This window comes from Rhipicephalus microplus, unplaced genomic scaffold, assembly GCF_043290135.1.
Source record: "Rhipicephalus microplus isolate Deutch F79 unplaced genomic scaffold, USDA_Rmic scaffold_15, whole genome shotgun sequence".
Lineage (NCBI taxonomy): Eukaryota > Metazoa > Arthropoda > Arachnida > Ixodida > Ixodidae > Rhipicephalus > Rhipicephalus microplus.
This window is the reverse complement of record NW_027464588.1, coordinates 12,784,602-12,928,780: the sequence shown is the minus strand read 5'-3', so window position 1 is coordinate 12,928,780 and position 144,179 is coordinate 12,784,602. Positions and strand designations below refer to the sequence as shown.

The 144,179-nt window shown below is 44.6% G+C and overlaps 1 protein-coding gene across 1 annotated transcript; it reads left to right on the top strand.

The window, feature by feature from the left end:
- Window positions 1-22,796: 22,796 nt before the first annotated feature.
- On the top strand, window positions 22,797-140,783 carry LOC142784774 (glutamate receptor ionotropic, kainate 2-like). Its single transcript, XM_075883273.1, has 11 exons — window positions 22,797-22,806; window positions 52,533-52,754; window positions 72,244-72,507; window positions 73,673-73,728; window positions 85,586-85,687; window positions 105,590-105,754; window positions 122,150-122,329; window positions 124,066-124,429; window positions 133,020-133,158; window positions 137,883-138,103; window positions 140,509-140,783. Exons 1-11 carry the CDS (start codon window positions 22,797-22,799, stop codon window positions 140,781-140,783), a joined length of 1,998 nt encoding a protein of 665 aa, XP_075739388.1.
- Window positions 140,784-144,179: the final 3,396 nt, after the last annotated feature.

Below are 144,179 nucleotides of genomic sequence, written 5' to 3'. Positions count from 1 at the left end.
CATTAGCAGTGTTTATGCGGTGGGTCATACCAGTAGCTTTCCCCAACAGACGGCCGCTGAGGTTAAAAACGTCGATGTAGGACAGCAGAACACAGAGAAGCTTGTCAGTATGCTGCGGCGTCAAGTTGGAAGCGACCATCGACGTAATAGCGCTGTCAGAGCAAGTGTCAGATTGATGTTGAGCGTAAAAGACAGAAGTAGCAGCCAGCGTGAAAACATCTACCGCATTGCTTCTAAGGTGCAGAGCAACCCCAAAGAGATCCATTGTGGCAGCACTTGAAATGTCAAGCTCAAGTTCCCAACTTCGAGCCAAGTAGAATTTCCTGCGACGCACAGAATGGTGTGCGGTAATGTAATGCCGTGGTTGATGGGGGCATCGGTGATAGGGGTCAGAACATAGTCACCGTCGGGAACTGGTGGTATTGAGACGAGCTCTACGTAGGTCAGTTTCTGTGGAGGGAGGTGAGCATATCCCGTTGTGCAGAGGCGACTCGGCCGTTATGCAAGAGGTTCTGTTGCGGAAAAGTGAAGACTGTACTGGTCGAACAGTCTATGAGGGCAGAATGCGTGGACAGGCACTTGATGCCTTAGATTACGTCGTGAGGCATTTATCTAGAACCGCGAAGAGGACAACTGTGTGTCGACCTGCAATGCTCATACGAGCGGAGCACATTCCAATGATAAATGCTATTCCGCCATCCGCAACACAGATGAACTGAGTGGTCGCAGGTGTGAGAACCTTCTTGAGCTTGCGGCGAAAATCACTCGTTATCACGGAAAGTTGAGCGCCGGTGTCGACAAGAGCAGCGACATGTACGCCGTGTACTTGTAGGTATATAAGGTACCATTTTGTCTGTATTGTCAAGAGAGAATTTTGTGTCTGTGCTAGCGATACAGCGCCACCTCTGGGAGCTGCAACACTTAGTTTTTCGTCGGGGAACCTCGCCGAAAGGTGGGAGAAGACAGTCGGTGGGGCTGTAGAGAACGAGACTGGCGACGTTGGGGGGATGGAGAGCAGGAGTAGCGGTATTCAGTAGGAGGTTCCTGGGCAAAAGGGTGCGGCTGGTCTCATGGCGATAGGCAGGACGAGCATGGAAGGGACGAGATGAGGCTTGTGCAGGAGAACCCCAGTGACTTCTGCAATGGCGAGAAATGTACCCGATTCAATAACATGAGAAGCAGATCAGCTTGTCATCGTGTGTTCGCCATGCGGAAGGGGACGGAACGTTGAGGGAGAGCTGGTCGGGAAGTGACGTGCAGGCGTGTGTTGAGGCTGGAAGTCGGTGCGAGGAAGCGGTGAAATAAAATAAATTCCCAAGCTTGCGATTTCCTGCCGTAGGACCGCTTGAATGAGGGGCAAAGTAATTGGAGGAGAGGGGCCAGGAGACGTTGGTCCTACCTTTGCTGGAGCAGCCACTTCAAGTTTCCGCCTGACAAGACACGCCAAGTTGTCATAGGTGTCTGGTGGATGATATCTGTCGAGACATGGAACGTCGCAGTGGTGTTCGGAAGGCGCTGTAACTGATGGCAGATGCGCCTAGTTTAGCTTGTTGGAACCAGCGGCATTCTTGAATAATCGCATCAACAGATAACACATTTTTGAATACCAACAGATTGAACGCATTGTCGGCAATACCCTTTAGAATATGCGCAATTTCGTCAGGCTCGGACAAGTTTTCGTCAGCTTGGCGCCATAGTGAGAGGACAGCCAGAATGTAACTGGTGTAGGACTCCGTGGAAGATTGTGCATGAGTCAATAACTCATTCTTCGCAGCTTCACGACGACCAAAGAGGTTGCCAAAAAGCTCACGTATATATTCCTTAAAGCTGTCCCAGCTTGTCATTTCACGCTCGTGGTTGTCAAACCAAACACGAGGAGTTTCGTCGAGATAAAAGATGACGTTTGCGAACATAATTGTGGGATCGCCGGTGTAAGTGGCACTGACGCGTTCGTAGAGGCGTAGCCACTGGCCGACGTCGGAACCTTCGCGGCTGGAAAACACGCCAGGGTCTTTGAGGGCGAGAAGCGTCATAAAAGTTGTTGCGGGCGCTGGTTTGACATGCCGGGCAGAAGGGTGGGCGATCAGGGAGGATGTAGCCGAGTCTTGAGTGGTCATGTTGAAAGCCGCGAGGAAGCGTCCTGTTCAGAGTTCCTTGGCAAGGACGGAGATCACACAACCGCACCAAATATGTTACGAAAAGGAGACCGACTCAACGGGGTAGTCATAGGTGTATTTTCAGCCAGTTAAGCGAGCGGCGCCAGCCATAAAGATTATGATGATGGTGGTGAACCTTCAGCTCTGCTGGCACTCGCCCACAAAGGGGGATCGGCCAAGAACCGGTCGGCAGGATCATCAAGTGTGCTAAGTCAGGCATTCAGGTAGTCTCATAGCCGTAAATAATAACAATAGACTTACAAGCTCATTTTTTGTTGCCATTATGTACTCGCACACAGCAGAGAAAACCTCCCTGTGGCTATATCCTAATGTAATCCCACCGAAGGATTAAATTAGTTTCACGTTTATTTTTTAACCTAGCTTCTCAATTGGTTTGACCAGGAATCTTTTCCTTTGATAAGCATATCGTTGACAGGATAAAAAGAAATGATCTATTGATTCCGATTCCTTGCAAAGAGACACAACGGAGATGCTGTTAGTCCAGCTTTATGTAGGTAGTAATTTAGATGCGGAATTCTGCATCGTAATCTGGTGATTGTAATTTCTAACTGCCGAGATACACACCAATGCTTCTTCCAGCAAAATCTTAGATGTACGAAGTCTCCGACTTTATCCAATGATAATTTTTTCATTTCTTTGTGCAAACAAGCTATTCTACATCTGAGTGCTGTTACTTAGGCAAAATCCTGTAAAATAGGTTAGAGTGGTCCGCTTAACAATGCTTTGGCTAACGAGCCTGCCATCTCATTTGGATAAATCCCGCAAAGGCCAGGTATCTATAGCAAGTAAAATTTTTTCAGGTTTTCTGGTAATAAACTGCTAATCATACTCAATAATGGCAAATGTTTTGCTGTAGATAGTGCAGTGCATACTAAGAGATAATCGGTAAGTATGACCGCTTCTGATTCGCTTGCAGGAAGTTTACAAAGCGCTAGAATTATAGCAAATAATTGACCGATGAATATAGGCGTGTAATCTGGTAATTGAACTGATAAAGACCAGTCGAGAGAAGTACAGAAGATGCCTGCTCCTGCCTTTTCGTTCAATACGGATGCGTCTGTTGCAATAATGTTGTTTATGGACAGATGAGTCAAGTAATCTTTTAACCGAAAATTTAAATATAGAAGGGGCAGTTGTTTCGTATCAGAGGGGAAAATATGATCAAATTTATATTCAAGTTTTGATTTGGGTGTCTTCGTTATCCCATTCTGATAAATATTTACATTGAGAGGCTCTAGCAGCGCTTGGACGAACCTAATCTGAGGGGAGTGTAGTTTTGACCTTTGTGTTCCAAAGAATGCGGTTGGTTCTTGAATAAAAACGTGAGAAGCTTGTCGCAGAGGTGAATTGTATATTTTTAGGAAAGTTTGAACTGTAAGTATTCTAAACCAAGTTAACAAAGGTGGAAGGCGCACTTCCACATACAAAACATTATTTGCCACAAATTTGGGGAGTCCAAAACACAAGCGCAAAGCTTCTCTTTTTAATAATATTATTTGTCTCATCTAGTAGGCCGCGCTGCCTGAAAATATTACACACCCGAATTTCAAAATAGGCCACACATACATCTTGTAAATCAATATCAATTAACTCCTACGCAATCCTATTTTTTTATTTCCCAATACGCGTAACCACCCCAAGGCACGTGACGCTTTACAGCCAACCTCGTCTATATGGCTTTTGCATTTTAGCGTCCTATTATATACGATGCCTAGGTATTGCAGGAAATCGATTTGGAAAATGAGCTCGGTACGATACATCAAGCAAATGTTGACACGATCCTTAAAATAGAATGGCAGAAGCGCACTTTTTTTGATGTTCAATGACATATGGATATTGTCGAGCCATCCTTCTAGAATGTTCATTTATTTCTGTAATACCTGTTACAATGAGTGCAAATCAATGCTTGTTGCGAAGAATGCAATATCATCTGCATATACGCACATTTGGATATTCTGATGAGTTGGAATGGAACTTAGTAATATGTTTAATAACACTGGGGATAATACTGAGCCCTGAGGTACACCTCGTGTTTGCTTATATCTTTTAGAGGAGCATCCATTCAAGAAGCAATAAAATTCTCTGTCTTTCACAAACTCTGTAATTCACGCTGTTATATATTTTGGAAAGCGATAGTCTTGCATCTGCTGGATTAGGATAGGATACTCCACTTTGTCGTACGCTTTAGCTAAGTCTAGAGTGACTAGTGCACAGTATTCACGGTGATGCCAAGCCAGCTGTGTGCGACTTTCCAAATCCACATGTGCACACCAAATGGAGTATCCCGATCAAAAGCCAATTTGTCTGGGGTCCAGTATTGTATGGTAATTGATGTAGTTTATTATACGGGCATTTAAGACTCTCTACAAGTGTGACCAGGTTAGATGTCAATGAAGTAGGCCTTATGTTATTCAGGGTAAACTCCATTCCCTGTTTCTTAAGTATCGGAAATATTTTGGAAAGCTTCCAATCTGCCGGAATTCAAGAATTTTTCAGAGAATAATTAACTATATTACGTATTTCATGTGGGGATATTTCGTATAGCACTTTAATTATTGTAGAGGTCACCCCATCAGGTCCGGGAGCAGCGGGCGGTAAGCTCTTTATCACATCTGCCAGTTCAGCTAAAGATATCTGGAAATCACAATCCACCCTTAATTCCACCATGGACTTTGGCACAATTGTCGTAAGCCTGATTTGCAAGCCTTTAGCAATATTTTCAAAGACATCAGAGAGTTCGAGAGGAGACATAACGATGGAATGACTGCTTTCAGCCTGTGGAATCATTTTTCTCGCACGAAAAAACCTGAACAGAATTTTCTTATTTTTAGACAGCCAGATAGTTTAATTTATTCATGTCATAGTCTTCTTTTGCTTTGCGCACTAGACACCTAAAATCAGTGGCCATGAATTTATAATCACTCTAATTTTTGGGGCATTGGTAATTGACAGCATTTTCCAAGCCGCTTTTCGCTTTCTATACCCCCTGACACATTCTAGATTTCACAACGGGCTAAAAGATCCCGCTGTGTTTGTGTTTACAGTAAACGTCAAATTTTTATTGATCGTTTCAACACCGCACATAGACTCATTGCCCTAAGGTCTTCCTGCATTTCCTCGCGAAAAGTTAACGTATATTTTAAGTCTTTTTTGCAATTTAGCATAATTTACGATTGAGCCAACTTTCCCTGCCAAACTAAACCTCGCGAACTTAGTTTCAAAAGTAATGGGAAGGTGGTCGCTGTTCGTAGCGCTATCTAAGATATTCCACGAGGATATGCTTAAAGTGGAGCTGAAAAAGGTTAAATCAATAGTCGATTTAGAGTTACCTTTTACAAATGTAGCAACGTGTGAGTTCAAGCAGGAAAATTTATTATCAAGCGTCCATTCCCACAAACGTCTTCCGCATACATCAGATTTGAAGCCCCAAGACACATGATGTGAATTGAAATCACCACACAGTACTATTTCTTTTCTGCATGAATCTACCATAATATCGTGTCATCTCGTGTTTTGAACTCCTGCAAGAAATTATACCTTTGCAAAAGAGTCTCGTAGTGCTATGTCTAACACCAGAATTTCGTTATTCGTATCTATACACTGATACAATATCTTGGCTCTGTGACTAAATTTAGTTGATATTAAGAAAGCAAGACCGCCACATCTACTCGACCAATCCAGCCGAATTAATTAATAATTTTTTATGTAAAATATTTTACTGTTAGCGAGCCAGGTTTCCTGAATGGCAAATATGTCGGGAGAAATTTGCGAAGAAATATATTGTAAATCTGTAGTTGCTGACCAAACAGACCGGCAGTTCCACTGCAGAATATTTAGCGAACCTATTTTGATGCTATACCGGCAGAAGAAACTGCCTGATCCAGAATATCTTTTTTCAAGGAACAATTTTTTGAAATGTTCTCAAGGAAGTCTTTCTTTGACAAGTATTTCTTGGATTTTGGGTTCTGAGAAGACTTTTTTAGAAGGGGGAGATCTGTTACGTTTCGAAGTTCTTAGAGATTCTGTGTCCATATCTGTAAAGTCTCCTGAATCATCTGTCACAGGTTCTGACTCAGCCTGAACTCTATTTTTTAAGGTGCTGCTTTCGGAGAGATAGATCTATGATTGACTGTCGGATTTTTCTCCTCTGTACCCCTTTAACTCAACAAAGCGTGCGAATCCCGATTTTGCACAGAAACTGTACCAATGATTTGCGTCAGCTGTTGTGTTAACATATCAGCCAAGGCTTCAAAAAGAGTAGCTGCCAGACGCTGCATTGCTTTTTCAGTAGACTTTTCAATAGCCTCAGTTATAGACTTGGCGAGCGATGCATCCATTGCCGTTGTGTGCCGGGACCTTATGCCTGCGTAACCTTTCCATCGTTCAAGCATTTCTGCTACCGCCTCCCTCCTAGAGCAACGCCTGCGTTTTATGACTTCTAGAACACCCATTTCTCTTTTTTTTGTGCGCTATTCAGCAGAGTCTGCAAGATGCGCTCCATTACACAAGCAGCACTTCTGGTCATCAGATTTGCAATCGCAGCTCTCATGACTCTCTCCGCAAAGACGACCTCTCGCCTGTGATCTGCATCCTTTCATGCTGTAGCCGAATTGTCAACATTTTGAGCACAGCAGAGGTTTCGGGGAAAGTGGTTACGGGGAAAGATTAGTGGACATGCCTTAATTTCTGTTGGTCTGACTCTTCCTGCAAAAGTTGCTATAACTGATTCAGTTGGCGATTTTGCTTTATCAGTCGTTCGGGTGCATCGATAGACTGAAACTGCCCCAGCTACAGCAAATAGGTCTAGAATTTCTCGAGCTGCCAGACTCGTATCTACCCCTTGGACTATGCCCTTCGTACATGCAAGATGAGCTGGAATAAACGGGCTCACCGGCTGTGCAGCAAATTCAAAGCGATGCAGAAGCTCTCGCACGCAATTCTGATCTGCAGAGCAGCACAGGATATCCTCTCGGCCGAACATGCGGACCTCAGTAATCTTCTAAAAAGGCGACAAGGCTTTCTGAAGCTCCACTTGTATCACCTTCGGATTCTTCATTGGAATGGAACCCCCATTTGTAGGAACGAGAGCCACAGGGACGTAGCTATCTCCACTGCGTAGCAAGGTATCGAGAGGCCAATCCTTGACCGGTAGTGAGGCCAGCCATGGGGAGTGCCTTTGGCCAGGTGATGAAAAAGACATCAGAGTAGTATCACTTGCCTGACCTCCAAAGGGCTGCAACAACGTTTAAGTTGAGAGAAACTAACAAGAAATGTGAGGAATGAAAAGCCAACGAAACCTTAGCTAAAAGGCTCCTGCCGCTCGACGTTGAGTCGATCTCCTATGAGCCACATAGCAATCATGCCCGTGCTGCGATGCGACGGAGGATTAGCGACACAGAGGTTAGCTCGCGTCAGTCTAATGCTTTATCTTCTTCAACTCCATGCACTGGCACGTAGCAATATCTATAGTTACCACAACTAAAGTAATCAGAAAGCCTGATTTTAAATGTAAAATCTTTTATTTATATATTTAGTGAAGAGTACAGTATATAATAATTTGTGGTACTTGAAAAATTGCCACGCACATGTGCAGATGTTCCACCTCTTTCAGAGTTACCCAAGATGCCATACAGTGAATAACGCTCAACTCAACATGTCGGATTTTATGAAACCATCTTTTCTTGCATGCGCACGAATTATACATCTATCACTGCATTTGTACGTAGTTTTGGTAAGTATACTATCGCATCGTTGTTATCGGTTAAGAAAGAGTACACTTATGCATCAACAGAAGCACTCAGTACGTCATTGCTAAACGAACTCTCAAGAGGAGAATATATGCTGCCTTCCCAGTTATTTTATTTTACACTCACATGTTCTAATTCAAGGAAGAAAAGCTTAGCCTTTAGCTTCTAATGACCTGACGCAACAACTCAAGCAGGCAGATTTTTTTCTACTGCTACCTCTTCGAAGCGGTTTAACACTATTAGCCTTTGAGTTTCGGCAACTTCGGGGAAATCTCCCCCTCCTTTTTGCACGAACAAACAAACCTTCGTTTTCTTCTGATATAAACTGTCTCGACGCGGCTAATAAACACCACACGCAGGGAGGCTCTTTGCAACTGCCTTTAATTAAAAGCGGAGTCTGATAGCGCCACAGTGGACGCCGCCCTTCGAAAACAAGTTCCGGCAACCTGCTCTGGCCAAGTCATTTGCGGCACTTACTGTAGCAGGAGAGAATGCGACACCGGCACCGAAAGAGCCCTCGTTAATCGCTGTGGTCACTCAGTAGAAAAAAGACGCGCCAGTCTGTGGCTCAATGCGACCGTGCGTTCGCTGTCAAAAGTACACTTCTTCCCCATGGAAGACAAGCACAGAATTTTCACAGCAAGCTCATTTGACGACGAAACTGCATGAAATGCACAAGAACTTCAACTCGCATGACGACTTGAGGCCTGTTTTCACGCTGAAACGATCCCCTACTCAGGGCTTATTGTTTACACGAAATCGCACCCGGATGGTAGTGTCGTTTTTCAAAGCAGAGCATATATCAAGTATTGAAACCGTGTTACAGACAATGAGGTGCGTTCGTAGAATGCCACGAAACCATGGTTGTAGCATGCGAAGCAAGCAGGAACCCCATTACACATTCGTACTTGAAATGTGGCGCAAAATTAAAAAGAGGCCAGAAAAAAGTCATCGTTGTGGTAGGAAGACGGTGAGTTGAAGCAGTTGATTGTGTTCATTGTCGAAAATTTTTGTTAAGTGCACCAGTTTGCGGACGAAAATCATCGGAAATAAGGCTCAATATGGTTTCAACAATGTAAAGCTATGGCGGTGTGCACATGAATTACTTACTTTAAATTGGTCCATGGAATCAGATGATACCAGAACTTGTGCGGCGAATAACCTTCGCAGCGTGGACTGGAAGGTAAGATTTTTCTGCTGTAAAACAATACAGGCAATTTTTCTTGTTATACTGTAGAGACATAAATTTCATACTTCATAAGGTGGAATTACAAAGTCATGCTTCTCACTACGGAGAAAATGCAGCTCTTAGTTGATGTAGAACTAGTAAGCAAAGTGAGAAACAATGCAACGCCATGTTACTAGACTGATTGTTGGCCTCGTTGGCACTTGCTTCATGACATAATTAGGCCGCAAATATCACAAACACAGAGTAAAAGAACACACAACTTTTGTAAGTGATTCTTAAAACAGAAAAAAGAAGATAAAAGTGAGCCCCGTAACTGTCTGCATCATGTGCGAAACTTCAACAGTTGCTCACAAGGAAAGGGGGTAAGGAGAAATTAAAAAGATGAGATTAAGAGGTATCGAGATTGAGATAGGGGAAAGGAGTGAGCGTCGTGAAGGGAGAGCGACACCCAAAATCAAAAAGAAAATAAGAAAGATGGACGCTGTCGCAGAAGTCTCAGGACGGGGCACCACTCAGCGAGAGCCCTTGTCGGCGTCAGGAGATGACGTAGGGAAAGCCAGTTTGCCATAGCTGCGCTCTGGCCTACTGGCTCGCCCCACGCCACCGGTCGCACAACCGCTCGGCGCGAAATTCAGCGAGTGAGTCCCCAAAACTTTTGCTTGTCATAATGTGTTCTGTGTTTGTGATATTTGCGGACAAAGTATGTCATTAACCCCGTTATTACTTCAAACACGACCATCATTAAGACAGCATGTATTGAATTTTATGGGCTAAGCTCCTCAGGCCGTGGCTAAAAAACAGTGGGCCACCAATATTGCTTTTCCGATAGTTTTGATCGTAACATACAAGAACGACTCACCCCCACCTCTCGCGATAAGGGCCGTAGATGCAGCCGTTGGCTTCTATGAATCCTACGCTTTCTTCGATGAGGCAGGCAACATAGTTCTGAAATAAAACAACAAAGCTGTGGGGCCAACAATTTTCGAAGAGGTGGTCCTAAGCTATCTTAACAACCGCTTTCGACCTCAAGCAATATAATCTAAACTCGCAACCGTGAAGACCGAGGCTCACTGTAGGCATCTCACACATTGCATCAACCTTGAAGTGCAACAGCTGCATTTAATTTCACATTCAGGAATCCAGCCGCTATCAACAGCGTGGTCATACGCGCGGTGCTGCAGACGACAGGAGACGGTGGCGTGCCCAAATAATTCAACAGCCCCCGTGGAAACGCACGTGACGGTCGCCCCACATTGAGCTGGGCAGCTCGCATTGCGAAGCTCTCCTCCGTTTTTCCTTTGTCTATGCGGCGCGGCGCTAACTTGCACTTCCCGGCTCCAAACACTCCACTGCACACTCGGCGTACTCCTTAGCGATTCATCACCCCAGAGGCAAATGAGCGTCACGGGTTTGCAAGCCAGCAGCAATGCCTGCTCGCCGCCAAGACTCTGCGGAGAGGTCCCGGAAGGCTGAAGCGAGGAGTATTCGTCAGCAAGAGAACCTGGCTCTGAGAGCCAGTAAAGCAGAAACGCCATGTAAGTGGCAGGAAGCGGACCGGAGCTGAGGAAAGCGGCGACAAGCGAACATGGAAGCGGAACAGGCGCGGGATGTAGCAGCCAAGCGCTTGAAGGGGTCATTACCACTCTGGAGGCGCCCAAGCGTGCTTAAAGGGCTACTTCCTAGACCACTTACTCTGACTCATTCTCAAGGTATGCGAACGCTTGTGGTTCGATAGTAACCACACCACAATCTCCTTCTATAGACTCGTCTTCTGTATATAAAGGCCTCGATGTTTAAACTTTTAAAGATTGTATACATACCGTCACCGTATTACAACGTGTCACGTCTTTGAATGATGTGTGGGGCGAATGTTGCACGATTTTATCGATAAGCGCTGGAGCTTCGCCTTACACACAAGCATTCACTTCGTGGAGATGACATGAATTTTTTTTCGTGAATATATTTCATGCAAAGTAAAGGATGGACATGTCTCGGATGACAGCGATGTCTTCGGTATATGCCGGTGAATGTTGCACATTCAGAAAGATAACTATGTATTTCGCCACCAACATTCTGTGTAGAAAGCAGGCCATGATCTCTCCGGAATGGTGCGTCGACAATGAAAGCCGGAAAATGGAGCACGCCTTCGAGTGACTGACGAAAGCATTGCACAGAGCAGGAATTCTATCCGTCCCACGTGAGAGGCCACACGTTACCACGCTTTTTCGGCGACGCCTCTCGGTGCGCCAGCCCTCATATATCACGTTCACTGTCAATTCTTTCTTCTCTGCGTACCACTGTTTTTGACGTCACGCGAGTGAGCCCGTACACTTTCAATAATGATTTTTGAAATCCATTTGAGCGTTTCACGAGGCGTAATTCTGAGAACCTTCTAAATTTCTATGAAACTGAGTTACCTACTTATTGAAATAAGAGAGCGTCGTTCAGCACAGTGCAACCGCATCATTACTTTTCATTTGTTCATGCAAATATTAATCGTTTTTAAATGCGCTAAATAGATAACGTCACTACAATTTTCATGAAAACTACTAAAGATCCCGCCAAAAAGTATTTCACCTTTCAGCAAAGCTATTGAAAATTGCGAACGTTTGAGCGCGGATTTCAGCACGCAGTCCGTTTAAAGGATATAGTTTTAAAGGATATAGCATCTTATTCCAATCGCTGGAAAGGGTACAACCACGGAAAGCTATTTCGTTCATTTGCCGTTTTCTGGTGCAGCCTATACAGCATATACACACTCAGTATGTGTCTCTTTTTTGTTTGTTTGTTTGTCTGTTTGTTTGTTTGTTTGTGATTGTGTGTGTGCATGTGTTTGCTTGCATGCGTGCGTGCGTGCGTGCATGTTTACTCTAGTTGCAAAAGTGTCTCCATGCAGAGTTGGTAAAGGGCTCGCATATATTTTGAGACCAGCTAGACAACTGCCACAGGCCAAACTTTGTGCAGAGAAACACAAAGACAAACGACGAAAATGGAGGACATAACACGTGTGCCAACTTTCCACAATATTGTTTATTTCACCAGAATCACGAATATATGCTCCCATGCTGCACCCAAATGTAATGCGTGGAGAATTACAATCTTCCGTCATTCTTAATTTGAGAAAAGATGCGCCAAGAAGTGCAGCAAAGATGTGCTCATCAAGGTCATAGTTTTAACATTGATCCTGCACGAAACAGCACAGATGTGGTGCCGTAGATACACAAAATCTCCCATAACATAAAACCAGTCGAGTCACGTGAAAATGTGTAGGTATTCTACTCCACCCAATTGAAGCCTAATTAAATTTGAAACTCAGCAATCAAGCTCTTCAGAAGTAGTCTGCTTGCAAGATTGGCATAAAACCTAGTTTCTTGACAGCAGAGAGGTGTATCAGCTTCCACTTTCTAGAAAAAAACAACACGTCGCATAGATGCATGGTGTGGTGTCGGCAGGTTATGAGAGCGCTGCAGTATTGCAGACAAGGGTAACAGTCGGTGGCTCGCCGTGCTTTGCAGACGTAGTTGGTGCGTTCGGGGTTTTTGAGAATTGACCAACCATAAAAAAACACCAGGCCTGCGAGGAAGGCGCCGCACAGTCACAGCGAAAGATATAAGAGCTGCCTTTCGGAGCATTTTGAAAACAATCATTGGGTAACTGCTGCAAGCACACTTGCTTGATGCCCACTAGGGTATTAAAAACAAACTTCTGGCTAATAGGCTGGCATTCACTACGCTGTTTTTGTTTATTCTGAGAATCGCAGTATCAGCTAAAAACTTGCAAGGAATTCCGTGCCAATTGCTCAGGCAGTGGCTGACGACGATGAGGAATTAGTGGTTAAGTGCCACATATAATAAAGAAATGAGAACCAGCATTTGTGATGGTTTGGAGCATTGGATGGTCAGTTCGGTACGCGATTCGCGTTGTGCGACGACTGGTAGTTCCTTCGCTGTTTTAAAACGCTCTATAAATTGTATTAACGGGACTGCTTGCCCGACACCAAGCCTGCCTAAGGCAAGTTTGCCAACAAGTCACAAGCACCCGAGTAGCTAAGCTTGAAAAAGCATCTGCCTCTTGATGCCTATGGCATCAGATTTCTACCAGTATCAAATGAGGAGGGAATACCTTTCGACCTAGTTATGTTACTGGGCCTGCACGGTATATGGCAATCTAGAATGGCGGTGCGCCTTGCTGATGTTAATGCTCGTCCGGTTAGGTAATACTTCTTTCAATCTGTCTGTTCATTCGTGGAATCACAAAAGGTTCAACAAGAAGTGCCCGAATGACTTCATCAAGTAGAAAGCCTTCTACAGATGAAGGAATTTTAAAAAGCCTGTTGAATATGACTCTTTTTACCTCTTTTCTTTGTTTCATGTTTCTACTTTGTTTGATGTATATATGTTTGCGAATGTTGTATGTACACAGGCAATAAAAAAACAGAGTAACTCAGTGGTAGAATGCTGCCCCGCCACGGTGGTCTAGTGGCTAAGGTACTCGGCTGCTGACCCGCAGGTCGCGGGATCAATTCCCGGCTTTGGCGGCTGCATTTGCGATGGAGGCGGAAATGTTGTAGGCCCGTGTACTCAGATTTGGGTGCACGTTAAAGAACTCCAGGTGGTCAAATTTTCCGGAGCCTTCCACTACGCCCTCTCTCATAATCATATGGTGGTTTGGGGACGTTAAACCCCACAAATCAATCAATCAGTGGTACAGTGTTGGGCTGGCACCTAGCAAACCCGAGTAGAATGCTGGGCTTGCGCCCAGCGGATCCGAGTTCGAGCCCCACAGTGTCTTTAAAGCTATGTTTTTTATTCTATTTCGCGCGATGTTGTTACAGGCACCGGCAGCGATGCGGCGGCGCCGCACACCTGCGCGTGACCCGAGTTGCGATGCCATAACAGCTTTCGCTGTAAAACTAACCAGACTAATACTAGAAGCCGGCAAAATCGCAAAGTTTGGTAGCGTATATGTAAGCCCACAATCATTGTCCCTGTCGGATGAAGAATTGTATTTTGTGAGCGTGCACCCGCTGTCCGCCTCGGTGAAGTCGTGGGGGCGCTGCTCTGGTGCTGACCCAAAGGTCGCAGGTTCTACCCCAGCGGTGGCAGTCGCATTCAATGGAGATGAAATTGTAGAGGCATGTGTTCTGTGTAGTGTCAGTCCACGTTAAAGAACACGACATCGTCAACATATCGGGAGCCCTCCAGTACGGCATCCTTTATATTCATGTCGTGGTTTCTCCTTCCCTTCTTTTTTCGCTCAGTCCGTGTTCCCAACTTTTCTGTCTACCCTTCCCCAGTGCAGGGTAGCAAACCAGATACCTGCTTTTCGGTTAACCTGCCTCCCTTTCTACATAATATATATATATATATATATATATATATATAAATATTGTCAGCCTGACTACACCCACTGCAGGACAAAGGCCTCGCCCATGTTTCGCCCGGAAACTCGGTCCTGTGCTTGCTGCTGCCATTTTACACCCGCAAACTTCTTAATCTCATCTGTCCACCTAACCTTCTGTCTCCCCCTAACCAGCCTTGCCTTCTTGAGGAATCCAGTTAGTTACCCTTGTCAACGTGCTATATGCCCTGCCCATGTCCATTTCCTCATCTTGATTTGAACTACGATATTATTAACTCCGGTTTGTTCCCTAATCCATTCTGCTCTCTTCTTGTCTTTTAAGGTTACATCTACCAGTTTCTTGTCCATTGCTCGCTGCGTTGTCCTCAATTTAAGCTGAACCCTCTTTGTAAGTCACCAGGTTTCTGCTCCGTAGCTAAGTACAGGCAAGACGCAGCTGTTATATACCTTCCTCTTGAGAGATAGTGGCAATCTACCTGTCATGATTTGACAGTGCTCCACCCCATTCTTATCCTTCTAGTTGCTTTAGTCACGTGGTTTGGCTCCGTGGTTATGGTGCTTTGGTTGACATTAGTCTCCATCATTCTTCTCCTTCTGTTTCTCTGCATCGAATGTTGCCTAACGTCTTACCAACAAGGCCGGATTTCCTGCCTTGTCGTCCGCAGAGGTTGATTGTATTGTGTACTGTAATAACTGAAATGACTGGAGCGCTTTTAGCAGGTGGCACCCAGCCAAACCATTAGGTGTAAAAAAATGTCCCACACCCACTACGATTCAGGAAGTAAACCGAGAGAGTATTAAAGCAGTCCGACAATTGAATATGATCAAGGTGAAAACTTAAGTGTACACAATTAGAAACAATTATTCGGTGCAAACATATATATGAATATCAAGGACAAGTATACAACAGGTGAGCCTAATCAAGAAAAAAACAATCATTAAGGAATAAAAATATACTAGTGCACTCGGCAGCTACTTCCAAAGAATGCTAAGAAGTCAGCTAATGTGATTAAGGTAAAATGCATGCAATCACTGCGTGCTGTCACCTCTAAAATTTGGGCCTGGAACACTAAGAGAAAAAACAACAAAGACGAGAAGTTCAGTGTGAGGCAGCGAGCGATGGAACAAAAAATGATAGCAGTACACCAAGTGAATGGAGGCGGCTGAGTGGGTCAGGAAAAAATTAGGCCATGGAGGCAACCTAGTAACATCAAGTTAAAAAATGCATCTGATGTGGTCACAAAATACGTAGCCGGTGGACAGTGCGAAATACGGTAACAAGTGGAAAGTAACACCAAGTGTGCGGTTACCACTGGACGGTAAGCGCAGCCGAGAAAGGAAGAGAATGAGATAGTGTGAGAAAATCAAGACGTTCTTAGGTATAAAATAAAAAAAAACAGCTCGCCCTGAATAGGGCGAAATAGAAGCCATTGTGTAGGTCTTCATATCCTGCAGTGGCCTCAAACAAATTTAGAATGAGGGTTATAATATTAAGTGACGACGTCCTACAAGAAAGTAGCAAGGTCATATTTAATGCAGCTGCACGAGGCCCAACTGAGACAGGCCGCCTGACAAACAATGTTACAACTGTTTGTATGTACACATGAAAATTATACGCTCAATATCAGCATTCACACTGTCTTCCCCCGTTCGTTGGAGAGCAAGTTAGCCATTTGAGGAAATGGGCAATGAGCAGTTAGCAATGGCCTGCATTTGATCCTCACTCGACCCGGAATTGTCCTTTTTTTATTATATTGGCACATTTGTAGATTCTTCGGTCATGGACAGGATTATGATTTTTCCCTACCAATCAACGAAGTCTAATGCCAACGTTGACGCGGACGCCAATGTTTCCACGAAACGAGGTCTGTAACGCTATCGCGGTGAGATAAGAGAAGATGACAGTTGGCCCAACAAATGGTTGTGCGGCAATTAAATTTGTTCAGCCTACCAGAAAGGTACCATCACCAACAACTAGTATGGGCTACAAAAAATAGCCCATTCCCAATACTCACGACTGCTCCACTAAAATGAAGCAAACAGCAGTTAGTCCTAAGCTAGGGAACGGGAAAGGCAACGGTGGCTGTGAGAGAATTTGAAGGGACGGAAGGCATCATCTCAACAACGACATGCCCGTAGTTCTATGAGAGATGCGAATGCTTGGTTTCGGAGTGAGACTCTGTCCACCGAGTTGAGACGTCCGGCATGTGTCCGTGACTCTGTGCGGCTTACCTCGGACCTCTCTGCTGGAGAATCAATGTAGAAACAACCAGCATCGTCTAGCCAAAGTTTTGCAAAGAGCTAGATGTAACAAAAAAAGCCTTCAGCACCCAGTTAAGACCTCTAAACGACCTAGGAGCTGGCCTTCGGCCAAGCGGGTGGGGGAGGCTGCAAGCGGTTGTTCAATAATACACTATTGAAATGCAGAGTTTTCACAATCTTTGAAAAAGTCAACCAGCCTAAAAAATTTCTGGCTATGAGCCTGCCTAGAAGGAACCAAATTAATTTTACGAATAACCCAGTTTCACTGTTTCAAGGCTTGTGCAATTTTACTTTGCTTCCTTTACAAAACCGTCTGCACTATATTGTGTTCCACTGTATATTTAATCATATAGTCACGCATTTTGACTCATGTCGCCTGTAAAAAATACAAAGGCTCACCGAAGAAATGAGCCGCAGTGTAGAGGAAAAGGAATTCCTCTCTTAAAAAAGGCGCCGGGCAAGACACATCCTCGGTGTTTTCAGACTCTGCTGGGTAGCCTCGAACAACAGTCTTGGCAGTGTCATTAGTAGAAGCTAGCAGAGCATACCGAATGGGCTGGGTGCCGAAGGAAAGCACGGTCATTAATCGTGAAAGTCTCAGAAGGGGAAACAGGCAGGGCGGCGTGGAATAGACGCCCAAGGTTAGGCATAGGTGTATTCCGGTGACCTGCACACTTTATCGCGCAAACGTTTGTACGTTGTGCAAAGGAAAAACCGGTCTCACTTTCTAGCTCCTGCGTTGTAACCAGCATGTACGCGTTTATTCGGATGTGAGAGTGGGAGTGGCTCGTAATCGAAGGTACTGTTCTTTTCTTTAGTAGCCATCTCTCTCGATATAAAGGGTGCCAAGCAGAAATTAATTGCTCTCGAAGCGAACACAGCTATAGGGATATCAGAAGTCTGTTGGCAATTATCAGATGAAACAAACTTTTTCATCAGTATCATCAGCCTGTTTCCGTGTGCTCTGCAGCAAGGAAAGCCTGTGTCCCATGACTTCTAGTTATTATAGTACTGTGCTAGCTAATTCAAAGTTGTGCCGGCAATGTTATTCTATTGCTGCACATCACCACATTATCTGCCATGTTTACTCAATTTCCCCTTCTTACACACGAATTTTGTCATTCTTTTAACATTCCAAAGAAGCGGTTTGCGGTCTTCTATCCATTTTTTACACTCTCCCAATCTGCGTCTACCTCTTCTTCCACTATAGCCTGTTCTTTGTCCCCTTTTCAGCCAGTTCTCTTGAATCACTAGAACCTCCAAGCCTGCTTTTTCCATCTTCCAGAGACGGTATAGAAGTAGATATTGTTCCGTGAGGGCACACAGAGAAACAAGGTGATAGTTGAAATATATTTAAACGACGTCAAGCGTAAGCCGAGATGGCAAGCAAGAGCGTGCACCACAACCCAGAATCACGTCGTCTTTCTCGCTGGCTGTCTTGCTTCTTCAGGGTGGTGAAGTCTTGAAACTTGATTCCCGAGTGCAGAAAAACCATTTCCAGTGCTTTTTCTTGTGTTGCGGAGTGGTAGAGATTCAGGCGGAAGACATGAACAATGTCTGTAGACAGTGGAGCGGTGGGAGATAACTTCGGTGGGGCTATCTCGTAGGGAATGTTGGTCACATGGCGCAAGACGTGGTAGGGGCCTGAGTACCGGGAAAGCAGTTTCTCAGAGAGACCAACATGTGGAGTCAGGGTCCACAACAACACAAGTAAACCCGTGGAAAAGGAAACGCCGCGATGTTGTGCGTCATAAGGTTTCTTTTGTTGCTCTTGCCATGGTAAGAGCTCTGGTGATAGTGTCACGGGTGTATTCAGACGGCGAATCGACAGCTGTCGGATAGATGGTGTCGAAAGGTAGAGTTGGGTCACGGCTGAATAAGAGATAGAATGGTGAAAACCCAGCGGTATCGTGGCGTGAGTAGTTGTATGCAACAACAACAGACAATGCAACGTCCCAGATTATAGGTCATCAGTGGAGAACGTACATAGAGAGCATATCAGTTAAAGTGCGGTAGAATCGTTCGGTAAGCCTATTAGTTTGTGGATGTTTGGTCGTCGCAAATCTATGTTCGGTTTTGCAAGAGTGAAGCAGGTCGTCAAACACTCGGGAGAAAAAATAGCGTCCACGATCTGTGGGGAGATGGCATGGAGCACCATGATGAACGATGGCATCGTAGAGAAACAAATCGACAACATGTGTGACACAGCTGGTTGGCAAAGCCCGTGTGATGGCTTACCGCGTTGTATGATCCATAGCGACAGCTATCCGCTTGTATCCAGAGGTAGACTCAGGAAAAGGGTCTGGGAGGTCAAGGCCAACTCGAAAGAAGGGGTCAATAAGAAGATCAAGTGGCTGGAGGAGTCAGGCAGGATTCATAGGCGGTTTTTTTTACGCTGGCACTGATCGCATGCTACGACGTAACCGCGGACGGAGCGATAAAGCCCGGGCCAAAAAAATTGAAGCTGAACATGGTCGCAAGTCCAAGAGAGACCAAGGTGACTGGTGTTGGGGGCATCATGGAGCTGGGCGATAACATTCCAACGTAGGTGGGAAGGCACCACAGGAAGCAGTTCGCGCTCATTTGTGTTGACATTGTTGCGGTACAAGGTGCGTTTTTTAAGCACAAACAGTAGAGTAGACGGATGGGCGTCAGAGAGTTCCGCTTCTCAATAATGTCACGCAAGAAGGGATCTCGACGCTGTTCAACACGGATGTTGATCAAACCAGAGAGAGAGCACACATGGCGGTGCTTCATCGAAAGTCTCAGGGGAGGGGGGAGGTCCAGTAGATGGCGGGACAAACAGTCAGCGTCACGGTGTCAACGGCCAGATTTATAGCACACTCAGTAGTCGTACTCTTGGAGCCGTAGTGCCCAGCGACCGAGACGCCCAGTGGGATCCTTTAACGAAGAAAGCCAGCAGAGCTTGTCGTGATCAGTTTTGTCGGTGAAATGGCGACCATGTAAGTAGGGCTGAAATTTGCCAATAACCCAGTCTAGAGCAAGGCATTCCCGTTTGGTCATCGAGTAGTTCCGCTCAGCCGCCGAGTGCATACGGCAGGCCTATGCGTCACGCGGGCGCAGCCGCTTTGATGCTACATCAAACAGTACCAATTTCGTGACCGCTGGCATCAGTGCGGACTTCTGTTGGGGCGGAGATGTCGAAATAGGCCAGAATAGGTGGTGTTGTGGGAAACGCGATGCGAATAGAGAACGCCGAAGCCTGCACGCGCAGCGCGCCAAAAGATTGCAACATTCTTCATCAAGTCCGTAAGCGGTTGGGCCGCGTCCGCAAAATTGTTTACAAAAAGTCGCAAGGAGCAACCTACCCCTCAAACGCTGTGGACCTTCTTAGTGCTGGTCGGGACGCGGAAGTTTTGCGCAGCTCGAACTTTATCAGGATCAGGGCGTACGTTAGGGGAATCGACAAATTATCCCAACATGGTTAGTTTCTGGCATCTTAAGTGGCACTTCGTTGAGTTCAGTTGCAGTCGTGTGTTATGAAAAACAGAGATGATGGAGGAAATGCGGTCGAGGTGTGTTTCAAAGGTCGGGGAGAATACAATGAGGTCATCGAGGTAACAGACAAATTGACCACTTGAACCCGCGCAAGAGAGTGTCCATTATTCGCTCGAAGGTGGCTGGAACATTGCATAATCCGAACGGCATAACCTTAAACTGGTAAAGATGATCAGGGGTTACCAATCCAGTCTTCTCGCGGTCCATGTCGTCTACAGCAATTTGAGAGTATTGTGATGGAAGGTCGATGAAGGCAAAATGCTTAGCGCCGTGAAAACATTCAAGGGAGTCGTCAATGTGCGGTAGCAGGTAGAATTATTTTTAGTGATCCAGTTTAGATGTCGTTGGTCGACACAGAATCACCAGCTATTGTCTTTTTTCTTTCCAAGAACAACAGGGGAAGCCCATGAACTAGAATTGGCTTAAATATTTCTTTGGGGAGCATCTTGTGGGCTTTCTTTTGAATGATCTCACGCTCTGCAGGAGAAACGTGGTACGGCCGTCAATGTACCGCAGATGCATCGCCGGTGCTATTGCAGTGCTTCACAAAGCTGGTTTGACCTAGCGTACGGTAATAGAAGTCGAATGCATCCAAGTACGATTCCAGGACGTGATGAAGTGTTTGATGCGGCAAAGGTCCACCGCAATCATTTTTTTCACATTAGAAGATGGACTCTCGTCGAAGAACAGACTTGCGTTCAGTTGAGGCGACGCACATCATTGGGGTTCAAAGCTGAGATGACGCAATCCTCAGATGGTGTCAGCGCGGCGAGTGCTATTCTACATGGAAGCACTTGCAAACACAGAGCAAAGTTCAGTAAAGTGTTACAAATGCGGTTTTCCCGTAACAGATATTAGTGTGTAGAAAAGCAACACTGTGAGTCAAAATGACAGATGTAATGGGCGTGAGCGCGTAGTGTCCATCAGGTTCAGGGGGCGACGGTGTTACGGCAATGCACGTAACTGTTTGCGGTGATAAACGGACATGTTCAGCAGAGCAGAGACGAACTTGGAGGTGACTGGGTGTTTCAGGGCAAGTCAAGTTCCACCGTGCCAGCTGAACAGTCAAGGAGGGCCTAATTGGCGGACAAAAAGTCTAGACCGAAGATAACGTCATTGGTGCAGTTGGTGAGAACAGTGAAGAGCACGGATGTTTGTTGGCCGGCTGTAGTAACGCGTGCTGCAATGCGTGAAGGGGCCGGATTCAGGACTTTCTTTAAGCGGTCACGAAAGTGCGAGCTCATATCATAAATTTTGGCGTCAGAGTAGACTAAGGTTTTAACAGAAAAACCATCCACTTTTACATCAATCAAGTTGTAGATGGTCGGGAGGGTCAACAAAGAAATTGTAGGGCAAGTCGTTGCAGCAGCGTCACCTCCAGAAGCTGCACCAGTTAGTTTCCCGAAGGAAACCGTCTGACGAAGGACGGGGATGGGGAGCGGGGTGGCAGCAGAGGAGATCGCGAGAATCTACATCGCGGTGAAGGCAAGCAGCTGTATTGGGCATTGGTCGTGGCGGTCATGTCGTAATGAGCTGAGCTATGACGGCGCGGTGGTTTTTGGCCAAAAGGGCGGGTTGTTTCGTCGAATTTCGTGAAGTTCCAGCTAGTGCATGAGGGTGAGGTCTACGTGCTTCGGCCATGACGTGAAAAGTGTCCCCCTCGTTCCACCGGAAGCAAATCGGCCAGTCGTCAAGCGTCCTTTATGCGTGTAAATCTCGGTTACGTGGAGCAGGACGCCGGTAGTGCTGTTGGGTGTTCATGTTAGGCGGGTGGACATCGTATTGGCGCACAGAACAGATCGTCTGAAGACCCGAGTTTGCAAAATCTTGGCGCAGAACGCTCTATATGAATGATAAGGTGGGCTGTGGATCATTCGGCGTCAAGACTCTCAAGTTCTGGTGAGATCGCTTCGATTTCACGTTGAGCAACCCTCATAATGTCAGCAGAGACTGAATTTGGCTAGGTGTCAAAACGGCAGTCTTCACAAGTTGACGCTGCAGCGGTGTTGGGAAGACGGGTGAGGTGGTCGGTGATGCGATGCTTTTAACCTCTTGAGAGCGTCGGCACTTCTTAATGACGTCTTGGACTGTCGAACAGTCTTTCAATACAAGTAGGCTTAAGACATCATCAGCGATGCCCTTGAGTACGTGCGCAATCTTTCCGGCTTTGGTCACAGTGTTATCTACCTTATGGCAGAGGGTCGAGACATCTTGAATATAGGCCAGGTAAGACTCCATGGGTGTCTGGACACGGGTACAAAGTTCTTTCTTAGCGGTCTGCTGGTCTGCTTGCACCCGGCAGATTGGCCGAACAACTCGCGCAACTTCGTCTTACAAACGTCCCTGCTGGTGATTTCTTCTACTTTACGGTTGAACCAAGCCTTGGCCGTATCTGTCAAGTAAAAGATAAAGTTTGCCAGCATCATGGTGGGGTTCAAACAATGATTTTCACTCAGAAGCTAGTAGAGTTGGAGCCACTCATCGACGTCTTCGCCGTCAGTGTCCCAAAAGTTGCCAGGATCGCTGGGTGGAGTGGTCACAATGACCACAGGTGAGGTGGGCGCCATTGATGCGTTGGGCATGGCTGTTGGTGCATCATTCCTGTCGGTAGATATGATAGAAGCGGTATTGGCATCTGCTGCCAAGCTCCGTCGTGCTTTGCTACCAAGCACCTCCGCCAAAATGTTATGGGTGGGCACACAGAGAAACGAGGTTATAGTTGAAATTTATTTGCACGACGCCAAGCGTTATCCGAAATGGCAAGCGAGAGCGTGCGCCACATCCCAGAATCACGTCGTCTTGCTCGCTGTCTGTCTCTCTTACTTCTTCAGTGTGATATAGTCTTAAAACAATATGTTTGATAGATATGCCTTTTCGACCTTGCCCCGAGGTCTCTGGTAATATACCGCGTTCAGTACACCTTGTCGCTTCGTGGTCGTGATGCGGAAGTAGAGGCCAGTAACATGAGGCTTAGAGTCGAGTCCTTTTCGCAAGAGGACCATGCTTCCAGGCTGCACATCGGGGATCTTTGATCGATGACGCTTATCAAAACTTCTATTCATTGTATGGCTATATCGTTGGTTCCACTCTGCCACCATATGTTGTTTTTTGAGGATAACATTGTCCACTAAACCCTGCTCTATATCAGGGGGCAGCCAACTTGATTTTCCGAAAACGAGGGATTTGTCTTCAGGGTGATGTTGGGCTGCAAAGCGTAATTTTATGCCCTTGTCTTTTCTGCACATTGTCGAAGCTTAGGACTTTATAAAGCCGGTCTGTTCTCGGCAAGAATTTCTTTACCATATTTGAGATCATCAGGGTTAACAGTGGAACTGCCTCAAACAAGCTGGACGACGTTTCAATAGGGGGACTTCTCTTTTTCGTTGTTTCCATCTGTCGGCTTCCATCTAACGTCTTTGAAGATTTCCCGTTTGAGATATGAAATTACTGCATTCGTATCTGTTCTGCCTGTCTTAGCAGCAACATGGCGCGTGCACTCAATGACAACCAGAAATGCTTGCATTTTCAGCATGTCCTTACCTTCTTCATTTCGGCAAAGTCGAGGTGCAGTACCTCCAGAGGTACCTCAGAGTATTTCGGCGTTGTCGTTTATTGTGGACAAAACTTTGCTTTGAAGACCCGGCATTCGTGGCATGTTTTAATGTAATACCCGCCTTCATGTTCGTCCACGTGAACCTTGCAGTTAGCTTCCTGTACGTTCTTCGAAATTCATCGTGCCCTCCTGATTTCGGGCTATTGTAGTAGAGCCTCAGAATGGTTTCCACTTCGATATCAGCTACATGTACTTTTCCATTACTAAATATCAATTTAGTAGTTCCTTCCCACAGCCTTGCCAAGTTTACATGCTCAACTGTCTTGCCTTGGGGAATGCGTGTTCGGGATATTGCATCCGCATCTTGGTGACTTTTTCCCGGACGATGAGCTACATCAAACTTGTGCTGTTGAATTTCGCTTATCTAACGCGCGATTCTCCCCTTTGGCTGTGCGAGAAGCCGCTGATAGTTGAAGGTCGGGCTGTCGGTGAACAGTGTAAATAAAACTTCTCCCTTTCAAGTATGCTCTAAAATAACTCAAGGCCTTAGCAACTACTAGTTCTTCTTTTTCTGTGATATAATAATAATTTGGGTTTCGGTAAACGTATATTAAAAATATCTGATCACTTGCAGTTGTCGAGTCACATTGTCTTTGTCATTTCTTTGGTAGAAAAACAGCCCCAGTTTCTTGATGGAAAGCACCGATTTAGAGTTTGAATGCTAAGGTAAAATCTGGAAACTTCAATACAGGGTCACAGGAAATGGTGATTTTCAGCTCTACAAAGATAATTTCACATTTATTCGTCCGCAAGAACGGAACACCTTTTTATGTCAAGGTTACGAGGCAATTGGTGTTCTTGGCCTAGTCTTTTACAAATGCTCGGAAGTGCCCTACAAGTCCTATAACCACAGGAAGTGAAGGAACGTCGTGGGGCTTCGCTACAGATCTGATTCGCTGCACGCTTTATTTTTTGGTACTCTTCGTTATGTCATCTACTCTCCGTTTGGCGCCTGTCTGAAAAAACCACCGTTTGACTAAAGAACTCACTTTTCTTTGCATTGATTTTAGTCTTGCATCACTGAGTGCTTGCAACACTGCTGAAAATTAAGATATATGGTCGTCTCTTGTCCTTGATTACAGTGGGGTATTGTCAACGTACACATCACAAAACTTTCTATTAATGTCTCCGAGTACACTGTTCACCAATTCATCAAACCAATGCACCGCAGTTCTTACACCCGAACGGAAGTCGGTTGTATTCGAACACGTCAAGTGGTGTAACAAGCACCGTGAACTTTTTCGTGTATTCCATCAAGCGTACTTGCCGGTATCCTTTCCTCAAATCAATTATAAAGGACTAGTCGCATCCGCTGGTTCATTGATGATTTCGTCTATTTTTCGCATATGAAACGGGAACTGGTTGGTCTGGCGGTTGATAAGCTTGCAATCCGCGCATAAGTGAAGTAATTCATCTTATTTAGGCATGATCGTAATTGTTGAAGCAAACGACGATGTGAGTAGTCTGATGATGCCCACGTTCCTAAACCCTGAAGTTCTTGCCTTAACCGGGATTTTTTGCTTTAACCGGAACAGTTTATTCGTGATATATTGGACAAGCAGAAATTTATTGATACCGTTGCTAACACTAACTGGTCTGAAGTTTATCTTAAAGCTGATGCACAAAAAGCTCTCACCCTCTTTTCATCTTTGCTCCTACCACATGTTCAATCTTGTACAGATAAGCGAAAATCCAAAAAATAATCGCAACACCAGCAAATCTCTGGCTGACGAGGGGATTACTAACAAACATGCGCAAACGTGACAACCTCTACAAAAAACTAAAGGGCAACCATTTAACACGAATTTGCTTGCTCGATATAAAAAATTTTGCAACCTAATAAACACCAAGCTAAAGCATTGATTGATATGTGGGGTTTAACGTCCCAAAACCACTCTATGATTATGAGAGACGCCGTAGTGGAGGGCTCCGGAAATTTAGACCACCTGGGGTTCTTTAACGTGCACCCAAATCTGAGCACACGGGCCTACAACATTTCCGCCTCCATGGGAAATGCAGCCGCCGCAGCCGGGATTCGAACCCGCGCCCTGCGGGTCAGCAGCCGAGTGCCTTAGCTACTAGACCACCGCGGCGGGGCCCGAGCTAAAGGAAGCTAAAAGAAAGTATTATGCGCAAAAGATAACTGAGGCCGGAAATAGTACGAGAAAAAAAATGGGACATCATTAATTCCTCTTTAAATAGGAACCCACGATCGGATAAAACAGCTACAGTTCTTCATAAGGAGATCACCTATAGTGACCCAGCTGACATCGCCGATCAGTTTGCAAACTTCTTCTTTAACGTCGAGCACAACCTACCTTTATTAAATGAAATGGCCTTAGATCGCCTACCCCATTCATTCTTTCTGTTTCCCACAACTCCAGATGAAATAATCAGCGTTATAGGTACCCTAAAAATGACGAGTGCTGGCCTTGATGGCATTCACCGCTCCTATATAAAAATGGTAGCTCACCTTATATCAAATGTATTCTCTTCAATTGTGAATTTAATGTTTAGAACAGGTGTTTTCCCGCATGAACAGAAGCAGGGTAAAATTATCCCTGTATATAAAAAAGGAGATGCTTCGTTATTGAATAACTACCGCCCCATTTGCATCTTACCTTTTTTGAGCAACGTAATAGAAAAACTGATCTGTACACGTCTCACAAATTACCTGAACAAATTTAATATACTATCGCCTTGTCAATTTGGCTTCCGTTCCGGCTACACCAGTGAGCTTGCGCTAATCTCACTTACTGACCAATTAAAAAAGGCTATTGACAACGGTTACTATGCGGGCAGCGTTTTCATCGACCTAACTAAAGCGTTTCATTCTATCAATCATCACATTCTTTTCAATAAACTTGAAGCATTTGGTATGACTGGCCCAACATCACTATTATTGCGTAGCTATCTCTGCAACAGTACACAGAAGGTGGTAATTTCTAATGCACATTCGTCAACCAAATTAACTAATATTGGTGTACCCCAGGGGTCTATTTTGGGGTCCCTTTTGTTTTCACTCTATATTAATGATTTGCCGAAATGCCTTTATTCATCCAGTTGTATCGTATATGCCGACGACACCACAATTTTCAAGTCTGATAGCAGCATTACATCCTTAACTGGAAAACTAAACTTTGATCTGGCACAACTTTTTCGGTGGTGCCGTAATAACATGTTAGAAATTAACACGTCTAAGACAAAATTTGTTGTCTTCTCTTCACCACAAAACCTTTACCTTCTATCCCTCCTGTTATAATTGCGCGCAATGACATCCCTGTGAGCGACTGCTGTAGATTTCTAGGCGTTGAACTCGACAGTAACTTGAAAAAGCACCGACATGTTGCATGTATTAGGAAAAAAAGGACGTATGGCATTCCACTACTGATTAAATCTCGTCTATATTTCAATTCATCAATGCCTATGTCACTGTATCTTTCTTTTGTTCATTCGCACATTTCTTACTGTATTACTTCATGGGGTAACACATACACCACTCATCTTACTTCAGTTCCGACAATTCAAAACCAAGCGATAAGAATTCTCATGTCAAGCCCATATCTCTCTAACGCTATGTCACTACTTCACGAAAACAATATATTAACTGTATCTGAGCTAGTTAAATATAACCTTGGTATTTACATGTATAGAACTATAAATAACCAACTTCCACATTTTACTACCATTCTCTCAAATAACAATGTCACAAGGTTTGCCCTTAACAATAACTTTCTACTGCCAAACGTTCGCACCAATTATGGCAAACAAACCAATCATTTTTCTGGAATTTCTTTTTGGAATAGTTTACCTTCCGACATTAAAGTATGCCGTTTCCTGAAGGTAATTAAATCGATGTTAAAAATCATATCATGTCAACTAACTAGCCTGTTTTGCTCTTTTTTAATTGATTCCTGTTCATTGTGAGTTGCGTTCTGTAATCACTTGTCATTGAAGTTAGCGCGTTATTCTTGCTTTTAAATTGTTTCTGTGAGATTACAATGGTATATTCTTACTTTATTTGTTTCAATTGCATTTTACTGTAGCTCTGTCTCCCTTCTATGTACATCACAATCATTTTCAATTCTACATTGTAAAAGAGTTTCCCTTGCAGTCTCTGACTATGGGACCTCTTTCTGTATATCATGCACATGTATTCTTCTTCATTTAGCACAATAAAACCTCCTGTTCGGTTCATTTCATGGCTCGAAGCATATGTTTTTTTTTTTCTTTCTACGTTTTTGACACGCAGTACGTTACTGTCGCACAGTCTTTCAAGTTGCTCAAGTCCTGTGGTTTTCGCCGCAGCGCGCAGTTCCCTCAAAATGCTTTTTGGCCTTTGAGAAGCGAGCGGCGGGTTTTCAAAGAAAAAGACAAACATTTCGGAGGCATTTTACTATGCTCGAATTTTGTTTTATTGCGGAATATAATGCTGCAAAATGTTACCACTGGCCAAAAACGTATTTACCGGGCTCGTCGACTAAGTCATTAGCGCCAGCTAATAGACCAGACGCCACTGAGGGTACATAGAAGCAGCGCTCGTTAATCGTGGTACAAAGTCCTCAGATGTAGGACGAAGTCTGGGGACTGCGAAATCTCACTAGGCGCCTTAAAAAGGGCTGGTGGTGTGTCCAATTTAGGCGTGGTAGCAGGCGCCTATCAATTTAGCGCGCTAAGTGAACGAACGTGTCGCCGGTTCTCTGAGTAGGCCTCTCTTGCTTGGGAATGCTTGAAAGGGGAGTGATGCGGCGAAGCGGAATGATATGTTTCGTTAGATTTTATACTAAATAAAAATGAGAATGTGCTAAAGAAAAGTGTCAGAACCAAAGAATTCACTAGATTTATTATCGGTCCTACACTTCTTATTACGAACAACTTCACATGCAGGCTTTAAAGCAATCAATCAATCAATCAATCAATCTTTATTTTTGCATAGTATGGTTACATCGTTAAGGATATGCAGAAGAGGGTCCCAAAGTCAAAAAATCCGTACCGGGACCCTCTGTACATGATCATTAGGTAAGGATTACAAAATATGCACGAAAATAGAAAAAATAAAAGAAATATCAAGTCAACCTAAAAACAAGTGTACAATAGTTATACAGAAAGAATACTACGATAACAATAATCGGAGACATCGACATTTTTACGCGTACAGAACTGTTTTCTAATTGTATAAATACTGATATTAAATATACATACACATACATATAAGTTTATACACACATCTAAATACACATACATATTCATACCAAAAGTGAAAGCATGTAAAGAGATACACCATGAACAATAACAATGTATTTCACGTAATGTTCATATGTAAGTATAGAGAAAAGAAAAAAGCACTAAAAACAGTACATGCTATGAATAAGTTATAATTTTTGGTTCAAGAAATGAGCTTTCAGTGTTCTTTTTAAAAGAGGAAGAGATGACGATGTTTTGATGGGGTGAGGAAGAGAATTCCATATTTTGAGAGCACAGAATGATGCTGTCATTTTACCATAATTAGTACAAGCTTTAGGCAGCAAAAAGTTATTTTTTTGAGCAAAGCGAGTAGGGTTAGTATTCTTTAAGGAATCCAAGGAAATAAACTCGGGGGTGAGATCTTTATTAATTAACCTGAAAATCAAGGTAATTAAGTTAAATGCAAATAAATCATTAGTGGTGAGCACGTTATTCTCCATGCGTACGATATTAATATTATCGCGACTAAAGTTAGAAATAATGCGCAGAGCTTGATTTTGTATATGTTGAATAGAAGAGAAATGACACTGATATGTGTTGCCATGGGCAGCAATACCGTAATATATATGACTATGAATGAATGCGTGATAAAGTGACAGGAGAACAGAAGTAGACCGACAATGTCTAGCTTTTATTAGTGCTATTATGCCGAAAGAAGTTCTTTTCCTAACTTGTGATATATGATTGTGAAATTTTAGTTGTTCATCGAGATAGACACCGAGAAATGAAACGCAGTCGCTAGTCGAAATGAAGTGGGAGTCGAGGGTTACCTGAGGTGAAAATTGAAGTCGTCTTTGAGGAGAACGGAAAACCATGAATTTAATTTTGTTTGGATTTAAATTCAAGTGATTATTCTGACACCAAGTGACAATATTAGCTAAGGCAGTGTTTAATTTATTAGTTAACGTTGTTATAGATACATCCGAGTCTGAGATAGTAGTGTCATCAGCGTATAACATGCATTGTGAGGGTGAAGCGTGTAGAGGAAGATCATTTATATATAGGATAAATAATAATGGTCCCAAGATTGAACCCTGTGGCACCCCATGTTTAATTGTTTTAGTGTCTGAAAACTTGCCAGATAAATAAACTGTTTGCTTTCTGTCACAGAAGTAGTTTTTCAGAAGGATTAACGCTGGCCTTGTTATTTCATGGGCTTCTAATTTTTTTAGTAACATACCGTGATTAATTGTATCAAAAGCCTTTGAAAAATCTAAGAATACGGATCCAACAACGAATCCTTTGTCTATGGAACTTTTAATGTAGTCTGTTAATGAGATTACCGCCAAGTCGCTTGAACTACCAGAACGGAAACCGAATTGACGGTCGTTCAAGAGATTACATTTTTTAGGTAGCTATTCAGGCGACTAACAAATACTTTCTCAATTATTTTGATGACGGATGATAAGATAGAAATAGGTCGGTAATTGGAAATAATTGACCTATCACCTTTCTTAAAAAATGGGTACGACTTTTGTGTTCTTAAGGGTGCGTGGAAAAATTCCAGTTTTAAAGATGCTGTTAATTATGCTGGCCAGCGTTGGAGAGATTAACTGGCCTACCATTTTTAGGTGACGTGCATGAATGTCATCTAATCCAGGAGAGGTATCTTTAAGGCTCTTAATAGTGGTGAAAACTTCTTCTGATATTACAGGGAAAAGAAAAAACGAAAAATTAACTCGACTCATGCTACATTCAGCGCCCGTGTGATCCCGATTGTAAATTTTAAAAAAGAAGTCACTGAAAGCATTAGCTATTTCAAGCGCGTCGTCGTACGTACAGTCATTATACATAATTTTTGAGATTGAAGTGTGACACGTTGTTCTGTTTAGGAATGTATTGAGCAACTCCCATTTTCTTTTAGAATTGCTCTTGCGACTTATAAATTCTTTTTCGTAATAACATTTCTTAGCCTTTTTGAGCAAAGAATTTAAGATGTTGCAGTACTTTTTGTATCTTGATGCCAATTTTAGATTGAAAGGTCGCTTCTTTGTTTTTTGTATAAGTTTTCTTTTTTACGCATGCTTTTAAGAAAACCCTTGGTTATCCAAGGACATCGAGGTGAATGGTAACGCCGTTTACATTTGCTAATAATGGTATTCCGAGACACGGCTTCTCGAAAAAAATCGCAGTAACTTTCGAGTGCGCATTCAGGATCTTGCAGCTGATCAACTTCAAACCAATCGATATTACTCATATCTTCTATAAAGCTGCTCTTATCGAATACTTTGGCTAAGTATCGTGTACTGTCCGAGCTGGTCGACGAGTTAAAGATGATGAAAATACGATAATGATCGCTAATATCAGTTTTAATCACCCCCGAGATAGGTGCAGGAGTGATGTTAGTTAATGCGTGGTCTAGAAGCGTAGATAGATATGTGGGGTTTAACGTCCCAAAACCACCATATGATTATGAGAGACGCCGTAGTTGAGGGCTCCGGAAATTTCGACCACCTGGGGTTCTTTAACGTGCGCCCGGTCTAGAAGCGTTTCTCTTCCATAAGGAGTGCATCTTGTTGGCGACGTTATGAGTTGCTCGCAACCAAATCCACTAAAGCAATCAATATAATTTACACACAGCCTGTTGTAGATATCTAACAAATTGATATTGATATCACCCACTATGAGAACGTGTTTATTTTCTGCAGCTAATATGTTGAAAATGCGATCAAGGTGAATCATAAATTCAGATGAACATGATGATGGTGAATGGTATATACCGCCCAAAACAATTTTTTTGAATCAACGGACAAAAAGGAATGATCAAGTTCAATTCATACCGACTCACACTGCGCAATAGCTATATCAATGTCGCACCTTTCAATGTAAGGAATTTTATCGGAAATGAATATAGCTGATCCTCCATGACAATCATTTCAGCGGTGACAGTATTCTGATTGATAATACGGAAATCCAAACATTTTAGTATCAGCTTGACAAAGCCAGGTTTCGGTTATGCATATGAAAGAAAATGGAACAGAAAAGGAAGTAAGAAAGCTACTAATATATCGTGATTACGCCGAAGGCTTCTTGCGTTCAAGTGAACGAGGCAAGGATTGTTGTCAGATATCAAAGATCGTACATTAGTGGGCGACAGAGAAGCCATGTTTTCCATATATGTTGCATTTCATGGTCGTAGTCAGAAAAGAAGGAAATCTATGTGAAAATGCGCAAATCTGAGTCTGCGAGAATGCGAAACACCCTGCTGTCGTTAGTCTTTCGCGCCTTTATCTGGCAGTTTTCTGTCCACAGAAAGGACCACCTTTTTTTCTTCAGAGCAAGAGCCCTAGAAAACAGCTTTTTGTTCTCGAGAGTCAAGTGATCGTTTACATACACGGCCCGATCAGTCGCATTACCGAAGCCGATCTGGGATGTGTGAATCCCAGCTTTTCGCGCCTTCTTAACAAAATCATTTTTCTTCTCGCGACAAACAAAACGTGCAATGATATTTTTTTTCGCCAGATTTTGCAGCATCACGGTGAACACAATCAATGTCATCAGACGAGACAGTGATACTAAGATAAGTGAAAGCAAGAAGTTCGTGTCGCTAATTTTTATTCTTCTCTGCTGATGGAGTAGTTACAACGCTGAGAAAAGAAATGAAAGAGAAGTCATAGATGTTCATTTTGGGCCTCTTTATAGGGTATCTTGTTGCATTTACTTAAAAGGAAATAGTAGAAAATGGCACCTGTATCAGAATTTGTCACCTTTAACCGTGCTGGGGTGTAGTTAAGTGTTGCATGTTTCAGTATGACTACCTGCCACACACACGAAAAAACTTTGTTTCTGTGTGTCGCAGATCGTTGGCCTTCAATACGAGTTAATTATTGATTGAGGTAGGTTATTTCATTCTGAACATGAAGTACTAATAAAAGGGAGAGTTAGAATGGTTGGTCCGATTTCATTTTTAAAAAGCGTAAAAGCTGAGATCCCAACTCTCTGTTTTGTTGACTACTTGATGCTCACAATTAAACTAATCTATCTCACTCATTATTTAACTAATATTGAAGGGCAGTGATCTGCGACCACACAGAAATAAAGTTTTTTCCGTGAGTGTGGCACAGGAAACGTCACATGAGCACTCGTGCCGTTAAGTCTTTTGATGTTTCGTTGTCTTGTGAGCCATGTCAAATGATAGCATAGTGTTCAGTATATATATATATATATATATATATATATATATATATATATATATATATATATATATATATATATATATATATATATCTTCACCTGCGATATGAAGATCAAGTCAGAACTAAAAGATGACGCCTTGTTTACCAATCACACAGCTTCAAGTTGCTCCTCGATCAAAAATGGTTCGTCCGCTTAAGTGATTTCATCGTCGCTGAAACAAGTTGTGCTGCACAAAGCAAAATTGGCCGTGGCACTACTGTACTTACCTGAGAGCGGAGCGCCACCACCACGACGTACACACTGTCTTCACAGGTTAGAGCAACTGAGCTGACGGGATAATTTTGAGTAGGTGGGGCCTTTGAGCTAGGAAAAATTCTCTGTGCTCTTTGCAGCTGTTTTCAGCGGTTAAGTTAGTTACAGAAAACCCGCCATTGCTTTCTGTCTAGCTAGTAATTTGTTTTTGCATATTCCTCGCATCACTTGTGTTATCTGTAGACAATATCCTACAAGCACGGAATTCATATCTGTGGCTTATTGCCCGAACACACTCATACTGCACGCAGACCGAGTCGGTTCATGTTGTTATTCAAGGAATGGCTGCTGTGGAGGCAGTGGAGTGCGCCTTGCTTGGAATGCTGAGTAACCTCACACATTAGAATAAATGGGCAGCTGTCCGTAGCATATCGAAGGCACGCAAACGTCATGCAAAATTTGTGAAGACTCATAGGCCTATTCAAGAAAAAGAGAGCAAGTGGACGATACCTAAGTTTTGCCTTGCGTCTATCAAGAAAAAAGTGGTTGGTGCGTGGCATGCATTTAAACAATCATTTTTATCGAGCCCATACTAAGCCTACAACTGCTGCTGAAAAACAAATAAAATAAAAAATACCTCTGAGAAGCATCACATGTGTAAAAATATCTGTTTTAAGTGCTCACCGTCTTCTCCTATTATTATTCGGATTGTTGTTTGGTCTGAGGCATAGCTCAATCTAACTATATACGTGTAAGTATTGAGAGTATGCAGCTTTTATGCGAACACGAAGTTCACTTCCTTTGGAAATGCCGGGTGATCAATCTTCCCCAAGAACGTCACTGCCACGAAAATGGGAGGAGCTGCACGTCGAGAGTCTTATTTCCGTATTATGAAAACGTGCCTAAAGATCAGCAGCAGTACTAAATAGAAACAGTTTAGAAATTGCATCAAACTTCAGCAAAAGTATATCATGCTGATGTGTTTCCAATACAGAATAAAGATGCTTACGGAACTAGCGCATGCAACCTGACACATTAGGTGATGCGTTCTTTACAGCATATATTACAGGAGGTGAAAGTGTGCAAGTGTTTGGATGAAGACAACTAATATCATGCCGAGGGAGTTTGTGTCTTTGAAAATTGTTTTCCAGTAGTGCTGTTATGGTCTCTGTGTGCCGTGTGTTTTATAGCATGAAAATAATCCCCATTTCAAATTCTATTACCCTTGAACAATGCCACATACTTGCACTTGAAAACAAAGGGGCTTTGATGAAAACAGCGATCATGATAAAGACCCAAGGTGAAGTAGCTTAACGTAGAGCAATAGTTCGTCCTCAGAAGCACGCATCATAATCATAGTAAATATCAACAGAAAAATCACACCTGCTCGCTGTGCAACTTTATACATAGGCCAGTAAGTACTGCGAAATTCATAGCCTGGTATGCTACAGCGTACGCCAAAATATAGTATGCCGTGGGTGACCTCTTACTGGTCTAAACCTGGAAGCATATTCTTTCTTAATACGAACAATAGTTCACTGTTTCGAGGCTTTAAGCATGCAACAACAGAGACAAGCGCTAAACGATGTTACATATGTTTCCGTGTGCACTAACTGTTTCAGTCATAAAATCATAAAGAATTTCTACTATAATTATGCACCTAATAGCTCAAGTAGTAACGCTACAAGTAACGATTTTTAAGGCACATATTTCGACACGATTCACCCTTATTTCAACCGATCTGTGTTCCAGCAAAAACTTATTTTAATCATGACACCTACACAACAAGTATACAGTTGTGTAGGCGTCAAAAAGTATACCGAAAGTGAATAAAGAGCTTACGGAATAGAAAGTTTACTCCGGAGTGTGAAAAAGGTGAAAAGGTGCTGTGGTGCATTGTTCGCGGGTGCTATCTCGCTCTGAACCAGTGTTGTTACGCAGACATGGTACGGGGTCTTACACGGTCGATGAAACGCTTCCGCGTTTTCGCAATGTCTACAACAGCTGCTACGGTACTCCGTTATGAACTAAAAATACAGGCTGGCTGTTAGCCGAAGCGACCAGATTTCCTCCGCTTGTTCTTTTTGATGGCGTTGCTGCACTAGGAAAACAAGATTCGTAGAGGCTGAACCAAGGCGTAGGCGCGCAGAACGTGGAATTCTAAGAGCCTGAGGCACCCGCGAAAATATAGAGCTTGCTGAACTTTAGAAATATTTCAGGTGTTTTACGACCGTAACTCGCACTTAAAAATATATCCATTTCAAGGTATGGTGTACCCACCGTATGGCCTTAGCGAACGCTTCGTAACAGTGTTTTGAAAATATCGCATTCAAGAGAAACGAAAACTATGAAATACAATATCTGTTTGCCACATTTCGCGTCAGAGAGTAGGACTGAAAGTGACATCCTATACAGAATAATTGCATTCCGAAAAAGAAACACTAAAAATATACAGGATGCATTCAACTTTTCTAGCACCTTTAAACATTGGAAAGCGTCGTAAGTACAGCACTGGGTATAAAGGTTGTGGTATCGATCCAAAAACAAGGCGCAGCGCAAAAGTCTAGGTGCCGCTTCAATTTAACTGAACTTTATTCAGCTGCCTTGTAGAGTGAAAATTTATGGCATGTTCACGGTTTTTCATGCGTTGTGATGCTTTGTTTGAGTGCTCACAAACTACTACGTCAGAATTTTCCTCCCGTAGAAGATGTCAAGTGCACATGCATAAATAAAAGACAGTGATGGATGTCTTTTGAGAACAGTTCTGCTGAAGACAAGTGTTTTATCATATATATATTGGCATTTAGGTTTACGGTGCCCAATGAAGATTACCAGCGCAACGAAGCGCGAAGGCTGGCCAGTAACGTACTTCTTGCTTGTTCTGTGTTCTCCAATCAAGAAATAACCGACAACAAACAGTCCTTGCGAGATGCGTCGTCTTGCATATCGTCTAATTCAGTCTGATGTACACAAAATATGGTAACTTCAGAGAGCAGTTGATTGAGTTTATGACTGACATTTCAAGAAATGAAAAGGGCAGATATATCAACCAACATTAACACAATCACCCATTACATCACACAATAGATTGTTGCTGAATACCACCAAGTAACCAACAAATGCCTCTTCACTGGGACTTCCTCAGAGTATTCGAGATTTTGTGATGAAACACCAGGACAGAAATGAAACATAACCCTTGAAATGCGTACAAGTTTGAGTTGTTTTGGGTTGGTTCGTGGGCAAAAGAGTCCACTGCTCAGAGACAAAGCACTTCGTAGGAGCGAAAATGATTTAATAAAGTAAAGGTTTGTTATCTCAAAACAGTCTTCCGAGCTCGTGAGTTCTGGTTCACGCTAGCTGGGAGGGTCCCTCAGTGCAGGAATTCTCTGGGCGTGGTCACTTTTCTGGCGACGAGTGGTATTTCAATGCCTGTAGAGGACTCCACTGGAAATCTTCACCTCCCATGTTTTGGAGAGGAAGCACTGTGTGTGGGCGTTACGGGATAGCGATTGCCATCTTCGTGGCGTTGTGAGCACTCGTGTGCCACTGCGCATCGCACGTCGTACGTCGGGCTCATGTATCCATAAAGAGTCGGGTAGGTTCAATGTGGCAAGATACCGTGCGTGTACGTTTTACCTTCAAGTCTTCAAAATGCCGAGGTTTCATCTTTAATCAGCTTGATGTGGGGTAGCTGGAACACCCTGCTTGCTAGGTGATGCCTATCAGTGCAAGTCAAGGATATTTTATAGTAGACGGTCGATATTTCCTGCAGCACCACAGACTTTACACGCCGCACAGTCTGCCTTCGTGAGAGAAAACAATAACCAAAGCCAAGAAAAAAGCGAAGAATCTCCTTGACTTCGTCAATATGGAGGCCGGAGTTGCCATGAATGTAGTCTCGTCATCTTACGGGAGGTCTGTTTAACAGAGTTAGGCAGAGGCGACGTCCAGGCACTGAAAATGACATGCAACGCCTATCCTTGAAAACAGAATCGAGACGGCATGCATTTCTTCATGTCATGTGCGAGCCACCTTATATGCGGAATCAATACCACTGATTCTGCGCTGCCCAGGTATAATCACAAAAATGAAACTTTGTTCAATTTCCCATGTTGTCACAATTGAACATTTACTCTTTCATATTGTGACTGTCATGAAACTTCTGTTCATTACGGTATATAAGGTGTAAACAATGTACATACATACATACATACATACAGGCATATATACATACACACATACATACATACATACATACATACATACATACATACATACATACATACATACATACATACATACATACATACATACATACATACATACATACATACATACATACTGCGTCTTCGCTCGGAATGCCAGAATTCGTCACAACAAGAATATTTGCTTCGGATTGAAACAGAACACAGTATATCTATGGTGTCCCTCTGCCGAACCTTTTTATCAGAATTGCATGAAGACTTGTAACAACATCCCACACGTACAAAGACGCCATCTTGCAATGGTTTGAAGCTTACTCTAATAACCCACACGGCTATGCGCAGAAGTATCATTATTTCCTTATTTAAGAACAGCAAACTCTACTGTTTTTTGCTTAGAAGTGAAGTTTAACGCTGCGTTGCTCTTCCAGAGGTAGAAAACCCTAAAGCATGGATTATAACAGCTTTCTCTTTCCTTTTTTTTATCCTTATGAGGTTGAAGTGTTTGTGCCTGTGAAACTGCAACACCCACAAACCTTTTGCTCTGCTTATAAATAGAACTTTGTCATCACAGGACACTATTATTCAGCTGTGGAAAGCAAACACGCAACTGCTTGCTTATAAGAACAAATAGGCGTTGATCTAAAACTGGCATCAATGACACGTCGCTTAACCCTGCTTGATGAGGGATTACGGCAATAATTGGGTGAGTCAAAACGTTCATTTGCATCTACTCGTAAACCTGCGCGTTTCGTGTAGGCCTGGCTGTTTTTCATGCCAATGCCAGTATTTTGTACTTTCTTCGCTCTATTTCTTGTGCCTTAAACACACCGTAGCTTAATGAGAAGCGCCAGACCTACACAAAGCAAAGAGGAGAGGGGGGGAGATGATTAACGTTACCGCCACTTTATTTCATACCGGTAGGCACGGGCAAAGACTGCAAAATGATTAGCATGGTCTTTTTTATATTTCCATTTTTTTGCCTCAGAGCGGCTAGTAGAGCACCAATATAATATCAATGCAGTCATCACGTTTTTAATCCTCATTTCGTTGCTGCCGCTCGCAAAGATATATGATTCTTTTGCTTTTAGTTGCGTGTAGTTTACCTTCAACTGGGTTATACTGCTGTCTGTGTTTTTCTTACATTTTTTATTTATTTTCTCTAGAATACCTTACTTTTTTTCTTTTAGATAGGTATGATTTGTATTTTGTTTAAAGGTTCTTGACGAATATTTACACCGTCACGCAGTTGTGCAACAAAACGTCCACGTTTTTATACCTTTGCTAACTACTAAAACACGCTGCAGAAAACTTGAGACTTTGTTTTATATTTCGAAAGTTCGTATATACTGATAGTATGAATGTATGGAGGGGTAAGGCAGGGCTAATGAAGCTGCAAGATCATGGTATAAACGAGACCCAGAATGATACTATTGTTACGCACAAGGAGGACCAGGACGTATACGGCTTAAGGGGGCCGTTTATTTTGGTCACGAAGAGAAGCGCCGGAGCGGCCAACAGGTTGATGATCGCCGTGTCGTCATCTTCTTTCTTCCTCCAGCTTGGGGCAGCCCGCGTGTTCACCCATCTTCGTTTTCTTCCAAGGCATGCGTAACATTCCTCCCCTCGCAGACAAAGCCCGCTGGGCGAGGTAACCGATTCACCTTGGTGTGTACAACTTCAGTCGAGCGACATGGACTGCTCGGGTTTTAGCGGCTCTTCTACCACTTCTCGTGAGGCGAGCTATTGTGTACGTGACTTCAGTGATTTTGTTGAGAACAACAAACGGTTCGTTATATGTGGCCAAGAACTTTTGGCATAAGCCGCATCTTCGTACCGGAATCCAGAGCCACACTAAGTCGCCTGGATGGTAAGTTACAGGCCAATGGCGGACGTCGTAGCGTGCCTTCGATTTTTCCCCGTGATGCCAAAGTGTGTAGACGAGCAATACGACGCGCCTCTTCTGCAAGGCAGAGGATTTCAGCGACTGAGAGGTCCTCGTGCGCCAAGAATGGCAAAACTGTGTTGAGTGTGTGCCGTGGCGGTCGTGCGCACACAAAGAAAAAGGGGCTATAGCCTGTTGTCTCGCGCTTAGCGGTGTTGAACGCGTACGTTATAAATGGTAGCACGTCATCCCAGTTCTTGTGGTCGGATGCCACATATATAGAGAGCATGTTTACAATTGTTTGGTTGGTGCGCTCCGTGAGCCCATTTGTTTGCGGATGGTATGGCGACGATTGACGAAGGCGGGACTCACTCAATCAAAGCAGCTCTTCTACAATGTCTGCCGTAAATTGTCGCCCACGATCACTGATGATCACCTGAGGTGGGCCATGTCGGAGGATAACGTGCTGCAGCAGGAACACAGAGACGTCGCTGGCAGTTGCGGTTGGTATGGCCGCCGTCTCGCAGTAGCGCGTGAGGTAATCGACACATACATTTATCCAGCGATTGCCCTTAGCCGACTTTGGAAAATGGCCCATGAGGTCAATGCCCACCTGTTAGAAAGGTGTGCTTGGAGGTGGCAAAGGCTGTAGAAGACCAGCCGGAGCAGTATACGGGCGCTTGTGGCGTTGACACTGTGTGCCGCTGGCCACAGTGTCAATAAATAGGTATATCACCTCTAATAAATAGGTATATCCTACATATTGTTACGCATGCCTTGGAAGAAAAGAAAGATGGGTGAACACGCGGGCTGCCCCAAGCTGGAGGAAGAAAGACAAGTCGCGTCGCTCGCCATCGGTGATCGGCTCAACGTCGAGCGGCAGGATCCTTGTAGCTAAGATTTGGTTTGCTTTTCATTCCTAGTATTTCTTGTTAGTTTCTCTCAACTGAAACGTTGTTGCAGCCCTTTGGAGGTCAGGCAAGTCAGAATATTCTGATGTCTTTATCATCACCCGGCCAAGGGCACTCCCCTTGGCTGGCCTCAATACCGGTCAAGGATTGGCCGCTCGATACCTTGCTACGCAGTGGAGATAGCCACGTCCCTGTGGCTCTGGTTCCTACAAATGGGGGTTTCATTCCAATGAAGAATTCGAAGGTGATACAACTGGAACTCCAGAAAGCCTCGTCGCTTTTCCAGAAGATTACGGAGGTCCGACAGTTCGGCCGAGGGGGTATCCTGTGCTGTTCTGCAGACCAGGATTGCGTCCGAGAGCTCCTGAATTGCTCTGAATTTGCTGCACAGCCGGTGAGCCCGTTTATTCCAGCTCATCTTGCATGTACGAAGGGCATAGTCCGTAGGGTGGATACGAGTCTGACACCTCAAAAATTTCTTGACTTATTTGCTGTAGCTGGGGCAGTTTCAGTCTATCAATGTACCCAAACGACTGATAAAACAAAATCGCGTACTGAATCAGTTATAGTAACTTTTGCACGAAGAGTTAGGCCAACAGAAATTAAGGCATGGCCACTAATCTACAAAGTAAAACCACTTTCCCCGAAACCTTTGCAGTGCTCAAAATGTTGGCGATTCGGCCACAGCATGAAAGCATGCAGATCACAGGCTAGATGTCGTCTGTGCGGAAAGAGCCATGACAGCTGCGATTGCAAATCCGAGGACCAGAAGTGCTGCTTGTGTAATGGAGCGCACCCTGCAGACTCTGCTGAATGTGGTGCAAAAGAAAAAGAAATGGGTGTTCTAGAAATCGTAGAACGCAGGCGTTGCTCTAGGAGGAAGGCGGTAGCAGAAATGCATGAAAGATCGAAAGGTTACGCAGGCATAACATCCCGTCACACAGGGGTGATGGATGCATCGCTTGCAAGGTCGATAACTGAGGCTATTGAAAAATCCACTGAAAAGGCAATGCAGCGTCTGGCAGCTACTCTTTTTGAAGCCTTGGCTGATATGTTAACACAACAGCTGACACAAATCATTGGTACAGTTTCTGTGCAAAATCGGGATTCCCACGCTCTGTTGATTTCAAGAGGTACAGAGGAGGAAAATCAGACAGTCAATCATATATATATATCTCCGAAAGCAGAACCTTCAAAAAATAGAGTTCAGGCTGAGTCAGAATCTGTGACAGATGATTCAGGAGACTTTACAGATATGGACACAGAATCTCTAAGAACTTAAAAACGTAACAGGTCTCCCCCTTCTAAAAACTCTTCTCAGAACCCAAAATTCAAGAAATACTTGTCAAAGAAAGACTTCTTTGAGAGACTTTCAAAAAATGATTTCTTGAAAAAAGATATTCTGGATCAGGCAGTTTTCTTCTGCCGGTATAGCATCAAAATAGGTTCCCTAAAAATTCTGCCGTGGAACTGCCGGTCTATTTGGTCGGCAACAACAGATTTACAATATATTTCTTCGCAAATTTCTCCCGACCTAATTGCTATTCAAGAAACCTGGCTTGGTAACGGTGAAAAGTTTTACATGAAAAATTATCGATTAATACGGCTGGATCGGCCGAGTAGAGGCGGCGGTCTGGCTTTCTTAATATCAGCTAAATTTAGTCACAGAGCCAAGATATCGTATCAGTATATAGATAAGAATTACGAAATTCTGGTGTTAGACATAACACTACCAGACTGCTCGCCTTTCTCTTTTGCAAACGTATACTTTCCTGCAGGAGTTCAAGACACGAGATGCCTCGATATTATGGTAGCTTCATGCAGAAAAGAAATAGTACTGTGTGGTGATTTCAATTCTCACCATGTGTCTTGGGGCTTCAAATCTGATGTATGCGGAAGACGTTTGTGGGAATGGACGCTGGATAATAACTTTTCCTGCTTGAACTCACACGTTGCTACATTTCTAAGAGGTAACTCTAAATCGACTATTGATTTAAATTTTCCAGCCCCACTTTAAGCATATCCTCGTGGAATATATTAGATTGGGTTACAAACAGCGACCACCTTCTCATTACGTTTGAAATTAAGTTCCCGAGGTTTAGTTTGGCAGGGAAAGTTGGCTCATTCGTAAATTATGCTGAATTACAAAAAGACTTAAAATCTACGTTAGCTTTTGCAGGAAATGCAGGAAGACCTTAGGGCTATGAGTCTATCTGCGATGTTGAAACGAGCACTAAAAAATTCAATGTTTACTGTAAACTCGAACACAGCGGGATCTTTTAGCCCGTGGTGGAATCTAGAATGTGTCAGGGGGTATAGAAAGCAAAAAGCAGCTTGGAAAAAGCTGTAAATAACCAATGCCCCCAAAATTGGAGTGATTATAAATTCATGGCCGCCAATTTTAAGCGTCTAGTGCGCAAAGCAAAAGAAGACTATGATAGGAATAAATTTAATTATCTGTCTAAGTCTAAAAATAAGAAAATGCTTTTCAGGTTTTTACGTGCGAGGAAAATGATTCCACAGACAGAAAGCAGTCATTCCACCATTATGTCTCCTTGCGAACTCTCTGAATTCTTGGAAAATATTGCTAAAGGCTTGCAAACTAGGTTTACGACAATTATGCCAAAGTCCATGGAGAAATTAAGGGTGGATTGTGATTTCCAGGAGGTATCTTTAGCTGAACTGGCGGATGTGATGAAGAGCTTACCGCCCGCTGCTCCCGGACCTGATGGGGTGACCTCTACAGTGATTAAAGTGTTATACAAAATATCGCCACATGAAATCCGTAATATAGTTAATTACTCACTGAAAAATTCTTGGATTCCGGCCGATTGAAAGCTTTCCAAAATAATTCCGATACTTAAGAAACAGGGAATGGAGTTTACTCTGGATAACATAAGGCCTATTTCATTGACATCTAACCTGGTCAAGCTTGTAGAGAGAGTCTTAAATACCCGTATAATAAACTACATCAATGAACATACAATACTAAACCCCAGACAAATCGGCTTTAAATCGAGATACTCCATTTGGTGTGCACATGTGGATTTGGAAAGTCGCATACAGCTGGCTCGGCATCGCCGCGAATACTGTGCACTAGTCACTCTAGACTTAGCTAAAGCGTACGACAAAGTGGAATATCCTATCCTAATCCAGCAGATGCAAAACCATCGCTTTCCAAAATATATAACAGCATGGAGAACAGAGTTTATGAAAGACAGAGAATTTTATTGCTTCTTGGATGGATGCTCTTCTAAAAAATATAAGCAGACAAGAGGTGTACCTCAGGGCTCAGTATTATCCCCGGTGTTATTCAACGTATTACTAAGTTCCATTCCAACTCATCAGGAAATCCAAATTTACGTATATGCAGATGATATTGCTTTCATTGCAACAAACAGTGATCTTCACTCATTGTATCAGGCATTACAGAATTACATGAACATGCTAGAAGGTTGGCTTGACAATATCCATATGTCATTGAACGTCAAAAAAAGCGCGCTTCTGCCATTCTCTTTTAAGGATCGTGTCAACATTTCCCTGATGTATCGTACCGAGCTCATTCCCCAGGTCGATTTCCTGAAATACCTAGGCATCGTATATAATAGGACGCTAAATTGGAAAAGCCATATAGACGAGGTTGTCTGTAAAGCGTCACGTGCCTTGGGGTGGTTACGCAAATTGGGAAACAGAAAAATAGGATTGCGTAGGAGTTCATTGATAATGATTTACAAGATGTATGTACGGTCTATTATGGAATTCGGGTGTGTATTATTTTCAGGCAGCGCGGCTTACAAGATGAGACAATTAATATTATTAGAAAGAGAAGCTTTGCGCTTGTGTCTTGGACTCCCAAAATTTGTGGCAAATAATGTTTTGTATGTGGAAGCGCGCCTTCCACCTTTGTTAACTCGGTTTAGAATTCTTACAGTCCAAACTTTCTTAAAAATATACAATTCGCCTCTGCGACAAGCTTCATACGTTTTTATTCAAGAACCAACCGCATTCTTTGGAACACAATGGTCTAGACTACACTCCCCTCAGATTAGGTTCGTCCAAGCGTTGCTAGAGCCTCTCAATGTAAATATTTATCAGATTTGCATAACGAAGACACCTAATTTAAAACTTGAAATTAAATTTGATGATATTTTCCCCGCTAATGCAAAACAACTGCCCCTTCAATATTTAAATATTCGGTTAAAAGATTACTTGACTCATCTGTCCATAAACAACATTATTGCGACGGATGCATCCGTATTGAACGAAAAGGCTGGAATAGGCATCTTCTGTACCTCTCTCGACTGGTCTTTCTCAATTCGATTACCAGATTACACGCCTATATTCATCGCTGAATTATTTGCTATAATTCTAGCGCTTCGTAAACTTCCTGCAAGCGAATCAGAAGCGGTCATACTTACCGATTCTCTTTCAGTATGCACTGCACTATCTACAGCAAAAAATTTGACATTAATGAGTATGATTAGCAGTTTATTACCAGAAAACCTGAGAAATTTTCACTTGCTATGGATACCCGGCCACTGCGTAATTTATCCAAATGAGATGGCAGACTCGTTAGCCAAAGCATCTTTAAGCGGACCAATCTTACCTATTTTACCTGATTTCGCCTACGTAACAGCACTAAGATATAGAAAGGCTTGTTTGCACAAAGAAATAGAAAAATTATCATTGGATAAAGTCAGAGACTTCGTACATCTAAGATATTGCTGGAACAAACAGTGGTGTGTATCTCGGCAGTTAGAAACTACAATCACCAGGTTACGATGCAGGATTCCGCATCTGAATTACTACCTACATAAAGCTGGACTAACAGCATCTCCGTTGTGTCTCTTTTGCAAGGAATCGGAATCAATAGATCATTTCTTTTTATACTGTAAACGTTATGCTTATCAAAGAAAAAGATACCTGGTCGAACCAATTGAGAAGCTAGGTTTCAAAATAAACGTGGAACTAATTTTATCCTTCGGAGGGATTACATTAGGTTATAGCCACAGGGAGGTTTTCTCTGCTGTCTGCGAGTACATAAGGGCAACAAAGAGATTACCCTGTTAGCCTATTGTTAATATTTACAACTACGAGACTACCTGAATGCCTGACTGAACACACTTGATGATCCTGCCGCCCGGTTCTTGGCCGATCCCCCTTTGTGGGCGAGTGCCAGCAATGATGAAGGTACATCATCATCATCATCAAAGAAGACGACGACGCTGCGATCGTCAACCTGTTGGCCGCTCCGGCGCTTCTCTTCGCGACCAAAATAAACGGCCCCCTTAAGCCGTATACGTCCTGGTCCTCCTTGTGCGCAACAGATTGGTGGAGGTGCTGGGTAAGACAAGCCCACTGACGGGAGCTTCACTACCTGGACTACGCCGCAGCCGCCGCCTTGCCGGACTCCCGCCTGCGCCGATGGTAATGGCCCAAGATCAGCCATCTAACGCTCCAACGCCTACTCCAATGGGTTCCGTGCCCTACTACCGAGTCCCGCCAACCTTTGGAGGAAAATCGGGAGAGGATGTCGACGCGTGGCTCGTCCACTACAAGCGAGTCAGCAAGTCCAACGACTGGGATGCCGCCGCCCAGCTCAGCAATGTGGTCTTTTGCCTTATCGATACTGCGCTCGTGTGGTACGAAAACCACGAGGACACACTGACGACGTGGGACGTTTTTGTTGCAGAGCTGAAAGCGTGTTTCGGCGACTCAAGCGTCAAAAGGAAGCGGGCAGAGCAGACATTGTCTCAACGCGCGCAGCTTCAGGTGAGACATGTACCACGTATATAGAGGATGCGCTGAAGCTCTGCAAGGTGGTCAATGATCAGATGTCAGAAGACGACAAAGTAGGGCATTTGCTGAAAGGCATAGCCGAAGATGTATATAATTTTCTCATCGGAAAAGAGCACCTGAGCTCGGTGTCCAACGTGATTCGGCATTGCCGAACTTTCGAACAGCTGAAAATGCGCAGAATTGCTCCAAAGTTCGGCCGGCTCACAAATGTTACAACGATTGCCAGCATCGACACGAGCACCTGCCGAGACCTGTCCTCGACGATTCGAGAGATTGTTCGCGAAGAACTTTTTCGCTATAGAGAACAGACGCATTCAGCAGTTGATCATCATTCTGTAAACGACCAACATTCGGTATATGTGCCACGTGAGGCTGCGACTTCGCCGCCACCTTCTACGACCCCTTTGCAATCGATGGTTAGTGCAGCAGCTGTTGAGTACAGCGCACCCCTACAGCCAAGGAGAGCACCACGCTTGCCAGCTCCTCGCCATGACCGACGCCCCCAGTGTCCGCCTTTTTCGTGACGCCTGGTCTATCCCTATGATAAACGGAACGAACCGACCCACTACGCCAGGGAAGACGATGTTTGATTCATCGACGAACAAAGAGAGTTTCGACCTCTCACAGTTTGCTACTCCTGTGGTGTACCAGGATATATTTCGCGATTTTGCAACCGTCGACGTGTAGCCCCGCAGTATGGCTACCCACCACACTTTGCACGGCCTTCCGAACGAATTTGCAATGACCCGAGAGCAACGTACTATGGCCCACCACTACACTTCACACGATCGTCTGATCGACCGTACGACGACCATCAGGCAACACACCTGCTGCCTCGCGACGACTACTGGACACGCCACTTCCTGAACCACTCCCCTACATCTGACAGGAGCTTGACGCCTCCACCGCCTCGTGTTCTCCGTTCTCCTTCACCACGGCGTCACAACACGTCTCCTTTGCCACAGGAAAACTAGCAAGCGCGGCCGATGCAGGTGAGGTCGCCGGAGACGTGCTAATATCATAAATACCTCCTGTGTTGATGCTCAAGAACAAAGTACGTGTTTTTGTTGACGGTGTGCCTGTGATGGCTTTGGTGGATACAGTGGCAACTATTTCGGTCATGAGTGCGTGTTTTAAGGATACTTTGGGGCAGCCCGCATGTTCACCCATCTTCGTTTTCTTCCAAGGCATGCATAACAATATGTAGTATAATAACCTCCCAGAACCTTGATATCATTATGAAGGATGCCGTAGTGGAGAGATATGGAAATTTTGACCATCTGGTGTTCTCCAACGTGCACTACACCGCAGAGTACGCGGGCCGCTACCATTTCACCTCCTTCAAAATGTGACCCTTGCGGCCAAAGTAGAACACGCGACGTTCCGGTAAGCAGCCGAGCTCTATTTACTATGGGGAATATTGCTACAAAATATTTTATTGGGGCATATTTCACGACTACACTGCCACTGGTATTGGTGGCGGAATCACATCTTCACCCAATGAAAGGAATTAGCTTGGCTACTTTTTAATATTTCTTTTGACTATTATCTATTTGTCTTCACTGTATTGACTAGTCCTAAAATATTAGCCAACGGGAAGATTTGCGTTCAATTTTTCGCTAACACCTAAACGTTTAGCATGCCATAATGTCAGTAGAGCGAAATGATGCAAAGAATGATGTTGGTTTTAGGTGCTTGGACACTTTTTCTGTAGTGTCTAATAACAAAGTGAGGGTTTGAGCTAGTCGGTACCCAATGATCAACTATTTGCAGCAAACATTCTTGAAAACTGACGAAAGAGACTCGGACGGGCACCTGTCCCTGTCTGTTTCGTTAATTGTAAAAAAAAGTTCGGCGGAAGAAGCAGGCTAATTAGTACATGTCAAGAGCCACATTCAAAGGATAGATAGTCACGTAATAGATACGAATTGTAGAGCAATGTCGAATAAAACTAGAAAGTTTTATAAAAGAACGATATCACAAGCTTCAGGCAGGAAGAATAATACTGACAAAATTCCAACGAATGGAGGAAGAGAAAGATTTTTGTTGGACTTATAGAAGCATCCTGGTGTTTTTTTTTGCACTGCTTTCTGTGGTTTGAATGCGAAACTTGATTGTTTCGTCGACGAATACTTCAGCGACGATCTCCAATATTGATTTTTCTGTTCAAAGTGCTAAATACTGCATAGGCTATCCTTGCAGAAAACGAACGAATCTCTAAATACTTACACAGCCATGTTATTTTAAGGGCTCTAGTTAACACTTTCTTTAAGCTAATTTTATTCGATGATTGCTTCTTGTAAAGAGAAAAACAGTAAAAAATACTCCTTTATTCGCCTAGAGAGCAACAAAATCAGCCATGCCGCGTTTATTGCCTAAAGCTAAAACAAAGAAAGACATGCTTCGAATAAGATATGACCAACGTTGACCAACTATATATTCTAATAATCAATCTGCGCACCTCAGTTTTTAGGGGCGAAGCTCCTTATGGCGTGGCTTGGGCGTCCCTCGTATGTAACCACCAGTGGCACATACCCGAAATAGGTATAACACTTGACCTCTACGGTGGTGCCAGTGAGAGATTTCTTCTGTGCGTTGTTTAACAATAAAAAATAGTGCTCAATGTACATGCCAATGGCTGCTAATGGGGAATGAGAGACATGAGCATTCGGCTTTTAGTGAACGCGCACGCTGCGATCCCTGTTAGCAGCCATTGGCATGTACATTGAGCACTGTCGGGCAAGAAAGGGATGCTACATTATACTCGCTGGGTGTAACCTCCTTAGCTTTAGAAAGGTTTAGCGAGCGTTGAGCCGCAGTGCCATGAATACAATGAACTTGTATATACCATGAATGAACTCAAGGTGGTTAAAAATGAGAAGTAGATACGAAGCGCAAGCCGTAAGAAAGTAAAAGCCGAATTCTCCTGTCTCTCATTTCTCATTAGCAGCCATTGGCATGTAAATTGAGCCCTATCTGACAGGGAAAGGTTGCTACGTTATACTCGCTGGGCGTAACCTCCTTGGTTTTCGAAAGGTTTAGTGAGCGTTTGGTCGCAGTGCCAGGAATACAGTGAACTAGAATATACCATTAACTCGAGGTGGTTAAAGGTGGGAAGTGGACCCAAAGCGCAGGCCGTAAGAAAGTGTGCGTGTGCCACCTCTAGTTTAGTCCTTGGAATGTCCGCTGGATGGCGGTGCTTCTATATGGGGAATATATGATAAAAAGATGCGAGATGGTGGGACTTGGAGTGTTGAATAGATGAACGAACGGACACACAAACGGATGCATGGATGGACGCATGAACGGAAGCAGGGGCGGATGCACGAAAGAACGCAGGGACGGGCGCACAAACAGACGCATGGACGGTCACACAGACGGACGCATGGACGGACGAATGCTTCGCCCCACTCTCCATCATTCACTCCGTGGATATGCTGCCATTTTTTCGACTCATGGTGCTTTCATAAAAAACTGTGATGTTAAAACACAAGCATGCACATTGGACTGTATGCTTTCTAGTATACGTGTAGGCAGCTGGTAGCGATATGCTGTATTTTAAAGGAAGTGTGTTCGAAATTTATCGAACGCTTCCTCAGTGATACACTGAAAAGAAAAAAAACTGAATAAAGTACCGTATTGTAAATCATAACGCGCAAGCCATAACAAACGAATTTCAATCCAAAATCCAAGCCGATGGGTTCACTTTTTTTTAAACTCCTTCAAAGCGAAGCACGTGAGGCACGATGATGACTGCGATGATTCAACATTACCCCGTAGGCTTTCCTAGAACGAGTTGAGACGGGGCGGCGTATTTGCTCTAGCAAGCTGTCTGAAGCATCTGTTGCCGATAGGCTGAGAGTCCGAAAGCTAAAGCGAAGACTGGGCAGCCGTCAGGCGTCCTTTATTTACTCCATGTTTCAAGTGCTGAATGATAACTGAGGAACAGGCAAACAAACGGATATACTACCCACGCCTCGATCCTCTCTGAGGCACAGAGTGTGAAATGTAAACATTCAAGGCGACAGAGAAAGCCTTACATTGGCACGTCGAAAGAGTGAATTGTCACTACATTTGCCGGTTCACTGCCTGGGGAAGTCTATCTTCAATATTTTTGCGGCGATCCTGTTTATTCTTCCACTAGATGGTAGTTTTGGTATAAATTTCGATCGGGGCAAAATGTGGACCCGTATGTGGGGTCATTCTACCACTGCTTGGCCAATGTCGGCATCGCAGTAGGGACGAAACATATTTCGAAAAGTCTGGCCACGTGATCGCGTACACAGAGTAAACTGTACAGTGGGTAAAAAAAAGCGTAAATTAGGCAAAAAACTATTGCCCTTAGCAAGCCATAGAAGAAACACATACATAAAGCCTACTAAAACACTATCGTAGAAAGCGCGTTAACATAACCATTATTGGCCTTTGATTTGAGCTTCTTGCACGCATAAACAAAAAGGAAACCTTATGGCACCAAAAAAGAACGGTATATAATGTTCGAACACGCCATAATCTCTAAACGTCTGCATTGATGAAAATCTCATTGAAATAACATATTCTTGTGTATGCTTTTATTGAAAATATTTCCATAATTCGACCTTTTGAGACAAGAAAAAAGCAGCCATAACGTGTTCTCTTTAGTCACCTCTAACATTTTGACTCGGAGCTTCGTATTTTGGTAGTCAAACGTACTTTTTCAGTAAAAGAGTTGACGTTACAGTTGTTAAGGTGTCATTTGCTCTTGATTTTGCATCGCTTTATTTTGAGGCGTAAACAACAGTGTCTTGCAATGGATATTTTGCTATATCTGCACCAATGGGATACGAATTTCTGGTATGTTAATTTATGTGTCGTCTATTTTAAATACATTCATATTCTCATTTGGCGCCAAAAATCTGAAAGATACGTTGTTCTTTGCTTTGTCAAGTATGGTTGGGGCGTTGTAGCCGTAACGCCCTTAAGCTTCTTGATTGAATTTCTATGCGAGTGCGAGCAATACCAGTAGCTATTTATGTAGTCTGCCACGCTACTCACTTAAATGTAGCTTGATAGTTGAAAAATCCGTAAAAAGGGTTGGTGTGTTCGTGTAGACGTTTGGTCAAGTTGCCAAGTTTTCTTCAAGGATTGAAGAATATTGAGAAACACAAGCCCACTTGTCGAAACGACGGAACGAGCACACAACCCCCTGTTGACGCATTTGCTTTATTCACTACATCAGGACATTCACGAGAAATCAGCGTGACCTGCATCGACCTTTGTTCAACGCAGTGAAATGCATGACGGTCGTTAATCTAATACAATTAACAGCTTCTCCGAGGTCGTTAAGTGAATTACCACAATATCGACACATACACATACGGCATATTTGCTTCCATTCAGGCGTTTATACAACAAAACCAGAAAAGACATATAGTACAAAGTCACCGGGAAGCATGAAACTAGCTCGCAAAGCAATAACTGAAAGTTTAAATTGTGTTGAAGAATAGGTAGTTCATCTGTAAGCAGAGAGGAGTCTACAACTTTCGCAAAGCAATAGCTAAACTATTGCAAATTTATGCAAGCGTTCTTATGAGTCCTTCACGTTTTCATTACTAAAAAAAGCTCCAGGAGACACAGAAAATGGTATTTATTGTGCGTAACACATTTAGCCTGACACCTCAAATAAGACAAAAATCTGTCCTTCATTTATGTCTATACATTGTAAAAATCAACTAGCAATTTTTCATTGCATTAACTTTTCTGCTTACATTAAAATGAATAGGGCCCTGGATAATACATAATGCAACAGCAACAACCCAAAATTGTTTTCTTTTTTTGAGTTTTGCATTGCGCTGTTATTATATAAGATGCGATCGCCTACTTTATTAGGCAGCTTACGCAGTCGAGCTTTTATTCCAAGCAAATTATGTTCATCATTTGTTACTTGCGGCCTCCTTCCTTCTTTTTTCTGGTCAAAAGAAGTTCAGTGGTATTTGGTTTATATCCACCTCGGTGGTCTTGTGGTGATGGTGTTCGAGTGCTGACGCAAAGGTTGCGAGATGAAACGCCAGCAATCGCGACCATGTTCAGATGAGAGCGGAGTGGTAGAGGTCTTTGTACTTCAATATATGTGCATGGTAAAGCATTCAAGATGGACAAAATTCATAGAATTTCTTCGCTACGGCGTTCCTGATAATGACAATGTGATCTTTGATTGTAAAGCCCCAACAATTATTATGGTTGTTTTGTGCACAGGAGTCGTGTACGACCATGCCGGCTCATCTGAAGAAGAGAAGCTCCTGTGGCAAATGCTCGACCGAGTCAACCTGAACGCCAGCGACGACGGAGAGAAGCCAACGTCAATGACTGGTAACAGAGGCACCCACGAGTTGGCTGACTCTTCTAGCAGAGCACCACACCTCAGCCAGGCAATTGAGAGACTCGATACGGAAGACACCTTTCAATCGGCAAAGAAAGGTGAATGCCCGTAGCATCACTAAAATTACCGCAATAATAGGTTAAATAGCCTGCCACTAGTTTTACCATACATTTCATGTTTATATTTCATAAGAGGCGTGTCGAATGAACCAAGAGCGATGAATGAAGTCAAAGCATTCGCATATACGTTGTCTATGTGCAGATACGTTTCATTAAGATAGAATAAACAATACTTTTGTACGCACATTTCATGTCTGCACGTTAATATCTGCACAGCACGTCATTCATCGATTGTCTTCGTCCATTTATGCACACTCTTAACTGTTTTGGTATGTCCCATGCAAGGAGCGTTGTAAGACTTACCATTTGGAAATACAAGTTATTGTGGTGCTATAACTGGCACAACTCTTGCTTGTAGTTGAATGAATGAATAGACTTTATTCAAAGTCCGGCAGTTTTACCGGGCGAAGTGGGAAAGAGGGGATAAACCCCTGTCCCTTCCCACTCTCCGATGATTATGATGGCAGTACCTCAGGTGACCGCTCGAAGTCCTTGCACCCGGGTGGCATCTTCAGCTCGCCGGACGGGCCAAAGCTGGTCGGCCAGCTCGTCGCTTGTGAGGGCCGCCTCCCATCGCAGCTGACGCCGCCGATCGGCAACAGTGACCGCAGCTGCGGCGGAGGCCGGCCCCTGCCCTCGCGCGGTGGTGGCAGCAGCGATTGGCCTCGGTGTTCGTCCCTGCCTGACATGCGTCGTGAAGTGAGCGGCAGCAGTGCCGTTAACTTTTACAGCCCACTCCCAAAGCATGTGCTGCAGTGTGGCCCTTTTCCCGCACGCTTTACACGCGTCCGTCGGGTATAGATGAGGATAACATAGGCGTAGGATCGCCCGACGGGTGTAAGTATTTGTTTGTAATAATCTCAGAGCTACGGCCTGTTATTTGTCCAATTTGTTGTGTGGTGTTGGGTATTTGTAGGTAAAAATTTGACAAAAGATACGTGTGTATTGTCTACAAAAATCTGCGAGGTGCAAGAACATTTTAGTGCAATTTACATAAAAGTTTTGCACAGATACGCATTTTAACAAGCTTCCTGGCTGTGCTCGAAATAAATGTCATAACGGTTGTTAATAAAAACCTAAATTTTTAGAACTTTGTTCACGGTTTTAGTGCGTAAACAGAAGGCCTGACGCGAAAATCACTTCACTTGTCCTTCTGAAATTAATTAGGAAGAAACACTGTGAGTTTGACGTCTCTGCCTACTCGCATAGAACACTATGAACTCCGTGACGCACAATTAGTATTGTTTTTAATTTTTTCAGTTGGCGTCAATAGCAGTGTTGCAGGAAAATATTATTTTTTTGGAATGATGAGCAAAGTTAACCCAACTCAATCAGAAAAAATTGCGAGAAATTTAAGTGCAGTTGGGTGCCATGGGACATAGGGTGATGCAGCATCAATGAAAGTAAACAAATGTTCGACTTTATTTTTATTTCAACATTATATACGTTCGTAAAATAACGTAATATTTTAAGCGGTGTATATTGACATTGCATTGTCAAGGAATTTTCTTTATTTTTTAAAACTTTAAACTATATTTATAGGGCATGATTCAGGGGCTCGTTAACCGTCGCAACTTCAAAGGCGAAACAGTAGTGTCTTTCTCGCCTTGACTCCCTTTCCCACAAGCGCTATCTCCCTTCGCCACTAATTTCTTATAAAACACGCGCAATGTTGGCACTAAGTGTTTAGCCGGTTATGATTTCGCGCCTCTCGGCCACACGCTGCTGCCTGTGCTTGTGCTGTCGTAAACGCAGAACACGAAGTGAAATCAGTTCATCACGCGTTATAGTCATACAGTACAAAAAAGAACGACCATGTCAGTGCTTCGTAAATCCTTGTATGAAACAATTCACAGCAGATGTATCACCTATTATAAACAATTGAGAGCTTATTTCGCCCTGACGTCACGTGATCAAACTGCAAAGGTCACGAACTCTGCCTCGAAAAAGGGAAACTGCGGGAGATAATACGAAGCTGGTTTATTATTTTCTCAAAAGGCGGTTTAGAGGTCCTCTAATATAGTCTCAGGACAAAAATAGGGGTATATCTGACTGCATATATAACGTGCTCTCTATATTACCGCATAAAGTTTTTCGTGTATTTATTATGACTACAAACATAAGCGTTTACAGTGTAGTTCTTCATCTTCCCTTGGGCATACTATTATTTGTAATATTCGCCTTCGTGTTCCCTAGCAATATGTTCGGTGTTTGGTTCACGCGTCTGTGCTGTATTTACAACAATCGTTTTGTCATACCTTACGTCGTCTCACAAGTGGTGAAGGTGCTAGGATCGTAAGTAGGGGCTTTAAAATCAAAATGGGGAAAAATTTCTCTGACGTGAGGCGTCGCTTCAGGATCGAGAAAGCAGCTCCACAAATAGAAATATTCCTACGGTGTACGCAAGTAATTTTCCACACCAATGAAATGGAAGGTGCTAACCAGTCGAATCGATTTACGCATGTGTATTTTATATAACCATCCACTCTTTCGGAGAGCTTAAGCATAGATGGACACTAAATGCAACTATTAAGTCGACGTTGATTGTTGAAATGGTGGTCTAGAAACTTCGTAGTGTTACTTTCGTGCCAAGGAAGGGCCTATTTTGAAATAACATCACGTTTTAGTGTTCCACCTCGGGTTAGCACACTTCAAATTACCTGCCTCAAGAAGCGGACCGACCGGACCATCTCACGTCACTGTTGCCATGCACAACGTTGCTCGTCTTTAGTGCGCTAGTAGCAGCATACTGAAAGCAGCGGGAACCACAGCTGCAACAAAGGCCATTGATAAATTTCCCGCCTTTGGCTTAGAGACTGCAAATGCTTTTGTTTCAACTAAATATCTTTTGTTTCAACTAAATATCTGCATCAAAGTTACGTTACGTCCCTACGCGCTTCGACTATTCCTGATTATTGGCGCTCGGCAAAAATTATTCCCCTGAATGAATCTGGCTCTTCTCTAGAAATTAGCAACTACAGACCAGTTTTCTTAACGAGTACTTGTAAACTTTTCGAGCATATTATCTGTAAGGCCATCATTACTTACCTCAAATATAGCAATTTTCTTCATTCCAAACAGCATATATTAGATCTGGTTTGTCAACTGTTACCCAACTATCTGAAACAACTGATGACTTAATTAGTACAATACTAATGGTCAAACCGACGTCATATTTCTAAATTTGTCAAAGGCGTTCGATGTAGTCCCCCATCCCGATCTGACTACAAAACTTCTCTCAATTGGCGTTGAACGCAATGTAGTCGCATGGATAATATGTTACTTAAGAAATAGAACACAGTGTGTTGCCACTAACGAGTGTATCTCTGAAGAGTTGGATGTGTGATCTGAAGTACCGCAAGGCGGGGCTCTGTACAGAGCTTTCTACTTTTTTAGTGTATATAAATGATATTTATCTTACTGTTGAACCCCTATTCATAGTAAATTATTTGCGGACGACTGTGTGATATACAGAGCTACTGAAACCCGAGATGACGAAATTAAGTTAAACAATGCTTTGCACTCAATTGAGACATGGTTCACAAAGTTTTTGAAAACAGAGTTGCGCAGTACTCTTCCTGCTGTGAACTTAAACGCTTCTAAGGCACTAGTACGACCTAAATTGGAGTATGCAGATGTCATTCGGAGCCCTTACCAACAATACTTAATAAGTAAAATTGAAAGAGTTCAAATTTTAGCTTTTCGCTTCATTTATTCTGTTTATTCGAGTCACTCGAGTGTAACCACTTTACGTAACAGGGCAAATCTTCAAACACCGGAGCAACGTCGGGTCATATCTAGATTAAAATTCCTCTATCAGCTTTACTACGGTCAATTCAATATGTGGCGGAAACCTTTCAAACGATCAGCGAGAATTCATCACGGTTAGCTGGTTAGCCACATTGATTTGCATAAGTTTTCTTTGTTTTCTTGAACAATTTCTTATTGGAATATGTTACCTGAAGAGACGATGAACTCTGTGTCATCAGAGGTGTTTTCTCAGCTTTTTTAATATAAGCTTTAGGTAAAGTGTCGTTTCAAAATTGGAAGACATTATCATTGTGCTCTTTTACCGTATGCATACCGCATCGTATGCTTACACGCGATTGTGTAAGCATATTTACGCCTCCCCTTATGTGTGCTGTACGTTTTCAATTTACGTCAAGCAACACTGATGAATTGTCAAGTTGTATGTCGGATTTCTGTCAATGTACTTTTTTGTTTTCACTCCTGCATGGGCCCGAGTAGGGCCTGTAGTATCCATAAATAAAAAAAATCTACGCCCCGCTAGATGGCATCACCTGTCCCATGTAACCATGCGAAAATTGAATTTTCGAACCATTCGCACCGTTTCCCATAGTAACGTCCGGCAGTTCTGTTTTTTCATGATTCAAACAGAAACGAATCTGCAGCATGTTATTGCGTCTCTTGATGTACGGAATGTTCTTTATTTAGGGCAGTTCAATCGATTACTAGTGATTAATTTTAGGCAGTCCATCTGATGTCATCGGGATCATTTTGAAATTGTCCTACTGCTTGATTGATTTGTAGGGATTAACGTCCCAAAACCACCATTTGATTACGAGAGACGCCGTAGTGGAGGGCTTCGGAAATTTTGACCACCTGGGGTTCTTTAACGTGCACCCAAATCAGAGTACACGGGCCTACAACATTTCCGCCTCCATCGGAAATGCAGCCGCCGCAGCCTGGAATCGAACCCGCGACCTGCGGGTCGGCAGCCGAGTACCTTAGCCACTAGACCACCGCGGCGGGGCAAAATGTCCTACTGCAGCGCTGGTGGTTTCGTTCTTGGACATTTACGTAATTTCTCGTAGAGTAGGGCACTGTTGTTGATAATATTGTCACGGGGGGAGAGTAGGCAGAGGGTAGAAATTTATTTACCGACTGTAGAAGGAGTACACAGTGCCCTTGAACCAAGATGGCGGAGTGGCAAGTACGCACGAGCTTTTGTTTAATCGTCATCTTCATCGCCTTTATGGTGCATTCGTTGATGTTAATGATGACTTGTATCATATAGCCGCCGCCAGTGAAAGCACCATCTCGGCGCTTAAGAATTAGTGCGATCCTGCGCAGAGAAGTACGGCTTAGGCGGGAGACGTGTACAATATCAGTGGACGGCAGAGAAGAAGACGATAGAATGTCCAAGGGGGCGATCTCATAGGTGACCTCGGTCAGTTGGCGCAACACTTTGTAAGGCCCGTTGTAGCGAGCGAGAAACTTCGAGATCAGGCCAATTTGACGGGAGGGAGTCCAGAGCAAGACCAATGATCCTGGGGAGTAAGAGAAGGCCCTGTAACGGCTGTCGCAGTGATCCTTTTGAGAGAGCTGCGAGGCAGAAAGGCGATCCCGGGCAATCCGGCGGGCCACTTGAGCCCGAGTTGTTGCATCGCGAGCGTAATTTGTAGGAGTATCAGTATGCGACGGCAGAAGAGTATCAAAAGGCAAAGTGGGGTGACGGCCGTACAAGAGATAGAAGGGAAAAAAGCCAGCGGTGTCATGTCGTGACGAGTTGTAGGCAAACATCACGTAAGGCAAAGTGACATCCCAATCACGACGATCTGCGGAGATGTACATGAATAGCATTGTCGCCAATGTGCGGTTAAGGCGCTCATGGAGTCCATTTGCTTGCGGCTGGTAGGCCATCGCGAGTTTATGACGTGTGAAACATGAGCGAAGAGTGTCATCCACGGCCTTGGAGAGAAATGAACGACCACGGTCGGTCAGCAGTTGACGCGGTGCTCCATGATGGAGAATAACGTCCTGAAGCAGAAAGTCCGCTACATCAGCGGCACAGCTTGTTGGTGGCGCTCGCGTGATAGCAAAGCGTGTCGCATAGTCTGTAGCCACCACTACTCACTTGATCTCACTCGGAGACGTTGGAAATGGTCCAACAAGATCGAGGCCGACGCGGTTGAACGGGTCTGTTGGAATGTCGATAGGCTGAAGTGGGCCTGGTGGTGCCAATGAAGGATGCTTGCGGCACTGGAAAGACTCACAAGATGCAACGTATCGGCCCACAGAGTGGTAATGGCCGGACCAGAAGAATCGACGCCGTACGCAGTGATACGTGCGGGCTGCTCCGAGATGTCCAGCAGTTGGTGCGTCATGAAGTTGTTCGAGCACAGTGGAACGGAGCGTTGTAGGAACCACCAGAAGAAGTTCTGGGCCTTCGGTGCTTGTGTTGCGCCGGTAGAGAATTTCGTCATGAAGCGTGAACAGGCGAAGGGAAGGATCGAAGGCGTCAGAAGGTAGACGGCGTATGATAGACCGCAAATTGGCATCGCTGAGTTGTTCCTTACGTATGTCCGTGAAATCAGAAGTGGCAAAGACACAAGCAACAGAATCGTGCGCTGACAGGTCAAGGCGATCGACGGGATGGCGAGATAGACAGTCGGCATCCTGGTGCATTTGGTCAGACTTCTAGATCACGTGAAAGCTATATTCCTGTAGCTTTAAAGCCCAACAACCCAGGCATCCAGAAGGATCCTTGAGGGAGTACAACCAGGACAGGGCGTGGTGATCCGTGATGACCGAAAAGTGGCGGCCGTAGAAGTTTACTCTCAACCCGCATGTTCACCGAAAAGTCACGAGGTGAGAGTAGGCAGAGGGTAGAAATATATTTACTGATTGTAGACGGAGTACACAGTGTCATTGAACTAAGATGGTGGAGTGGCAACCACACACGAGCGTTTGTTTATTTGTCATCTTCATCGGCGTTATGGCGCATTCGTTGATGTTAATGATGGCTTGTATTAATATTGCTACGATACTGAGGGGACGCGTGGAAGAAGAGGAGAACTAGGGTGGCACGAGCGGATATCTTGTTCGTTCAACCGCTGCTAGAACCACTGAGCGTCAAAATCAAACATATTTTCTCAACAAGAAACGTTAATTTAGATCTTAAGATAAAATTTGAAAATATTTATTCCTCTAACGCAAAGCAAATGATATTTCAATATTTAAATGATCGGCTGCAGGATTACTTGGCACACGTGAACATGTACAACATAATTGCGACTGATGCATCCGTATCAAATGAAAAGGCTGGGTCAGGTATCTTCTCACGTTCCCTTGACTGGTCCTTTTCGGTTAGACTCCCAGATTGCACACCAATATTCATAGCAGAATTATTTGCTATTCTACTGGCACTACGTAAACTTCCTTCCAGCGAATCGGAAGCAGTCGTAATTACAGTCTCTCTTCAGGAGCCAACTTAACACTTATGCACATGTTTCGACAACTCATACCGACAAACTTGAAAAAACTGCAGCTCTTATGGGTTCCAGGCCATCGTGGCATATATCTCAATGAGATGGCGGATGCACTAGCCACAGTTTTTTTTAGCGGTCCCCTTATCCCGATTTGGCCTGATACGGCTTACGCGACAGCATTAAGGTTTAGAAACCTCTGATTGCATGAATACGACTGCTACTTATTGGATAAATATCGAGATTTTGCACATCTATGATGCCGCTGGAATAGACAGTGGTGTGCAACAGGGCACTTGGAAGTTACTTTTACAAGATTGCGATGCAGAATTCCGCAACCGAATTATTATTTGCATAAAGTTGGTCTAAAGGCGTCACCCTTATGTCAGGCTGACGAAGAAATGGAAACGATAGATCACTTCTTTTTGTTCTGTCGCCGATATTCTCATCAGCGGAAAAGATACCTGGTAGCTCCACTTGAAAAATCGGGATTAGAATTAAATGTGGCTGTAAGTTTGTCGTTTGGCAGCATTAAATTTGGTTATAGCCACAGGGTCGTCTGCTCTGCGGTATTTGAATACATAATTGAAACAAAGCGATTGCCATTTTATTCTGCCTATATATATATATATTATAAAGGAGATTTATTAGGCAGAAGGGTTGATGCTTGGAAGGCTTGGAAGGCGATGCACCAGCCGCGATTTCCGAACTCGAGACGCTGCTGCACACTCGATGCTGCTGCCTCTGCGCCGGAGTACTTCCTCTTCTTTACAATGGCCCCACGGAGAAAAAAGGAGCCACCCTGGCGACTTAGTCCTGGGCAGGCGGCGTTAAACCGTAGTATTGCTTGAGCCTCTGGACGTGTACAACCTCGCGGTTGCGACGTCGCAAGTCTGATTGTGGGGTAGGAGGCTCAATGAGGTAGTTTACTGACGAAGTTTGTTCGACAATACGATATGGCCCATCGTACTTTGGCAGAAGTTTGGAAGAGAGCCCAGGTGTGCGATGCGGCACTGACAGCCATACAAGAGAACCCGGAAGAAAAACGGGAGTTGAGGTCTGGGCATCATGAATTGCTTTTTGCCTGTTTTGGTCATCGCAGGTAAAGCGACGAGCTAACTGGCGGCATTCTTCTGCGTGTCTGGCGGCGTCCAAGATCGGTAGGCACTCGGACGCGTCTGGTCGATAGGGCAAAATGGTGTCAATGGTGTGGGAGGAGGGACGGCCGTAGAGGAGGTAAAAAGGGGAGAAGCCTATTGTCGCTTGCTTTGTCGTATTATAGGCGTATGTAATGAATGGGAGAACTAAGTCCCAGTTAGAGTGGTCAGGCGTCACATACATAGATAGCATGTCACCGAGAGTACGATTAAAGCGCTCGGTAGCCCCATTGGTTTGTGGGTGGTAAGCGGTACATGTGCTATGTACAATAGCACACTCAGCGAGCAATTTTTCAATGACCTCGGACAAGAAGGCGCGGCCGCGGTCACTGAGGAGTTCTTGAGGGCCTCCATGACGCAACACAAAATGACGCAGTAGGAAAGTGGCAACCTCCTATGCTGTAGCCGTTTTAAGAGCGGCGGTCTCAGCATAGCGCGTTAGGTGGTCGATAGCAACTATTATCCACCTGTTGCCAGTCGGAGTCAATAGAAGTGGCCCATAAATATCTATTCCAACCCGTTCGAAGGGTCGGGAAGGGCATGGTAAAGGCTGCAGTTCACCGGCGGAGGCGTGTGGTGGAGATTTTCGGCGCTGACATTCGGCACAAGAGCGGACGAAGTTGCGGACGAAAGTATACATGCCACGCCAGTAGTAGCGATGTCTGAGCCTTTCGTAGGTCTTGAAGACTCCTGCGTGGCCACATTGTGGGTCAGCGTGAAAAGAGGAACAAATCTGCGACCTCAGGGTTCGTGGAACGACGAGCAGCCACTTGCGTCCCTCTGGTGCGTAGTTACGTTGATAGAGAAGCGTGTCACGTATCGAGAAGTGTGGAACTTGGCGCCGAAGCGTTCGCGTCTTTGGGAGTTCAGGAGTGTCGGAGAGATGATTGAGGAGAGACGCAGTCCACGGGTCATTGCGTTGTTCGATAGCAATGGTGTCAAAGTCAAGCGATGACAATGTGGAATCGCAAGCGGAGTCAGTTGTGGCATTCTGGGACAGGGGGGAACGGGAAAGGGCGTCGGCGTCAGCATGCTTCCGTCCTGACCGATAAACCACGCGTATGTCGTAATCTTGAATTTTCAACGCCCAGCGAGCGAGGCGGCCAGATGGGTCTTTTAATGTCGAAAGCCAGCACAGCGCGTGGTGGTCGGTAACGACGTCAAAAGAACGTTCATATAGGTATGGGCGAAGCTTTCCAAGGGCCCACACAATGGCCAAGCACTCCTTTTCTGTGACGCTGTAGTTGCTCTCAGCCTTGGTAAGTGTGCGACTAGCGTATGCCACGACGTATTCTTGATGTTCCGGTTTACGCTGTGCGAGCACAGCAACCAGGCCTACACCACTGGCGTCGGTGTGGATTTCAGTTGGAGTTCAGGATCGAAATGGCGTAGAATGGGTGGCGTCGTAAGAAGCCGTCGCAGGGTGGTGAAAGCCTCGTCGCAGGCAGGGGACCACGATAAGAGGTCTTTACAGCTGCTGAGAAGTTGCGTGAGAGGTGATATAATAGACGCGAAGTTTCGGACGAATCGCCGGAAATACGAACACAAGCCGATGAATCTTCGAAGTTCTTTGATGGTGGCAGGTTTAGGAAACGCCGTAACAGCTCGCAATTTCTCGGGATCCGGGAAGATGCCTTCCTTGGAAACAACGTGGCCCAAAATGTTCAGTTGACGCATGGCAAATCGACATTTTTTTAGGTTTAATTGCAAACCGGCGTTAGTTAAGCAAGTAAGGACGTGCTGAAGGCGACGTAAGTGTGTGTCAAAGTTAGGGGCGAAGACCACGATATCATCGAGGTAACACAAGCATATCTTCCATTTTAGGCCGCGCAGGATGTTGTCCATCATTCGTTCGAACGTTGCAGGTGCATTGCACAGTCCGAAGGGCATGACGGTGAATTCATATAAGCCGTCTGGCGTGACAAAAGCGGTTTTGGGGCGATCGGCCTCCGCCATAGGCACCTGCCAGTAGCTTGACCGCAGGTCTAACGAGGAAAAGAACTCGGCACCCTGCAAATTGTCCAAAGCATCGTCAATGCGCGGTAGTGGATAGACATCCTTCAGCGTGATCTTGTTCAATCACCGGAAATTGACACAGAAACGAATAGAACCGTCTTTCTTTTTGACGAGAACCACCAAAGACACCCATGGGCTCTGTGAAGGTCGAATGACGCCTCTGCGAAGCATGTCGTCTACTTGGTCAGCAATGACGCGGCGTTCTGTAGCGGACACGCGATATGGTCGTTGTCGCAGCGGTGAGTGGGACCCAGTGTCGATGTGGTGTTCTACTGCTAAGGCACGGCCGAGAGATGTTTGTTCAACGTCAAAAGAGTGGCGGTAGCTCTCAAGAATGGTGAGGAGTTGTGAACGCTGCGAAGATGTCAAATCTGCAGCGATGAATGGTTGAAATATGTTTGCCGACGTTGAGTCAGGCGCTGAGACGACAGCCAGTTCACAGACGGAGGTAGAAGGCACCTCATCGGGGACGGATATAATTCTGGAAGAACTGATTGTCTCGACGTGGCCAAGGCACTCGTGACAAAGTAGGGATAAAGACGACGACTCATGATTATAAATTGGCATTGTGGTTGAACCTTCTACAAGATCGAGAGCAGCAAAAGGCAGGGGGAGGGCTCTTCGGGCGACGAATATTGGAGATGGTGTGAAGAAGACCGTGCCGTCGGATATGGCGCTGCATGAAACTGGCACGAACGCAAAAGAGCATGGAGGGATGTAGGTGTCATCGCTAACGACAAGTTTAGCGGCAAACTGAGTGTCGACGGACGCTTGGTCATCCAGTGAGCAAAATTCCACCTCAGCCCTAGCACAGTCGATTACGGCGTTATGACGCGACAAAAAGTCCCATCCCAAAATAATATTATGGGAGCATGATGAAAGAACCACGAACTCTATCGTATACAGAACGTCCTGAATTGTCACGCGGGCTGCACATACTGCGGTCGGTTGAACAGGTTGAGCACTGGCTGTGCGAAGCGATAATCCGGAGAAAGGCGTCGTAACCTTACAAATTGAGCGACAAAATCCAGCATCTATAACCGAAACAGCTGCACCGGTATCTACAAGAGCGAAAGTAGGGATATTTTCGACGAACACATCAATAACATTGGTAGGTGACAAATGAGGACTTGGGCAAACCGAAACTTGCGCAGTTCTTGCCTCAGGAACTGCGTCGTCTAGTTTTCCTCCTCGTTAGGTGCGGGCCATCGACGCATAGGAGAAGGCGAGCGGCGGCGTGGAGAGGGCGAGCGGAGACGTCCCGGCCGAGGGCGGTGGTCGTCCTGGTAGCGGGCTGGCATTGGAGTGGAGGAACCATATCGCGCGTTGGAGTCAAGCGGGAAGAAAGGCTCACGGCGGTTTTCATTGGTGATATGCATCCGGCGGCGGCAATACCTTGCGACGTGTTCGGGGTATCGACAAGCGTAACATATCGGGCGATTATCGAGGGTGCGCCACGGGTTGGCGGTGTTAGTGCTGGTCCAGTGAACTGGAGCTTGGGGATAGCCCGCGCGAGGCTGGAACGGAGGCGCAGGCGACTTGCGAGTTGGCATGGCTGCAGCCGCGGCGTAGGTGAGAGGAGCAGCCACAAGATTAGGCTCGCGAGCAGCTGGCAAGGCCTCGGTGAGCTCTCCTTGAATGACGTCACGTAAAGACGATGGTAAAGTTGTGGTAGCTTCTGGTGTGAAAGGCACCAAGGAAAGCTGTCGTGCAACTTCTTCGCGGACAAATGCTTTTATTTTGGCTATTAGTGACGCGTGGTCATGACCACTGATCACACTAGACAGCGATGCCAAATCGTGCGCTGGAGGACGTCTTGTCAGAGCTCGCTGCTTCCGCAATTCATCGTAGCTTTGGCAGAGGCTAATTACGTCGTTAACAGTGGTCGGGCTTTTCGCCAAGAGCATTTGAAAAGCGTCGTCGTCAATCCCTTTGAGGATGTGCTTACATTTTTCAGCTTCCGTCGCGTAAGTGTCATACTCCTACAATCCGGCTTCCAGAACACACGGGAGCGCGAACAGCGGGAGTCATACTTTATAAAGAAATTCAGATCACTTACCCACGGAATCAACGAGACCCCTGGGCGACTGACGTGTCTCCGCGACGTTTCGTGAAACACAGAAATTGAATTACTCAATTAATTTATTTATACATACGTGAAGTCGCACACGTAAGTTGGTCAATATAAAGAAACTAAACGAATTCGATGCTACGTGAACTAAACGGCGTGTGTTAGTACTATTAGACTTTATTTTCATTTCTGAGTACTTTTTTAGTATTATTTACTTTTATATATTTTTGTTTACGTTTTTGTTTGTTCATCCTTTACAAGAATACCCATTCATTTATTTTCAGTATGACTGGTTGTACATTTTTCTGCAAGAGAGGGCAGGTGGAGGGAGGGGGAGAAGGCACATTAGCTTTCCAACGTGGCCATGATTTTCCGAAAGCTGGAGCGGGTCGTATGCTTCTTGTGTGTGTGTGTGTGTGTGTGTGTGTGGTCCGATGCCGCGGGCCAGCCGCCGAACCACGTGAACTTAAACTCGATCCATGTGTGAGATGCGAGTAAGCGACAACATGTTCCACATTTATCCGTTTTTCTTGGTCGCCTTCGCTGGCGGCGCCTCTTACCAATGCCAGAATTACCCGCTCGTTTCCGGCGGCCCTCCGTCGCTCCTTTCTAGTTCCTCTCCTTCTTCTGCTTCTTGTTGTCGGTTGCTACCTCGTTCGCCCGCTTGTCTCTTTTTTTTTGGAGGGTCTTTAAACTGTGAGGGTGACCCTCTGCTACGGGAACTTGTATCATTTCACTTACAACCTCCGAAGAAGGCTGGTCCACCAGCCGAAACTGTTAGGAAAAAATAAATATTTTATTGTTTTGTTTCCTATACTGCACTATTCTCGAAGTTTATAACTTTTATTACGGTAGCCGGAAGAAACTCTGATAATCTATTTCATATATATACATATATATATATATATATATATATATATCATTTTAGACCCATCATTACCTCTGTCTCAAATCGCAACTGATAGCCTGCATCGCTACCTGCTCAGATATGCTCCTTTTTCGATTTTCGGCTTTTCTTTTTATATATTTTTTCAGCCCAAAAACGTTGTGTTTGAAAAACCATAAGCCTTTTAGTTAAGATTCTGCCGCCCGGTTCTTGGCCGATCCCCCTTTGTGTGTGCGCGCCAGAGTATGAAGGATCATTATCATCATCATAATCAGACCAGCCATTCGGCGGCTTCGGCGTAGTTCTTGAGGTAGCGCGTCCGTGATCATTCGCCTGGGATCGCTCCACTGTGCCGCGCACCTTCCACCAATATTGTTACGATGAGATGCCTTTATTTGCAAGAGATGATGTATGAGGCGAGAGTCCAGGGATCTGGCAGATCACCGCTCGTGCCAACCTCGTTCTCCTCTTCTACCACGCGTCCCCTTGTATCGTAGCAATATTGTCGTTTTAGATGCTGTTATACACTGAGCTTTCACTCTGACATAAATTCCTATTAGACTTTAGTGTCCCTTTAATCAAGATCACACTATCAGGTCCTATAGGTCGACTATGACGCAAGAGCTCTTTTGCTTACACTTCTCAGTGCAGCAAAACCCCACCTTCCTTGGGGGCTGTTTTGTATGCGTTCTATACAGAACGTCAGAGAGACAGAACAAAAGGACGCCAGAGAGCAAACAGCCAACAGGCGAGCCGAGACAATGGAAAATGCTTTCAACGCTTGAAGACATATACAAATTATACAGCTCAACATGACTGTTGTCCGGAATTTCATTCAAAATTTGATAATACAGACCAAGATGACCTTAAGATTTCATTTGTGTTAATGTTCTTAGTGTACGTTGCCGTCACAATTTAGTGAGTCGTTTGGGGTTTCTCGACATGTATAGCACGAGATTGGAGTAAGCCAGGCTCAAAACAGGACTAAATTGATTATCTGCGTTCAAGCACTTACGTTTCACTAGAATTCACGTAATCCAAGAAATTGTTTTTTATCCGTTCAATAGCGATAGAACGGGGCTCGACCGTTCTATGCACATTCTGTGGCTATTCTCAAGCATTTACCGTCAGAATGCCCTCAACTAGTCCTGTGTCTACCTTTCATCCCTCTGTTTCATACCACCCCCGGCAGGACGCTTACAAAATACCGCCCCTTTTCTCGACGCAATTCCCCCTTTAAAGGGATTCCTGAGCACCGGCTTGATTCTGCGGCTTTTTTTTTAGAGATTCAAGTGGGTCTTCATATAAACCTATTCCATCTTTGTAAAGAGCTGTAGACACCGTCGACAGATTGAGGCATTAGTAGTGAAGCCTCGACGCGTATGCTCCGCCCAGCTTGATGCTCGCCATGATCACAAGACTACTGCATGACACAGCAGCTTCAAAGCTGCCTCTGAACTCGGATCTAGCTTTGCAGCTTGGCGACACTCTGAGGTGTTTGTAGCACGACGTCACAAGCTGCTCAGTATGTCGCCGTAGCCTAGCCCTGTTTACGAACATTATTATGTCTACGGAAAGAGACAAAAGAGCCTGGTGAAGGACGCACACATGAGACTATGCGAGTGCTCGTGGGCAGCTTCCAGCAGGTGTTACTAGAACAAAGAAAATGGCAGCATATCCACGGAGTGAATGATGGATAGTTGGGCGAAACATCCAGCCGTCCATTCGTTCTTGCTTCCGTCCGTCCATGCGTCCGCCTGTGTGACCGTCTGTGCGTCCATCCGCCCGTCCGTGCATGTGTCTGTTCGTGCGTCTACACGTCCATCTGTGCGACCATCCCTGCGTTCGTCCACGCATTCACCCCTGCGTCCACCCATGTGTCAATTCGTCCGTGCAGCCATCTGTGCGTCCATCCATGCATCTCTCTGTGTGTCCGTTCGTCCATCTAGTCAACACTCCAAGTACCACCATCTCGCATTTTTTCATGATATATTTTCCAAATAGAAGCACGGCCACTCAGCAGACATTCCAAGGACTAAACGAGAGTTGGCACACGCACACTTTATAACGGCTTGCGCTTGGTGTCTACTTCCCACCTTTATCCACCTCGAGTTCATGGTATATACTAGTTCACTGTTCTCATAGCGCTGCGGCCCAACGCTCGCTAAACCTTTCTGAAACCAAGAAGGTTACGCCGAGCGAGTGTAACGTATCAACCCTTTCTTGTCAGATAGTGCTCAATGTACATGCCAATGGCTGCTAATGGGGAATGAGAGTCAGGAGAATTCGGCTTTCAGTTAACGCGCACGCTGCAATTTTTTATTGTTCAACAACGCACAATTATTCTTTCGCCTTTTGGGTGAAAAAAGATACAGAAAAATGCTCAACCACTTTTGTGAAAATGAGGTCAACGATTGGTCTAAGGTCACCACCTCGTGCTTCCTTAAGACATTTGAAAATACATCAGTTGCCCGATTAGAAATGTGCCGTATGGGAAGAACCAACACCTCTTCAGAAAATGATGGCTGGAATGTCAGCCGCGAACACGCTGCTGTATATTCTCTGGTTTTACTCTCGTTGTGGCGCAGTGGTTAGCGTCTTCGAATGGTGATCCGCATGGTGATCCTACTCTCGTCATTGAGTACGAAGGCAAGCGTCTCTGACGGCTGCCCCATGAGAAGACAGCATTGCTCTCACAGTTGCCTCTGAGCAGCCATGTTTCACGTGACAGAGCGGTACGGTAATGTCACGTGACTGAGCGGTACGGAGGCTAGCGTTCTCATAAGGCGGCTGGTTGTAACAAAAGGCAAGAAGCGCCCCGCCCCTGTGGTCTAGTGGCTAAGGTACTCGGCTGCTGACGCGCAGGTCGCGGGATCAAATCCCGACTGCGGCGGCTGCATTTCCAAAGGAGGCGGAAATGTTGTAGGCCCGTGTGCTCAGATTTGGGTGCACGTTAAAAAACCCTAGGTGGTCAAAATTTCCGGAGCCCTCCACTACGGCGTCTCTCATAATCATATGGTGGTTTTGGGATGTTAAACCCCACATATCAATCAATCAAGGCAAGAAGCATGGGCTCCAAGATTAAGTGCTGAGAGTGACGTTCCACGCACAGCTTTCCTAGGAGGCGTTGGAAGGACGCATAGATTTGACGCGTTGCATGAGCTAGGAAGCTCCGGCCATGATGAACTAGTTCATGTTATCACTCCTAGAGGGCGACAACACCCCATGACTAAGAGCGGTGATGCTTGTTTGATTGATATGCGTGGTTTAACGTCCCAAAGCCACCATATTATTTTGGCAGACACCCTAGCGAAGCGATTTTGAAATTTTGGCCACCTGGGTTTTTTTAACATGCACCCAAATCGGAGCACATGACCTGCAACATTTTCTCTTCCATCAAAATGGCAGCTACCGCCACCGCGATTCTATCCCGCAAACTGCAGGTCAGCAGCCGAGTTCCTTAGCCACTAGACCACCGTGGCGAGGAACGCGACCAAGGGCACTGCGGGACGAAGCTGTGAAACACTAAAGACGAGTTTGTGAGCGCATTCCAGTGGATAGCGTTCCGGGCATATATTGTCATGGATCGAAAGGTCGTGTGTTCGACTGACAATGGCAAAAGTTTGTATATATGCGAAGCATTTCTTAGCGAATTTCGGCGAGTTTGGTGGTATCTATCTATCTATCTATCTATCTATCTATCTATCTATCTATCTATCTATTTATATATCGAGCTGCCTACGACGTTTAGCTCTCCTGGCCGTTTGGATAATCACATCTCTACCAAAATGGCATAACATGAAGATACAAAGTGCATAAGTGACTAGTCGTAACATAAAAGTCAGGACACATTTGTCATGGTCTTGCTGCCCCTGCTGTGTTTTCGTTCACACGACATATCGCAAAACTGGCACAGTATGACATGACTGCAAGCGAACACAAGTGACACGCCTTCACCTTGAAATTGTAACACGCGTGTCATGTAAGAACATGGCTACATGCCACGCTCATGATGCGCTCGCGGTCCTTTCGCTGGCTTCACATACACCAAATTTGGTATTGCGGGAAGTGAAAGGATGTCGAAGGTGTAAGACCGGTGCAAACTTAGAAATTAAGGCATGCGTGTCATTACAGAGCATGACTACATACCACACCCATGGTGCGCTCGTGGCCATTCGGCTAGCTTCACATGTACTAAGTTTAGTAATACGTACGTGAAATGCATGGACGATGAAGACAAATGACATGCCCGAACATAATAATCATGACATGCGTATCATGTTAAATATGGCTACATTCTACACTTTTAGCATGCTCGTGGTCGTTTTGCAAGCTTCACATATGCCAAATTGGTATTACGTGACATGAATGCACGACGAAACAAAATTCCAGGTTCAAAGAACATGGCATTGAGGTCATGAATGGAATAATTTACGTCCACCTCGTAACGTTATCCTGACTTTAAAGTGACATATCAATTTTCCTCATTTGTCCTTCACATATCATCGATTCCCACTGTACGTGGGATCTGCCATTTTTTTCATAGGTTATTGTGCCTAGTTTCTGGCCTAGTTTCCGTGACAGAAATATGTCACCGGGGTGTTGGTGGACCCTGGCAAACACTTTAAAAAGTGTGGATTGCTGCATTTTGTGAAAATCCTTTACATCAGCTTTAATGAATGTGCTGTTCTTGCAGTACCTGTAATATCTGCGCCACCATCGCTATAAAAGCAAATCAGTGCTTCTCTTGCGTCGCACAATCTACGGTGTACACAGCTGGTCGCAGTGCCGTGGTGTGCACCAGACTGGGTAAATTGAAGAGAATATAAAAAAGAGCAAGGTCTGAAGGAAGTAAATTGCACTTTAACGACCAATGCTGACGTCGGCGTTTGCAAATGCGATACGTGTGAGCTAGGCCCAGTGATTGAGACCTGCTCCAAGAAAGCGCGTCTGGACTTCAATTTCTCCCAGCTTATCATCGTAAGTTTTGCGAAACAGGAGGCCGTATAACCCTATTATCGGCTATGCTGCCATAGCCGGCCTTTCGCAGTTACCTTCTAAACATTTACGACAGTGTTTACTGGGACATCATAAAGCAGCTTTATTATGGCCACGCTATTCGTGACGGTGCTGAGATATTTTGTTTAGATGGCTATTTTTACTAGAACTGCGCTTCTGCGATGTTCACCAGAACAAACGATGGGATGAAAGAACTACTGCAACAAGTCCTGTTGCTCTTGTTTTTCTGCACCGTCTATCGTTCTGATGAACTTCCCAGATCTTGTAGCAACTCGCCGAGGCAAAATGATTTGAAGCAGATACAAGTTGCGCATCTTGCAGCCCCCCGTATTAAGGTATATTTTATACTTTGAAAGATTATTTCTGGCTTCTGGTTCAAATATATGAAATTCTGTCACAGTGTGGTCAAAATTTTATTGGGAAAAACTGTTTTTTTCTGAGCATTTTACGTTTTGATTAGAAACAAAGTTCACTCATATTGTGCCAGTTAATATAGTGATTTCTGTAACACAGACACAGTACGTACATTGTCGTTATTCTTTCGTTCTTGCGTTCGAATGAATCACAAACATTGCCATGTTTCTATTTTTCACTCATTGAAATACACAGAAAAATAGAAGGTAAATGTTACTGATAGAGCAGCTTCCAAAGAAGACCATACAAATGGCGACTCGTGAGCTGCTAATGAAGCTTAGCACCATATGTTTGAAGAGTGAACCCTTCCGTTGTAACCATGACTATAGAGGATGTGACGCTATATTTGGTAAAAATGAGCGTGGTTTTGTTGGTACTAGTGCTAAATTTGATGTAGAATAGCTTTGGCGCGCCCCCTAATGGCGAATAACTCGCGATGAGGCAATTTCTTCAAGACTGCGCTTTAAGTGAATGCCAGCTAAACTGGCATTCTTTTGGAGCCTAATCAAATTGAGCCGTCTAATGCCAGCTAGGTGTGGTTAGGGGTACAATCACGTAAGACTACTCTCTTCAACATCTCCATAGTTCAGTGTACGACATGTTAACCTGAGTTTAGGAATGTCTCATACAACAATTGCATGCTGCCGATTATGTTTATCTCGTTGTCTCGGGGCAGTGTGCAGACTCCTGGAGAAAGGTGTTGTAGCAGTGCTGGGACCACGGAAACCAGAAGCGGCGTCGCTGGTCGGCAGCGCTTGGGCTGGACAGCATGTGCCACACATCTTCTTGTCTCAGGAATTTCAGCCCAATGCCGGCGTCAACGCGGCGTCGGTGTCTGTTGGCGTGGCACCTCCTCACTGCGAGTTGGACAAGGCACTCCAAGATTTGGTGAAAGCTCAACGTTGGAAGAGTTTCACGATTGTCTACGAAAAGCCAGAAGGTGAGCGCCGCATCGCATAATTTTTCTTGTCTTTTTGTTGTCCAATACTCATTGGTAGTCTGCCCATGAGTTCCCGCGAAATCTCAAAATTTCGCAATACTTTTAGATCACCGTGAACAAGTCTACTGCCATATATGCCTAATTTACGATGCTTGCAGTAAAGGGCATTATTCTTTTAAATGAAACAGGCTAATGTACGCTTGCAACCTGGGTACTTGATTTTATTGAATATAGTTCATCGGTCTCACATCACCAAAATTCAGTTCTGCATTTCACAGTATTCATCGGCTCGCTCATTCATTCACCTCATATGGCCCCTATGTAACCGGATAACTGACTGTCACATGTGCGACGAGACACTGCCAGTCAGAAAAATGGGTATTTCACTCCGTCTGAGCAGCTGAATTGATTATCTATGAAGGCTCATTTGCACTCCCTGTTGCTATTGAATAGAACGAAGGATTGAAACATGTCGCTTACACAGCGAGTTCCAAAAGAAAAAAAATTTTTCTTGCGCAGAACATTTGAGAAGTCAAGTACACTCTTAGTCAAATCCTGGTAACATAATAATTGTTGAGGTCTACCGTCCCAATACCATCATGTCTTTATGTGAGACGCCGCATAGTGGAAGACTCCTGAAATTCAGACCACCAGGGGTTTCTAATGTGCACCAAAATTCAAGAACTTGGGCCTAAAGCATTTTCGCCTCGATAGAAAATGCGGCTGCGGCAGCTGGGATTCGATTCCGTGAAGATTTGCAGCCGATTTTCTTAGCCCATGGATCACCGAAGGGGGTCAATATGATAGCTAGAATACACGCCAGCAAGCAGAAAAGCTAGCCAAATTATGGCTGTTTCAAGTCAGTTCGCTGTCCAGAGGAAGCGGCCCTATTCTAAATGGCTTTCGAAATAGACGTGGCCGCGCTTAGCCGGGATTTTAAGCCAAATAACAAACCGAGGTTATGGATATCATATATGTAGCTGAAATCAAGGAAAAGAAATGAACATGAGCGGGGCGCGTAGCACGTAAACAGAATAAGCACTGGTAACTTGTTCAACTTCACGGTCACCCAGTGCTGACTTCCCAGTGCAGACCATCCACCCGTTACAAGTGCCACGAGCTTGCATTTGCTTTGCTTTTTATACATGTGATTACTTTTGAGCAGCAGGCCCCACCGTGGTGGTCAAGTGGCTAAGGTACTCGCCTGCTGACCAGCAGGGCGTGGGTTCTAATCTTGACTGCGGCGGCTGCATTTCCAAAGGAGGCGGAAATGTTGTAGGCCCGTGTGGTCAGATTTGGGTGCACGTTAAAGAACCCCAGGTGGTCTAAATTTCTGGAACCCTTCACTACGGCGTCTCTCATAATCATATAGTGGTTTTGGGACGTTAAACCCCACAAATCAATCATTACTTTTGAGCAGCAGCAGCGAATTGAAACTCGAAAGGTGCGTAAGCCGTTGCACGCAATGGTTCATTGTCGGAATAAGTATACAATGAACGGGATGCGTGTGCGCGATAACGTAGCCACGAGTACATTGTATTCTAGGCACTGTAGTGCACGTCAAGTAGTTGATGTTCTTCACCAAGTCCTAACGCGCGGTAAAACAACAAGGTGTGATAAATAGCCTACACTGTTCATCATTCTTTTATGGAAGGTGATTTTATTATACAAATAATTGTTTATACAAATGATTGAGTGGTGGAACAAAAACTTCCAGAATAGCTCACTTCTGTATCAACTGTAAGCGCTGGGAAACGCGGACTCATGGTCATGCAACACGGTAATATCGAGCCCAACTCAACACAGGATGCAAACAACCAACTAAAGTATGGAAAGAGAGTGAAATAAAAAAAGATCGGCGTAGAGGCCTTGTGACCGAAGGACGACGCAACAAAGTAGGTATTTCACTTGAGTACTTCTACAAACAACTTCGCTTAAGTTGTGGTTTGCTGAAAGGAATCATATCGCACAAAATATCTTCGACAAAGCACGCATGCTTGTGAAATAGGTGGCCGTATGAAGCATTATGTACTGCCATCGCAGTAGTCTTCACACGCGCATGATGCCCCGCCCAGTGTTGCTACGTGCGCGTGATGTCTTTTTCTTTCTTTTTTGCTTTTTAATGTTCCTTTCCGTCAACACACAGTGCAGAACAATACCTGCAAGCACCCGAGTTACAATACGGACGTGGACAAGGAAAGCAGGCGCATTACTTACCGCTCGGGTTCCGAGCACTTCTGAGCAGGCAGCGTGCGCATCATCTTGCTTTGTGTATTCGCGGTGGCAGGTCCGCTCGAGGCCTGACAAACATCACGAAAGAAACGGGCTTCTGTCGCCGTCACCAAGCACCGTTCACGTACTGCAGCGTGGTGAACACAGTCTAGCGGCCAACATAACACACCCACATGACACTACTGTAGCGTTGTGAACGCTGGCTGCCAACGCAACACACACACACACATGTGGCACCACTGAGCAACTCTGAAACGCTGGTCACAAGACAACGGAACGAAATATCTTTGCCATGCAAGTTACGAAGTATCCGTGAGCGCATCGCCGCTGGCGTTATCCAGCACTGCAGTTCCGCCGCGCCGGCGCCGGGCCATGCCAGGCCCGGCGCCGCTTAGCGCGGGAGTTCGAGAAGCTTCACGGATATCTTTTTTAACACAAATTTGTTTTAGATGCGGAAGCATCTTATACTCGCGCCTTGTAGTGCGCCGTCCGCGCCGTCCGCACCGCTTCTCGAACATTCGACAGCTGACGCGCGCGCATGCGCCGTCGCGCCGTCGCCCACCATCTGTGCCACGCGCGCTTCTCCTTCGAGAACATTCGACAGCTGACAGCGCATGCGCCGTCGCGCCATCGCCATCTGTGCCGCGCGCGCGCTTCTCCTTCGAGAACATTCGACAGCTGACAGCGCATGCGCCGTCACGCTGTATATATACTCAAGGTCGGCGCTCGCTCGCGCAGCCGCCGCTCGTCCGTTGGTTTGTACGGCGCGTCGACGTCCGAAGTCGCCGTGAAATGAATGCCAACGAATCCACAAACACAATGATCGACGTCCCTTCGACCAGCGCCGCCCTTTCGCATACGTGTGTACGTGTTCACTCATTTAACACCCCCTCCTACAACCACGTTAACCAATTTAGCCATCGACCCAAGTAAGTCGCAATTTAACACCCCATTTCACAACCACGTTAACCAATTTAGCCATCGACCCAAGTAAGTCGCACTTTAACACCCCGTTAACCAATGATATGCTCCGCATCCTCCTCAGTGTTCCCCCGAGGGAAGCTGCGGGCAATTTTTTTGCCAGGGTCCACCGTGGCCCCGATGACGAATTTCCGTCAAAAGTCATCATCATCATCATTATCATTATCATCCGCCTGACTACGTCCACTGCAGGACAAAGGCCTCTCCCATGTTCCGCCAGTTAACCCGGTTCTGTGCTTGCTGCTGCCAATTTATACCCGCAAACTTCTTAATCTCATCTGCCCACCTAACCTTCTGTCTCCCCCTAATCCGCTTCCCTTCTCTGGGAATCCAGTTAGTTACCCTTAATGACCAGCGCTAATCCTGTATACGCGCTACATGCCCGGCCCATGTCCATTTCCTCTTCTTTATTTCAACTATGATATCCTTAACCCCCATTTGTCCCCTAATCCACTCTGCTCTCATCTTTTCTCTTAAGGTTACACCTACTATCTTTCTTTCCATTGCTCGCTGCGTCGTCTTCAATTTAAGCTGAACCCTCTTTGTAAATCTCCAGGTTTCTGCTCCGTAGCTAAGTACCGGCAAGATACAGCTGTTATATACCTTCCTCTTGAGAAATAGTGGCAATCTACCTGTAATAATTTGAAAGTGCTTGCCAAATGTGCTCCACCCCATTCTTCTTCTTCTAGTTACTTCAATCTCGTGATTCGGCTCTGCGGTTATTACCTGCCCTAAGTAGACATAATCTTTTACAACTTCAAGTGCACTATTACCTATCTCGAAGCGCTGCTCCTTTCCGAGGTTGTTGTACATTACTTTCGTTTTTTTTTCCGTCACAAGTATGACGCGGTAAAATATAAATAAGTACTATCATATGATAAAAATGACGAGTTACTGGAGAGCGTTGAACCAGCCACCTCAAGCTCTTAGCACGCCACGCTGAACACTAGGCCAAACAGCAGATTGTATACGGTTAACCATTTATATACACGATGTGCCGCTGGCGTTCCTCAGAGCTCAGCAACTTCAGCGCATTTTCGTCATCACTACCGAGATGACACGATGGGCGCGCGTCCTCAAGCTGTTCGTGCCGCGCCATATTACGGGTTACTGTGCATTTGCCTCCACGTGGCGTGCGTGGTGGCTCCAAAAAATTGGGTGGCTCACTCAAGCACGCACTTATTTTGGGTTCTTCACCTCTTGTGCTCCCACCACAAGTTTGCTTTGAAGTTACGGTAGTTAAAGAGCGCACAAACATGACTTCACGCGCTGCCGCAGCCACGTTTACGAAAAGAGCGTGCTGCTCACACAAAGTAAACATTGTGGCAGTTCACGCTCATTCTGTGTATACGTGTGCGGTCAATTTGTGCCTATTTCTTTCTGTTTGAGCAGCGGAATTTAAGTGTCGAGCTATGACAGTCGTGATTCTGCGCTCATCCTCTGTATACATTTTTAGACGTAATTAAACCGGAAGACGTCTAGCACAACGGGACGGCTTTATGTTCTCCCATAGTAGAGTACATCGTACTCCAAGTCGTCAACAACTTTTTCTAAACACACCTCTGTATGCTCATTTCACCCATGCTTTCTGCTTGAGGTCCAGACTGCATGTTTCGAGCTGCTTGCCGTTCCTCACTTGACACTGCTATTTCTTTCTTAAGCATTCATTCAAAACTGGAGCATTCATTCCATATGCATTCCACTGTACCATTCAATTCACTATGAACTCTGAACTACCTCTGCCGGGACACGTTTCACTTTCGCGTTATACCGATTCTTAAAAAGAGGGATCACCCATGTTTTTTTCACAGCAAAAGCTGTTATGAGATCACAACTCGAGTCACGTGCAGTTGATGTGCGCCACCGGTGTCCGTAACCACTTCGCGCGAAATTAGAAAAAAAAAACTTACACCAATTCACTCCCATTCCACACGTAGGCAAAATTAGAATTCTGGGGTTACACCTGCAGGCAAACGGCCATAATGGTGAGACGGTGCGAAGACTACGTCGTTCGGTAGACGACACGATCCGACTTCTACGTCGTATCACGAACAGACGTACTGGTATGCGCGAACACTGCGCGATCCGTCTAGTGCAGGCGTACGCAATAAGCTGTATAACATACGTTGCCCCCTACCTCAAATTGCTAGGCTCAGAAAAAAACAAGATCGAATGTATTATACGAAAGGCTTTCAAGAGAGCAATTGGAGTTCCACTGAATGCGAGCACTGAAAAGTTACTAGAACTTGGACTGCACAACTCACTCGACGAGTTAATTGAGGCCCATGTCGTTTCGCAAAACGAACGCTTGTCGGGGTCTAAGACGGGTCGACACATCCTCGAGTCACTTGGCATCCGGTACCACACTCAGCAGGGAGAAAAAGCGGATGTTCCTGCCTCGGTTCGCGACCGCCTAATTGTTCCGCCGCTTCCTAAGAATATGCACCCGACGCACCACGTCGGGCGCCGTAACCAGCGAGCTAGTGACCTTCAAAAGAAGTACGGCACTAGCGATGAAGTTGTGTACGTAGATGCCGCGAGATATGTGGACGAGAGACACGCACACGCCGCTGCGGTCGTTGACCGTGTGGGCAAATGCTTCGCGAGCGCCACGGTGACCACGGGACATACGGAGGCGGCCGAGGAAGCCGCGATAGCCCTAGCAATCGCCACGGTGCCGAACGCTACGATCGTAATCAGCGACTCGCAGGCAGCAATCCGCGGCTTCGCGCGCGGCCGCGTCTCGCGGGAAGCGGCCCGCATCCTTAAGATGTGCGGTGATGGTGACTCAGCGTCGCGATCGCCACAACAAAATTTAACAGTCTTCCTCCTTTGGACCCCGGCACACACCGATGTCCCGCTTCTGGGCAACGAGGCGGCCCACGCCGCGGCTCGAGGTCTCACTCGCCGAGCCGCGGCACATTCCGTGGCCGCCGCCTCCGCTCCCGAGAACGGGGCTTCTGATCTGCCGGATCGAGACACTTTGACAGACACGCAGCGACAACACAGACCACAATGGTCGTGGGGTGATCGTCTCATCACGTTCCGAGATATTACGCAACACTACAGACTGGAAAGGCGAAAGTTCCCGCCACCGCATGACAAATTAAACAGACACGATGCCGTAAGCTATCGCTTACTACAAACCCACTCTTACCCCAGCCCGGTCGTCTTACGCCACTGCTACCCGCACTTACACATTACCGATCTATGTAAAGCATGCGGGCACAGAGCAACGCTGCGCCACATGCTCTGGGAATGCGCCGGTAACAATGGTCGAGAAACAGCCGCCGTTCGCGATGCGCCTACGGCGGCTGCCAATACCAGGCAACAGGAAGCCTCGAGCTCACTCGTTCCCGCCGCCGTCCCGTCTGCGGGAGCCGCGGGGGACCTTCTCCGTCGGAGACGCCGCCGCTGGGAGGCGGCGCTCAGAAGCTCGGAGCTCAACGACCAGCTCTGGGCTGTCCGGCAGGCCGAAGATGCCGCCCGAGTTCAGGGACTCAGCGCCGCCATCTGAGGCCACCAAGACCAAGCTGCCGGCCAAGTTCTAATAAAGTTTCCTCTCTCTCTCTCTACACCAATGACACAGTGGGGCCGGATTTTATTGAGTAAGTGGGTGCGCACCGCTTCTATGCAGTTCGTTATCTAGTTGCTGGCTGAGAGAGTGCGCAAACTTATCAGCCTTTCTGAAAAGTTCTGCACACACAAACATGCGGACGCACGCACGCACACCAGTACTATGTAGTCCAAGTTGTCATTTTGTTCCCTCACTGCTTCGCACCTTGATAGGTCGGGAATTTTTATGTTCGCTTTGTATGATGCACACATGCTTTAGTCAGTGAGTGTTTATGCCTGCAGAAATAAAGAAAAAATGTCGCTATCTACGTGAAGGGAATGATGATGAGGGGGGCTTATCGACAAAACCACCCACAATCGTCCACATATTATATAAAGACACGACTCGTTGTTATAGAGATGCTTCTATTTACACTTTTACACGCGATAATTATAATTTACATATGGGTACAAATAAATACACTTATATACACACAAAATTTCATTATTTACGTATCAGTGAAGTTATAGAGAAGGATGACGTTACTGATTCCAAAGCTGTGGGATAACGTTCTTCTTTAAAGATGAAAATTTTGTAGTTGATAAAGTACGTGGCGAGAGGATCTTTGTTGAAATGTAGTAGTTGAAAGTTAAAGAAGGCCATTTACATACAGATACCCCTGAAGATGGTGGGGCGCTCGTGGTCATACGAGCTGCACCAGAGAACGTAACCGGGCATTGTGTGCGGAACTATCCTGCAGCCGTTACCCGCATTGATGTTCACGTTGGAGTCTCCGATGAACACGAATGAACTGTGTTTGAATTTCCGCTTATCTTCAGCTGCTGGAGCTGTCGACGCTCCCATCGCATGCGGTGCGATAATGGTGCCTGCTCAGGAGTGCTGCCGACGCTGGCATCTATCTTCGCTCTGGCGAGCTCTATACCGCGGAAAATTGGCGGCGGTAGCACATGCAGCCGCGTTTCGAGCTCTCCGCGCTACTGTCTTCGCTTCCAAGGTGTACTTAATGAGCAGCTGCGTAGAGTTGAGAACTCATTGGGCTACCGTTTGTTTGAAAGAAAGCATGCCCAAAACGCTCAAGTTGACAACAAGTGAACACGGCGCGCCGAGTGACTTGCGCCGAGCAAGAAGAGCTTCGTCCCTGAAAGAAAACCCTAATTAGATTTCCCATTAGGTCTACGAATCCCACGTTTAATCCGAAGGTAACCACTGAGTAGGTATATCTTGAATGCACTACAAAATGATATAGCGGGTAGATGGTACTTTGCTGGCAAGTCGTGTAATATTAACAACTGTTGGCGCTTCTATGAAGAAAACGCTATGTGCTCCACAAAACGCGATGGTATAAATAACGTGGTGGGCTCCCGAGATACTGACCACATGAAGTTTTTGGACGTGCACCCTAACTTAAGTGCGCGGGAATGTTGCGTGTTGTCGCCAATGGAAAGTGGCCACCGCGGCTGGATTTGAACCCCCGAACTTTGTGTGAGACGCCGGGCGCCGTACCCTCAAGACCTTTTCAGGTGACAATTCTATGTTGAACCAGATAGTCAACTGCAATATAGTAATATTTTTCAAATAATTATTTCACTTTGCATTATCGCTCTATCGTGAAGTCTTGAACTCGAGCTTCAGGTGGCACGTTCGCCACGGTTACGGTGCTCAGCTGCTGACCCGAAGGTTGCGTGTTCGATCGCGGCCACGGTGGCCACATTTCGAAGCTGGTGAAACGGTTGAGGCCCGTGTACGGTGCAACGTCAGTGCACGTTTTAAAACACCAGGTGGTCGGAATTTTCAGAGCCCTCCACTACAAAGTCCCTCATATACGTAGGTTGGTTTTGGGCGTAAAAGCACCCTGGCTTTTTATAGCTCTAAGTGGCACGTTTTCGCTAGACTTAATAACGTGTAGCTTTGCATACTATCAATGGATGTAAAGTGATAGTATAGGACATTGTACAAAGAAAATTATCTGTTGTTTAACTTGAAGCTTTCTTGCCTGGCTGTTGGAGAGCCTGTGCCTTAATTTTCGGTGTCTATGCTAAACAGTGTAACAAAGTAAGGGACATAGTATATCTAGCAGGTATATATATGGTGCAATGTTTACAAAAACATAGATGCAAATAGGAGACAGTGTGACAAAATACTCTTTTTTCAATATTTTTTATTTTTTTTATTTTGCCTAAGTACATCAATCAGAAAAGCTTCATTTTGTCTAACACAATGCTCTGCTAAATCACCGGAGGGAACACAGCGTATAGAAAACGTGGAGACACAACGATGCCACACTGCACTGAGGGTGTCACCTCTCTTTGTCCTGATCTTATCTTGCATTGCGTTCCTTCCGGTGTTTTACGAACACATCCACACTTCTACGCAAACTCTCATAGCGCTTGTGATCATGTATTGCTAGGAGTTCAGGTCTTGCTTGCCTCGCAAACGAAGGCTGTAAGATGCATCGGTGCGATGCTTGCAAGCCTCAAGCATGCCCGCTACTCAACAAATATATTTACAGAGGCAACCATGAAGATCAGCAGGTGCTGTTTTCTTAATTTGTGAAAACGAAAATATCTCAGCCTTCAGTCTAGCGCAAACTGCTATGAGCAGCATTGTCTAAGCCATGGAAGAACTACATTTTCTGCGACGCACACAATTTCTTGTTTGTCTGTCTGTGAAACGACCATTGCACGTTATCTATTTACGTATACGCGGAAACCATAACAAACGGGCACTCGCTCTACGCTAAAGTAGGAGTTGTGGAAATGTCCTCCATAACCCAGCAGCGTCTCCATGCCACACCGAAAGGCCCGTAAACCTTACTGTTTATTGTGGACCTCGCTGCCATGAAGCATGCAAGCAATACTAGAATTGCACGTTTGGTAAATCCCCTGTGCATATAGCGTTTAAGCCCCAAGCGATGTTGTAAGTGGTTAATGTAAGCATAGCTCCGTCGCGCATTCACTAGAAAGAGAGTTTGTCCACCTTTATTTAAGATGCAAGACGGCGGGCACACGGCCGGATTAGAGCTGAGCCTAAGTAATGCAGAAAGTTAACCTGTTTGTTAAATATTCATCACAAAAGAAAATATGCGTGGAAACACGGACAGACAAAGGACATAAAACAAACACTAACAGAGTTTCTAGTTGCACAACTTTCTGCTTTTGTACACGTGTTCGTGAGCTCACCCTCTGCTATGATGTATTAGGTGCGCTTTCGCTGACGGTGGAGTGAAGACGCGGGATATAAGGATAATGCTAGATTACATAGAGAAATATGTAAAGAAAAATTACAACGCACAATATTTATTGCATGATATTGTAGGACAGGCTGTTGTCCAGGCCCTGATTATGCACTAGCCCAGCCAAGACAAAAATATTGCCTGCACGCAAGCTTCGAAGATAGCGCACCCCCGGAAAATTTTTGTGGCCTAGCTTGAAGTTCTATGCACCGTTTAGTGAGCCCCTGCGGGAGCCAAATACTCATAATTGTTTTCAGCACTTTACTAACTTTAGTCGAGATTAGCAAATAAGTCTTTTTTGTTTTCAAGAATTTAGCCACGTCATACCGTTATTGCTCAATAAATGTTTAGCGCTCCTCCGCGCATGTTCTCGGTGATATGATATTATTTGTCCTCTCAGAAGAGGAACGTCATTTTGTATTTCATATAAAACGTACAGAACACTTCTGAAAACCAAGCCGAAACTCTACAGCGAAATACTTAAACGAGGCTATTCCCACCAACTCCCAAACAGAAAAATAAAAGAGAAAACATATCAAGAACAAACTTTTCAGTGTGTTAGTTTAAAAAAAATTGTGAATCCTTGCGTATCGAAATAAATTGGTTATTTTGTTTGTAGCTTTGCTGTGCGTTATCACTTCTGGTTTTAGGGACGTCGGTCGCTCCCATTCTTAAAAAAAGATTATACTGGAATACTTATGAAGCATTAGCAATAGCCAATACCCACATAATAATTGATATTTGTGTGAGACGATGACACTCCTAGAGTAATTTTAAAACCCATTAAAATCGTTAAAAGTTAAAAAAACACAGGCGGTCTAAATTTCCGGAGCCTTCCACTACGACGTCTTTCATAATCACACGGTTGTTTTGGCACGTTAACTCCCAACAAGTAATATTTTTGTTTTCATTTGCGCACGAACGAACAGCATGAATTTTGCGGAGGCCTATCGCAAAATACAGTCAACCGGAATGCTGTTTACCGTTGCTCTTTTCCCTAAGACTCGCAACACTACTTCACACTTCACAATGTTCACCTTATCAGCGCATCACAAGACCTGGTGCGATTTAGCGATTAAACGAAAAATGATGCACCCAGGCTACGCTTTTTTACCTATACCGCGGGTATTCTTTTGTATTCAAGCAGTGTTCATTCATCGTTCGCTCAGTCTGCTGCTCCCAGCTTGCCGGAAATATTTTAAACCTTAAATCAACATTTCTGGGGCTCTGTAATAATACCAACTGGGTGTACCGAAAGTACAATTTTGAAAGCACTGATGCCCTATCTTTCTTGAAATGCAGGCTTGTTCATATTTTTGCAACATTTATGAAAGGCTGGTGCAATCACTGCAGCGATGGCACTTTTTAATTTCCTTTATTGAATTCGCAGCGTTGCTGCGGCTGCGCAGCCTCTTACACTTGACTCAGCCTGGCAGTATCCCGATTCCAGTGTCGCTTCGGTTACTTCCGGAGAAGATGAACTCTGGGATCGTTCTGCGGGAGATCGCAAAGAACGGTAAAAGCAACATCGTGCTCGACGTGGCGAATCACAAGCTGGGCGATTTGTTGAGACATGTGCGGGAAATTTTTTTATTTTTATATGAGTACTGTGTACGTGTCTGCTTACGTTTTTTACTGTCATTTTCTGGGCCATTGGGTCTTTGACTTTAATATTTTAGCTTTACCTTAATCTGGTGAACTACTTTTCAGTCACTGTATTTAAACTACCGTCCACATGAGAAAAGTAAGCAAGCCTTTGAACACTGAACTTCGTTCGTATATCACCCTAATTAAGCGAAAAGTAAATTGGTACGTACTCAATTACGTTGGGTTGTTTGGTTTGTATTGGGTGTTCAAAAAAAATAGAGATTAGAATAATAAGTTTCACTCAATCCTGTCGGTATTTCAGCAGTTTTCGAGAGCGTCATGCCTGTTTGATTTGAGATATTCATGCGCGTAGATTTTAACGATTGTTTTGTCAGAAATTCCGGATGTGCTGATACATTTTCGTGTGTTCTAGAAAAAAGCCCTTATTCTATGAAACACACGTCGCGTCCACATAATGTAAAAATCTTTTTACAGGCACAAAAAGTTGGAATCGTGAATGAGTATCACAACTTCATTGTCACCTCTCTGGTAAGCGTCGTGAACGAGTTTTTTAAATGACAATGTTGTCCTATCTGTCGTGCTTTTTTCGGTGTTCTGTTTACAAGAAACTAATACAGCAGATACAGTAAAATTCTCGATTACAAAGTTTAATTCTACGGACTTGCTCGTCCAACCCCCCGCCCTGGTCTTAAAGAACGGACCTTTCCCGCGTGATGCCGAGAGAAAGTGTTCTGTAGACATACTCTTCTGGGGAAAGTGTTCTCTAGAAGAGTGTGCCTTTACATACATTACTGAATAAATGCCGCACATCCGATTTGTGGATTCTATCCAAGGGTAATTTTAGTGTACACTAGCATTGATACCTAAAAGCTGCAGTGTGTTCCTACGATAAATAAAAACAACAAAGATGCGAGTTCGCAAAAGCAGACCTCTCCGTGGCTCTGTCTCACTTTTTCTCCCTCGAGATGTAATTTTCGGTTCATTTAGCTTTTCTGTCTACAAATGTGGATGACCAATTGACCTTCCCGATTATTAATTTGTCGTGCTGTTGTGTCAAGATATAGATTTATTAAACCACAGTTTCTCGTTTGGTTTTTTTTCGATATGGAAAATTTCTTCTACATTACTACATTTCAAACTAAAATGTCCGAATGAGCATTCCTATTACACAACTCTACACTGCGTGACAGCAATCACCGCCTGACTGATATATTCGAGCTTTCGCAGATAAATACAAGGGAGATACATTGTCGCTCATTGTCAGTGATATAGGAATAAAATGTTCAGAAGTTAGCGCGCATTGAGCCTTAAATGTTAATAAGCTCTAACAGTATACTTAAGTCAGAAGATACAATTTATAGAAGTGTAAACTGCACAAAATTGTTGCTATTTTATTGAACCTAGGTTCCAAGGTTTTGTTATTTAAACCAAGTATCTGTATGGTGCAGGACCTCCACATTGTCGACCTGACAGCCTTGCAGAAGTCTGGGATAAAGTTGACGGGCTTCATGCTCCTGAAGAGAGAGGTCTGGGAACAGCATATTGGAGCTGTACGTGAGAAGTACACAAAAACTGGCTTATATCCACTCTTCTTGACTCGTCGGGTTTTTCGAACGCAAATAGGGGTTCTCAAGCAGTCTATTTTCATCACCACTGTTTGCAGACTTTGCCGTCACAGTTAAAGGATTCAGGCTGCTTTACAAGCAGGCTTGATAATATTGAATATATATAGCATTTTCGTCTTTTTAGGTGTCTAAAATAATCTCTATATCTTGTTACTACATTCAAGGAAAAACAGCGCATCATTCAAGTGACTTGCATTAAGTAGTTACTTCAGTAAGGGTTCTATTTCTCTGTTGAACATTCATAACAGTCAATGAAAAGAATACGTCATACCTAAACTACAATACGTCGCAAGAAGGCATATTGTGAAATTGTGATATTTATCACCCATAACATCATCATTGAAACCGCTCGTATATATTAGGAGCATAAACCACCATCTCTTATAGCGAGGACGCTGTGTCTCCATCAGTAGAAAATAAAATGGTGTTCGGTACTCCCGTAAGAATAGATTTCCCTTTCCACATCGAGGTAGATATTGGTGCCAAAGAAACTTCACTCCTTGGCAGATTCTGCTAAGCGATGCTCTGAATCTTAGTCGGAAATTGTGTCATGAAGGAGAAGTGAAATTTGCATGTCTTAAATTATGCATAGCTCGCTTGTAAAAATAATTATTTGCATTCTATACACAGTAAAAATTTTTACATCCAGAAGGGTGTGATTAAGCTTGTCCCATAAACGACACCCCAAGGGTGTTAATTCAGCACCTTCCAAAACCTTTTCCATGCACCCTTAGAATAGGGTGTATATGTAAAAAAACTATAGGGTGTTACAAAAACATCCTTAAGGAAGGGTGCCTTCGATGTCCTTCACTTATTAGCACCCTCTGAGGAGGGTGCGAGAAGGGTGCACAAGGGTGTTGAGTGCCCATGGCAGGGGTGCCAGTATTCTTTTAGAGTGCACTAATAGATATCAGCATGCACTAATTACACATTACTTGAAGAAAGTGGTCCTGATTATCAATGGTGCGCCACCTGTCGAGCTCCATTCATTGCGTGTGGGCAAAAATATAAACACGTACAATAGTGTATGAACTTCTGCTGGATCTATATACACTTCACAGTATATTCATAATGCGCGTTACAGAAAACGAAGCCTTGCTGCCCTTGCATATTGCATTTATTTATTAGGCTAATAAAACATATAAACTTTTCTTCTGCCACACAACTTTTTCACCAGATGTGTAGCATGTTGACGTATATGTACACTACACACGCAACACCTCAAATGTTTATTATAATTTTTCAGTTTCACTTTATTGACAATTTTTTGAAACATACAATTACACCGGTTTCAGTTTAGTATACTGCTTCAAGTACATAGAGACTACAAATGAAATACCCGCTAATGTATCCCTATAATTCTTTCAAGTATCTACAATCCCAGTGGTTTCCAGTTTAATACTCCCTCTTGTACACAATCGGTTATTAGGAATGAAATACAGCCAAATATATACTTTTAATTCTTTCAAATATATACAATCACCATGATTTCACTATATACGCCTTCAGGTACACAATTGTTCCCAAAAAGTGCTGCACACAAAAATATATACAGATAGTGCTTTCAAATGTACACATTCACGGTGGTTTAAGCTTTGTATTCCTGGATGTATAACAATTGGTTCTAAAAAATGATGTACAGGCAAACATATATGGGTTTTCGCACATATAACTTTAGCGAATACTTGGAAAACTAATACAATGATCGGAAACAGAATTAGCTAAAAACAAACACAAAACTGAGTCAGGACACACCAAAAAACAAAAGAGGTAATGCATAATTACGGCTAATGACACAACTGTGTCATTTTATGCCAAATGTCCAAGCCATTTTGGCAACCATCTCAAATGTATCTGAAAAACTCGTGCTGCATTGAAAATAGTGAACTTCTGGAATATTTAGGAGAGGAAAAATAATTCGTCACGTGGCTGCCTTCTGAATTTCCTGGAATGCCTTCTAGGTGTTGTATGTGAAAAATTTTATTTTAAAAGCACCGCTCCTTCTTTCTATACGAAACTCAGTCTACGTGTTACGTAACAAGAGTTTAATTTGCGCGAATTGGTTCGTCAAGGTTGTGTGCTAGTCACAGCGCGACAACTTCAGGAAGAGACAGAAAGGACAGGAAAGAGCACCGACTGTCAACTGAATTTAATGAATGTGCTACGAACGCTTTTATATGGAGGATAAGAACCGTGCTCATGCGCGACGGCACGTGTGACCACTACAAAATAATCTTAACTGAGAAAAGAATACTCCCTCTCCTAAAGGATACGCGAACGTGTAGTGATGCACTGATCATTGGTTTACCTGATAAAAAATACTTCTACAAACGTTAAATTGGCATTAAGTAAACCTATCCTCGTGACGAATGGTGCAAGATTGACTATTTCTGTTGCTGTTTAGTACACACAATTTTGAAAGCTTGCAAGGGGTGGAAAACAACACGTTAATATCGTATCTGCTGGCTATTTTTAATTGTGAGACACGTGATGTGGTATAACATGCAAAGGTTTTGGTCATTGTTTTTGCTGGTCCTGTCTTTTTTAACTTTACTTTCTGCAGGAGGGTCTCACAAACGGGTGTGATGATTCTGTTGGGATATCCAGCATCTTTTAGTCTTTTAATCTGGTTTTTAAGCGTGACCTCACCCTTGTGCTAACATGACTTCTGGAGGGTGGCCTGAATACATGTGGTACCAATTACTCTTTTTACTAATTTTGAATGCCCACTATCAAAAGGCAGAACATTCTTAGCACTTTTGGGCTGATAGCACCTGCCAATACCCCAACAGCATCATCACACTCGTTTGCGAAACCCTCCTGCGGAAAGTAAAGTTAACGGAAACAGGACCAAAAGAAAAAGAGAATGACCTATGACCTTTGCATGTTACACAGTACTACGTACATAAGGTGTCTCACAATTTAGGAAAAGAGCCAGCAGATATGACATTTTTGTTTTCCACCCCTTGCAAGCTTTCAACAGTGCATGTACTTACAGCAACAGGAATAGTCAATCTTGCACCATTCGTCACTAGAATAGGTTTACTGAATGCCAATCTAATCTGTATGAGATACCGCTAACACGTTGAAAAGTAAACATAGGACAAACTGGGCAATGCTTCAATGATCGAGCAAGGCAGCATGCTTTAAATGTTAAGAAGGGCTATAGTAGTGTCATGGCCAGACACCGTAAAGAATGTAAGTGCAGTCCTAGGTTTCATAAAACACGGTTTTTGAAAAAAAGCAAGCAGAAAAAATGAGAGATTCAAGAACTTGTTATCAGGAAGGCCAAGAATCAATGCATCCGTACACCTTCATTTTTCTTTCCCGAAAAAGAGTATTCTTTTTTCGGTTAAAATTATTTTGTCATGGTCACAGATGTGTTGTTGCAGATGAGCCCTGTTCTTGTGCTCAGTATAAAAACGCTCGTAGCACCTTCAATAAAATTCTGTTGACAGCGCTCTTTCCTGTACTTTTTGCGATAAGATTTTTATTATAGAAAGAATTTCATTTTATTACAGTTCAGGTATAATGATGAGTTTTCATTGTATCACAACATGGGGCAAATTGCATCTCAATATGGATAAAAATCACGATTCTGTGAAATTCATGATATTTTCTCGTATATTTCAGCAGCTCGAGAGGTCTCAAGATATTTTTTTCTCAAATACTTTCTGTGGAGTAAGTACTCACTGCTCAGATATTTATACAAAGTGCAATGTTGCAATAAAAATGCAAACATAACACATTTTCGCTTTATTCTCGGAAGCAAATGTGGCAAAAAAATTGCACTATATATATTGAACTTCAAATACCATACAGAAGCTCATTTATTTAACAGGTAGACCGAATTTGCATTAGAAAAAATAATCGGTAGTTTTAAAACGAAATTTTCCGCAAACAGCACACAGACGGCATTATGCCAGGAAGTTATAAGCCAGCCACATGAACAAAACTTTTTTCTCGCTGAAATATTCTAGCAGTTCACTGTTTTCAATGCAGTAAGTCAGCACATTTTTTTTTTTCAAATACATTTCAGATGGTCGCCAAAGTGGCTGGGACGTTTGGCATGGAACGGTCCAGTTATATTTAAGCAAAATAACTTACACAAATAACAATATTTGTTCATCTACCATGACCACTAGAAAAAGTTGTTCAGGCATTGTGACACTAAAATTTTCAGCGTCGTACTGCCTAAACAACTTCTTCGATAAACCCCAAACTCACGCCGAAAAAAAGCCGCTCTATCACGGTGGTTGTTAAAGGCCTTGCGGCCGTGGACAATGTTGAAAATAAAAAAAAATCAACTCATCAGTGCTGTCACTCCTTCTTCGTCATTACTGACACGGAAGAATTTTCGGTCATCCACGTCGAGGTTCAGAAATTAGGCTTGCTCTAGGCTGGGGCCGGGTATACTACGCAGGACGTCAGCGGCACCCTCTCGTCCTGTAATAACAGCAAATATGACTTCTCATAAAATGATGTTCGTGCTGTTCTGGCAGCACCATATATAAAGAATATGTAGTGTGTATCCTATGAAATGGCGTGTAATTGACATTACACTGAACTCGAAGCATACAACCCATATATTCCAATAATTTCGTATGATAAAAATAAGATAGTTTTCCAGCATACAGCAAATTCCCGATTTGAGGTGAAGTGTAAGACTACAGCTCAAAAATGGCACTTACGAAAGCCTGAACTCAGCTATGAATCAAATTCCTTATAGGGTAGTGAGCCAGTGTGAAAAACAGTTCTCAAAGTACAACGTTCAGAACATGTAGCGTTAATCAAAACGCACAAGAAACTTACCTCTTCATGTACAAACAGTGAAGGCATCTCTGCTTTCTCTTTTACATGACAACATATGATCTTGGTCGTGGCACTAGCGAAGATGTCTGCAAAAAAGGTAAAATATTTACTGGCTTTAATCACGGCTCTAACAATTTGAGGAATTGTCACGATTCAGCAATCAGTGCCATTCGGACTGCTTCTATAAGGGCATCAAAAATGAACAATTTTCTCGTTCTTTCTACCCTCACAAGAAGCTCCGTCCGTGGCATCTAATCCGAATTTGACGCTGTGCTTCCTATTTGCCAGCTTTCTAGACACAGGGCTGCGAACATGTATTTTGTTCATCTAGTCTAGCACAGAAATTCATCATCTATAATTCAATCATCTTAATTCATAGTAATTTGATAAAAGGTGTGATAGCTCGTCCAGTTTTCAAAGAGTTGCGGGCCTGCAATAGGCACTGCCTAGCAAGTATGAACGTATTTTTTTTTAAATTCTTCAAAGCTTGCTTTCAGAAAAAGCGTCTGGCATATTTCGACAACCAAGCCCATCCTCTGATGGCAATCAGGGGCACGCTATTAGCGATTATTGACCACGGGATTTACAAACGTAACCCGTGCCTAAATACTCACTAAAACACAATCAAGCAAGTAGGAGCGCTCGAACGACACCAACGCGTGCGGACGCCGTCTACGTTGCAGCAGCCATGGCTTATGCTAGAGCTATATAGCTCCCACAGTCATGCATACTCTTTAGATTCGGTTATAACGCCGAACGTTATCGCAGATGAAAGCAAAGCACGAAAACAGCAAACAGAAACGAGAGAAAACAACGCACGGCGATGGCCACAACAACGCGCCTTTCGAAGTCTACTAGATCTTTCCCTGTTGCTGGTGACTGTCACAGAACGAGCGCTAAAAAAAGAGCGCGCCGCCAAATTCTTGCGACAACGGGCGGGAGAAACGCCGCGAGGTCAAAAGAAAAAAAAAAGAAAAGCAAACGTCCGAGGCTACCCGGGCGCGCGCTCTCCCCACGGAAGCGTGGCGTCGCAGACGAACCTCCTCACCCCGCATCGGCGGCCCAGCAAGCCTGCGATTTTTCTAGAACGAACGGGGCGGGGTCAGACCGAGTTGAATCATCCTCCGGGGAGGGCAGTCGAACCGTCTCGCACCTCTCCCCAGCTTTCGCTGCGTATCGCGCCGACGAAATGAGGAGAACCGTCTGGAATGTCGCGCGCAAGGTATTTAACCGAGCAGCCGAGATGAGAGATCAGGAGGAGACGGAAGTGAGCGCCAGAGCGCGTAGGGATTCCGCCGTGTAGTCGGCGAAGTTTTTGGTCCGTAGGGACGAGGCCGGAGATGAAGAGGATTTCCACCTGAGGGGTGACGACTCGAGCTACCGGCAAGAGTGTGTGTTTACCGCTATCGAGCGAAGACGCGGGGCAACAGCCGCGTGTGTGAAGCCGACGTGTTCCGGCGAAGAAGTTGAAGTTGGAAGAGTGGCCAATTGAAGACGGGAGGTTTCCTGGAAGAGAAACTTCGAGGGCTGCGGATCGACAACAACGCTGGACTTTGAGTGAGTGATTCTCGGAAGAGTATCATCTAGACTTTGGTTCCAAGAACTTTGGACTGAATAGGTTTTCTATCTATTTAGTCTTTAAGTGTCTTGGTTGTTCAATGCATGCGACTGCATTGTAGTGCGTATTGTTGTCCGTGTCCGTTGTTTCAAGTGTGGCTGATTGTATTGTGTAGTACGTTGATTGATTGGTTTGATTGGTGACATATTGTATGCAACTATTGTGGAGTGTGCATTTTTGTGTATTGTTTTCGATCGGCCATTATTGAGAATATAATTTGTTTGTTTATCAACTCTCGGCTCTGACATGTTCTTTTGGCCACAGCCGGCGTCCGCTGGCGCGCCAAAAAGGACCACTTCTAAATTGTCCACGCTTTCGTGGTGTGGTTCGGGGGGCCGATACTTCGGCTCTTGGAATTAGCCCGGTGATCGCCTCCCTAATAAACGGGACTTGTGTGACAGTGACAAGTGTCCTAAATATTTTAAAAGACCAACGCGCACGTGCTGCGAGCATCGCGGCATATATTCACCTCAAACTATACCGTCTTTAAGCAAAAAAAAAGCCATTTCGTACAGTGCGTCTCTGTACTTAAATTTTTCTTTTTCTTTCTTTTTTACGCTTACACCTATAGAAGCACGTTGCACATTTGAGTATTAATAGAAACGTTATTACGATGTAGTCTAAAGCGCATCTTGAAGCAATATGTGCACTTTGAGCAGTGTAGAGACAATGTGCGATCAGCAACGAATCGCGCCCTTGTTAAGTGATCACATCACTCACTGTATGAGTGATGCAGGCACTTACACAACATCGCGCATAGCAGTGTGAACTCGTTAAGTCACACGTTTAATCGGGCATCTGCAACAGGCCCGCGAACGCATGCTGTTGTAAATGGCTGGCAGCCTACTTCAGCAGAGCTGCTGCAGGCGCCCAGCTAGCGCTGTATGATTACAACCTACGAAAACAGTACACTCACCGTTAACAGGCCCGCGTTGTCCGTGTCCGCCACTCCATGAATATTTCTTTATTCAAGCGTCACTTCGAACACGTTGTCATGGGTGAGCACCATTGAAGAAGCGCCTGTTCGCTAGAACTCACACAGCGACCAAGACCCGAGACCAACGCAACGCATTTGAAAGACCAATGAGACACAAAGAGCAACGTTGAGAAAGAGGAGGAGGAGGCACTGGCGGCTGCGCCACAGCTGTCGACGCAGGTATTCGATGACGCAACTATTCGCTTATCTAAACCACCGTTGTTGGGTGGGGGGCAATGCTGGCTCGGGTGAGCGGGAAACCCGCCAAGACGGCGCCGAAAGGCAAAAGCTATGGCGCATACGGCGGGCGGCGGTTCGACGCGGAAGGCAATCGCATTGCGTCTCAGGAATGACTCCGAAATGGCAACTCTGCTTTCACCCAGCCGCACAGCGGCGCAGGTTATTTACCAGCCTTGGGTTCTTTGAGTATTTTGACGGAATGCGACTGCAGTGGGCGAAAAATAGTGAAGCAAAACTTGCAGAAAACAAAGTGCACCCTGGAATGGCCAGAAACAATAATTATTTCGTCCTCGGTGGCATTAGCGAGAGAGCATCGCTACACCTTTTTTTCAGAGGAATTTCTTTTCTCATTGTCCGTGTCTGGCAATTCCGCGTATGGTGCCGCAAACACTGAATGCGTAGCCGAAGCTGGAACAAATTATTCCATAGTCGCGGATGTTTAGAAGGCTTGTCACGCACCACGAAACGTGCCGAGGTTGATATAACAAACTTTTTTGACCACATCATCAGCACATAATTCCATTTGGTTGCCCAATGAGCTAGCTAAGCACCTGTAGCAAAGGCAGGGCACGTTTTTGTTAAACGTTGTTAATATAAACGATGGTTGTGCTTAAGTGCAGTGACAGGTTTCCGTGTAAATTGGTCATAATTCACGTTTTCGAGCGTAGAAGCGCCTCAGCGGACCTAATAGGCTACCACAGCAAGTTCGTATAAGCAACGATGAGGTACGAGAATGTGCAGCTGTTTTCCATGTACTGAATAGTCCGTGTACAGTACGTTGACCACCGGTATTCCTTAAGCCACCTCCTATATAGACTCCCAGTCTGATCAGGTGTGGAACCCTAAACACTAGGAAGCAGTGCCCCCCCCCCCTGCACACACACACACACGAAATTCGAGGGCGTACGGGCTGATACACACACATGCTTATTTACAGGCGCACACACATACACGTATACACACATACGGCCACACACACACGCGACCGTAAACGCATGCATGCATAGGCGTACACATGTGGCAGGCACGCTTAACACAAGCACGGACTCGCACATACACGCGCACGCACACATTCACTGCTGTACACACAATCGCGCTTACACACGAACACATGCGCAGGCTCACGCACACACACCCATACTCGGGCGAACATTATCTTCCTGTGTATAATCCATAGCAAACATGTAGCTTATAACCAACGCTAAGGACAGCTTTCGTAACATGGATTGCAGTTAATTGCCAATATAGATGAAACGCGATTTGCTTCTGCTGGCATTCTGCTGTATTTGGAGAGCACCTTCACACATTCTAAGTCAATTATGCCGTCATTTAACACAAGGTCCACATATTCGTGCAGTAGCTACGCTGCTCAGCCGCCAATCCGAAGGTCGCGCGTTCGAGGCCGGTCGTGGCAGTCGAAATAAGACGGAGGCGAAAAGGTAGAAGCCTGTGCACTGCGCGATATCAGTGCTCACTAAAGAACCCTAAGTGGTCAAAATCTCTGAAGCTTTCCACTAAGGCGACCCTCGTAATCTTATCGAGGTTTTTGAGACGTAAAGTCCCAAATATTATAATTATGTATTCTTCTTTTGGTGCATATTCCATCTGATGAATCGTCACCTACACCCTTCTCAGGCACAAAATCACCCTTAGAGCCTATTTTAGGGTGCTATCGAGGCAAGCACCCAAACAAAGGGGTGCTTTTTTTGATCGACCATTTATGGGTGTTAAAGAGTGCTGTAAAGGGTGCTTTCTTGTAAAAAGTACCCTTTTTACACCGTTTTGTGTGTAAAACGTTTTTTACTGTGTACGCAAGTTTAGCAGAGCACATAAGTCTTACGGTAATGTGATAAAGAAAATGCTGAGTTCTCAAAAGCAGTTTACTATTCGTGAAAACCTGTGCACTAAAAATTCATATCTGCAGCTGCTAGCGCGTTTAGCGTGACACAAATAGCTCCAATCCGAAGGTCGCGCGTTCGATGCCGGCCGTGGCAGTCGAATTAAGACGGAGGCAAAAAGGTAGAAGCCTGTGCATTGTGCGATGTCAGTGCTCACTAAAGAATCCTAAATAGTCATAATCTCTGGAGCTTTTCACTAAGACGACCCTCATAATCATATCGAGGTTTTTGAGACGTAAAATCCCAAATATTATAACTATGTGTTCTTCTTTTGGTGCATATTCTATCTGATGAATCGTCACCTACACCCTTCTCAGGCTCAAAAGCACCCTTAGAGCCTATTTTAGGGTGCTATCGAGGCAAGCACCCAAACAAAGGGGTGCTTTTTTTCGATCGACCATTTATAGGTGTTAAAAGGTGCTGTAAAGGGTGCTTTCTTGTAAAAAGCACCCTTTTTACACCTTTTTGGGTGTCAAGTTTTTTTACTGTTTACGCAAGTTTAGCAGAGCACAATAGTCTCACTGTAATGTGATGTAGAAACCGTGGAGTTCTCAAAAGCAGTTTACTAATCGTGAATACCTGTGCACTGAAAATTCATATCTGCAGCTGCTGACACGTTTAGCGTGACACAAATAGCTCCATTGCTTTGTGATACTCTTCTCACATCCATTGTTCTAGTTCAACTACATGGAAAATCAGAGAAGATAATTGTTCCTGAATACTTGCTTACGGCTAACCAAACATTGAAGGAGAATAAAGCTTCGTCTGTAGAAGTTGAACGCAATAGCAAAATCTTGTTCCTAGTGCGTATGTCAAACATTTAGTGCATGAAACCTCTTCGAATTCGTTATGCACCCACTATACGCGGCCTTAAGGGAATAGGTGCAGTAGCGTGTGTGCCTTTTTAAAGGGGGGACCGGCTTTCATCCACGGAGCCATATTGATAATCATATATTCTGACGCGCTTTGGCAATAGAGGCTTGTGCAACGCAATAATTCTGCAAAACTTTATGTTGCATTGTGACGCATGTATACAGGACGCGTGTGTTTGGAATGCATGGAAGCTACTTGCATTGCATTTACAAGAAGACCAAGTTCTTTTCGCTGTTTTCGCAAACAGAGGTGTACATCCGCTTGCCACGCAAACTACTCAGGTTCAATCGCCACTCGGACCCAAACAACCCTGTTGCAGTTTTTACTCTTCTTCAGGATTTTCAATCAATTACTTACTTTATTAGCATCGTTCTCGATTTTCGAGTAACGCAAAATATGATGATTTTTCGCTCACTACCAATGACGCCAACACCGATGCCGACACCGGATTTCCTTCGAAACGATCTCTCTAATGCTATAGCGTTAAAATATCATCTTGTGTACGGTAGTGCAGAAGTGGTTAGGAAGAAAGTTCACAAGACAGGAAAGACACCCACTTGCTAGTAAGCCTGTATCCTGTCTTGTATACTTTCTTCCTAACGAACTTGTGCCCTCCTCACAAGATTTTCCGCCAAAAAACCTAACAATAAAATGTTTTGCAATATTACAATAGGTATGTGGTGTAAAGTGAAAACAGCCTGAGTTGCTTGAAACTCGGAGGACTAAGCATCAAAACAAGGACAAGAACGTTGCGTAGAAAAACACGCAGGACGCAGAACTCAGCGCCTTTACAATGTATTGATGTACAGTCGAGTGCATAAACTTAGATACCACGGGATCGCGTGCCGAGGCGCGTCGCTGTGCCTTTTGGTGGCTGCACGGCTCTGTCCGGGAGCGCGTACTGCGCACGCTCGTCCCATATCACCCGGTAGCCTGCCCTTTCGCTCGTTTCAACGGTGCGCATCTCGAAACGATGCGGACGGTGCAAGGTGCCAATTCTGCAGTCGCTGTGAAGACAATGAAAAAAGCCGAGTGCTAATGTGACGACAGCACATCATTTGCGGGTTTCAGCGTGCTGCACGCAGTGCACGATACTCTGAGGCGATCCGCGGCGTGATCACATATTGAATGTCGTGTTAGGCAATCAATAAGCTCAGCCAGCAGTGTTGCCTTTTGCGCTCTCATTCGCCGAACTAACGCACGTAGTAATACTCGGTCCAATTATCATGTGTCTATGAACATGCATGAAACCACCAAACGTCCAACAGCTGCAGAAAAGAGCTGAGGAAGAAAGGTGAAAACAAACTCGGTTTATTACGGATAAATCCTTTAATAAGGGCGCTGCGGTGGTGCAGTGGTTTCGATGCTCGGCTGCTGATCCGAAAGACACGTCTTCAAGTCTAGTCGCGCATGCCGTATTTCGATAGAGGAGAGACACTTGAAACTAGTATACTGAGTGGACGTTAAAGAACCCCGAATGAGCAAACATTCCCAAGACGTTGCTTTGGTGGAGTTCTATGTCATATCTATGTAATAAAATTTATTTCTCTCTCTATATCGTGGTTCTGTCACGTCGAGAGCTCACACTTATTATTGGTAAGAGTCGAGCCTCGACCCAAGAGTTTATAGGATTCGAATTTCAGATATTCATGTGTCGTCTTCTACTACTCGAACCATAAACGCCGACTGAAGTCAACCCATTATTTGTATGCAATACAGTAGATTAAGACAAGTAAGTGTGAAAATGCAAATTGAGACGTGTAAGAGATGACATAGGTATTCACTTTCGAGTCTTTTCATATTTGGGGGTATATGGAAACGTTTTTTTTCCCGGAAACCAGAGAAAATCACGTAGGTTGAAAGGGGCGTCACCGCGTTTAGTATTTCAGTAGAAATCTACCCATGACGTATGCACGGCGGAACATTCTCGAACGCGAAGTAGTCGGGAGTTTAAACTGCCTCCATTAACATCCATCGCTCGAGCATCAGCGTGCATTCTGGTATTCTGGTCACGTTGTTTTTAAAAATACTGCAGTGAATTACACGCGAGCAAACTTCAGTTCGAAGTGCTCAAATGTTGGAGGCCCCACAAGGAAACAAAAGTAAATTCTTTAAGCTGTTCGACCAAATACCTCACACGGCGGCACACCGCTCCTTTTGTACACATTACTCACTGCGTGGAAATGCGATTCTTTATTATAACTCTCTCAGAAAAACTGGGAACTCAGAAGGTTCACGCATGCTTGCGGCGCAGGCGCAGTACCATTTCGTCATTTATGTAAACTCTTTGCCTTGTTTCGTGGTCTTTCGGGCTTGGTGACGATAAGAAATTATCGCGCACAGCAAATGTTGAATGGCAGCATATCGCGGCACAGCCCAGCTATTATACAGCTAATGGACAGGGCCATTCTCGAAAGAGTATAAGATCGGGGGTTTCCCCCACATTCGTCTTCAAAAATGTCGTCTCGAATACCAGCTGATGAAAGGAGACGCATCGTAGAGTTGCGCATCCAAGGCTTTTCTCAGCGGGTCATCTGCCGGCTCCTTCAAAGGTCGAGAAATGCGGTGAGTCGTGCCATCCAAGCGTACCGACAAACAGGGGGGATCAGTGACAGAGACCGTGCTGGAAGGTCAAGATGCACAGATGACGAAGTGGGCAGGCTAATTGTCGCCGCCGTTGTAGCTGATCCCCATAGAGCAGCGAAAGGCATAAAAGATGCATTGCATCTCAACGCGTCTGTCTGGACTATGCGTAGGAGGTTGGCAGAAGCAGGGCTTGCCAACTGCATTGCGGCCCAGAAGCCCCACATCACGGACAGGCAAATATCCATACGACTGCAGTTTGCGCGTTCTGTGCAGACATGGGGATCAGAAGAGTTGGGGAGAAGTCATGTTCAGCGATGAATGAACGTTTTCAAGTCACTGGGATCAGGAACGGCGAGTGTGGCGTCCAATGAACCCGAGGTAACATTTGCGATTTGTGTTCTGCATTAATGTCATCCTTGTACTATTCACCATTGAATGCGTAGAAAGAGTAGTGCACAGGGTAAGTTTTTTATTTACAGCATACTGCAGGCCCACATGGGCCCAGGCAGGAGGGGTAAATTGCAAAACAAAAGTGCAGCAATTCAAAAGACGAAAAACAAACAAAATAAACGCTTACATTTCAATTTCAACGTTAGGTTTTGAGAAATCGATCAGGTCAATTGACTCAACTGAATCAATCAATGATAATGGCAGTGAGTTCCATTCGTTAACAGTGCCAGGAAAAAAAGAAAATTTGAAGGTGCTAGTTCTTGTATGATACGGAATTAAAGATTGAGGATGATGATCTTTGGTTAGTCTAGTTGATAACGGGCGTAGATATGGTCCAGGATGAAAAGAGAGTTTGTTATTTTTCAGAAGAAAAAGAAACTTGAGCCTGAGTATTTTACGTCTTAATTTCAATGTTTGTATTCTATGAGTTTGCATGAGCGCCGTTGGCGAATCGGTGGAGCAAAATTTAGAAAAAAATAAATCTAACAGCTTTGCGCTCAACCATTTCAAGTGCGTCAGTTTTGTGGTTGGTGTGAGGATCTCAGACGGTGCAATCGTATTCTAACGTAGGCCTAATTAGCGATGTATATGCATGAAGCTTGGTTTCGCCGACTTGCGGCGTGGAATCTTGGAAGTAAACGCAGCTGGTAAAAATTAATGGCAGGTCACCCACTACAGTGCGCCTTAATTACGTTGTGATTAGGACAAGTAAATCCTAGCACTTTATTGTCTTCGGACTTGCTGTAGAACGTTGCTTAGCTTTGATTCTCTTTAAGCTGTGCTACTTCTTATCGTGAACAGCTCGCCCAACTGAAGCACATTGGCCAATGTTTGTATATTGTACCTCATTACCTTAGAATAATACAGCTGAGTTTGCGAGGCCTTCTGGAACGCACTGAGGGTGCCTTACCTATTTCGCACCATCTTGGCGATTTCGCATAATTAAAATTTTATTATATGGATCATCAAGTAAGACGAAATTGTTCGGGGATAAAGTGACTATGTGCCATCGTCGTTCTTATAAATCTGTGTAACCAATCCAGCATTTCCTTCCTCGCCAGGTAATCACCACAGTACACGCAGTCGGTCTTTGCCAGTGTCCGACGCTCTGTGAGTTTCTTGGCCGCCATGAGCAGGGAAGGACTTCGACCACTGGCTCTTATTGATGGGAACTTTTCAGCCTCCACCTACTCTCTTATAAAAGAGAGAGAATTGCTTCCTTATGTCTTCAACGGGTCTTTCAAGGATGGTTGTTTTGTGTACCAGCATCATAGGAGCCCGATTCACACTGCTCGCAGTGTGAAATCTTTGCTTGAGGGCCTTGCAGTTCACACATTGGTATGGCCACCTGTAGGAGCAGACCTGAACGCCATTGAAAACGTCTGGGGTCTCGTGAAACGCCGACTTGCGGCGTGGAATCTTGGAAGTTCAACGAAGGAGACCCTATTCGCGGCCATTCAGGAGGAGTGGGAAGCACTTTATTCACGCCCCGACATTGTGGCCGCGCTTTACAATTCGATGCCATCTCGTGTGGCGCAAGTGATTGCCGCCGATGGGCGTTTGAATAAATACTGAAAGTGGTGATCTTTCCTGGATAGCAGTTACAGCTATTGTTTTCTTCTTTTTTTCTGGCTTATAACAATAAACTGTTCATTTAACGTGTTTCCTGGCTATTCATTCTGGACGCGCGATTTTCAGTGGTTTACTGCATACCACTGCACGCGCGATATTAGCACCCAGAAATGGAGCTGGCATAACGTCTCCGAGACAGATCACAAAATTCATCACTGCAAGATGACCATATCACGCAACTCCATTCGAGAAAAGCTGAGAAACTGCAAGTTTCCCGTGCTGCATCAAGGAAGAAAGTGTACTGTATGGCACGCTCGAGCCATGCTATTACATTAGAGGCATTTTTGCCACTATGTAATCGCTCGGGAGTACCGGTGCTTGCACAGCGACTGCAGAAGAGACACCTTGCGCCATCCGCATCGTTTCGAGATGCTCGCCGTTGAAACGAGCGAAAGGGCAGGCAGCCGGGTGATATGAGACGAGCGTGCGCAGTACGCGCTCCTGGACAGAGCCATGCAGCCGCCAGAAGGCACAACGACGCGCCTCGGCACGCGATCCCGTGGTCTATAAAATTATGCACACGACTATACATCTATGGGCACTGCTGTTTAGAACAAAGCAAAATCGCTTTCAGGGGGGGGGGGGAGAGAAAGATAAATAGAGAGGAAAGGCAGGAAGGTTAACCAAGCTTGGCTCGGTTGGCTACCCTACACTTGGGGTGGGGGAAAAGGGGAATAATAGAACGAAAAGAGACAGAAAAGAAGAGGAGTAAGAAAGAGAAGCATAAATAGTCAGCTCGAAACTACACAGCACGGCCTCGCACAGTTCTTTCACAAGCGGTCGTGAAGTTTGGTGTTTCTTAAAAAGCACAAGAGGGCTTTCGTGGCTTTGCGCGTATGGGAAGCCGTCGGCCAAGGTCCCAGGATCTTCTCTTCTGTAAGCGGCCGTGAATCCAGCTGACAGAGCTTGGCTTCCATAATACGTCGTTCGGTCTGGTATGCTGGGCAATGACATAGAATGTGCTCAAGCGTTTCCTTGCAGGCGCAGATGTTGCATGCCGAAGTGCTCGCCATTCCAAGGAGACGAGAGTACGAATTCGTAAATGCCACGCCCAACCTCATGCGACACAGTAAAGTTTCGGCGCATCGTGGGAACCCGGATGGCCAACGAAGTTGCAAGTTTGGGTCGATCGAATACAGGTGCGTGTTGGAGAAACCCTGCGTATTCCATTGTAGGAGAGATATACGGCGAGCAAGTGATTGTAGTAGCCTTGCAGCGTCCGTTCTCAAGAGTGGTATGGGCGTGCGCTGGTCTTGGTCATGAGCCGATCTAGCAGCTTCATCTGCGCGGTCATTGCCAACGATTCCGCAATGACTCGGCAACCACTGAAATACAATATCGTGACCTTCCGCGAGCGCTTCGTGGTAGTCGTGCCTTATCTGATATACTGATTGTTCATGTAGCCCGTGCTGCAGAACAAACCATAGTGACTGTAAGGCTGACCTGGAGTCGCAAAAGATGGCCCATTGGTTAGGTTCCTGGTGAAGAATGTAATTTACTGCACCATGAAGTGCTGCGAGCTCTGCTGCTGTCGACGTCGTGGTGTGAGAAAACTTGTACTGAAGCAACACATATTCAGATGGAACAACCACTGCTCCTGTGGAGCTGTTGGAATTAGTGGAGCCATCGGTGTAAACATGTATGCGGTCGAAGTACCTTTCGTCCAACAGACGCAAAGTCAGTTGCTTCAGGGCTAGCGTTGACATGCGTACCTTCTTAAAGATTCCAGGAAGTCATAAGCGCACGTCAGGTTGACGAAGACTCCATGGCGCAGTTGCTGGATGCATGGCAAGTTTGAAGCCAGGCGGTAGTATGTCCTGATGTTTTGTCACGATACCGCAGTACGAAGAATGGGGCCTCCGAGCTGTCAAACACGTTAAATGATGTGACGGTAGCCGTGATAAATGCCGAATGTGCGCTCTCAGCGTCTCGACAATGATGTGCGTTGTGACCGGTTGTTCTTGTGCAATAACAATAGTTGACACTGTCGATGAGCATCTTGGAAGACCAAGGCATGTCCGAAGTGCTTGGGCTTGTACGCTTTGCAGTGCACGGATGTTAGTCTTGCACGTGTTGGACAGGACTGGGAGACTGTACCGGAGAGTTCCGAGAAAGAGGGCTGTATAAAGCTGCAACATGGAGTGCACGGATGGGCCCCATGATTTTCCGGCGACGAATTTGAATACATTCTCAATGCCAATGAGCTTTTTCTTCAGGTATGTGACATGCGGGCTCCAGGTTAGGTCACGATCTACGATGACGCCCAAGAATCTATGAGTGCTCTTATATGGGATTGATCTGCCATCGATGCACAATGAGTAGAAAGACATCGGTTTGCGTGTAAACGCCACCGCTGCGCATTTTTCTGTGGCGATAGTCAAACCTTGCTGGCGAAGGTATGTCGATGTCATTGTTGCCGCTTTCTGTATTCTTGCGCGCACTTGAGGTCGTGTCACGCCGGACGCCCAAATGGAGATATCTTCAGCGTAGAGAGATACATAAGCCGTCTGTGGCAGCATTTCAGTGAACCCCACGAGAACCAGGTTGAAAAGTGTAGGACTCAAAACACCGCCTTGTGACACCCCACGACTTGTGAAATACTTGTTCGTAGACCCATCTTCAGTTAAAACGAACATAGATCTCTTTGTGAGGTAGCTTCTTACCCATCGAAAGACACGACCTCCAAGTTCAGCTGCTTCAAGAGCATTGAGAACAGCCTCGTGGGTCACGTTGTCATAGGCACCCTTCACGTCTAAGAACAGAGCTACCGACAGCCGCTTCTGAGCTTTCTGATGCTGAACAGAGGTCACTAAGTCAATAACGCTATCAACTGAGGACCGACCTCGTCGAAAACCAGCCATAGCATCAGGATAGATGTTATAATGTTCCAGGTACCATTCCATGCGTGTAAGCAGCATCCTCTCCATGACCTTGCCAACGCAGCTTGCTAGTGCTATAGGCCGGTATGATGCCAAATCGAATGGAGACTTTCCGGGCTTCAGCAAAGGCACCAGGCGACTACACTTCCACTCATCAGGCACCATTCCATCATGCCAAGACTTATTGAAAATGTCCAGGAGACAGCGCTGTGCCTTCGGGCCTAGGTGACGTAGGGCAGTATAGGTCACTCCATCCGGACCTGGGGACGATGAGCGTCTGCATGTGTTCAATGCCGCATGAAGTTCTTCCATGGTGAACGCAACCTCCATTTGCTGATCTCGTGCGACTGGAACATCCTGTGGCATTAGATCAATCGGTATAGAGATGTCGCCGGCGATCTTTGCACAAAATTCCCCAGAAACATCAAGCTGTGAGCGACGTTGACGTAGCGCCAGAGCGGCGAAGGGGTGACGTTGTTGCGGATGCGAGTGAATACCTTGAAGAGTCCTCCATACGGGAGACAAGGGCTTTCGAGGATCTAGCGAGTCACAAAAATTCTTCCACCGTTGTTCATGAAGTTTGTGCATTCGACGCTGGATTTTTTTCTGAATGCGTCTGGATTCTCTGAGGTCAGAGATTGACTTCGTGCGTCTGTATCGTCTTTCGGCACGTCGGCGGACCGCTCTAACTTGTTCCAACTCTTGGTCGAGTGCCGTGCGTCTCGATTCTTTCGAACATTTCTTCGTGGAAGTCTCCATTGCACAACTAATCACTTCTTCAATGGATTCCGGTGGTCCGTGCATGCACTTGCTCTCCACTGATATCTGAAACTCTTCCCAGTCAATAAGTCTTGAATGTCCAGGGGAAGGAGAATCGTCCAAACCTCTGACTGTCACGTACGTGGGGATATGGTCGCTGCCACGTGTTTCAATATCTGTGAACCATTGGACTTTCGTGACAATGCTATGCGACACTAATGTCAAGTCTAGGCAACTGCTGTAAGTTATGCCTCGGAGATAAGTAGGGCTGCCGTCGTTCAGCACCTGAAGCCCTTGCTCTGATGCGAGATTAACTAGGTCCGTGCCTTTTCGATTTGTCCTGATGCTTCCCCACAATGGATGATGGGCGTTGAAGTCACCCATCAATATCCAAGGCGCTGGAGTCGTTGCAAATATACCATTCAAGATTTGTTGATCTAGTCGACCTGACGGCGCTATATAAGCGCCTATCAGTGTAAACGACTTCTTCTTTTTAACTTTCAGGGAGTATGCTTTCAGCCAAGCACCTTCATGTCATCTTTTTTCTGCAAATGTGCTCGGGCACATGATGTACCCATGTTAGTTGGATTCCATTACCCGCACTCGTTGAAGAAAAACTTGTAATTGCAACGAAAAGGCAGGGAGGTTAACCCGTTTAGAAGAACTGGTCTGCTACCCCACATATTGGAAAGATGATGGGCAACATTGCAATTTGCAAACTATTGAGCATAGGAAACACGTGGTATGCCATCCGTGTAGGTCTCAGTCTCAATTGGATTATTCTTGAGAATTCTACCTTGATGCAGAAAGTGATCTTTATCATGAGTAATGATCTGGCTTCATATATTGTTATCGATTTGCTGCGAATAATTTCATTTCTTCCACCAAAAAAATGCCAATAGGCGACTGGAATACACTTTTATTAATAATGTTATTATCAAATGATCTCTATATAAAAATGTATTTTAATAGAGATTTTATAAAGTTCGAAATATGGTTGGTCAAGTGAGGCGTGTGAGAAACTTCGAAATCAGTACTTTGAATGAGCGTTATGCACATCGTTGCAAATGAACTATCGCAAAAAGTCCTGGTGTTTCCGTGCAGACAGACGCGGCTCTCACTCAAGATGCTCTGATCGTTTTGGTGCGAGCCATTCAGAGCCTAGCAAAGGCGCGTGCTTTGGAGGCACCACCACGGTTCAGCTGCCGCACAAATTATGCGGAAAGGAACCTCACTCAGTCGAACATGCTTAAAGAGGCCGTGAGAAAGGTAAGCCCGCTATTTTAAACTTACTTCCATACAACCAGTGGCGACACTTGTTATAGCTTCAGTGTAGTACGACGGTTACCGTGGGTGCAACACCTACAAAAATATGTTTGTTTTGAATATGACGTCTGATAGCGATATTGATTGCAAAAACGCGTCGTGAAATGGCGTCATCAGGGCTTCTAAATGACTGCCCTCAGGTTTTCAATCTTGCCGAGGTAGCATTGAAATGTACTGTGTCATTGTTGTGATAGAGACCAAACACAAGCATAATGCGCTAGCCAAATGACTCTTCATAAAACACTGCGTACAATACAGCAGCGAGATTGCTCATATTCGTTAAGCATCGTGTGTATTCATTGCAAAATAAAATACTGTTTCGAATCAGAGCCATAATGTACGGCGGATCACGCTGTTTTTTTTTATTTTCAGAAGTAATCACATCACGAATGCGTCCATTCCTAAAGGCAATTTCTCTTACTTCGTACCATATACAGTAGCACAAGCAGATCATCTGCCATATGTGACAGGTACGGTCACACAAACTAAATTTTTACATAGTGATCCTACTAGTGGTAAGATTGATCTTGTTTTCGGAAAATACACTGTTTGATCCCATAATTCAACAGGTATATTACTGTAGATAAGACTGTTTTCAGTGCTGATAAAATATGATAGGTGTTTGTTGAAAAACATGTTTCATATTCAGAGGCTAACAAGAGGAAATAATTCGCACATGCTATATATCATTGTTCGTTGTTCAACACTTTTGAACAATTAAACCCTTCATACCACGACATTGATTTAGTGTATATTACGCAAGAACCACAAGTTCTCGTAGATGACATTATGTAAAATAGACTTAATACCTCAAGGTGTGATGAAGGTGTCCTTATTGTGTCATTTCTTGTCAACAACGGTAAGTTTGCCGGCTGTGGACATGTTCAAAGTTCCGTCACAAACCACTAGCAGTAGAACACTATTGACGTAATAGAGAGAGACAAGCAAAGAAAGGTAGGGATGTTTTATTTTGTGGTTCGAAGGAACCAAAGGTCATCTAAATTTTGTGATTTTGATAACAAGGTCTATTTCTTCACAAATGAATGGTTATTAGTCAAACTAATAGGAAATGCCAGGCACTGAACCTTGTTGGGAAAGTAGGCAGAGGTCTTTAATTTGATGATTTCGAAAAAAAACCAAAGATAACAAAGATATTGTGATTTTGACAACGAGGTCTACATCTTCACAAACGAGGGGTTTACTTGAAGTAGGAGTAGTGAAACGGAAAGAAAATAACTTATATCCAACCTTGTTAGGAAGCGTTACAGTATATGGCGCAGACTGTACGTGAGATATACAATGCCAAATTTTTGAGCGTAAATCAGCAAAGTAAGTGTGTTGTCCTCATTCTTATACATTGGCCTTGATAATTCCTCGCGGGAATTTATATGTCTATTTTAGAGCAAGGTGTGCTTCTGAGTGCTGGCATGACACGCTGTGTTGTTGATACAACTGATACCGTTGAGTCGCCTAACACCACGAGGATGTTTAGGAATGGTACCTTGTCGTTTGCATGAGCCGTACCATGATCAGTACCAACTTACACACCGTTGCACATTAAACCTTGCCTACTCGTCCTCTCATTACTTACGGCAAGCCTCATTCTCAGTTACTTTCTCCAAGTATTATTGCTACGGAGAGCAAACATTTTTACCGTTTTCGCCTTGTAAGGTGCAGTTGTCATGAAATAACGAAAGGAGGCAGTCTGTATTCTCACTACTTTTCATAAGTCAACGCAAATTTTTTTCTATCCCAAACATGAGGCTATCACTGGGCTTAGCGCTGATTGGTGTTTTTTCCACACACGGCTGATGGCTGGCAATAAGGAGGGGGGGGGGGGGAGTGTAACCATGTTGTCCATTTATCTCTTCTGTTTCTATTGTGTGTTGACTGCTTTTCTTGTAACAGTGTATATAAGGAGAAGACTAGAAATACTCGCTGGAGCTCTCTTAAGGCTGTCATATATGTATAGCAGTCCTGGCAAATGGAATCTTTTTCTCTAGCAGCTGCACCAATTCGTTGCTCTAGTAGATGTGACCATGTTTATTAGTACTGGCCGTACTTAGTCACCACACTCATTGGTATAGAGAACGTGTTTATTGGTATCGTGGTGTGGTAATGCAAAAGTTGCTGGGCTCTTGTGGCTGGGTTTATGATGGCAAAAAAAGCAATTGTTTTCGCCTTAGAAACAATAATTCAGGGGAAGCCACGGCATCTCCAGTGTGAAGTGCTAGTAGATGAAATGAGCGTAATGACACTTGAAGTACTTACGTGGAGATTTACCCGCGCGCACAAATAGAACAGACAGAATAAGCAACAGTTGTAACACCAGGAATAACGCACGCAACATGCAACGTAACTCACATCATGGAAGTACTATAACAAAGCATAGCAAGAATAGCAGAGAACTCACATAACGGCGCGTGAGAGTTTCATCATGAATCACAGCAGCATAAGGAATACTAGATTGTTTGCGCGCATCATAAACAACAGACGCATAGTAATCGTGAGGCGGGGAAGCAAGCATTGCAACAATACAGGCAACAGGAAGTGCAAGGGATAGATGTGGGCAGCACAAATAAAAAAATGCAATCAGTTCTCACCCACAACAGGTGATCAATCTCGTTTGGGCGAGTTCGCTCGGGGCTTTCTGAACGTTCCGCAGGTGATAACCTTACTTCCGCTGCTTGAGCTACCCGGCTTGGAGCGACTCTGCGAGTTTGTGGTTCATGACAGCTTCTCGGGTGAACACACATTTGTGGGAGACAGAGATGGCGATCCTGCGACTTGCGAAAAGGTATCGCTCTAATTTTCGTGAGAGTTTCTGGCTTCTACAATGGCTAGATGCCTTGCCGGTCACTTCTTGGGTGTGCACAGCTTGATTGCGCGACTTTTTGGATTTCCTTGACTTCGTGTTTTTTTTGCTTCGTTGAAGCTGTCTTCACGCTACATTCTAAGCCGACCGGTGACTGTACGAGCTCGTCTTTTGCACTCGTTATTTCGGGAGGTAGAATATTGGTAAGTTTTCCTAGCCCCAGCGCCTGAAATGCTTGGGAAGCTTCCTTCAAAGCTGTTGCGTTCGAGGATTGCTCGTTTCCTGTGGCCTTGAATTTTCCTGATGAAGAAGTTGCAGACGCACTTTGGCGTCTCCGCAGCATTGCTGGGCTCCTCTGGCGACGTTGTGGAAGATGTTGACGCTCCGGTGTCGCCATTCAACGAAGCCGGAAACAACCTTTCGTCGCGTGGTCCACGTTACACCACTCACACTTTGACACACCATCCTCAGAGGTATGGCCGAAGGTGCCACATAGTTGACAGATGGGTGTTGTGCCAGTAAACGTAACACGCCCTTTTCTGCTGCATTGCGCGCACAGCCTGCACATACCGCGAGGCTCAAGTATCACGCAATCACCTTTAATCAAAAGTGAGTTATAGGCTGGCTTGCTCATCACGATCTGACTATGCGGGGACAGCCAGTAGCGACTCCGCCGGAGCGCTGGTCTCGTTGCTGACGAAAGATGCGAGCAAGACGCTCTGCAAAAATGTATTCCTGAATAAAGCACAGCACAGTGATTAAGAGAAAGTGTTTAGAAATATATAGTATTCGTACTCTAATATGAGAGAGCAGTGAGCCGTCCCGATAAATATAATCACGAAAACCCACATTCAATGTGTTTAGAAAAGTGGTTAACGATTTAGAGTCTCGCTACTCTATACTATATGAGAGCTGAAAGCCATCCTTCGGGCCTATCACTTGATGAGGCCGCATCGACCTCCTACACAGAGTGTTTACAGCAAACTGCAGAAAGGGAAGTTTATTGTACGCTTAACTTGTGCGGACACAAACGAAACATCGAAAACAAGTAAAGGCAGTTTATACATCTTATGAAAGAGCACCAAAGTCTAACTGGTCACTGGGTATCCAAATGTTACCAGCCAAAGGAAAATTAAAATGAATTAAGGTAATTACATTTTACAGGATAACACTTATGCATGCGTACTAGAGAGGGCGCGTTGCTAGTACGGGACAACCGGAAACCTCAGCTGTCCCTCTTTTACTGTGAAGAAACGTGTGTGCCATCGTCGAAGGAAGACCTCTTCGCCGTGCGTTTCCAGTTGCTGATCTAGGTAATTCCACACAATGAGCCGTATCTTCTGTAGTGCGGCATAGGCGCCTCTATGTGGCTTGGGCCTTACTTCCGCTAAACAGCGTCACCGCCACAGTACGTACAAAGTTACTGTAAAGACCAGTCTTACAAACAGCCCACGTTCTGTTTCTGTGCGCAGCGTGCGAAAGCCAAAGAGGCGTTGTACCATGTGCTAGACGCCCTTTGCCACCAAGCACTGAATTAGAGCATGTTGGGCAGTCTCTCTTTTGCCGCAGTTTTGGCAGCGGTCATTTGGAACGACTCCCCAATGTGCTAACCGGTCACGCGTAGGCAATGCCCTCCATCTTCTCAACCAGTCAAATTGGCGCACCTGGTTAGGTACGCGATAGCAACTCCATCGTTTCCATTTTTTCGTGTAGGATGCTGTTTCTTCCTTTTTGCTCAGTGTGCTACTTGTCACATTTCGCTTATTTGCTGCGGTGAAACATCCTCCAGACCGAATGAACCTATTGATTCCACTGTTCGTTTTAAGCCACTGGCAGCTCTGTAAAGCCTAAGCGGAATTTCTGCTCGTGGTACGATGTACGGATTGGCCGTGAAAGTACCTTTTAGTGTACTGTTCTAGTATATCAAGAGCCTGTTCCCGGAGTAGTTACTGTCTTCGAAGAGCTTCTGTGTTGTTTTTGCAGCCAGCGCTCTCGTGAATGTTGGTATGTCTGAGAGGCTCGCGCCTCCAAGGTTGTTGAAAAGCTGTAAATATTTCCTCTGTACCTTTGCTGGTTTTCTTTCCCAAAGGAAGGTCCCCGCCATAGAGGCGAGGTGTCCTGTAACTCGGCAAGGTAAAAGGGCGATGTGTGCTATGTAAAACGCAAAAGCGCATGCCTGTGTCTTGATGACTGTTGCTTTTGCCGTTAGTGAAAGAATGAAATGAGTGGTTGCTGGCATGACATCGGTGGATCTCCTAATCACGTCATCCCAGGTCGTTTTTTAGACATCTCCTTCCTCAAAGTAAACGTCAAACACCTTAACAGCTTGAACGTATTCCAAGTCTCCTAGCAATAATTCTCTGAAGCCTCCAAAGCGCAATGCCTTACATTTGGTGGTGTTTGAAAGGGCAGCAGACAGATAGGAATACTGAGTAAAAATGTCAAGGAATGTACTAAGGCTAGACAAGTTACAAAAAATGCCGAAATATCATCGGCGTATGCGACAATTTGGAGGTTTCCTTGCCTGGCATCGGGAAATCCACTACGCGCCCGCAGTTTGCAACCTTTCTAATCAAAGGCTTTAAAGACAAAATGAATAATACCGGAGACAACGGAGAGTTTTACCTAACTCCTTTTTGAATTGCGAAGCTTCTGGTCACTTCATTGTTGAAATAAAGACAGCTCGAGAGATCCTGATAAAGTATTTCTACCAGTCCCACATAGTGCTCTGCGAGGCCAAAGATGCGCAAAATAGCGAAAAGATGCCCATGTTCTACTCTATTTTGGCCCAATCAAGAGAAACATATACTTTTGAGATCTGTTTTTCTTTGGCATATGCAAAGAGGTCTCTGATGATTGTAAGAGGTATGAAGACGGAACGTCCTGGTACTGCACATGACTGCTAGGGGGACACAATCTCTTCCAAGAAGGGCACATCCTAAACGAAGCGTTTCCCATGTACGGCGTTATAAACTTTTTTGGGTGTCAAAGTGCTCGAAACCCATCTTAGTGTTACGACTTTACCTTATTAAGCCTGTAATTTGAAGGCAAGTACCATTGGAGATTCAGTCACCCATAGTTGTTTCTGTGTGTTATTTCGTCCAGAACAGCTATCCTTTAATTTATAAAGATATCAAAACTGCTTTATCTTCAAGTGGGCACTGTCAGAAAAAAGCATGCTTTCGACAATTTTGGAGGGTGAGCACTGCACAGCCTTGTAGGAGCTTCCACTCCTGCCATTATTTTTAATGGGAATGCATTTCTTAGTCGTGCTATTTCAGGCGTCCATCGGGATCTGTCCACTGCCTTCTCTCATAGCAACAGCTACGGGCGCCCGCGTTCCTAGCAACCTGAGCCCCCACCATGTTAAGGCTGGTGCACACCGGCGACTAGCCGCGGTCGCGCGACCATTTGCGGCTGGTCGCAAGCAGTCGCGAACGGTCGCAAATGGTCGCAAAGCGACTGTTTTGGCCAGTCGCTTCCTGACCGATTTTTTGGTCGCGCGACTGCAGTCGCAACCAATCAGCGAAGACCAGAAGTGACGTCAGCCTTTGTTTACATCCGGCCTCCCCGTACGTTATTTTTTTTTTCGTTGCGCTTGCCTACTGTCGCGAGGTACGAACGACACGTGTACGTTCCTCCATGGATTTTTCCTCGCATCAGGCGAATGCCACCACGGCCAGCTTTGAGTACTCGGCCGAGCTCCTCATCGACGCGATTAAAATGTACCCATATCTCTATGACAAGCGGCACCCTTCTTTTAAAGATCGGACAAGAAGGACCGGGCTTGGCCAGAGATCGGAAGCATGTTCGGCATGTCGAGTAAGTACCGAGATTTTTTGTTTGAGTAGCTATGTAAGCAAGAACAGGTGTGTACTGCATGGCTGGCGTTGCTTATGAATGAACAATGAAAATATTGGTATTTGTACTGCAAGGTTACATGGTTAGTTTGCATTAGATGTATTGACTGTGATGTATGCGAGCGCAGTTGTGTGCACGTTTGTTCTCGCGACTTTTTTTAACATCGAAATCGACGTGACAGAAAATAGTAAAGCTGATAATAAAGCTCAGACGTTCGAAATCCTGCTCGCAGTTTCCAACTCACCTAGCGCATGCTCCTTGCTGTGTTTGTACGTCATCATCTGGCCAAGGGAATGTGTGCTTTAGTGAACGTGCGGTATTTGCAATGCATAATATCTAGTGCGCGGTGAGGGAGGGGGGGGGGTGTTACGCTTTAATTGTGCCTATGCATTGCAGTTGTGCTCTTTTAAAAAAGAATGCAAAGTAGCTTCTGCTTTGAGCGCATTTTGTGCACTCCATAGAGGAGCGCGTAATTAAGACATACAAAACATGTTTAGCAGCACTCTCAAATGTGCGGATTTGGGAGTCAGACATGCTGTTGATGCCAAATGACTTACAATCGTAAAAAAAAGATTTGGCAGTGTTCTAGTGGCTGGGCGAACACTGAAGGAAAGCACAGATGGGGGAATTTATTCCTCTGTAATGTGGCCCATATCTAATCCTCATTTCTTCACAACTGCTCCTTTCCTCTCCTGTGTTTTTGTCTATTGGTGCCTTTATATTTCGATTATTCCTTTATTCCCAGAGGTTATATCTCTCCGCTTCCAACTGTGCCTCGTTTTTGTTTGTTTTCTTTGTTTCTATATTTTAAAGTCAATTTTTTATGTCTGATTCTGAGTGTTGGTATGTTTTCATGTTTTGGTCCCTTTATTTTTTTATATTTTCCTTCCTCTCGCTCTCTCTGTGTTACACTGAGTCATATACTATGTTTGTTGCATTTCTTTCTCTCAGAAATGGTCATATCACTCTAGTTAGTTTCATCCTTCTTTTCAAGTTATTTACCATGTTTGCTTTTGTTTGACAACAATCGCTCCTGCTGTACACGACGGTTGCGCTTGGCTGATACCAATGGTATATTCTCAACTGTGGAGTTTTGCACAATGCAGTGATGCTTAGAAAGCTTCACTGTGAAGGTGATAAAGATATCATGTGCAGGTTCATGAAATAGACTTTTTGCAAGTGAACTTCATTTGCCGACAGTATAAACAGCCTCTTTGTTACAATAGCTTGGCAGACATGCTTACCTTCAAGAAACAGTGTACATACTCTTTGCGCAACTAATCATTGCGTCAGCTGTGATGTCGTGCACATGTAGGTGGACGGTCCAAAACACTAGGTGGGTGGCATTTCTGGAACCCTCGGCTACAGGTTCCCTCAATCATGTCGTGGTTTTGCGATGTTTAAGCCCCTACCAATACTTAAGTTTAGATGGCATGCGATTCATTTTGATGCCCGATATTCAGATTTCTAGGGTGCTGCAGCCGAAATTATCTGGGCAAAGAAAATAAAGACCGCTTACAATTGTGCTGAAATAAAGTAGAAAATTTATCAGCGATACAATATGCACAATACATTCTTACAGCAAGCGTTTTGTTTTCAGGTGTCCTTGTTGAGAAACGATTTAAGAACCTGCGTGATATCTTCAAAAGGAAACAACAAGAGATACGTGAAAAACAAAGAAGTGGAGCCGGAGCAGCCGACATTCCAACAATAAAATGGCCCCATTTCGAGGCCATGCTTGAAATAATGGAAGGAGAATCTGAGCCTGTTGCGTAAGTTCAATATTATCTGACTATTGAGTACAAAACAAAAAAAAAGTTGATTTAATTCACATGACTGTTATACATACACATAAATACACACATATCAATACACATAGGTACACTGCACATAAACATAGAAGTCCCAAGAGGTAATTCACAGTGGGCATGCATGTGATCATGCATGGTGACAATGGGCTGTCTTGATGTCGAATAATTGTGGCTACAGCTACGAAGAATAACTCTATGCATCATTCTTTCAGGGTACTGTGCAACATGAGTGTCATTGACCAAAGGTAAGGTATAATTCTTACCCTCCATTGAACAGAAAATGAAATGTTTTGGTTAGCATAGCACAATGCATCAGCACAACGCAAAAAATATAGCATACCGTACAAGTGGCACGCGGACAGCTTCACAAAGTAGAATATTGAAGACAGAACAGTAAGATTCAGAGAATTGAGTGTACTTCTGTGTCATTCTCGGCTCTCAGTTATCTAAAGAAGGAAGGCTTAATACAAAATCTAAAAATCTAAAGAGATCTCTTAATGCATGTATCATGAGGCTGTTCATAGGCAAGCATCACATATTCATTACAAGAATGCAGCATAAGTACTTATATTGTAGCAAAACAGTGAAAATGCTCTAAAGATGCACACAATAGCACTGACATAATCACATATTGCATGTTCTCTTGTAGCAGCAACATCACAGCAGAAGAGGCTAACGAGAGGTGAGCATGCACAAAAATGTTCGGTACCATGAGCATGCACTTGAAGCTGTACACGCATGGACTTGAACCTAGAAACATTATTTTTATTACTAGGTGATTGTACTTTACAAAATTATGAAAAGTACAAGTGTGCTTGAAAGGCGGTGTTTGGGTCGTTAGCTTGCCCAAACCACTGCATTTTTTTAAATACATTCTGCACTCAACACTGAACAGAAGCACACAGGAATACATGAGGGCACAGGCATTGTTTCTGTGTGAATGTGGCTATTGTACAACGTCAAATATTTCTGAAAAAGCAAAGTATTCATCAGCGACAGGCCGCAATTAAGCAAACTAATGCATTTTCTGCCCACACTGGCAACACATTCAAGTCAATTCGTTATGATCAAGTGCCCAGCGCTGAATGCAATACAAGTGAGCTGAATAATATGAAGCAATCACTCATTAGTAGCAGTAAAATGATGCTGCAAAAGTCGTATGCAGCGTGTGCTCAAGAAACATAAAGATACCAGGCACAGTTTCATCAGACACATCGTTTGCACAGCCATTTAGGATTGACTGTATAAATTTCATTCACATAGCCAGTGAGATATTGTTACGGGGTTAGAGACTTTTGTACAAATGCGTTTACAGGGGAAAACCCACAGGCAAGATTCACAATGGCTGATTAACACCCTCGCGTGCCTATCAGCTGCTTGAGTTCTTCCTCTACCTTTACTTCATCTCCGTGACAATATCTCTTGCACTCATTTAGATGCGCAGCCTAAATAGCATTTTATTAACATAAAAGGCACCTTAAACTTCTGTATGCACACCTTCCATACAGCAGTGCTCAATCAAGTGGTAACGCAAGTGACTTCTTATGATAAATAAACCTCGTGTTGAGTAAAATCATAATGACATTTTAACTCCTAAAGAACGCCTAAAACTATTCATGTACTAGTGGCATCATCAAATACATAGAGAGAAGTTTTTATCACTGCAGATCACAGCCTCGGCCAAGCCATGCAGCGGAACCGGAACATACCCCTGATACGGCTGAGGAGACTGGTGTCGACGCCTGCAGCAATGAGTACAACCTTTATGGATCCACCTAAATAATGACAAATGAAGGGCATGCATAACTAGCCAATCTATTAAATCTTAAAAACATGTTTTGTAACCTTCTTCACGTTCTAGCACATTTGAAGAATGTGCCTAATGTTTTCACACCAGATTCTGCTGCATGCAATTGTAACACTTTATAAGTTGTATAATAATACTGCCTCCTTCTGCAGCGATGCTTCAGCAACCACCTCAAGAGAGGAGCCACCATCAAAACGGTGTGTAAACGAAAAAAAATATTTTAGGTACTCCTGGCAAGAGATAACAATCGAAACTTTCCGAAAAAGATCTCTTTCTGTACATTTAAGCAATATGTATAATTAATTCACTACAGGTCACACTCGGCAAGACGAGAACGGACCTGCGAGGGCGCTAGGTGAGATATACCGCTAACTCTTAGAGGATAAACTTGCAGATTTTCTTCTAACAATCCTGCACATGCTACAAAATAGAAAACTTTATAAGGTTAACGCTCGGTCAAGTTGATACACAGACATAGTAACAAAAAAGTGTGAGAACGACAAGGTAGAAACAGAAGAAACAGGACAGAGCACTGACTTTAAACTGATGTTTTTATTATGGGCACATTTATACTAAGGCAGACAGAACCCATGTAACTACCGTAATATTTAGACGTTAATATCAGAACATCAGCACCCTGTCCCAAAACACGAGTGTCCGTTTTAAAGATCAAAAGCCCATTTATTTCTCACAGAGAGGTAGACGTCCTATTGACGACGCGTTCGCGAAGCTCCGCCATTTGTTGACGTCGCCTCCCATTCTACGCCACTACGACCCTACAGCCACAACGGAGGTGCACACGGACGCCAGCGGTGTAGGCCTCGGCGCTGTACTGGCGCAGCGAAAACCCGGATTCCCTGAACATGTCGTAGCATATGCAAGCCGTACGCTCACGAGAGCCGAGAAAAATTACACCGTCACGGAGAAAGAGTGCCTGGCGATCGTGTGGGCTCTTACAAAGTTTCGACCTTATTTTTATGGTCGCCCATTCGATGTCCTCACCGACCATCATGCACTATGCTGGCTTTCATCATTGAAGGATCCCTCAGGCCGTCTCGCCCGTTGGGCTCTTCGCTTACAAGACTACGACATCCGCGTGCTGTACCGCAACGGACGCCAGCATGCTGACGCCGACGTCCTTTCGCGCTCCCCTCTGCCTGAAGGTGATGTGCTCTGCTCGAAATCCTCGGCTGCTGTTTCTGCCATTGATGTTGACATCATCGCTACCGAACACCGAAAGGATAATTGGATCGGCCCGCTCATCGACATGCTCTCTGATCCATCCGCAACGCCATGCACGCGTGCCTTTCGTCGTCAAGCTCGCCATTTCGCCATCCGTGACGGCCTTCTACACCGACGCAATTACGACGCCGACGGCCGGCAGTGGTTCGCTCTTGCCTCATTTGCCAACGCCGTAAACCGTCAGCCCACATGTCGCACGCTGGTCTGCAACCGTTACCTTGCCTTGACCGTCCCTTTGGGCGCGTAGGTATTGATTTGTAAGGACCACTTCCTCTGACGTCGGCTAGTAACCGCTGGGCCATCGTTGCCGTTGACCATTTAACGCGATACGCCGAAACCGCCGCTCTCCCAGCGGCTACTGCGCGCGATGTTGCGTCCTTCCTGCTGCATCGATTTATACTGCGCCACGGACCACCCCAAGAGCTTCTCAGCGATCGAGGCCGTGTCCTCTTGTCGGAATTTGTCGAAGCCATTCTGACGGAGTGCCATTCTTTCCACCGCAAAACTACTCCTTACCACCCACAGACGAATGGCCTCACCGAACGCTTTAACCGCACCCTCGGTGACATGCTTTCTATGTAAGTCGCTGCCAACCACACGAATTGGGATACTATACTGCCCTTCGTCACCTACGCCTACAACACCGCCCCTCAGAGCGCGACTGGTTTTTCACCTTTCTACTTGCTGTACGGAAGGCACCCGTCGCACACCATGGACACGATACTCCCGTACACGCCGGATCCATCAGAGTGTACACCTATTTCCGAGACAGCCAGGCTTGCTGAAGAGTGTCGCGAGCTTGCCAATACTTTTACGACGCAAGAGCAAGAGCGGCAGAAGAGTATTCGTCATGGCTCCACCACTTCTGAGCCCACGTTCCTTCCTGGTGCGCTTGTATGGCTCTCGATCCCGACCTCTGCAGCTGGCCTCTCTTCCAAACTACGTCCCAAATACGAAGACCCCTACCGTGTCATCTAGCGCACCTCACCCGTCAACTATCTGATCGAACCCGTTGAACAATCTTCGGACATGCGCCGCCGTGGGCGAGACATCGTCAACATGGAGCGCCTGAAGGCTTATTATGCCCCGCTCATAGTAACAAGCTGTTAGGTCGCCAGACGGCTCCCTCTTCGACCCCGGGGTAATTGTAGCAAAGCCTCCGAACTCTGAAATGGGTCGAACTCTTGAGTACCTTCTAGTGGGGCTACCCAACAAAGACGCCGCTCGCGCTGAGAGCCCGTGCTTGGCTGTGACTGTCGCCATTGTATATTCTCGCTCATTGCCGGATAATAAACGCCTTAACAATTTATATATATATATATATATATATTGCCTTGTCTGATGTGAAAGTTCAAATTAGCCGGCAGATAAAAGTGTGAAAATCTGTGGAAATCATATTGCCAAAACAAGAGCACAAAATGAGATATTTCAGCCGATTGGGCAAAAAGTGCAGATGCATGTTAAATACTATCAAAAGCAGGCAAACTGATATACAAGAAAAGCGTTAAAGGCTGCTAGAGAGAGAAAGAGATAAATAAGAGAAAATATGTATGGTGAGATAGTTGCAAACGAAAACTCTGGTTTGCATCCCTCCATGCTTTAAAGGTAAACAGTGAGGGAAAGAAAAGCGAAAGAAAAATGAAAGAAAAAGACAGAATATCAGATAACACGCCAAATAAAGCACTTTTAGACCCGCAAAGCAGACCAATATAAAAACAGTGTTCAAATAAACCATTCACTTTAGGTAATGTAAAAAAATACATGCAATTTCACATATTTACTTATTTTGTTCTCAATTACGGTAGCTTCGAGCAAACTGTGCAATAAACGACAACCTAGCAGTTAGTTTAAACGCGTTTAGTATGTTCCAGTTGAATGTGCGCAAGTAAAAATACATACGTAGTTACGCTCATTGTTGTGCATAACTCTGCAGGATCATTGAAGGCTACATGCTAGATCATTCCATCACGAATATATGAAGTATGCTATACAGTACTGGGCTCTTAGCGTATACGGATATTTTTTTTACGTTACTGTGATATCGAATACCACCTTGCATCAGTGCTTGCGCATGCGTTTATGAAACCTATACTGGCTTTCACGGAACGTAAACTACTCGCTAGTCATGTTTCACGTCCACTACAATACAGAGATTCAGAATTCGCCTTCGTTCACGCCTACTCCCTAAATCCATTATCCGCAGACTCAAGCTGCCGAATCAATTGAAGCCAATGTGAGAGCGCCATTTACGAACACGCTGCTTGATCTAAAAGATCAATTTTGAGTGACCTATTCAACTCAATGGTCCAACGGCTAAGGCACTCGGCTTCTGGCCCACAGGCCACGAGATCGAATTCCAGCAGCGGCGGTCGCATTATCGATGGAGGTGAAAATGTTTGAGATGGGTGTGCTTTGATTTACGTGCACGTTAAGGAACCCCATGAGTTACAATTTACTGCATCCCTCAACTGCGACGTTAATCATAATTAATAACGTTAAACCCCAGCAGTTAGTATAAATTTTAGTGATCTAGAAAATTGAAGCCGTAAACGTGAGTGGCAGAAAACTCCTTCAAATACGGATAAGTGGTGCCACCTATAGCGGAGGGGAGAAGAACCAGGCTAGCACCAAATTGTTCTTGGCCCCGCCGCAGTGGTCTAGTGACTAAGGTACACGGCTGCTGACCCGCAGGGCGCGGGTTCAAATCCCAGCTGCGGCGGCTGCGTTTCCGATGGAGGTGGAAATGTTGTAGGCCCGTGTGCTGAGATTTGGGTGCACGTTAAAGAACCCCATGTGGTCAAAATTTCCGGAGCCCTCCACTACGCCGTCTCTCATAATCATATCGTAGTTTTGGGACGTTAAACACCACAAATCAATCAAACAAAATCTTCTTGTGGAAGCGTGTTGTAGCAGAGTAGTTAAGAATGAGTGTCATTCGTAATCAAGAAAAAAAGCGAGTCCGTGACAATGGCTCTACTGATGTCGCACGATTTTGGCACCAGCAGTGAGTAACACAATACTCCAATGCCCCTACGCGTAGCCTGAGATACAGTACACGCGAAAACCACCTAATGTTATTTTTCCGCTACTGGGACTGCGCGTTGTCAAAAGAAACACAGTTTTAATTCAGTTATGAAGGACTTTTAGCTTGTACGTTTACTTCTTTGAGTTACCGTATTATCAGACACCAGAAACAATCTGCGCATGAACGAGCCTCTACGAAACATGAAACATTTACTTTTTCGTATGCTACTCTCGCGAGAGGTTTTACGTTTCCGGCCCTATCTCGCCAATTCACCTTCGTTCGTGGCTAAGCATAGTTTGTAAAACATTCTTAGTGATTGATTGATTTATGGGGTTTAACGTCCCAAAACCATCATATGATTATGGGAGACGCCGTAGTGGAGGGCTCCGGAAATTTTGACCACCTGGAGTTCTTTAACGTGCACCCAAATTGGAGTACACGGGCCTACAACATTTCCGCCTCAATCAAAAATGCAGCCGCCACAGCCGGGATTTGGTCCCTCGACCTGCGGGTCAGAAGCCGAGCACCTTATTCACTAGCCCACCATAGAGGGGCTGTAAGTTATTCTTAAAAGAGAGAAAAGAAGATAAAAGTAAGCCCCTTAACTGTCTGCGTCATAGTGCGACACCTCAACAATGTCTCACGAGGGATTGGGCTAAGAAATAATTAAAAGGAATAGGGATAGAGTTGGGGCATAGACAGAGAGACCCACATACAGAAGTAAGAAGATTGGAAAGATGGACACGGTAGCAGGAGTCCGAGGACAGGCCATTACTCAGCGAAAGTTTCACGGCGTCAGGAGATCGCGGAGGGTGAGCCGGTCGGTCATAGCTGCGTTGTCGTCGGAGATTGTGGGGGCACAACCAGTTGGCATGGAATCCAATGAGCGAGTCCACGCACGATTTCGGCCTTGCGGAGACTCAAGCCGCAAATTCGAGTGCGAATTTTGATCTGCGTGTTTTACCCAGCTCACTGAAGCTGGAGGACCTGAAATGCCGCAAACGTAAACGTAAGAGACGTAAAGTCCTCCGATATGCTGGATAGGTGGCGCCATTGAAGGCGGTGAAGCAAAACCAGGAAAGCAAAAATTTGTTCTTGCATAAATTTTATTCATTCCACTACTTCATTAAATTCTTTGTAGTGTGACTATGGCGAAAGAATTTCATTTATACTAATTTGTCCTTCATAACATTTTGGAACACGATGTATTTTACCACGCTTTGTGAGTGTGTTTACTTCGTATATTTTTGAATGGAACCCCCTGCGGTAACACCCAATAGGGCGATGCAGGTATAAAATAAATAATAAAGTAAAAAGAAATGAATGAATAAGTAAACAAATAAATACTAGGCGCTAACAAATCTGTCCACGTCATCACAAGGTGTTGACACCATCGTCGGGTAATCCAGTGTTTTGATACAACAGTATACGCTAAAACAATAGAAAAATATCTTACTGTTTTTCCTCAGTCATAATTCATTTTAACTTAATCAAATATAGTTTTAATGCAGTTTTTGTCACCATTTAGTCGTGTGCCCAAACGAGAGGGTATAGGTTTACGTACGTACATAGAAGTTTACGCATGGGTAGCTAAAAGTTTTCAAAAACATTCGTTCCCGTATTCTGGCAGTACGGTAACATAAAAATGCATAGATACAAGCTGAAAGCCTCTTGAAGCAGAAAACATGCAGGCGATAACGTCCGCACTTTATGGAGTGAAGCTTTCGCGTAGGTCTTACACGATGCTTACTGCAATGCACCATACGTCATGGTGAAGAAATCCGCGCACAAGCTCGAGGGAAACGACCGCTTCGAGGGTTACTGCGTGGATTTGCTCCGTGAAATATCCGCAATGCTGTGCTTTCGCTACCGGCTGAAGCTCGTCAGAGATGACGCCTACACAACCCGTGACTCACAGGGCAGGTGTAACGGGCTAATGCTCGAACTTGTGGACATGGTAAGTTTAAATTCAGGAAATTTACTGTGTACTCCAACAAATGAGTGTAACGGTAGCCAGCTTTTTAGGACAACTGTCGTACTTGCTTATGCAGATTGTGATTATAACACTCCGCATGCTCCATAAGCAGTCCACGCAGTACTTCAAAAAGTTTGGTGGCGTTCCGATTCGTAAAATACAGCCGTTATGAACTATTTTGTGCTTTAAAAGCTTTGGTGTCTTCACACTAAATGGTATTCTAAACATGGAACTATCGTCTAGCTTCTGCCACTCTTAATACCAACAATAAGTCATAACAAATAGCAACCAGATTAGACTATCGTCATCATCATCATCATCATCATCATCATCATCATCAGCCTGACTACGTCCACTGCAGGACAAAGACCTCTCCCATGTTCCGCCAGTTAACCCGGTCCTGTGCTTGCTGCTGCCAATTTATACCAGCAAACTTCTTAATCTCATCTGCCCACCTAACCTTCTGTCTCCCCCTAACCCACTTCCCTTCTCTGGGAATCCAGTCAGTTACCCTTAATGACCAGCGGTTATCCTGTCTACGCGCTACATGCCCTGCCCATGTCCATTTCTTCTTCTTGATTTCAGCTATGATATCCTTAACCCCCGTTTGTTCCCTAATCCATTCTGCTCTCTTCTTGTCTCTTAAGGTTACACCTATTATTTTTCTTTCCATTGCTCGCTGCGTCGTCCTCAATTTAAGCTGAACTCTCTTTGTAAGTCTCCAGGTTTCTGCTCCGTAGCTAAGTACCGGCAAGATACAGCTGTTATATACCTTCCTCTTGAGGGATAGTGGCAATCTACCTGTCATAATTTGAGAGTGCTTGCCGAATGTGCTCCACCTCATTCTTATTCTTCTAGTTACTTCAATCTCGTGGTTCGGCTCTGCGGTTATTACCTGCCTTTAGTAGACATAGGCAGGTAATAACCGCAGAGCCTATTAGACTGTCGTGCGTCTCTTTAAAAAACATCACCATACCATAGATTTGGTTCACATACATAGACAGCTTTCACCCGCTTGTGTCATATGCGTGAAAGCTCACTATGGCTAATGTGGCATGCCCCATACGTGTTCGCCCTCGCTTTTTCTTCACCGCATGTACAGGCCAGCGTAATGAAGAAGACCGTACTCAGTTCTATAATACAGGCTAAGGGTCAAGCAGCCGCAGTACTAATAGTTGATATTACTATTTAGAGTTAAGTTATCGCTTTTGACCAATAGACACCGAAGTCCTAACCACTTTCATTTCATAGGAATATATTTAGACGCGTGCTGTCATGTTCTATTCAGTGTGAACAGAACTCCGTGTTCTAAAGCTTTGTTCTATTTGACCCTATGATTAGGGATGACGTTACCGAGGACAAGTGAGTAATAAGTGAAATGATACCATCTCGTACATTGAAAGTGAGGCTTGTAAGCCTCAGGTGGTTTGGTTTAGGCTGTTTAGCTAAGCTTACTAAAGTGATTGAGGCATTTCAACTAGAATTATCGGAGGTTAAACACTGGATAATTTTCATTTGTAAATATTCCACACTGTTCATTTTACAGCTTCTATAATAATGTGTCAACCACCAAAATTATTATTAATATTTTTTGCCGACAATTGTAGCGTCATACGTTTTCCAGTATACAAGCGTACTTATAACCCACCTCATCTCTTGCGAACTCTCCTCATTTTATCCGGCTCAACTGTTAGACTATTCCTACGTCTTCGCTGCAGGAAGCAGACCTGGCGATTGGTGACCTGACCATCACCTCAGAGCGCGAGCCATCTGTCGACTTCACTATGCCCTTCTTGACGTTGGGGGTCAGCATACTCTACAAGAAGACCGACCAGAAGCGTTCCCTGCTATTCTTCCTGTCTCCGCTTTCGCGGGTTGTGTGGCTTTGTGTCGCCGGGGCGTGCGTCGCAGTGAGCGTAATTTTGTGCTGCGTCGCTCGTGCTCAGTGCACAGTGTGCCGCAGAAGTAGTGCCGTTTCACGAAGTTATGGATGCTGCTGCACCGGAAACAGTTTAGCGCACAGTGATGGAGATTGGTACACTGAAACGGACAGTGGCCGTGCCATGCTCGACATCATCAAGGGTCAGGAAGCAGTCGGTTCCTCTGACCTACAACGAGAGATGTTATACTCTGACAGCCAGAGAAATAGTACTCTGCCAATGGTGCAAAGTGACTTCACTCTCTCTAACAGTTTTTTGGTTCATAGTTAGCGCCCTCATGAGGCAGGGATGTGGTATATTTCCGAGGTAAGTTGAAAATTGTCTTTCGTTTATCATCTGCTTCATTTTATAGACTTTACTTAAAACTAGATATTGCCATTCTCGTTCTCTACTTCTTTTGTTTTTGCACTATAAAGAGAAAACTTCACCTAAGCAAATGTCACGTTTTCGACACTATGCTGATAAAAGGGATTTGTCAAACGGCAAAAGTTAGCGCTTGAGGGGTTGCTTCATTCTGTTGCGTGAGATAGGACTATACGCTTAATAATTGAAATACCACAAATTCTTCCTAAGTAAGTATAGGTTTTGTGCATAATTAACCACGAAGTTATATGTCTCGACAACCTATATTACATGAGAGTCACCCTAAGCCTAAAAAAATTGCCCGCAGCTTCCCTCGGGGGAACACTGAGGAGGATGCGGAGCATATAATTGGTTAACGGGGTGTTAAAGTGCGACTTACTTGGGTCGATGGCTAAATTGGTTAACGTGGTTGTGAAATGGGGTGTTAAATTGTGACTTACTTGGGTCGATGGCTAAATTGGTTAACGTGGTTGTAGGAGGGGGTGTTAAATGAGTGAACACGTACACACGTATGCGAAAGGGCGGCGCTGGTCGAAGGGAGGTCGATCATTGTGTTTGTGGATTCGTTGGAATTCATTTCACCGCGACCTTGGACGTCGACGCGCCGTACAAACCAACCGACGAGCGGCAACTGAGCGAGCGAGCGCCGACCTTGAGTATATATACAGCACGACGGCGCATGCACTGTCAGCTGTTGAATGTCCTCGAAGCGCGACGCCACATGCGCGTCCACTGGAGAATCAGGAGAATTGTAGATGTCGAACGCGGTGTGTAGAGGAGGAAGGGTGCACAGATGGTGGAAGAGTGGGCGACGGCGCGACGGCGCATGCGCGCGCGTCAGCTGTTGAATGTTCGAGAAGCGGTGTGGACGGCGCGGACGGCGCACTACAAGGCGCAAGTATAAGATGCTCCGCATCTAAAAAGTAATGTTACCTAACACAGAGATCGAAATTCGGGCTGACAGAGTGAGGAGATATGTGGCTAATAGCTCTCGCTCGGAATTGTTCTCGCTCGAAACTGCAAGAAAGACGTCCTCCAGTCCCGCTTGTAAGAACTGGCCCATTCTCGTGACACACCTTACATTTTGGCCATCTCATAATGGCCAAATTGTAAGGCCATAATTAATGTCACGTGGCTGAAGTAATATGGAGGAGATGACGCTGCCCCATGATGGGCAGCAACAAAGTACTTGACGGGGGCGTGAATCTAACATAAATATACTTTTACAGTTATATGATCATAGAACATACTTTTGTGTTATGATGAACATAAAACATACTTTTACGTTTATGATGTTTTGCAGTGTTTCTTTGTGGCTTGGTGAATATTTTTAGGAAAAATTTTAGAAAAGAAAAGCACTTATTTGGTGTTTTCGGTGTATAAGGTGTAACAATTTTTCGTTCATATTGCGACTGCTGGTTGCTATTATTTATATGTTTATTTTTAGCGCAACCTTAACGATAGTTTGTGATGTTTCCCTATCGGAAAAATTGCCATGGTGGATACTGGAAAACATGGTGGGCGTAGTGGAAATATTAGTGGGCATGGTGGAAATAATAGTGGGCATGGTGGAAATTATGATGGCTACGGTGGGACGTAGTGGAAAATATGGTGGTTATGCCGGGACATACTGGGTGGTATGGTGTACAGATGATGGGTAAAGTGGAAATGATGGTGGAAAGCAGAGGCTTGATAGTGGGCAATAATGGGACACTCTGCCCACCATTGCGATAATGCTGGGTAGCCCTAAGCATATGGTGGGTGGTGCTTATTATGGTGGGCTACATGGTGTACCAAGTTGAGAAACTCTTCCCACCATTGCGATAATGCTGGGAAGCACTAAGCAGATGATGGATCCTGCTTTTTATGGTGGGCCACATGGTGTACCAAGCTGAGAAGCTCTGCCCACCATCGCGATAATGCTGGGAAGCAGTAAGCAGATGATGGGTGGGCTTATAATGGCGGGCAATTTATATTGTGTACCAATCTGGAATCAGTACACTACATGTTCTACCACCATCATTTCCATCAAAGTTAGGCCTACCGACCGAGCCCGTACAATTGTGTTATCCGTGCTTCCGGGTTTCAGAATACACGATTTCGACGATTAAGTATGACAATACAGCGCAGTCATGGCATCAATTAACCTAAATGAAGCATTTTTCATTGTGTATGGTGTCCGCTCAAGAAGCAACAAACATCGATGCGACGCGATTAAAGCACTCCCAGAGAACGTAATTAAGTGTCTTCTCACCGACAGCCGCTGGTCGCACTCGCCGGCACTTCTCTAGCTTTTGTACGAGAACTCAGACGTGGCAATTCGTATGCTTGGTGAACCAACATGAAGCGTAGTGTTTCCGGCACACTGCATTCGTTTTGGCCAAGCTGTTATGAAGTTGCTGTAGAAAAAAAGCTACAGCATTGCGCTGGCGCGACCGCCCTCTACATTGCGCGAAAAGCATCCCAATATTCAATCAAATAAATTAGGCGGGCGTATCTATGGAATGAGCGTAGAGGCGTCATAAAGCGTGAGCAGATGTCACCCTTTAGAACTAGCGCGAAACGGATATTAAACTTGGCAGACCCCGCCGGTAAACTGTTGCTGCTCCCCAGTCCACTTGGCTTTTTTCTTGAAGTTGGGAATTGTAAAAAAAAATAGCACTAGTGCCGTTAACATAGTGGCAATCGTTACAGGCCGCAGTTGCTTGTGTTTAATAAATGTGCAATTTTTAGTAGCAGGTGTAGATCTTGTCTATGTTGTGTACACGACAAACATAACTTAAGTTTAACCGTAAGTTTGTATGTTAACTAAGTATTTAACACCCATTCAACGTCATGTTGGTGTGGCGCAGTGGGGGAGAAAGACGAAGACGACGTTCTGAACGGACGCGTTTTTCATGTTCTCCGCTTCGAAGGATTTATCGGCCATGGGCCGAGGTGCTGCTCAGGCTTCAGCCAGCGGCAACGACTACCGTGTTGTACTTCCACGCCTTCCTACCGGTAAGCTTGTTGTGGACTCTGTATTTCTACATGCGGACTTAGCTGGTCGCCCCTACCGGGCTCAAGATTTTAGAGATGCTCTTCGGGACATCATTGACTTGAAGGAAATAAGCTCCATAGGTCAATTTCAAATGTCTCATGTTTGGATGGTCACATGCAAGTCAACGCTGACGAAAACAAAGTTGGTCACAAGAGGCGAATTTTTCGTCAAAAGTCGTCGATGCCTCGTTATAGACCCGGAGCCCACGGAAGTGAAGTTGAAGCTTATGTGGCTTCCTGAGCGCTTGGAGGACGCCTATGTGTGCGAAGCACTGCAAGCTTTTGGGAAGGTCAAGACAATATCACAAGAAAGCTGGAAAGTAGCGGACATGGAACAAATGCGGACGCTAAATAGGGATGTTGTTTTGTCCCTTGCTGATGGAGTTCGCATTGCGGATATTCCTCATATTCTTGTTGTCTGCGGAGTGCAAAGCCTCGTCCTGATACCTGGCCGCCCACCACTTTGCCTTCGGTGCAGTAAGGTTGGACACATCCGTCGAAACTGCAGGACCCCTCGCTGTGACAACTGTCGACGCTTCGGTCATTCGGCCGAAGATTGTGTTATGACATACGCCAACAAGCTGCGACAGCACACAAAACAGCCAGATGATAACTTACAAGAGCATATTATGGATGCCACCGAGGTTTTGGATGCAACGGGAGACACTCCGTCAATGTCATATGCTGCAAGCTCTACCACAGGGAATCCAGAAGAGGAAAGAAAGTCACTCGCTGTTGACACAGTTGGAACTTCTGCGTGCAAAGAGCCAAGTGAATCATGCAAGCAGCATACCCAAAACGACTCCGCACCACCCCTAGCACAAGTAGGAGTTCCTTTGGAGAGTGCTGTTGCGCTGACCCATAAAGATGCCGAAGAACCACCAGTACAAGATAGAGACTCTGGGCTGGATGCCGCAGAAAGTTCATCACCTGCTTGCGCTGCAGCTCCGCAGCAGCGTTTTCATCATGGTGCAGTGTCAGAAGATGATATGCAGATCTCTACGGATACAGCAATACTGAAACGTCGCGCATCGTCCAGCTCGGATTCAAGCAAAGGGAGTGACCCAGCGTCAGTGACTAGGGAGTCACGCCGGCGCCGAAAGTCCACGCCAAAGAGGAAGTGTCGCCGATCCCGATCTAGGAGGCCTGCTGGGGGCTCACGGGAAGCCTCAGCGGCAACTCTTGGGACTGATCAAGTGGGACGATAAGCAAATTAGAAGGTAGTCACCATGGCGCAGTCTGAGCGACTCATATTTGCCACCTTGAACGTACGCGGCCTTAGGTCTTCGCAGAAACAAGCACAACTCCGTAGACTTCTCAATAGGAAGCGTCTCGACTTTGTCGCCATCCAAGAGACAAAGATCGAGAGCGAGGAAGAGGCCGAGAAGGCCCTGCGGCCTTTTCTGTCTCAGTTTAATGTGTGTGTCTCACATGCTAAAGGTTTATCTGCGGGTTGTTGGTTGTTTCTGAGAAAAAGCCTACCCTGTTCAGCATTGTGCACTAGTGTTGATGAAGAGGGCAGGTATATATGCTGTGATTTTTTGTTGCAAGGAGTGCCATGGAGAATTATCAATCTATATGCGTTTAATGATGTTCCGAAACGGCTTGAGTTATTTGAAAAAGTGCGTAATTTAATTGACGTCGACAGATGCACGGTACTTATGGGAGATTTCAACTGCGTATGTGAAGCTATTGATCGTTATAATTCGTCTGGAAAGAGAGACAGGAGTGGTGAGCTTTTATCCGGTATTGTAGATAATGCAGGACTAATTGACATTGGGGTCTCGAATCGGGCAACAGCATATACAAGAGTACAAGGCAGCTCTCATGCTCGCCTTGACCGGATTTACGTGTCCTCATCACTCCTATCTCGTAAAATTTCCTGCAGCACCGAAGCTGTATCATTCTCAGACCATTGTATTGTCATAGCGCAAATTGGCGAAAATCGTCACAAACAATTCCGTCCCCAATGGGCCCTTTGGAAAATGAATGCGAAGCTCCTCTGTGATCAGGAATTCATGAATCGCGTCCAGATGGCATTGAGGCAATCTTTTTCGATTGGTTTTCATATCTTCGCTGCTTGGGAGCTTTTTAAACAAGAAGTTCGCTCTATAGCTTTAGAAATTGGGGCTGTTAAGTCTTTCTATAGAAAGAATGATGAAAAGATACTTGTTAAAAGTCTTTGCAATCTTTATGAGATGGAATGCGAAATGCCGGGAAAGTACATCAAAGATATTGAGAATATTAAGTGCCAACTACAGAGATATGATGCTGCTCGCTACCAAGGGGCACGTATTAGATCTCGGAACCAGCGCACTTTAAATTCTGAGCAACCAACGCGCCAAGCTTTACTTGATGAGCAACGCCATGCGATTTCCAAAGTTATTCCAGACTTGTACTTTAACGATGTGCTCATAAAAGATAACGGAGACATTACTTTGGCGTTCGAAACGTACTATAACAGCTTATTTAGCTCTCCCTCTGATGATCCTGACGCTCACCTCAAGGCTAGTTTTGTTTCTCTTGTGAACCCCTTGAAGGACAATGATTGTGAAGTCATTAATGGGCCCATTACTCTACAAGAAATCGAGCAAGCAATCGACAACTTGCCTTTATTGAAAACACCGGGGCCTGATGGCATCTCAGGCGAATTTTACAAAGCTTTCAAGAAAACGCTTGCTCCTATATTGCTGAATATTTTTCAGATGAGTTACGACATGGATACACTCCCACAATCTTTTTGCAAAAGTCACACTGTGTAAATACCGAAAACAACTGACAAGGAAAAACTTCGCTTCGTTGAGGGCTACAGACCAATATCGCTGTCAAATGTGGACTACAAAATTTTCGCAAAAGTATTAGCAAATAGGTTGCAATTTGCTATGTCGATCCTCATTGGGTCTCATCAGACATGTGGGATCAGAGGTCGATCCATACAAACCAATATACATGTCGCTCGAACAATGCTTCAATACTGTCATGGTTCTCAAGAACATCTTGCAATGCTACAGGTAGACCTTGCAAAAGCTTTTGATCGTGTTCGTCATTCCTTCCTTTTTTCTCTTCTCGAACAAGCTAATGTTGGCAAAGTTGTTCTTAAAGGCGTTAAATTATGCTATAATGAATGCTCAACTCGTCTGATAGTTAATGGTCAACTCTCCAAGCCAGTTTCTATTCGCTCTTCAGTAAAACAGGGATGCCCGATGTCACCTCTTTTATTTGCACTTTATCTAGAACCACTGTGCTTAAGCATAATACAGTCGAGTTGCATTCATGGCTTTAGAATATTAGGCAGTGAGGTTAAAGTATTGGCTTATGCAGATGATGTCGCATTCTTTTGCACAGATAAACCGAGTGTCGAAAATGTGGTATATACTATTGAAAAGTTTGGCGTAGTATCAGGAGCTCGTTTAATTGCCTCTAAAAGTTTAGGACTGTGGTTTGGCTTGTGGGGTAGCACACCGAACCACTTTGCAGGGATTAATTGGACAAGAACTCCTCCAACATACCTCGGTGTACCATTGCATGCATATAGATTCAGTGCGCATTACTGGAAGGAACGTGTCCCTAAGCTTGAACGACAGGCCCAGACATTTGTGCCCTATCGACTTTCGATATTTGGGAGAGCTGAAGCTTGTAATACTTTCTTAGCGACAAAACTTTACTATGTATTGCAACTTATTCATTGCGCAAGATTCTATATACAACGCTTTCATCGAATTTTTGCTACTTTCATATGGTCTTCGACTTTTGAGCCCATGCGTCGTGATAATATATTCAAACCAGTTAGTGAGGGCGGGTTAGGACTAAAACACCTTTATCTATGGCAAATAGTGTCCCGATTCTTCTTTTTTCGAGACAATTCCCATCCTGTAATCCGTTCCTTCTTGCAGGTTACACTTGTTGATTGCTTACCAGATTTAATTGTTTCATCCAACTTCTCCGAACGCCCAAGCTTGTGGGGATTCATGCAGGAAGTTTACCTCGCAGTTCAGTTCCTTAAAGCTCGCTTCTCTGTAGAATACCTGTACTCAGTAACGCGCAAGGTGCTTTATAAGGACCTACTGAGTACACTTTTCCCATCTCCATTGTACCGTTCACTGTACGCTAATCTTCCTGGTCACGATGTGTTGAAGCGAGTGCGCAAAATGTACATTCCACCGAATTCAAAAACATTCTTCTATAAACTCCACTCTGAAACATTGGCGGTAAACACATGGTTAGAAAGAAAAGGTATTTTCATTCCGTCTGTTAACTGCCGTCTATGTGATGTGCCGGAAACGATTGAACATTGCTTTGTTAGCTGCAAAGATGCCATACTATTTTGGGATGTCCTTCAGCGAGCACTGAAAAAACGTTTCGTCATTAATTCTCACACAATACGCTATCTTCTGCCAGCAACACTTGATGAAGTACCATATGATATGTTTTTCCTCATGGGTTTGCACAGCTTGTGGAAGACACGAATGCAAGACCGCAATGCAGAGCCCACCACCTCTTCAAGCGCACACTTCATTCAAATGGCTATCCACCTAAAAAACATCTACGACGAGCTAGACTTTAGACCGGACTGGTACTCCGTCTTAGAGAACTGTTTGACCTCACCCCTTTTTTTGTTTGTATAACACGATGTGAAGAACTCTTCATGTGAGGAACTCACGCTGTGTTAGCCATTTAGTTTTTTGAGTAACGCTTGAGCGCTTACTTTGGCGATTTGATTGTACTTTTGTTCGCTTGATATTGTCTTTATTGCCCAAGTACTTTATTAAATACCATGAAAAAAAAAAGTTGGTGTGGCGCAGTGGTTAGCGTCTTCGAATGGGAATCCGCAGGTTGCACGTTCGAACCCCCGTGGCGCCTCGTTTTTTTTTTTACGGGACAGGTGTTTTTTATACCGTTTTTATAGAATTGTTTTTTATTTTTTGTGGCAGCTCGTCACGGTGATTCTGACGTCATTTCGCGCTCAAGTGTTGCCGGCACTGCTGCACCCACCATACCCACCATGCGCCATGGTGGGCGTTTCCCACCATTCACCCACTACACTAATCCACTATAATGGTGGGTGGTGGTTTCCACCATGCCCACCATTCGTTTTTTTCTGATAGGGTTGCATTACTTACATTTGGATTCTTTTACATAGGTTCTTTTGTTATGTCTATTTTTGTCAGAAATTGGACATCATGCATCTACATACTATGTTACAAAACATATAGGGCAGCACACGCCCTGTAGTAAGGCATTGTCTGGACAAAGTTCCACGCTGTGGCCTGCTTGGACACCCTCCCCTGTTCAAGATAATTTTACATAACACGGCATATTGTGCATGGCAGCTTCAGCACGCATCATCGCTGCAACTTGGTGGATTTTCTCCTTCATGCTGGTTTCCTCTTACACGGCTAACCTGGCAGCTTTCCTGACTAAAGAGAGGCTCCTGTCACCCATCAAGAGTGCCGAAGACTTGGCGAAGCAGTCAGCCGTGCGCTACGGATGCGTTCGCTTAAGATCGACTCACGCCTTGTTCAAGGTATGGTGCTGTCTATAAGCGACAAGTATTATAATAGGCTACTGATAAATGCGTCCAGTTATGCTTCTAAAGGCACTGTGCACTAACCATAAAGCATGTTGTCTTGTTAAAATAATATATTTTGTATTTAACTGCATCGTTATCACAATAGCAATAATTATCCAATTGTCGTGCTGTCAGTGAAGTCATATTCATCAAAAACTTAATTCGTTATTTTGTTAAGTTTACGTCCCAAATTTGCAATACGATTATCAGAGACGCCATTGTTGAAGGCTCCAGAAATTCCGACCACATGAGATTTTTTAACCCAGGCCCAACTCTAAGTACACGAGCTGCAAGCGTTTTGAGTCCATCGAAAATGAAGCCGCAGCAGCCGGGATCGAACGCTTTGAAGCTGAGCCACATTTTATATCAAAGTGGATGTCTGTTTCGTAGATGGCCTTGTATAGTATCCTGTATGTCCTGTAAAAGAAATGATGTGTTCGGAAAACACAAAGGCGTGAACACTACGTAAGTTCAGGAAGTCCTAAAGTACGTTCAGGTCACGTAGTTCTCCGAAAAGTTCCATAGGAGAGGAGTTTTTTGCTGATATAATTGTGAGGTAATCAGTTTGATAAAGCCAAAGTCTGTCCAGACACTAGTTTTAAACAAAGGCCTTCAATCACACAAACATGTGTGGCTGAACTTTATCAACGAGACCTATTCACGTATCAGTTGCTTTAAAGTTCACCGCTGCATAAAAACACCTGGCATAATCAACTTTAGGCAAACCCGACGGGCCTGAAAAGTACTGCTGGCTTTTTGGGCCAAATGTTAGTGTTACGTTTCAAATAAGGGTACGGCGGTTTATTCAACAGAATGATGGATGGCGAAGCCGCACGGGACAAAGCAGCTCAGAGGGAGATCTTCCAAAGTTCACAATTCTTTTCCCTCTTTTCAGTACGGCACATACGCGTCTTAATATTAGTGTATCTTCACGTGGTGAGTGCAGTAAACAAGGCAGATGAGCAAGAAAAAGAAAGATGGACCTAAATATATCAGTTGAATATATCTCACTGCAAAAAAGCGAGAAAAACTTAAGGCAACGTGAGTGTTTCAAATAAGTGTCTGCAATGGCACTAGCGCGTAGGTTTTGGTCAACTTCAGGTTTTTTTGGGTTTTTTTGTGCACCATAAAAAGGTGGTGCCACCAAATTTGTGGCACGCGTGTTCTTCACTGTAAGCATTTCCTTCAGCTCCAGGAAGCATGATACAAACACCAAGATTCGTGCATTTTCGCTAAATGAATTATTATTGTTCTACTTATGTGGTCTATTTTCGGTTCAGTTTCGCGGTGCCGAATTGGGCAGTGACGTCGATGCCTATGTGGCTTGGTCACGTGTGCACAGAAGGCTGTGACGAACAACGTGCTACACCAAGCGCCAGCAAAACAAATGCTCTGACAGTCGCCATGACCAGCTGCAGTAGCATCGAGGCACTGGCAAGGCAAAAAAGGCTGCAAGAAGAAAGCAAAGCTTTTATGGGGGACGGGGAAGGGTAGTAAAAAGTGGGTAACGATTTAGAGTACAGGGTACTTTACTATGTGAGAGCTTAAAGCCATCCCGTGGGACATGCAGGGAGTGGGGGGGTAGAAAAAGGGGGTAACGATTTAGAGCACGAAGTACTCTACTATGGGAGAGCATAGAGCCGTCCCGTGCGCCACATGATTAGCAGCGTTATATAATTGGAGTTACAACGTATGTAGCACAACGTGGACGAGAAAGCCACCCGACGCTCGATACGCCGGCTTTATATAGGCGCCGAGATGCTGAAGAAGGATGAGACAGCCCCCTGTTGGACGCGTGCAGCGTCTCTGAATGACGCGTCGAGTGTCTTTTTCAAAGCACTCAGAGTCCTTGACGGACGTACACAGTGTCTCTGCAAGGGATGCCAGCACACTCGTAACAACAGGCACGCTAGTTCTCTCCTTGTTTACAAAATGCGTTTCGGATATGGCGGAGGTCACTCACGTCTCTACAAACCTAGTGTGACGTCACGACAACTGCCGTTGATTCTCCTGTTTTGGGTGTGCTACAATACTCACCGTAGACGCCTAAATAGACAGCTGAATCGACGGCGGCCCTCTTAAGTCCCATTGCAATTCTCACGCATCCAGCAAAATAGACAGCTCCGAGAAGATCGCCTCGTAGAGAAATACGATACAGGCTACTTTGCTGCCTAAACAAGATTGCGGCTCAGCGAATCGCTAAGATAGGTCAAATCTTGCCGGAATGGTCATTAGCACACAAACGAACGCTTCACCAGACGCTCAATGTGAGTAGCGCTTAATTTTTTTGTAGATTTAAACACGAAATAAGCCAGAAAATACAACTGTTACGCTTGTTTAATTTGGCTTTCTCTTCTCGACGCTAGATGGAGCACCGTCGCGTAAAAGCCGTCCAGACGTGTTCCGGTTCTCGGACAGCATGGTCTCGGTGCTGTCTTTTAAGCAGTCTGCGTAGACTGTCTACGTGCTGTCTAATAATTAGAACACAGCCATATTAAACGTCAGTGTTGCTGAGCAAGTGATTTGCCTAGATCGCGAAAGTAAGCATTCGACTACACTTTTAGAAGTGAAATAAAATAAATTCTACGTGTTTGTTGAGTCCGACTCTTCGTGTGGAGAGTCCCTGCACACTGAAGAAACCCACAACAGGCTTGAAAATTGGTGTCATCGCCCCCCTAAATATTGAAAGAAAACAATTCTGTAGTAAGTATGTGCTACCTTAATGACACCCCTAAATCAATGCTCGGCTCTTTCAATTAGCATTGTTATTTCGATCAGAAAACAAAGATTGATTGACTGCTTGCTCAGTAAGCATTTTTATTTATTCGAAGTGTTATCTCTAAATAAACTTTTCAGATTGATTTCTTGCAAAGTAGCTTACTTTCAACATCCTGACACGCATTTCTTGGCCAAATTACTTTTGTGAGTGAACGTCAGTGATATGAAATCATCATCATCAAATTGTTTAATTGTTTGAGGCCATTTCGCCAGCTGATGGATGAATCAATGGATGCAAAACTTCATTTGAAATCCTGAGGTGCACGACCTAACGTGCAGCTTGGCCGCTCCCACGTTGGTACAGTCAGGCAAGCCCGACCACCACATCGTGGGCCCTCTAGACAGCTCACAGTGAACCCCCGACATCGGGGCTCTTCCTAGCGTATAACCCCTTTTCTTCAGTCGATTGATCCGTGCCCCACAACGAGGGGCAACGCCAGAGCACGTGGTTTAAAGAGCCACTAGGATAAATGAGGGGATAAATTTTGTGCAATAAAGTTGAGCTGAGATGCAAACCCGTCTGCAGTAGACCGAGATTCAAAGCCTGCGCTCGATTTACCCTATTTTTAGGAAGAGGAAAGCCTCTCCTGCCGAGATAAAAGTGCTAGGTAATTTCATTATTAGTGGTCGGTTGATCTCTGTTCATCACAACTGCGGGCCGGCAGGGGAGTCCCCGAGGTTGCGGAAAGCAAAACCGCACGCCTTGGAGTGGGCTAGCTCGCTCAGGTTTGTGGGGCCTCCCCTGATGAATCCCATATAAGCGGAGAACAAGCTGCGCTTCTTTCTGCGTTGCCTTTGATATCGACTCTGCCAGCATCTTGTAGTGCTGTAGACGCGTATCTCAGAGGCCACGTACAGAAAACGTTTCGTTGGGTTAAGGCTCTAATTCCAGTGGTTCATAAGAAAATTCTGCCCTTCCAAGTAACGAAATAAACCAAATTTCAGTAGATGTTCTTGCAGCTAACGGGCTCTTACGTGATTCAAACCTACGCTCGGATATCATAATGTCACGGGGTCGTGACATGGTCGAAGACGGGAGACTTTGCGTGGGAATTCCACTGTTTCTTTGGGTGAACCTGTGCCCGGTAAACGGAAAGTCCTATTACAGTAGCAGTCTTGGACTGATAGCGGCGAACGGAGCGTCGGCCGTCACTCAACTACTGACAAGCGGCGAAGCGCGTCGGCATTTATGCTCTTGCAGTCGAATGTTCTAGCGTTATCGCTGGCGGTGGCGTAGGTTCCAGAATAATCTGTACAGTTCTCAGAGTGGGCGTGATCTTACCGAAATGATCTACTACAATCCGGAAGCTTCTCGAAAACTGCAGGCGCGGTTTGCGTTGAGAATTGTGTATTGTTTTGGGACGATAACAAAACTTGAGAAATGGAACGTGGCAATATGTATTCTGTACAACCCTTAACTTCGAACATTGCCTCATTTTATATTTGTTTTGTTTATTACTATTTTGCAACATTCGATCCGGATGGACGACTTGGACTCTGCTGAGGACCAATTCCGTTGTGTTCTTCAAAAAACCTAATGTCACTTCAAGCTAGCGCCTGGATAAGACACACTCTTCTTGTGTTTTTGTTTATGACTATTTCTTGTAGTGAGTGTCGCTTACTTCTTCGTGTAATCTCTACTCATCAAAATATACAGAAAGGTAAACATATCGGCATTCACAAAAACAAGCACGATGAAAAGCTCACCTTTTAAAGTGAAACATCGTTTGTGGTGCGCTTTGAGATTGCCGCATTTTATTTGAAAAAGAAAAGTCATAAAGCATTTCCACCCTGCTCATGCATCATTTAAATAAATAATTTTCGTTCGTATTATCGGAATCACTAGTTCGCAGGAGTGGAGGCACGAGACGTACGAGATGATGTGGCACACCATGAAAGAGGACCTAGTGTCGTTCATCGCCGAGGGCATTGAGCGTGTGGAACGCAGTGGCTACGCCTTCCTCATGGAGTCTACGAGCATTGAGTATGTGGTACGAAGACGGTGCCAGCTCAAGCAGATCGGTGGTCTTCTAGACTCCAAGGGTTACGGCATTGCAACGCCGCACGGTGAGCCTAAACTCGTGCAACGTGTCTCATTTTCATATTGATCATAATAATTGTCATATTCCCTATCATGAGGCTGACTCCCCTCACCCCAGGAGAACAAGTGTGTCTTCCGTGCTCCGTCTTCACCAATTGATCCGGCGCCGTCTTTGCTAAGGTCACGTAATTTCTTTAGACTACCGTTAATGTCATTTGTCCAACTAACTTGCTGCGTCCTCTTCAAGTGCCTGATTTCACGCTACATGCCTCTTCCATGCTCATTGCGTTGCGTTATTGATTCTCATGTTATTAATGAACATTTTTTCCTCGTTCCACTCTGCTCTCTTCTTGTTTATAAATGTTACACCTATCATATTTCTTGCATTGGCTCGCTGCATCGTCCACACTTGTGTGCTAACCACACTTTATTAAAAGACACATTGCTCCTAAACAACCATGTCATTAGGAGCTCCACGTAATAACCATGTAATGGCGGTGATGTCAGCGTGTCTTTCTGTGGATAGTTTTTCATCTATGAAACTGCAATTTTATAATCGCACGACGTTGATCCGTAAACACTAAGATCTATGTTTCATGAACGATACTTCCTCTTGTGACAATATAAAGAATTTCAAAGGCACGTTTCTTTCACGGAACCTTAAAGTAATTTAGTGCATAAGGAAGCCAAGAATCTTATAGGCGACATATCTATTAAGTATTGAGTTAATTCAAGTTATTGTATTATAATTTAATCAAAGTTACACATGCAGGTAAATATGCTCTGCCTATAGTTTTTAGACACTGTCCGCTCTTTTCTCTAAAATTTCTTATATGCCGTTGAGCACGTAATGGATAAATCTAAAGCTGCGTTTGCGACGGCAATTCCTATTTAAGATCGCATTGTGTTGTTATCTGGTAGCAGGACGATACTGCATCACTCACTAAATATAGTGAGTTATGCAGTATCGTCCCATATGCCCCACGTTTTATATACTCATATACCCCACGTCCCATATACCCCACATTACATGTTGCAGGCACACATTCTGTGCCAAAACGAAGCTAGGTTAATGTCCGTGAAGCGAAAAATGAACGTGTAAGTCTGACGTCACAGAAAATGGCATAACACGAAAGCGAAAGCTGTAGTTCCCAGAGTAGTTAAATGCTCACTGTACAGTGATATAAGAGAGCTTGCTCATTGTCTCTTGTTTTTTGGTACTTATAGCACTGTTTATCGTAGATCCACACACGCTGGCGCCTGCTCGCACATCTCCATGCCGACAACTAATGACCATGATCAAAGAATAAAGAAGTCTTTCTGGTACCCGTGGTAGCTACCGCTGAGAGCGCAAGCAGAGAAAGTCGAGCGAAAGCCAGAAGAGCGTTGCTGAGTGAAAGCACATCTTTGGGTAAGGCCGCCATCCCGTGGCATTTTAGAGCGAAATGCAGTGCGCGTTGATTGCATCCTCTAGTCTGGCGGTGATCTTTTTTCAGGGAGAACGTAAGTGCGAAGCGCAATGTTATAATAGCGGTGTTGTTGCCAGTATTAATTACAAAGAATGCGAATTGAACATGGGAACACAAGAAGAGACCTTAAAAAGAAGAAAGACTGCAGCGCTTGTCATTGGTTTTTCTTGTATACGCGTGTTGAATTTACGCTGTTCGTACTTCGCACTGCTAAACCATCAGGCCAAAGCTTCACTAAATTAAATTATAGCCAGCTGAGTCAGGGGTGCATCGTACAGCTATCATATAGATAGATTGCATGAGGAAAGTCGAGGCTTGGGCTAACGTCGCCAACTTGTGGCAGGCCACGGCTTTGAAGTAATTCCACTTCTATTATTGTAAAGGCAATTGATGAAACGGAAGCATAGGGACAATGCCCTGCAGGAGCTAATAGCGGAGGTCTCGGTCATTATGCATTGCTTCACTTTGCCGCTTGCAGACAGTGAGTTCATCCTGCCAGCCCAGATTACTGCGAGATGAAAGGGTAATATAGAAAAAAAAGGTGGTAACGCCATCAGAGTATGTGACCTCAAAACAATATGTGCGTGTCTCCGCGAATGAAGACTTTCACTTTTAAGATTCACAGGTACACTTGCTGTGAAGACAAGGCAAATGACTAAATTTTTTTGTCTTGAACGTTAACTGCTTATTGTGCTGAAATCATGAGACTATCGTTAAACATTTCGCTTGTTTTCATTAGGAAGTGCTATTTAGGGATGTTATGCAGCGAAAACTGAAAAAGACTGAATTTGATTCCATGAACAATAGGCCCCTAGATGCGACCACGAGTAGCAATGTCATTTGATTGCGTTCAATTTTCTATGCCGTTTACTGGACGGAAATACGTCACTGCAGTCTTCACGGGCCCCAGCAGAAACCTTCAGTCGTAACAAACCATGTGACATGTTGTTTTATTTGTGCAGGATCTCCGTACCGCAACATCCTGTCATCGACGTTACTGCGGCTGCAGGAGCGCGGCACCCTGCAAAAATTAAAGGATCGTTGGTGGAAAGTACGACATCCGCTCAAACGATGTCCTACTACCGAGGCCGGCAAATCTAGGACTGACGCAGCTAGCGAGTTGGGCTTGCGAACAGTCACAGGTGGCGTGTTCGTCGTTCTCCTTGCTGGTCTTGGTCTGGCCTGCATCATCGCTTTCGCCGAGCTGATCTGTGAAGCGAGATCAGGACGCAGTTGAAGGAGTGCATGAGCCTTTTACATCTCAGCACATAAATTGAACTATTTAGCTTTTGTTCATGTGGAAGACATGGCAGGCGCATTGAAGCGCATGCGGGATACACGAAGAAGTTGCCATTGCTCCCCACGTGGAATTTCGTGTTGCACTTAAGATTGTTTGGATCCTTGCTGGCTGTGAATTGTATGGAGAAAGACACAGGAATAAATTATGCATGGAAATGCTCAGAGCTCCTGCGAGAGTGTAGTTTTTTTCTGTTTGAGCGCCGACCATTAGCGTAATAAAGTGCATTTTCATTATGACTACACGTATTTTGCCGAATGGCTGCCCATCTTGTTTATGTGGCCTGTAGCGCGTTTTGTGAAATTGGGTCTAGCGTCGCTGTTGCAACTACTAAAGGAATATTCAAAACCGCCATCATTACTTTCGTCTTCTTTTGGATTTTGTAATGGCTACTTGTTTTCAAAATTTAAACATCTATGACAGCTTGAGAACATATTTATGAGGGTTTATTATTTCAGTAACGAAGCAAGTATCCCTCATCAAATCGAATGTTTACAGCTTTGAAAAAGCATGTTTTATCGACAGCCATTAAATCAACCAAATGGACTTTGTTTTTGGGACGTTCTTTAAAAAAAACTTTGTTATTTAAACTTTTTATGCAATGTATGCTTTTGTACAACATTCATGCCAGTAAGGCCTTTGTGGTATATTCAAAGAAAAGCGCGGAAAGTTGGTACCTCTTTTGATGAACACAACGGTGAAGAAGCATGTTAAGTATTCCTTTATCGCAAGACCAACCACAGTATACAAACTTGCTCAGACGCCGCTGTATAATCACCACTGCTCCACTTTTTCCTCACTCCTTCGGCCCAATTCATTCATTTCTACTTGCTTTTTGCACGCGGCATGGTATTGTGTCCAAATAGACAAAACCACGCTGATTCGAGTACCTGCAAGAGTTGTTCTCCTTCATAAACCATGCGGAACTTCATTACTTTTCGCAAAACCATCTTGCCAGACTTGCCGTCCTGGGATGTTAAATTACGTTCCGTAAGCGGCACAAGCCTCTTCTAGGGTGTGGTTTTTATGCTCTAGACACACATTTATCACTAGGATACCAGAAGAGGCCGATGCCAGATTGATGAAAAAACAAATTAATCCTAACAATCTTTAGAGCCAAGTGACCCCAACAACCATTCTATGAGCATAGCCAAAATGCGCCCCGTTTGTAGTATGAAAGGCTCTAATACTGGTGGTATGTGGTATATGTAGGGTTTAACGTCCCAAAACCGCCATATGATTATGAGAGACAATGTAGTGGAGGGCTCCGGAAATTTCGACGACCTGGAGTTCTTTAACGTGCACACAAATCTGGGCACATGGGCCTAGAACATTTCCACCTCCATCGGAAATGCAGCCGCCGCCGTCGGGATTAGATGCCGCGACCTATACGGGTCAGCAGCCGAGTACCTTAGCTCCTAGACCATCGCGGTGGGGAACTCTCATACAGGTGGTGTAACTAGCCATAAGTATACATCACTCGTATGCTATTGTGCTGCAACACTAACAGACGGCCTTCCGGGAAAACAACCGTCATGGAACCATAGCCAAATGAGCGGCCGTGTCATAGGCATTGGGTCTACAGCACGTCAGCATTTGTGGCCGATAACGTTTACCTAATGTCACGGCTGTATCGTAAAATACGCAAGTAATTAATTTTTATAAAATTGAATAACGAGTACGTCCTTGCAACATGGACTGTTGTTTCGTGAAAATTTCGTCTGCACAGGGTGTGTTTCCAAAGTGGTTCTGAGACTTGGAGTGGTTGTGAGGTATAATACTCGATCGCCATGCAGAATGTTTGGGTTCGATTCTTGCTGAGACCATAACATTTATTCTTTAGATTTGGCGGGTGAACGCAGCTGATGTTGGTTTTTCTATGCACTCTCGCATTTGAATTATAAATGTCTGTTTTCCCCGTTCCTTGGTAGATATGTGCTGTCAAATAACTTAGGCGCGTACCTACCCGTGGTATGCGGGTATGTGCCACATGTGTCCGGCGGAAAGGGTTCCACGATGTACGCGATGAAATTTTCGCAATATTTATGTCGTGACGAGCGAGTCATATTTGTGAAACCATATTACTCCCCATTTATCTTGGTTTACCTCAAATTGATGGGGTGATCACTAGAGCACCTAGACGTATGAAGCTATATACACAGGTAACGTTGATATGTGAACTCATGAAAAGTACCAGCTGTAAACAAACAAATTCTTCGGATTTACCTTCACTGACATCATTGTTGCTGCTTTACACCTGTCAGGTGATGTCGTGCTATTAAAATGGTTGTACGATTACGGACAAGCTAATGTTCTGCACTGGTATTTGTGCCGTCTAGCGGAGCCTTTCTATTGATTTTTTTCAATTACTCGGCAACCCACTAGCTGGCCGCCAAGTCAGCAGTGACATCCATAAAAGGCTGAAGCGTTAAGGCGAAACCCCTGATACGACAGATTATATAGAGCTATCAAGTAAACTAGCGCTTGTTTCGGAATGAAACTAACGTAAATTAAGTAAGAAAACGTATCTATGAATACTCTAACAGATATTCCATTGAAACAAGCAAAATCGGCCGCAATTATGTCAGTTTCATTTAAACACTCCTGTAGATGGGCAGTCGCTGTGCAGTTGTATTCTATCGTAGCAAAGTTACAAATGTATCGGACTATGTTAAGATATAATTGGGAAGTATCATGTCAAAACATTCATTCCGGAAGAATCTTGTGTCTCTATCTGCAATATTTCTTGCCCAGGTATTTTGTATTACCGTGGTATGATTTCAAATATTATTTGCCCTACACTCCACCGCTAAGATGCGTGGACGACGGAAACGCGATATAGCGTGCAGCTATCATTGCATGAGTTTACTGAAGACTAAACGACGGAAGTACACGCCCTCAATATCCTCCGCAGTCTGGCTTCATATAGCAGCCAGTACTAAGCCCTCGGCTTTTCCCCATTTTATAGGCGTCCTTATGAGAGCACTTAGCACAACTTAAGGTAACCGCGTCCGAACCAGACGGTAAAAAAGCAGTACCGCCAAAACCCCTTTCCCTGTTTGTTTCTCCGCAACTCTGCACCAGGCTTGAGGCTGCTTGGGAAGTGAAGACGGCAAGTGGAGCAGCATACGTAGGTTTTGGAGCAGTCTTCGGAGCAGGCAAAAGTGCCTTTGTAGCAGGCTTCGAGCACTCAGAAAGACATCTTGGAGCAGGTTTGGAGCAGCCACAAAGACATTTTCGAGCAAGTTTGGAGTAGTCAAAGAGAACGTTCAGAGCAGATGCCACTCTGTTTATAATGACACGTGAAGCAACATGCGTCTAATGGTGCAATTTTTC

Excerpts from the sequence above, each read along its gene's own strand:
- LOC142784774 (XM_075883273.1), top strand. Across the intron at positions 105,755-122,149 it reads TTAAAGAGGCCGTGAGAAAG|AAATCCGCGCACAAGCTCGA; the intron begins GTAAGCCCGCTA and ends GTCATGGTGAAG. Across the intron at positions 138,104-140,508 it reads CGGCATTGCAACGCCGCACG|GATCTCCGTACCGCAACATC; the intron begins GTGAGCCTAAAC and ends TTATTTGTGCAG.